At 35.7% G+C, this 144,179-nt stretch overlaps 1 protein-coding gene and 1 pseudogene across 1 annotated transcript; one reads left to right on the forward strand and one right to left on the reverse strand.

Moving 5' to 3' along the window:
* Window positions 1–20,698: 20,698 nt before the first annotated feature.
* On the forward strand, window positions 20,699–21,826 carry LOC131048490 (F-box/kelch-repeat protein At5g60570-like). The gene has a single exon (XM_057982451.2). The coding sequence runs from the start codon at window positions 20,699–20,701 to the stop codon at window positions 21,824–21,826; it is 1,128 nt and encodes a 375-aa protein (XP_057838434.2).
* Window positions 21,827–23,745: 1,919 nt separating this feature from the next.
* Window positions 23,746–69,297, reverse strand: LOC131858968 (probable fructokinase-5; annotated as a pseudogene).
* Between the last annotated feature and the right edge of the window lie 74,882 nt (window positions 69,298–144,179).

Consider the following 144,179-nt stretch of genomic DNA (forward strand, 5'->3'; position numbering starts at 1 on the left):
TACAATCACGTGAGTCGTCCAACAACCAATAGTAAACATGAATTGAAAAGAATTACAGAGGTAACTGATCATCAAATTATATTGTGCTTATAATCAACTTAAGAACGATTGCAAATCTAAGAACGCATGGATTCAAAGATAACACAACATTTCATTAATAACCAGTCATTGTATCATCCAGACAATTCATATCAAAATTTTATCTACTGCTTCCCAAAATCACAATTTTCGGAACCTATTCAAAGGCAAGCTTTTCAGCTTAAATAGCCACTATGCCATAGTTTTTTCATGCTTAACAAATAACATCTACTTTCACTTTAGTGAAAGAAACCATTAAAATAACATAAAAGAGAGCTAAACTAATAGCCACTGAAAGGCCGAAAATTCATTGTAGAACAACTAAGCATCCACTGCAGCTAAGGAAGTTACAGGCTTGTCCTGCTTTGTCATGGATCCACGTCATTCAAGGTGCACTGTCAAAAAGTTTAGGATAACTTGAAAATAGGGTAGACCAATGTGTATGATCCTCTGCTTCCATACTTATTTGTCCATATTCACCTACATGACCTTCGCTTTATGAACCTCTAAGTGATTCGAACAAATAATGAGCATTGATTGAATCCTTGCTACTTTTGAAAAGTCATCGGTAGTTAAGGATTTTGTACTCTGAATGGAATGGACTCTGTCTTGAAAGACTTTAATCATGTCTGCAACTTCCTTGATCACCTTAGCTCCCTCCTTCATGAGTTGGATATCAATACATTTAAGGTCCTTCTGTATAGTGTTAATCAAGTTAGTCAATCCCCTGAGTAGCTTGGTGGATTCTTCATGGCCATGCCCAATGATTGAATTGCGTCATTCCACGTTCTTCTTTGACACGTATAGCACATTATCATCTAGGTTCTCAACCGATTCCTCAGCTAGGAACTTCATCACTCCATACTTTTGGACATCATTCATTTGTGCGAGAACCGCTACCCACTTAATCCTTTCATTTTCCTAGGTGACCATCTCCAGCTCGAGCTCTTTACTCATGGTTTCTGCATCCTTATAAACCTTAACTAGATTAATAATATATTCTGATCCTTGTTGGATTATCAGGTCTAGCCACTTGTTAAACATTTCCGTCAATACCCTGTTTCTTTGAACTTGATCAAGCATCTTTTGGTTTGCAGGAGACTTGGGGTCAAACGAAACTGGTATCTGCGACAATGGTTGAGGATCTAGATTGTGAATAGCATTGATGTATTCTGCCATCTGTGTGACCATTTGCTTCATTTCTCTCTTGTCTTTTTCATCTTTCTAAGTCCTTGAGGTTATCCTCTTTGTAGAGGATTCCAGATGTTTTACATCCACGACCCTTGATGCAACCCACAAATCTATCTTCTCCATAGTAAAATCTTCCTCTGGGGCCTTATCTACATCTCTCCCAGGAATGGGCTTGGCCACTTCAGCTGTCCAATGTCTTGTGGTGTCATCCACATCAAGCATTGCTCGCTTTTTGATCTTTTTGGGCTTTAATGCTTTTCCTAAGAATTTACTAACCATGTCTTCCTGTGGATTGTGACCGACACTATGCTCCTATTCTTTCCAATGATGGCTTCCAGCCATTTTGGTGCCTAGGTAGGTTCTTTAGGTGGCGGGTTGATCTGTGCATCTGAGGACGTAACGTTTGCCAGGGTATTCATGGGATTCTGTTGAATTCCCTCTTCTTCATTTGTATTGATTTCTTGCATCTTGGGCTTGCTTTGATCCTGTGAGTTAATTGTTTGTTTAGGCTCTTCGCTGGGGTTTAAGTCCACCACGATCTATTGTAGAACATGTTCCCTACCCTTCTTTTTGCTCCTTTACTGAGTTACTCAGGCAACTATAAGACCAGATGATGACCTTCCTGACCTTCTTGGTGATATTTTCTCTATAGCGGGCTTTGAGACACCTGCAACATCAACAATTTGATTAGTGGTAGAAACAGGGGATTGAACCACAATGTGTGAATCACTTCTTGATTCATGTGAGGACATGTGAGGATCCCTTCTTGAATTTTAGTTTCCTTAACCATCTCTCTGTTCTCCTGACAACATTGAAGGTCCTTGCTTAGATGCTATCATCTTCTCTTTTGTTCCAGTCAATTTTTGGAATCGGTTTCCCTTCAATCTCGGTACCAAACTCAAGATCCATGACGTCTTCCTCTGTATCTTCCAATACACCTGATGTATTAATCGAGAGCCTCAAGATATCTATTTGTCGTAAAGTGAATCTTGACCACAATCTCTTTCTCACTTCCTGATCATCCTTGCAGTTTTCCCAATAATCCTCTATCTCAGGTTCATGGCAGAAATGACTGTCTACATTAAGGTTCTCCCTTGCATAACCTTTTTTTATCGAATCTTCACCTAGCCACATATGGCTGCAGGTTCATCCTTTTGAACTCCAATTCCAAATTCAAGGCATCTGATACTAATTTGCAACTATAAAACCCAAGGTCAATGGGAAATACCACCCCACATTCTCCCTTTGCCCCTAATCTTTTATCTATATGAGCCAACTGCCTGCTCAATTCTGTAAGCATGTAGCTATCAAAGGCATACATGGGCAATTTGAATGGTTGGCCTTCAAAACCACATACCCGTATGTAAGTAAACCGTGGAAATTGGATAAAGAAACTCCCATATATACTCACAAATTCCATAGCCTCAACGAACATTCTCTTGTTTACATCACCCTGAAGCTCAAAGGCCAGCCTTCCCACAAAGACACCATTCAATCTGTCAATTTGTTCAATATATCTCTGTTGTTGCAACAAAGGGTAGTAATTGTAAACCCTCATTCCATCAATCCAGGGTTCATTGGGTAATCCAAGCCAATCTCTTGTGCAGGATAAAATATAAGATAGGTAAGAAGACACATAAAACCCAGTCATCCCCACAAAATTTCTTAGTCCTTTGTGAAGCGTCTCCGCAATTACCTGAGACCAATCTAGAAATATGTCACCAGATAGAACCACTTGGACGAAGAAGTAAAACCAGTCTTCCCAGTAGAAGGAATGTGAGTTCCTCTTTACTTTGTTCAAAAGAATAATGATGTCTCGCAACTCTGTGATGAGGTGTTCTCAGTTTATGGGATTGGGTAGTCATGATCCTCCTTTCTGAACCCTCAAGAGCCAATTTCTTGCAATCACACTTCTGTATTTGCTCTTCTTCTCAGAGAAGTAGGTGTATGAATTTCCAATGGTCCAATCCTCATACTCCTCTTTATGTAGAATACCCATTGTCCCCATCACCGTTTTCTTATTAATGTTGACTAATACCTCACCATCACTATTTCTGATGTACCTATTCTTAGAGTCATATCTGTTCGTGCATGCCAACACCAAATCTGGACATGGCACGATGAGTGGGAATGCAACAACTTCCACAAGACCATTCTTAACTATTTTCTCCATTAATGAACCAGCCTGAGGATTATTAGCCCTTTCAAGGAAATCCCCTAGGTCTACATGAACTAAGGAGATGTCTTCCATTTCTGGTAAGATACTCATCAAACATGAGGTTCAGTCAAGCTTTGGCAGCACTGGCCTCATTTTAACTATCTATTCCCTTAACCAAGAAATTTTAATAGCAATACAGTAAGCTACCCCAACAATTTTCAGATTTCCCCCTTTTCTATACTGATAAAGCTCCAGTACACAAAGAAACATAATATAGGAGAAAATGACTGAACTTACCCGATAACATCATGAAAACTGGAAATTATTCTAGAGAACAAAGCTGGATTTACCTTCGGTGCCTCCATTTTATTGAAGTATGGCAAATGCAACCTTTCTAAATATGGAAAGAAACTCATACATTTTTATCTTTGATCAGACATGTAAATATCCATAGGACCACACATGTTTCATCATGATTTACCCAAGCGTGTGAAGTAACGGTGAAATGACAAACCTGACACCTTCTTAATTATCCACCACTTCCGCACAGGCAATTTGATGTTTACATGATTACTTTCCACATTTAGAATTTCAAAAAGCTGAATAAGGGAATATTCCTTCTTGTCGCGCTGCTTTTATTTCCACTAAAAATCTTCGAGGTTAGTTGAAATGAACTTATGAACCTTGAACCTCTTTAAACAAAAGGTTCAATAGTTCAAGTTAACTTAAGAAATATAACAGTAATGGTCGGCACATAAATAACACCGAGAACGAGCGGCAAAAAGAAAAGGACCATTTAAAGTGAACCTTGAACCTTTTGTACCGCTTAAAATTTGGTTCAAGGTTCAAGACCACATATCAACTCAACGCAAAAAGACTCACACTCGTCATATAACAATACATTGCTGCGACTCACAAAAGGGCATTTCGAACCTTGAACCTTTTGAAAATTTGGTTCAAGGGGTTCAAAACTTCAATGACCAAAAGCAAAACAAAAAAATGCGCTTGTTCACATGGTGACAAAGACCAAAACAACTTTCTTTTAAATCACGCTTTGAACCTTGAACCGTATGAACCTTTGATAAAAGAGTTCAATGGTTCAAGTACGAGGAGAACAAATGACCCGACAGAACAAAGGCACAAAAGGCAACCCACAAATTGAAATATTTGAAAGGGAATAATTGTGGGTGGACTAACATCGGCTCTGACTGAGGACTGGAACTGTGAAGGAACTAGAAATAAACTCCAGAATATCTGGTTTCGCATGCCCAACTTTATTCAAAGACACAAACACATTAAAATGAAAAGACACACACAAAAAAAAATAGCTAGACACTATGTACAAAAACTATGAGGGACTCTCATTTACAGTTGTTACAATTTCAAATCTTGACCATTATAGGTCAAAGGAAGAACAATACCATCTAAATATGCAAGTTTAAAATAATTCAATCCTTTTACCTCATGAATCAGGAATGGTCTTTTGTAGAGTGACTCAAACTTAGCATGTGCTCCCTTAGGTTCTCTTCTTCTGTCTCAGAGCAGTACCTGATCACCTAGCATGAAATTTTGAGGCGTTGCTCATTTATCAAATATTCTTCTTACCCTCATTTGATGTTTTGTTATCCGATCCACTAGTTTATCCCTTCATCAATCCTTGTCAGGTGCATGATTCACTTTTCTAAAGAACTCTGGAAGTAAGGTAGCTGCCATCTCTAAAGGAAGTGCTACCCGAGTGCCAACACCATAGACCAGTTCAAACAAAGACATCCCAATTTCCCTCTTTGGCGATGTATGATCTGCCCAAAGAGATTCATATAGTTTCTTATGCCAATCTTTAAAATTCTCGCTCACTAATTTTTTCATGATATTAATGAGATTTTTGTTACTGGATTCAACTTGGCTATTTCCTTGAGGATAATAATCAGATGAGTGAGCAAGAGAGATTCCATGATCATAGCAAAATAAAGAAATTTCAGTAGAGGAGAAATTTGTAGCGTTGTCTGCTACAATTTTTAATGGGACCCCAAATCGAACTAAGATGTTCTCCTTTAGAAAATTACAAATAATCTCTGAGGTTGTCTTTTGTACCGGAATGGCCTCAACCCATTTAGTAAAATAGTATGTGGCTGTTAAAATATGAGTGTGACTGACACTAGAGGTTGGTGTCAAGGGACCAATAAAATCCAGACCCCACTGCTTGAAAGGTTCATCGACAACTACGGGTCGGAGTTGTAATGTTGCAAGCTGAGGTTTACTGATGAACAACTTACATTTTTCACACCTAGCCACCCATGCATACACATCCCTGAACATTCCTGGCCAATAATAGTATTTCCTCAGGATCTTGTAAGCAGTTACTATTGAAGAGAAATGACCCCCACAGGATTCGTCGTGGAATGTTATCAAAAGAGACTCTTGGAGCGATTTATCGAAACATCTTAAGAAGGTTTCATCCAGTCCCCTTTTATATACTACATCATTAAACACGGCGTACTTAGCATCATTCAATCTCAGGTTCCTCTTTTCCTTCGTAGAAAGGTGTTTGGGGCAATCTCCATATGTCAAGTAATAAGCTACATCTACAAACCAGGAATCTTGTAGAGCAACAAATAGAACTAAAGGCAATTCCTCTGTCACTTCCTCCTTACTTTCAGCAATCAACTTGCACAAACCTTGCCTTCTTACCAATTTTGTGGGTCTAATGTCCGAATCGAACTCCTAAATTTTTGACACCCAAGAAGGTCTATGCCTTGTTGCGTTAGAATGCTCTTGACTGCTGAATGAGGCACATAAACCACATCGTGGGAATGGAGAATATCATACTTGAACTGTTTCATCACCTTCACGACTGCAAATTCTTGCTAAATTCCATTATTGAATATTTAAGTTCATGCTTTTTCAGAGGTACACTCATGAATGATATAGGGAACTCATCATTATCATCATTTTTCTATAGCAAAATCCTAGATATAGTGTGCTCTGAGGCATAACAGTAGATGATAAAATCTTTACTGAAATCAGGATTAACCAAGACAGGTTCCTGACCAATAGCATCTTTTATTGAGGCAAATGCTTTCTTCCCTTCCTCGCTCCATTTGAAAAATTATTTCTCACTCACCAAATTCACAATATATCTGGTAGTCTCAGCAAAGTCAGGGATGAACCTGCGAAGAAAATTCACTTTTTCGAAGAAGGATCTAACGCCATTCCTACTTGACAGCAAAGTCAGCTATTGAATTGCTCTTACCCTTTTAGGATCTATTTTCATCCATTCTTTAGAAACAATGTGACCGAGCAACTTATCCTCTGTGACTCCAAACATTGATTTCTTGGGGTTCAATGATACCCCATACTCGCGACACCTTTGCAACACCTGCCTCAGGTCTCGAAGATGGTGTTTTCTTTTTTTTTGAGAACACTGTCAAATCATCCAGATATACAACAATGATCTTATCCTTTAAGTGGCCAAAAGACAAGTCCATAGCCTGCTGAAATGTTGCTCCTGCATTAATCAAACCGAAAGGCATCCGGTTATATGCAAATGTACCCCAGGGAGTAATAAAAGTAGTTTTGTGTTGATCAACTTCCTGAATGCTAATCTGATTATATCCCGAAAATCCATCAAGCATGGACATCATTTCAAACCTTGAGACAGTTTGCAGAATATGGTCCATGGCCGGCAAGGGATAATTTTCTTTTAAGCTAGCTTGGTTAAGATTTATGAAGTCTACACAAATCCTTATTTCCTCGTTTTTCTTTCCGACTGGTACTATATTTGCTATCCATGTAGAATGATGGATAGGATATATAATCCTGGCCTTTAACATCTTATCCACTTCCTGGAATATAGCATGTGCTACTTTTGGATTGAAGTTTCTAATCTTTTGCCAGAAAGGGCTTGCTCCAGGCTTCAAAGGAATCTGGTGCTGAAACTTTCCTTCTCTAAAATTCTTAAGATCATCATAACACTAGGAAAACATGACCTTGAACTCCACTAGGAGGCTAATGAACCTCTCCCTTTCTGCCGGTGTGCAACACTTTCCTAGATTGATATATTTAGGTTCATTCTCGGTACCAATGTTGACCTTTTCATAACCTCCACTATCTTGGGCCTCTCGGGGCTTGTCATCTTTGTTATTTTTGTAGGCATCATTATGGTCAAACAAATGTTCTAAAGAAACTAGTCCTTTAGGAATTTTGTTTCCTTTCAACTGCATGATTCCATCAGGCAATTCCTTGGCTCGTTTTGGTGAAAATTCTTGCATCAGAACCTTCAAAATACATGATAGAAAACATATCTAAACCTTGCATAAAATTATTTATTTTCTTATCATTCTCAAATACCTGCCATGAGTCAGAATTGTCTGGGACATTGGGCCAATACACCAACTCCACTCTGTAAATTTCTTCAACAAACTCAGGATGCAGGACAAGCAATGAACCTAAGACTGCTAATGAATTTGCTTTTGAGTTCAATTCCCTGGGTATTGCTTCAATGGAGAATGCATCAAAACCTTCAATTTCATCCTAGACTCTATTTTGATAGTGCTTCAACCTTTCATTTTTAACACTAAACAACCCCCTGACCTGCTTCACAATAAGCTCAGCATCTCCTTTAACCCGCAGGAGCTTCACTCCCAATCTCTTAGCTTTGACTAAGCCTAAAAACAAGGCTTCATACTCAGCTGCATTGTTGGTATTTTTGAACTCTATCTTAAAGGAAAAAGGAATAGGGTTGCTAGAAGGTGGTATTAATACTACCCCTGCACCAGAACCTGACGCTGCACAATTGCCATCAAAATCCATTAGCCACAGGATTTCTTTTCCCTCATTTTGAGATGAATCACCCTCCACCTCACTATCAGACAAAATCATGTAGTTCCCAAATTGACAATCATGATACAAAATCTGGGCCCTAGGGTCATCAGATGGGAAAATAGTGAATTTGGACTTTGGTTCAGGCTGCAGGATGACTCGCTGCTTCCCAATAGGAATTGTGGCTTGGGACCAATCCATTTTGATTTCACCACCTAAGTCCCTACAGAAAGTATGACTTAACAACATGCCATAACTAGCTGGGATATAAACTATCACAATTGTCAACTTGATCATTTTATTTGGGTGGGAGGCAAGAAGTACTTGAGAATCCTTAATTTGACCTAGTAGAGGAATTTGTTTTGAATCCATAGAATAGCATCTGCCAAAGGTTTTGGTCAAGGATAATCCTAATGCTTTGGCTACAATAGAGGGCATTATATTATCAGATGCACCTGAATCTATAATACAATTATTCAACCTATGACCATTTATGAATAATGACATATAAAAGGGCTATGGTTTCGACTCAAGAAGGGGCACATAATCATCTATTTGAAGGGTAGTTATTTTAGGCATCTTTTCATAAACTGAGGGATGAACCAACTGTAGGTCCCGGGGACAACTGAGAGGGGGGGGGGGGTGAATTAGTTGTCTAATAAATTCAAACCAAAATCTTATTAACCAACTTAATGCTTAGTACCGGTAAGATAGTTAAGTATGTTAACAGAAAATTGCTATACTGGTAAGAATTAATGCATGAAACATAAACATAAAGTCATCCACAACACATGACACAAATATTTGGACGTGGAAACCCTGTAAGGGGAAAAACCACGGTGGGAAACCTTACCCCCAATCAGATGATACTACTGCAGATAGTAAGTGTACAAGAGGGGTCTGCACATGCAGAAAGGCCAACAGCCTAGAGCTCACTGCTTAAACACAAATGGGAGTCACACTGACTATAGTTGGATGGTTAAACCCAATGAGAATGTACTGCACAAAATATCATCTTCATATGCTGGATTCAGTACCGGTGTAATGCTGATATGCTTTTACAAAAACCTAACTTCACCTTCAAATGATGTCTTTGTGTATATCTCTACTTGATCTCGCATATATCCTTCCTTTTAATTTTTTTTTCGCATTCCACACTTGATCTTACAAATAAGATCTTACATTTATACCATACCCTAAGACCAATTTTAGTAGGTCGACTTCTACAAGATATTACAATAAAACATTTTACAAATAATACAATATCCGATGCAATAACCGATTGAACATGTCAGCTTAATGCATTTACAACAATAATAAACCATTTCCATAGCGTGCCATGCTGATCTGGAAAAGATAAACCTGCCAGTGTAACCCTAGATAACCTGGACCTATTTGCCGGTAAAAGAAAATATGCAAATAAGAATATACCAATGATTATTACTTCAAAGAAAAGTGTCCACATGATGTCTTCGACATTACCAAGTGTCTTCCATGTCAATGCAGGTATCGGTGAACATTATATCCTGTCGGTTAACCATATACTGGTGACTGTTTGAACAGTTTACTGATTGCTGGTGAATGTTGCTGGATCTCCAAAGTAGATGTATTTAGCAGGTGTTGACATCAATGACAAAACCATACCAAAATACCAACACCAACTCATTGCTATGTGAGGGAAATATGACATTTACTGATCGCTGCATTCCATTAGTCTGTTGTGCATTATTTCCTTTCACAAATTGTACAAGTCTGTCTAGTTCTTTAGGATTTAGCTTTAGGTATTTAGCAGGTGTGATTTGAATTTGAGAAGATTTGCAAAATTCTATAATATCAAATGAACTTTCTTTTTCAATAGGCTTTAAAAATAAGGATTCTTTCAATTTATGATCATTGTTATGCAATTTTGAATCAATCCCTTTACCTTTGAAGGCCATTGCAAATGATGAAGAAGACATCTGGGGTTTCACATTTTGTTGATTTCTTGTGAGCACAACACATAAAGGATCCTCTAAAGTAACCAAAATATCATTGCCTCTTTCTGAATCTGACTCGTACTCAAGAAAATGGATTTCAGAGTCGCCAGGTTGCTTTGAAGATTCTTCCTCACCCCTCATTTGAGGTATCTTTGAAATCATCAATTGTGCATACCGTACCATCTCAGGATAGGAACTGCCATCATGTTCATTAGTAAATTGATTTACACACATATTCCCTTTAGCAGGAGGTGCTTCAATTGCTAATCTTTGCTGAGCAAGGGGTAGTTGCATGATCTTATTCCCATATCCCAAAGACTGGCTCACATTCCTTCTAGGTATATCTTGGTAGGGAGGTGGGTATGAGGTATTGGCTTTCGGCAACTATCTTTTAAGGGTAATCACATCATTCATTAACCGTTGGATGATAGGATCAGAAGAAGAAGCTGAAGGCTAAGCATTAGGTGTTTGTACTTCCCTTTTCCATTTACCTGCTATGGTTAAATCATCTTCTAATTCGACTGCAAGGGTTTTAGTAGCATTTAAATCTACAACTCTCTACCTGCAGATCAAAAAACCTATTTTTGAAGGCATAGAATTAATAAAGAAACACTTAAGATTATCCTTTGAGGGCTTTTGTTTAGCTGGAATCTTGTGCAAGATCTTGTCAAACTTCGCTACAAAGTCCCTCATAGATTCAGGAATTTCCTTGTTTAAGTGGGCTAATTGAGCTAAGAGGGAATATTCATCCTCGACTACTTTAAATCTTGCCTCAAATCTCATTTTAGATCTTGCCAGGTTGTTATCACACTATTTGGTAAGTGATAAAACCAATTAGCTGCTACCCCAGTTAATGTCTGGATGAACAACCTCATAGCAAAATCCTCATGTGGAACTGCTATTATCCCACAAGCTACATTAAAGGCATTTAGGTGTTCATCAACGATGATTTCTCAATCGCCACTAAATTTTGGCAAAATTATCCCTAGCCCCCTTTGGTAAAGGATTAAGATTCAAACCTAAGTTCAACAGACCTAAAACTTCCCCCCAAGGATTATTTGCTACCATTGGAAGTATGATATTGAGGGGAGTCGGGTTGATTATATTAGGTAGAGCAACACCATGCAAGGCCAGAGCTTGGCAAACCGAGGACACAGGTCGTGACGGTGGATGGGAAGGAAGCCTACTTTTTTCCCTTCTTCGAGGTGACAAAGTGGGTCAAAAATTTAGGTTCTGTAACTCCTGAAAGACAGAATCAAAAACCCCTTCCCTTCTTTGGGACCTAGTATATCGCCTTGACTCCAGTCTTGCAATCTGGGCAACAAGTCTTATAATTCAACTCCCTAGCAGAGTCGCGGAAAATCTGTTGGTAAACAGATTTGTCTCTTTTCTAAAATCTTAATGTAAAACAAAATATGACTCTGATTCACTCTTTGTGAAAAGAAAACAAATTACCAACAGTTGGATTAATTAATTGAAATTCAAACTTTTCATTAGAGGGCAACTCCTCATTTGATTTGCAATGAATTTATTATATATATTGACACTTTTAATAAAAAAGCATTGAAAGGCTCTAGCATTTATCCATCAACACAAATAAACGCCTTTAAAACTGCAACATAGGTAAATTTCTCAAATAATATTCAAAGGAGAGTTCACAGACTCTGATTCATAACATTCTTGCTGCATACATTCAAAATAAAATGGGGACTCAACAAGAGAAACTAATAGCTCAATCGAGACTCTCTCATGCCTCACAGGGCAAGGGGGATCAAGCAAATCAATACAATCATGTGAGTCATCCAACAACCAATAGTATACATGAATTGAAAAGAATTACAAAGGTAACTGATCATCAAATTATATTGTGCTTATAATCAACTTAAGAAAGATTGCAAATCTAAGAACGCACAAATTCAAAGATAACAAAACATTTCATTAATAACCAATCATTGTATCATCCAGACAATTCGTATCAAAATTTTATCTACTGCTTCCCAAAATCACAGTTTTCGGAACCTATTCAAAGGCAAGCTTTTCAGCTTAAATAGCCACCAAGCCATAGTTTTTACATGCTTAACAAATAACATCTACTTTCATTTTGGTGAAAGAAATTGTTAAAATAACATAATAGAGAGCTAAACTAATAGCCACTGAAAGGTCAACAATTCATTGTAGAACAACTAAGCATCCATCGCAGTTGAGGAAGTTACGGGCTTGTCCTGCTTTGTCGCGGATCCATGCCATTCAAGGTGTGCTGTCAAAAAGTTCATGATAACTTGAAAATAGGGCAGGCCAATGTGTATGATCCTTTGCTTCCATACTTCTTTGTCCATATTCACCCGTGTGACCTTCACTTTATGAACCTCTAAGTGATCCGAACAGACAATGAGGATTGATTCAATCCTTGCTACTTTTGAAAAGTCATCGGTAGTCAAGGATTTTGTGGTCTGAATGGAATGGAATCTGTCTTGAAAGACTTTAATCATGTCTGCAACTTCCTCAATCACCTTGGCTCCCTCCTTCATGTGTTGGATATCAATACATTTAAGGTCCTTTTGTATAGTGTCAAGTCAGTCAGTCAGTCACCTGAGTAGCTTGGTGGATTCTACATGGCACTGTCTGATTGAATTATGCCATTCCACATTCTTCTTTGATACATATAGCACGTTATCATCTAGGTTCTCAACCAATTTCTCAGCTGGGAACTTCATCACTCCATACTTTTGGACATCATTTATTTGTGCGAGAACCACTACCCACTTAATTCTTTCCTTTTCCCAGGTGTCCATCTCCAACTTGAGCTCTTTACTCACGGTTTCTGCATCCTTATAAACCTTAACGAGATTAATAATATATTTTGATCCTTGTTAGATTATCAGGTCCAGCCACTTGTTAAACATTTCTATCACTACCCCATTTCTTTGAACTTGATCAAGCATCTTCTAGTTTGCTAGAGACTTGGGGTCAAACAACACTGGTATCTGCAACAATGGTTGAGGGTCTGGATTGTGAATAGCATTGATGTATTCTGCCATCTGTGTGACCATTTACTTCATTTCTCTCTTGTCTTTTTCATCTTTCCAAGTCCTTGAGATTATCCTCTTTGTAGAGGATTCCAGATGTTTTACATCCACGACCCTTGATGCAACCCCCAAATCTATCTTTTCCATAGTAAAATCTTCCTCTGTGGACTTATCTATGTCTCTCCCAGGAATGGGCTTGGCCACTTCAACTGTCCAAGTCCTATGGTGTCATTCACATCAAACATTGCTCGCGTTTTGATCTTTTTGGGCTTTAATGCTTTTCCTAAGCATTTACTAACCATGTCTTCCAGTGGAATGGCGACCGACACTATGCTCCTCTTCTTTCCAATGGCATCTTCCAGCCATCTTGGTGCCTGGGTAGATTCTTTAGGTGGTGGGGTGATCTATGTATCTGAGGAAGTAACGATTGCCAGGGTCTTCATGGGATTCTGTTGAATTCCGTCTTCTTCATTTGTATCCATTTCTTGCATCCTGGGCTCTCTTTGATCCTGTGAGTTCATTGTTTGTTCAGGCTCTTCGTTGGGGTCTAAGTCCACCATGATCTATTGCAGAACAGGCTCCCTACCCTTCTTTTTGCTCCTTGACCTAGTTACTCGGGCAGTTGTAAGATGGGATGATGACCTTCCTGACCTTCTTGGTGATATTTTCTCTAAGTGGGCTTTGAGACACCTGCAACATCAGCAATTTGATTAGTGGCAGAAACAGGGGATTGAACCACAATGTGTGAATCACTTCTTGATTCATGTGAGGACATGTGAGGACCCTCCTTGTGTTTTAGTTTCCTTAACCATCTCTCTGTTCTCTTGACAACATTGAAGGTCCTTGTTTGGATACTATCATCTTCTCTTTTGTTCCAGTCAATTTTTGGAATCGGTTTCCCTTCAATCTCGGTACCAAACTCAGGATCCAAGATGTCTTCCTCTGTATCTTCCAATACACCTGATATATTAATCAGGAGCCTCAAGATAACTATATGCCATAAAGTGAATCTTGACCACAACCTCTTTCTCACTTCCTGATCATCCTTGCAGTTTTCCCAATAATCCTGTATCTTAGGTTCATGGTAGAAATGACTGTCTACATTAAGGTTCTCCCTTGCATAACCTTTGTTGTCGAATCTTTGCTTAGCTACATATGGCTACAGGTTCATCCTTTTGAACTCCAATTCCAAATTCAAGGCATCTGATACTTATTTGTAACTATAAAACCCAAGTTCAATAGGAAATACCACCCCAGATTCGCCCTTCGCCCCTAATCTTTTTTTTATATAAGCCAGTTGCCTGCTCACTTATATAAGCATGTAGCTATCAAAGGCATACTTGGGTAATTTGAATTGTTGGCCTTCAAAACCACCTACCCGTATGTAAGTAAACTGTGGAAACTGGATAAAGAAACTCCCATATATACTCACAAATTCCATAGCCTCAATGAACATTCTCTTGTTTACATCATTCTGAAGCTCAAAGGCCAACCTTCTCGCAAAGACACCATTCAATCTGTCAATTTGTTCAATATATCTCTGTTGTTGCAACAAAGGGTAGTAATTGTAAACCCTCATTCCATTAATCCAGGGTTCATTGGGTAATCCAGGCCAATCTCTTGTGCAGGCTAAAATATAAAATAGGTAAGAAGACACGTAAAACCCAGTCATCCCCACAAAATTGCTTAGTCCATTGTGAAGCCTCTCTGCAATTACCTGAGACCAATCTAGAAATCTGTCACCAGATAGAATCACTTGGATGAAGAAGTACAACCAGTCTTCCTAGTAGAAGGAATGTGAATTCCTCTTTACTTTGTTCAAAAGAACAATGATGTCTCACACCTCTGTGATGAGGTGTTCTCGGGTTAGGGGTTTGGGTTGTCATAATCGTCCTTTCTGAACCCTCAAGAGCCAATTTCTTGTAATTACACTTCTGCATTTGCTCTTGTTCTCAGAGAAGTAGGTGTATGAATTTCCAATGGTCCAATCCTCATACTCCTCTTTATGCAGAATACCCATTGTCGCCATCACCGTTTCCCTATTAATGCTGACTAATACCTCACCATCATTGTTTCTGATGCAACTGTTCTCAGAGTCATATCTGTTCATGCAAGCCAACACCAAATCTAGACATGGCGCAATGAGTGGGAATGCAACAACTTCCACAAGAACCACTCTTAACTATTTTCTCCATTAATGAACTGGCATGAGGATTCTTAGCCGTTTCAAGGAAATCCCCCAGGCCTACATGAACTAAGGAGGTGTCTTCTATTTCCGGTAAGATACTCACCAAACATGAGGTTCAGTCAAGCTTTGGTAGCACTAGCATCATTTTAACTATCTATTCCCTTAACTAAGAAATTTTAATAGCAATACAGTATTCTACCCCAACAATTTTCAGTTTCCCCCCTTTTCTATACTGATAAAACTCTAGTACACAAAGAAACACAATATAGGAGAAAATGACTGAACTTACCCGATAACACCATGAAAACTGGAAATTCTTTTGGAGAACAGAGCTGGATTTACCTTCGATGCCTCCAATTTATCGAAGTATGGCAACTACGACCTTTCTAAATATGGAAAGAAACTCATACATTTTTTTCTTTGATCAGACAGGTAAATATCTATAGGACCACACATGTTTCATCATGATTTACCCAAGCGTGCAAAGTAACGGTAAAATGACAAACTCGACACCTTCTTAATTATCCATCACTTCTGCACAGGCAATTTGATGTTTACATGATTACTTTCCACATTTAGAATTTCAAAAAGCCGAATAAGGGAATATTCCTTCTTGTCGCGCCGCTTTTATTTCCACTAAAAAGCTTTCAGGTTAGTTGAAATAAACTTATGAACCTTGAACCTCTTTAAACAAAAGGTTCAACCGTTCAAGCTCACTTAAGAAATATAACAATAATGGTTGGCATATAAACAACACCGAGAATGAGTGACAAAAAGAAAAGGACCATTTAAAGTGAAGTTTGAACCTTTTGTACCGCTTAAAATTTGGTTCAAGGTTCAAGACCACATATCAACTCAACGCAAAAAGACTCACGCTCGTCATATAACAATACATTGCCGTGACTCACAAAAGGGCATTTCGAACCTTGAACCGTTTGAAAATTTGGTTCAAGGGGTTCAAAAATTCAATGACCAAAAGAAAAACAAAAAAAACGCACTTGTTCACATGGTGACAAAGACCAAAACAACTTTCTTTTAAATCACGCTTTGAACCTTGAACCATATGAACCTTTGACAATAGAGTTCAACGATTGAAGTACAAGGAGAACAAATGACCCGACGGAACAAAGGCACAAAAGGCAACCCACGAATTGGAATATTTGAAAGGGAAGAATTGCGAGTGGACTAACACATCGTTATTTTTCTTTTCTTTTGCTCATTCTAGGCATGCAATCTTGATCATCATGACCATTGTTGTTGTGAAAGTGATAACACCAACACTAGGTTTAACTGAGGCAAGCCTCTATACAACATAACCCCTTTTTCTCTTTCTATTTTTAAATATCTATATTGTTATGATGGAAGGAAGATATAAATCTTGAGCCCTTTTGGAGACTCTTTTTTCTTTCCTGGTCTATCATTAATAGATTAGGTTATTTTATTCATTCAAACATATTTACATATTGGTTTTTGATTCATCTCTACCACAAGTGAAAATATAGTGTTTGATTTATATAGGAAGGTAACCTTATCTTTTTGCACTTTTGGACTATAGTGTGGTGCATTAGAATGTTAGATACTTTACCCTAATCTTCAGTGCAATGTTCTTCTTAGTGCCATATTTTCATATCTACTTTTTTTATTTCTACTTATTTGTTTTGTAGCATTTACATTTTGTTAATTTTTCACAATTTGATCATTATTAGCCTAGTTCATTGGAATCTCAATCAAACTTCACAATTATAATGAGCCAAAACCATCCAACCAACTTTCTCTTGCTTAAGGAAAATAGCCAGGACCAATCCTTTGGTTGGATTTTATGTTCCAATGTTTGTTTCAAAGGTATTGATTTATATTAGTTCATTAAGTCTAGATCATTCATCTCCTTCATCAAACATTTTGGTGAATTCAACATAGCTTATACTTGTAAACCTTATTTTCTTGCATATATATTCTTTGATTTGATTAGTTGATTAATTGATTACATGGTTACATTGAACATCTTATTTACCATTTGCGAGTATTGTGTATTTAGTTTAAAAAATAAAACAATTAATTACTTTTTTCTTTTTAAAAAACTGAAAAATCTTCTCTTCTTCTAATATATCATCAAGATATCCTCTTATCATCACTTTCTTCTATTATATTTCTTCTTAGGAACATTTGTGTGTCTTGAAACTTATACTTTATTTACGAGTTCCATGATCTAGTGTTTTGAATATGATATTCTCGTAAGAAGTAGTTATAGAATTATGGGTTCCTATGTTTTAAATATCTTCAACGTTGAGCCCAAATTTGCTAGCTTATTTACCCTAGAAGGTTTTGGAACACAATCATCTTTGGATCCCATTCTCACCATGTCGATGATCTTTGAGTTACAATACCCTCATGATTCTCTTGAGTTGACAAATCTATAAAGAGGGGTCTAATCAATAATGAGCTAATTAGATCAATATTTCCAAGGTATAGTTTAATCCCACAAAATAGTTATTTGAAAAATACACAAAACAAACGCAAAAAATATAAACACAAAATAATTTATAAACAAGACCCTTCTTAAGGTCACCCTACAAAACCATTGAGTTAGAATTCTTAAGAGTTTTTGTTTTGTCTTGCAAGAATGATGGTATTCAGGTTTTAGTTTTTGGGAAAGGAATACCATCAAAAAAATAAAATAGTATATTTCAAGTTAAAAACAAGCTACTTCATTTGATTATTCATGATTTTTTAAAATAAAATTAAATAAACATTACAATATGTTGTCACATTTAAAAGTTATTCTCATCTAAAGATGCAAGATAAAATACACGTGCTTTGAATAATATTACTTAATTTTTAATGCATTATTTGGTAAAATAGCCTAGTCTACTATATCCAACTCAAAAACAAATTTCCAATTCTTATAAAAATGTTATAATTGTGATTAGTTTTGCAAAAGTTATGATAATTTTAGCATGTAGGCAGGTATCTTAAAAAAATCAAAGGGGTAGGGGAAGGAGTTTAGTTCCTTTGGCTCGGATCCTAGTCATATTGAGGCTAGATAAATAATTTAAAAGAGATAAGGGGCTGAGAATTTCACGCCATGTGATTAAGTGGTAAAGGATTTTATGACCAAGGGTTGTGATTATTTTTTTGCCCCCTTGAATAGGGGTTGGATAGAGGACATGACCATGGGCTAAGGAGCTATATAGGTTATGTGCACGAGGTGGCTATGTATACATGTCTATGTGGGATTGTATATATGCTAAGCTTTTAGAGTATATATACATAGATTTTTTTTGTGTTTATGTAGGGAGGCTATGATTGTCGAGGTATCCACAAGGATCTTTAATGTATATACTTCCTCATAGAATTGCATAGGTTCCAGAAGTATTGGGAAAATTGTTTTGACATGAAGAAATATTTAACTCGAGATGATTCTACAATCGTTTCAAGGTCAATTCCAATTTTAAAATTTAAGAATAAAAAATATACATCATTTAGTGGATATAAACATACCTCTTTATTTTTGTTTCTATCTTGTAGTGGGCAATTAGCAATACTTATATATCTTGTAGTGGGGAATCATTTAGAGTGCTCAAGATCATTTCATCATCCTTCAAATGTTTGCAAAAAACTGAAGCTACCACATTCAATAAATTTAACCATGACATGTTGAATGCCAGAGAAAACAATAAGGACATTTCATCAGGATTAATTGCCTTTTATATAGGAGTAAATAACAATGCAGTAGCAAGCTTTGATATGATTAGGAATTCCATAAATGTAGTTACCATATCTATTTTAGTTGGCACTGCTCTAACTGGAATCTGGATGCAATTTTTCAATTTGATCTACATTTTTTAATCAATGTAGAAATTATTCTGAATCTTTTTGAAGATTTGAATTTCCAAATTTCTTTGACCCCTTTAATAAATAATTTTTTTTGACCCTGCTAATTATTTCCATAATGTCATGGCTATCATTATAGGCTATAATCTTAAACATAGAAAATGGATCCAAGGTTTGAAAAGGCCTTGGAAAATTGAATTGTTCTCCTTTTCATTGCATGGTCGAGTATGCTTCCACACTTTGCATGTAGCTCATGTGGCTTGTCTATGTTTGGACATTTATTTATGTTTTAATTGCATTCAAATACATTCCAATGTCAAAAGGAAAAAAAATGTTGAGAAATATATTGAGTTTTTTTATAAGCTGGGTTGTTTTCTAACCACTTCTAATGTCAACTGCCAATCTTAGTGTTCTAAATTTACTACAAATGAGTGTCAAAGTATGTAAACTGCCAATCTCATTGCTTTTGATTTACTATAAATTAAAAATAAATAATTCCAATAAATAAACTTTCAATAAATTAAATAAATTTTAAAACAAATGAAATAATTAGTTTAAAATAATTGTTAGATATTTCTGATATTTATAATTATATAATTTATTATCGATGTTATCTATTGCACCTCATTGGATACAAGCGCTACCCAAAATAAAAAAAAAACAAGATTACAAATTGGAGAAATCAAATCAAAATGCTAGCATCATACTAAACTAAGCCTAGTGTCAATTAGTGCTGCTTTGCCCTTATTTGGACTATGAGACATTCCTCTTGGTCACCACTCTAGTTGAGTATATGACGTGGAAATCGATCTGGATTTAAGCGTGCAATCAAGGAGAGTTGTCGGCAAATTGGGATTCGATCATACAGAGCAATGCAAATATAGAATTGAGGCCACTATCCTACGTGTTTTGTTCCTTTCTTTCTTTGAGGTAGATAGAACTGTCCCAAATCCATACTAAATTCCAACTATATTCCAATCACACCCAAACTCTACTTCTTATCGTTTCTTCACGCAATGTATTTTCAACACATAACAAATGTACAGTTCAATAGCACAGATTTGGACACGAATATCACATCCCGTTAGTTTTAAAACGTTACTGTCCAAACGTCCTTACTGTTTAATATCGAAGACGCAAAACTGGGTCTATCATTCTGAATTCTAAATTTGGATATGTCAATCATTTTCAAAAGAATCTTGGATGATGGATCCATAACAAAACAATCAAAATTGTTAGCACGACGGTCAGCTTTTCCCTTTGTCCTTATCCTTCACGGTCTCAACTACCATTCCAGAATGTGAGAAAATCATTATTTAGAATTTCTTTATTTCAAAGATTTTATCATGTTACATTGGTTATACTTTAGAATCTATTTTTTAACTCATAAATATGTGGAGGCGGCCTTTCGAAGAACATGATTGTGCTTAGAATGGATGAATCTCTAGTGTCTGCTTTGCTCCCATCTCTGCCTGACGAAATTGCATGGCGGTGCCTTGCCAGATTGCCTCGTCGTAGCAGAGCCATCGCCTCGTGCGTCTCCCGAGCGTGGGCGAATGCATGCAAGAACAAATCTTTCATCAGATATCTTCGCCGCTCTCTCAATCTCCCAACAGAATACTGTACTTTCATTGCAGTTTTTGACAGCAGATTCGATGGAGACTACGTCCATGCAACTCAGCATAATACGAAATGGCTGCTGGTCGACCCTCTCAGCCTTGGGGCCCAGGTTTTACCCAATCCCCTCTCTGCAATTTCTGTTGAGATGGATTTCTGTAGCGCAGCCACCAATGATCAGATCTTTCTACCGCAAGTCAATCAGACGAAAGAAGGGTTTTGTTCATACGAAATCGGAGTGGGCCGCTGGAAGTCTGTAGAATTGCCCCCCGGAAAACGCTGCAGGAGATTTTGCTGTGCCGAAATGAAAGAATTCGTCTACCTTTGTGGCGGGCTAATAAATTTCACCGGAGAAGCTTCTAAGAGCGCTTTTCGATACCACAACCGGAATAATCAATGGGAAAAGCTTCCCGACATGATCGCGCCAAGAATTAATTGTGCAGGTGTGAGCATGAATGATACATTCTACGCTATAGGAGGATATTGCCATTCCCATGAAGGTTTTCCCCAGACTCATGCTTCGGCAGAGAGATTCGATCCCACGACCGGTCAATGGACACTGCTGCCCAATTTCTGCGCAGAGGGGTTAAGGTATGCGGAGGATTCGGCCATCGCAGAATCTGATTTTGCTGTTGTGGAGAATAAGAGGCTTTTTGCAGTGCAAGCTCAGTCGAATGAGGTGATGGAGTTGGATGGTGTGAAGGAGGATTGGAGGCATGTGGGATACATTGGAGGCGTTTGTGAGATGCGTGATTGTGGGACTAATTATAAAATCCTGGGCGTTGGAAGTGAGCTGTGGGCGATCCAGTATAGGGTGGGGAAATCAATAAAGATTTACTCCTGCAAGCCAGGAGAATTAGAGAGTTTAATATGGAGGCAAATTGATGTTAGAGGATTAGAGAGTTTCGATCATGTTTTAACAGGCACGACATTCCAAGTATAGGTGTTTTTCAATGCAATTAGATTGTGTGAGTTTAAGATGTGTTTCTAGCCATTGGGAATGTTTTAGACCCAGGTGGCTTTATTAGCGGATAGGCTTGTATTATGTGGGCTTTGCCCATCAGAAGTATCTCATTCCTTCCATTCATTCCGTCTATTTTGTTAAACTTTCATCAAAATTTAATGGATGTTATTACTGTTTTTTTTTAATTTCACTTTAAAGTCATTGACTCCCGAATTATTTTCAGTCACGGCTGTCATCCATTCCAGCTAGGTTGAAGCTCATCATTCCTGGCAATAAAAATTCATTTGAAAACAGCAACGTGAATCATATTTAATTCCCACAAATCTGTTCTACCAAATGACAGCGAGTTGCTATAAAAATATTGATTTTTTTTTTTTTGGGAAACTGTACGGGGCTGCTAATCAACATAGAAAAATATTAAAAAGGAAAAATTATAAAATAAATTGCCAGTTAAGCTTAAGCAGAAAACAAAGAGATTCACATCCGTAAACACTATAACACCCCCATACTCATGGATTTGGCCCAAACTCTGCCTGCACCACTTAAATTTACTACGAGTGATTCTAATTTCTTAGTTTTTATTTTTTCAAACATCAATTACCCTATTTAATGGAAGTTCCCTGGAGCTGCTATTTAATTTTTACATTTATTTTTTCCCTGCCTAGGTATTGTTTAATTTTTAATGATGATTTCTATTGATTGTGGCTGCCAAACATAAGCAAAAAGTATAGCTTGTTCCCAGCAGTGGTGCAGCCAAAATAACATCATTTGTAGGCACAATGGTAAGGAATTTTTTTTTAGGTAAAAATGTGTAATTTTATGTTGTATAATTATATTTAATATCAAGATATTTAAATAAAAAAATAAATAAATAACAACACAATTTGCATTTTTCCAATTTTATAGCATGGCAGACATTAATGGTAAACATTTTAGTAGCGGAAGGTAACCAAATCATGGCGCTTATTTCCTCTTTTTCCTGTCATTGCTTTTTAAAAATATCGGAGATGTTTTTTTATAGTTATCATACTTTAAAAAAAAAAAAATAGAGGACATTTCCTCCATGCAAGTACATTCCCACCCACACCAAACTCTTATTTGACTAGCAGTTGTAGGGGGAGTACCTGCAACAGGAGGCCGATAGGTGTGATTGTAAAGGCATCATAGAGAAAGAAAGCAAATAAAGGAAAATATGCAAGGAATGCAAGGAATAGAAAAGGATGTATATAATCAATTTCCATGAGTGTTTGACAAATTACAAGTTATGTGAGGCAAATAAAGATGAAAACAAATGTTGAAACTTTTGCTATGAAACAGAGTATGTAAGTATTTGTACCAATCCTTTTTCAATCTATTTCTTATTAAATTGCATAGATAAGGAACAAGCACCTTGATTAAGTCGATGTTATACCAGATGCTTAAGATGCCTTTCTGAGCTTATTGATATTATTTACTCTTCCTCGAAAGTCCTAAGTGAAAAGAAAAGGATGGTCAAAAAAATGTTTTAGCAACTTTTCTATCTAGAATAATCATTAGGACAACATTTTCTTTCTATATTGATATTAATATAGTAATGAGAGATTTTATAAATTGTACACAGTGGCACCTTTCTGATAAAGATTTTAGAAAACAAATATTTTTTGATCCTACACAGTTGTTTCCATAAATATTTACCAAAATATAGAACAAATTGTGGAACAATTGTAGTTTGTCCCTCATTGGTAACCATCATCAAGGACCTGCTAGACTATTCCCTTTTCGGAAGATACCCAAACATGATTATATGCAAAAAATGCTTGTGAATGCAAAGTTTGTGACATTTATGATGAGAAACAAAAGAAACATCCAAGGGAAAACAAACGAATAAAAAATTTCACCTTAAACACTGATTTCCCAAGTTATTCACAAATACCAACCTTGGTATAATATTTGCAACCTTTTTCTCCTACATTTACAAGAAATAACTTGAGTCCTGGATGCATAAGGAACATGATTACTTCATCCTTTTCATAGTCTCCTCCATCTATAAGGAACTCCACTTCATTCTCACTGACTTGCACAAAAAATCAAAACAATTAGTCCTCGTCTCTAACACCTTATTTGTGAGATGGATAGAGATGGAAAAGATAGCATTGAAACAGGTCATGCTAATTGTACCAATCCCCTTTGGATGCATATAATCAGTTTCCATGAGTGTTAGACAATTACAAGTTATGTGAGGCAAATAAAGATGAAAACAAATGTTTAAACTTTTTCTATGAAACAAAGTATGTAAGTATTTGTACCAATCCTTTTTCAATCTATTTCTTATTAAATTCCATAGGTAAGGAACAAGCACCTTGATTAAGTCGGTGTTATACCTAATGCTTAAGATGCCTTTCCGAGCTTCTTCTGGAGAGGGCCACAATGGCATTTTGAGATTAGTGTCATAATATAAGAGAGCATGTGTCTTTTGCCATTCTTAAAGCTGCAAGATGGGCTGATCTACATGGCTCTGCAATTAGATTGATTGATCCATAGTGAAATATGTGTGCCTGGAAATGAAAGATTCATTTCTTAGCAAAACGCATTTAGAAAAAGATTTATATCATCACAAACAATTATAAATTGCCCTCAGTCCTGATATTGTGATGAGTGGCTAGAAGAGGCAATAAACTCACAACATTATTTTGGACCTTAGAATTAAAAGTGAGAAAATAAACCTCTCCGTACAAGAAAACAACTAGGGAATGTAAATCAGAAAATATCAAATCGATATACTGCAATGTGCCATATGAACCGGTCACATGAAGGAAAAAACATGAATTTATGTTTTCACAAGTTGGATAAAGTGCCAAAATATTACATTATGTCTATTTTTCCATTATGCTTGTCAAGAGAATGTCAACAAGATCATCACTTAATTTTTGAACACAAGAATTTTTTGAGTTGTAGAAGCAATTCCATAAGCCAATCCTAATTGAGGGAAGGCATTTTCAAAAAATGACCAAAGAGTTCAAAATCATACATGATTGGATTATTTCTAGGACTTACCCGCTATATTAGGTCCCTGTCAAGTTCAGGTTCAGTCAGGAGCATGGCAGCACTAGGGTTGCGATAAAACATGAACTCTCATTCTTCATCACTGTGTAGTGTCACAAATGCAAGCGTTGTTCTAGCATGACTATCAAACAATAGTCCCCTATCGTCCACACCATTCTCCCTTAAAATTCCAACCAACATGTGCCCAAACTCATCATCACCAACCGGCAAAGAGTGAAAGGGTTTGAATTGTATTGCTGGTCTGCCACAAGGATATCAAATGAATACCCAAATTAAACTGTCACAAATAAAAAGAAAAAATCATAGGCATAATGCAGATCAATTTTAAGAGTTATTACCATTTGACCCAGAATTACAGAATTCCATGACATAATTACAATGCAAAACCCTATTTATGAATATTTTGTTAATTGACATTGACCTAATAAATCATTACTTCAAGGGACCCTGAAATAGATCTAATCTAGGTACACATATGACTTCCTTTTTAATTCGATTATATCATCAGAGAAGAAGAAGGAAATTCTCAAAATAATTGCAAGTGATGCCTAGTTTTAGCCCTATACATTAAATTTTATTTTCATCCTTATTGACATGAAAAGGGTAAACTATAAGAATTCAAGAAAATTAAGAATAGATTGAAGAATGGAGATGTGCATTACCCGAAGCCCTTTACCGCGATGGATGACTATGCTTCCAAACACAATTGCTAGAGGCACATAATTCAAGAAGGATTGAGAGGTAGGCACATTGATACCTGTGCAACACTTAAGATGGTGAAGTTAAAACAATATCAAATTTCAGAATAAAATATTAGAATCAGAATCCACTGAAAGGCAGATTGTTAGTTAGACCTCGCCATGCAAGTTCAGAGGAGGAGAAACCAGTGGCTGTTATCAACAAAGACAACACTTGCCCTAAAACCAGAGCTATAATAGTTCGCCTCGAAGAAAAATCTCTTACACCATTCATTATACTTGCGTTACTCAGCCAATTGATTGTAGAAAGTCTAGGCTTAAATTTGCTAACGATAATTTAAAAAGGCCACTGCTATATACGATAGGGATCAAATTACCATAGTGGAGTAAACTCGTTCATGTCATTCATTGACATAAGATTTGTGGCCTAATAAAAGCTCCTCAAAATACCCTGCATATAATCTACTTTCAATTCTCCATCATAGATAGAAAACACATATTTGAATCATCTTTTTAATAGAAGAACCCGGATAGAACAAAACCTAGAAAATGTATATACATACATACCACCATATTACGTCCATCAGTCATAATGACAGAGATGACCTCTGAAAATTTTAAGAAACATATTCATATTTAATAAAAAATTAAGTGTAAACCCAAAATAGAAACAGTAGATGTCCACTCTGTACTCTTAAAAGAAATGGATAAAAATACATATGGTCCATCATGGAATCCGATCCTTTGATTGACATTGCTATGAAAATATGGTTTTCCGATACCCACAAAGCAGAGAAAATGTTCAAAGAAGACGAGCAAGAAAACCCTAGTTTTAGAGATGGATGACACACTAATAGATGCAATAAATGTTAATAAATGATAAAGCATGCATCCTTCAATGTTCAGGGAAAAGTGAAGTTTCTCGAAAAAAAACATTCATCAGAAAACCTACCGAAAAGCAATTTCAACACTCGCCGGATTGTCTTACACTTCAGTGGGCAAAAGCCCCCACTAAAATCCTATCGACTTAAAAATGCTAGTTGTATAGTATAGTGGCCTTAGGTAAGCTTATGTTTTCTATATGAATTTTTTATGTCAAATACGTGTGGGTATGCACACACTAAGATAACATAAAATAGTTAGATTATTAATATTTCTATATGGCATATTGTTTATATATCATTAATAATTTTATATTTATTATAAATATAATTTATTTATGAAATTTATATTTATTTAAAATTCAAATAATTATGTATTATTTAATTGTTGATGGCATTTGATTCTACATACCCACACATGTAGCACACACACATGTATATGTATGCATGTATATGTGTGTTTTTATATGTGTATGTATTTACATATATCTATACACACATACATATACATATATACATACTAGAGGGCAAAAGTTTAGACCTATGTCACCTTTTGGGCTAACTGGGTGCAGTTCTACTGAACTTGTTCGGCCGGACTGAGTTCGACCAGACTACTTTTCTGTCGCCTGGCGCCCATTGATGCAGTAATGGTGCCAAGAGTTTGGCCAATCTATAACTAAGTCCGGTCGAACTATTTTTAATATAAATCTAGTTCGATCAAACTATCCAATGTGTCATGTGATGTGACAACAAAATCAACATTTTGTCTGCATTTCTACAACTTTTCACTTCTGCTGTATTTTTCTTCAAGAAGAATATTTTTTTACAAAAATAAAAAAATACCCTTTTGTAGAGCTCAAAGTCACGAATCTGGCCATACATTTTTTTTAATATTTTGATTAATTTTAATATTTTTTTTATTTTTAAAACATTGCAAGTAGGTTTTTTAAGTTCAAAAAGACATTGATTTGAAATTAAAAAAAATATTAAATGATATTAAAATTTTTTACAAAATACATTTTTCACTAGATGAGAGAATCTTCTCCAAAAGGGTATATATATATATATATATATATATATATATATATATATATATATATATATGTATGTATGTATGTATATATATACATACATATATATATATACATACATATATATATATATACATACATATATACACACACACACACACACACACACACACACACACACACACACACACACACACACACACACACACACACACACACACACACACACACACACACACACACACACACACACACACACATATATATAATGCTAAATTTAGTAGACAAAAGGAAACTGTAAAATTCAACTACATTAGACTTCAAAATATTATTATGAGAAAAATTTACATCAAAATTTAATTTTATATATGTCCCCTATTTGGAAAATTAAAATCAGGAAAAAATAATTTCGTTTTCATTTTTTTTGGTGAAGCTGACTAAAACCCCTAATTTTTAACATTTTTTAGCAATATAAAATCTGACTTTGAATATATAAAAAAATATCCTTTTTTTTTTAAATTTTAAAAAACAACAGACATAATTTCATTAATTTTTTTACATTTGATCATTTTACATAATTTTGAAATTCAATTTAGAAATGTCACTTTTATGCGGTCAAAGTTAAAAAGTTTTAGTTGTGTTGGCCACTTCCTTTATAAAAGGATGACACAACATTGTGCTTTTACCCTAAATATAGACACACACACACACACACACACACACACACACACACACACACACACAACTTTATTTGACTTTGGTTACAACTCTATTTATCCATTACCAATTATAACATCATTTTGTCTCTACCTTTTCACCATAAAATAATTAAAGAACTTAAAAAGATAGGTATACAACATCAATAAAGAGAGATTTTTCCATGTAGTCCTTTTGGACACTTGGTAGGTGTTGGATTGAAGCAAAAAATAGGGTTCCTATTCCAATGTCACCTTTGAGTGTAATATTTGTTACCTTACTCTTCCAAATGTAAATCTAGACTATTTTAGGACTAATCAAATAATGAATGCAAACTAAACTTCTATTTATAGATACCAATCCTTGACACGTTCAATAAGCTATGAAGCTTTTAATTGGCCAATTGATCATATATTTAATTTTGTCATCCATTGATAGATAATTACAACAATTAAAAAACCATGAGAAAATTAATTATGGGATAGAAAATCTGATAAATGACATTACACCGCAATTTTATAGATATCTTGTAATTATTGTAATCCATGAGACCATCTCTTTAGGTCATGTTCAACCAATATGATCTATATTAAGCATGTCAATGCTAACATGAAATGAAATATATCTAAATACTAAGAAAATAAATTATAATTTGATGGATGAAGTATACTCAAATTAAGAAAAGAGACATAAATGTCACTCTTTACATAACATTACAAGGAACTAGGGGAACTTGATTTTCCTGCACTTGGTTCATTGCTATCTCAAGAGGTATGTATTGGAAGAAGTATTATATATTTAGGAAATATATGATGTGAACAAATTATAAATTATTGATATAAAAGAGAACAATACTCAAATAATGACCATGAAAGTAGACCCAACTTTTAATTTTTAAAGATAAAGTGCATCCTTATCACATTGTTTTAAATTATTTTAAACAATCAACTAGCCAACTGATCAACCACTAAATATGCGCTTGTTTTTAGAGAATTAAGCTCACAGAAAATAGCCAAATTGTTAGATAAAACCATTTGCCTCAAAAGATTGATCCATATTTATTTTTAGGTACTAAATTTTTCAATAAATATTTTTCTTATCACAATCAACACATAAAATATCTAATTTATATTGCATACAACTTTACAATTGGACATAAATAAATATTCAAAATGAGTAAACACATATCCTAAAGATGCATCACAAATAAATATTTAATTTACATAATCAAATAATACTTTCTTATGTGAGGTTTAAAACACCCTTGAAATTATAGACTTGAAGTTAACTAAATTGACTGTGGAGTGAACTTGAGAGAGTGGAGAAGACAATTCAGTTGAAATTAAAAAGTTGTCATTTCAACCTCTTAGATTTAAGACAGTAATGAAATATTTGATTTATTAAATGGATAAATAAGGAGAATTTCCTAAAATATGATAAAGTTAATGATGCAAGATGACACCTAGATGCAATGAGTGCTAAGTGTACCATTCATTCTCATGAGAGATGGATTCTTGTGAACCACTACTCATGAATCATGGCTCAATGAGTTTGACTAAAAAACTACATAGTTGAATCCTGATAGCAATATCATATTCGACTTGCTGTGGAAAAATATCTCCTACTTATCACTCGATGAGCTAAAGGGGCTCTATAATGAATGGTTCATAAGGCACAACACTTTCTGAAGGTTTTGTAAATGGGGTTGCAAGCTGAGTGGGCTTAACCTTGGATAAAAATCCATGGTTAAGTGTGCTCGAGTTGGAGTAGTACTAGGATGGGTGACCTCTCGGGAAGTCCCAATGCTTCACCTTTGTGAGAATCACCTAGATGCAATGAGTGCTAAGTGTACCATTCATTCTCATGAGAGATGGATTCTTGTGAACCACTACTCATGAATCACGGGTCAATGAGTTTGACTAAAAAACTACATAGTTGAATCTTGATAGCAATAACATATTCGAGTTGATGTGGAAAAATATCTCCTCCTTATCACTTGATGAGCTAAAGTGGCTTTGTAATGAATGGTTCATAAGGCACAACACTTATTGAAGGTTTTGTAAATGGGGTTGCAAGTTGAGTGGGCTTAACCTTGGAGGAAACTCCATGGTTAAGCTCACTCGAGTTGGAGTAGTATTGAGATGGGTGACCTCTGGGAAGTCCCAATGCTTCACCTATGTGAGTATCACCTAGATGAGATGAGTGCTAAGTGTACAATTCATTCTCATGAGAAATGGATTCTTGTGAACCACTACTCATGAATCATGGATCAATGAGTTTGACTCAAAACCTACACCATTCAATCCTGATAGAATTCTTATATTCGACTTGCCGTGGAAAAATATCTCCTACTTATCAAGATGACTCCTCTTGCCTCACAAAACTCAACACAACAAATAAATTCATACATACAATACTCTACCCTAAAACTTAAATGTTATCAAAAAAAGGATTGTAACAAACATTCATCACTTTATTCAATTCATCTAAAAAAAATACATCTATAAAACGATTCACAATTCCTTGCCTTCACATGACCTTTTCTTCTCACACGTACATTCACAATTCATCTATGAATTTCTTTATTCACTCTGCAACAAAAACCTTCTCACATCTTTGCGTTTGGTGACATTTCCATGTAGCTTCCTCTTCTTTTATCATGTCCTTCACTACCCATTTCCTCCCAATATTTTTATTATTTTGTACTATGCAATATCAAATTGTAGGTTTTAAAACTAATTTCCCTATTCCTACTCTTTTCCTCTCCAACTGCTACAAGCTACTTCTTTTCTCCAACACCAAACACTCTTCTTATTCCTCACACCTACATAAAAACCTTTATTTTAATACTATCTTCATTGTTAATGTTCTCTTCCCCTATGTTATTCACACCTTCTTCCAAATCACATACACTTATAATCTCCTCTTGTGCACTCTACACTTGATTTCCTCTTCTTTATTTTGTTAACACTCTAAACTCCTTCGTAATAACAACCAAAATTTTCTTTGTGCATTTTGACCACTTCATCTGTATTGTGCATATTTCCTCTTCTTGATTTGTAACATTGTATTGGATAGAAAATTAGGGTTTCACAAGTTAAGTCTTGTAAACTAGGAAATGAGCTAACTTTCTAAAGATTAGATTAAAGGAAGAGAGAACTCAGTTGATCAATGGAAAAGGATTGAATGCAAATTAAGTTATTTTTCCTTTGTTTAGTTGAAATTTATTTGAATGCATTTTAATTCTATATTTAGGGTGTATGATAGAGAATTGCCACAAAACAATGGGGACTACAAGTTGCAGACACAAAATATAGACAAAGAGCTAAGTCTGAGAAGAAGAAACAAAAGAGAACCTATGATAGTAAGTTCATTTTGAAAGTGTAGGACTATGTGGCAATTAGTGACCTGGTCTCTAATGTCCAATGTGGACATACAAGAATCTTTCAAAGTTAGGATGTCGCTTAGAATCTATTCCCAAAAGATCATCAGAAATTTTTGGGACCGTGTGGCAAGTAGTGACCCAATCCTTTGATTTTTTCCTCTACAAAAGTTAGAACTAATCATCGTCATCTGCTCTTCTAGAAACTTTGTCTGTGGTTCCTAGATCTACCACCTACACACAAAAAGAAGGTAATTAGTGTTTTTTATAGGGTTTTTCCTTAGGTCAAACCTTGGGCTTGAAATTAACCCTTGAATTGAACTTGAAATACTAAAGTAAATGCTAAATGATATACCTCAGATCTATTGTAATTGATAATGGATGATGATGCAATTCTCTTTAGATGTGACCACAAGTGTTTATGCAATAACATGAGTCGACATAACATAAACATGAATGAGCTAATCAAACACATATGATTGCATGAAGATTGATGTAGATTTGTTGCTCTATGATGCTTGAAGGATATGGTGGGTTGAAATGTTGCCTTGAATGCTTGAGGCATGATGTCTAAATATAAAAAATTATTTTGATATGAATGGATGCCAAAATAAATAAGAAGAATGCTCTTATATAGGGTTCCCAAGGTAATTTACCAATTAGGCCAACCTCCAACAATCAAATTGAGACACCAAGGATTGAAATCACTAAGGAGGGGAAGTGCTTCAACCCATTTAAATTAAGTCCTATTTAAGGAGGACTAGGATACCCTAGGAACCATGGTCCTGGGACCAGGATGCCTTGGGCACCATGATTCACCAACAATAGGGAAGACTAGTGAGAGATCATGGTGCATAGCTTGAGGTACAGGTTCAGTTCTTTGTGTAGACAAATGACATCAAATTTGAGGTAAAAAGGTCAAAAATGGACCTAGGAGAGAGCTAAGATAAGAAATACTTAATTAGGAGCATAAAATATGGTGTAAATTGTGTAGGGTTACAATTTTTTATGCTACATATAGCCCCCACTTTAGCAGGAGTATGAGCCTACGCGCATACTCATGATAAAGTAGTTGAAAGGGAGATAGAGATGAGCAACTGAAAGAAAGATCACAAAGAGATAAGACATCGGTAACTTCAAGGGAACAAGCCCCCAAGCTTAGGATCTTACATCATACAATAATATGCAAGGACACACAATATAAGAAAATTTAAGAAAATAAAAAATAAAAGATACACAAAAGGACTTGAAGAAACAAAGGGGTTAGTACTAAAAATAAAAGCTCCAAGTCAACTAGTTGAAGATACCTTGATAGTCAAAATGTCTGAATCGCTAATACCATTCTTGGAATTCCATTGCAAGAGAAAAAGTGATCACATGGAAAGAGAAAGGGAATGCGTTGAATGCTGAACCATGATCCAAAAACTAGCAAAGCTATGGGTTCATGGGGAGGAGAAAGGTGGAAGCATGGATTCCAAGAGCTAACAAGCTATGTTATGCTAGGTGATCCATGGAAGGAAAAAGAAAGATGGAAAATGGATTCCATGGGAAAGAAAGTTGTGTTATGCTAGGTGATCCATGGAAACAAAAATTATCATGGAACAACAAGTTGTGTTATGTTGCGTGATCCATGTAGGAAGGAAGAGTCGAGTAGCAAGCTATGTTATGCTAGTTCCACTCATCCTAAAAATGCAACACAAGGAGGGTTGAAAGGTCTAGAAATATATGTTATGCTAGTAAACCTACCTTAAATAAGTGTAAAAAGAATTAAAAGGTCTATCAAGTTGTGTTTTGCTAGTTAAATCATCCTGCTAAAATATCATCTAGTTTTAGGAGTTAAGCATCTCATATAAGACTTTGGTCTAGTTTTCAGCATTCAACAACCTATATAAGACATATAATAAGGATAACCAAACAAAGTACATTGTTCGTAAGGAAATATGCAAAATTGAATTGAAAAAGGATAACCAAGCAAGGCATCATGCAAGAATAACATCTTTGGGAGGAAAAGGAGACTAAGAGTGTACACACCTTCCCCATTGTTAGAAAAAGCAGATTCTTAGTGAGGGATTGCATATATTCACTAATGAGAGACTATTCCTAAGAAGATGTACCATCTCAAGCAAAGAACAAGTCCAACCAAGGGACATATATGTACTTTCATGGAGGACTAGTCTATATGTAAGGAAGGACCTCAAGTTATGAAAAATACAACACAATGAAGGAAAAGGAAATGTTTGAAAGGAAAAAGAGAGAGGATTGAAATGCTATTTTTGTCCCCCAAACATGGAAGGAAGACTATTATGTTGCTGTCCAAATATGATTTTAATTGAAGTTGTGCCACCACAAATGAAAAAGAGCCCCAAATAGGGTATGCTACTTTAAGATCACATAGCGAGGAGCAACATAATAGGGTGAAGAGAGTGCTAGTGCACCACCTTCAAATTTGGATCAAGAAAAACCATGAGATCTAGTGTGATATGGATAAGAGCTCTATCACATAAATCTTAAGCATATTACTTAAAAGAAATGCAATTACCAATAGAGTGAGAATAACTATGATGAAAGAGGCAATGCACACTACTATCTTTGTTCTTATAATTATTGATTGTAGTATCCTAAAATTGTACCCCTTTGCAATTTCGATCGCATTAGGTCCTTACCTTGGCGTTTGCACCCTTGGCCTACTTGGGACCTTATTATGCTCATGCCCCTTCCATATTGCATCATTATTTGACATTTTGCATGCATAAGGAACTTGACCCTTGCCCAAAAATAGGGTAGGACCAGGGTGTGGCACCCTGGTCCTCAATAGGACCATGGTACGACACCAAGGCCCCCCTCATTTTTTGGGCCCCTTGAAACCCATTTTCACATTTCAAATTTGAGTGGGAATTACCTCTCTATGTTGGCTCATGTCAGAAAATTAATCAATTTTCTCAACGAACAAGTATATAAAGAGGATTTACCCTCTCACTTGAATATCAACAAGCAAGATCCACATTCATAAATCAAGCATACATTACACACATGAGATCAAGTAATCAAGCATTCAATAGGAATTGAGCATTTTAATTCTTCCTTCAAGCCTTGGAGAATCAATAGAGTCAAGAATTAAGCATTGAAGTGGAGAAATACATCCTATTTCATTAAACCCTAATTCCATGTGGAGGCAAGCAAAACTTCACAAGGAGGTATAATCATTCAATTTTTAGTCATAATTCAACATCTGCCTCGAAAGGAGAACCTTTCCTTACAATCATTTGAACTACATTTAATTCCAAAACTGAGGTTTGACCTAAGGCAAGCCCCCATTCCCAACCTATTTCCCTTTCTTTCTGTGTGCAGGAAATAGGTACAGGGATGCACTCTTCAGAATAATCTTCATTCATAGAGACAAATCAACTCTTTTCGGCGTGCGGAAAGTTTGGAGGACCATGGTGCTGCATCCTAGTCCCAACTTTTTAGGAACTTTTTTGAGGTTCAAATCCGACTCAACATATACTGCTCAATTCCAGGTGCCCAGCTCGATCCCACATTTGTAGCTCACTGTTTTCCTAGTATTACCTTCATCTTTCAACATTTTACCTTAAATCAACATTTCAACTTACAAAAGAGAGGAAAAAACTACACAAAAATTAATCAATCCATTCAGTATTTAGTCCTTAATATGATTTGTGACTGAATCTAGTGGATTCCCTTCCCTCTTTTGAATGTAAAGGGTTTTTAAGAAAAAATGATTTGGTGATTTCTCCCTTCTATGTTGCAAATTGCCAAATCATTTTTTTCCCTCTACATTTTGGTGAACCCAACATGTTCTATGCTTACTTTTGATTTTTGTTTATAGATTTGAGTGTGTATGCAATTTAAAATTTAAATTTTTATTTACAAGTTCAATTTCCTTTCAAATTTTAAAAATTTAGAGGTTAATTGAATCATTAAAACCCTAATTTTTATTTTCAAAATTGAGCTTGTGAATTACATAATCTGGGTTAATTGTTTCAGATCTGAGTCTTATTCAATTTTAAAATTCAAATTTTTACTCGCAAGTCAAATTTCATATTTAAATTTTAAAATTAAGTGGTTAATTTCAACAACCCTAATTTAAAAAATTTTAAAATTTGAATTTATCATTTTAGAGTGGCTTCAAATTCAAATTTGCAATCTGGGATCAAATTTCAAAATTCAAATTTAAATTTCAAAAATTAAGTGATTAACTGAAAAAGACTTAACTTTTAAATTTAAATTAACCTTGTGCATTTCCCATTTTTGGATTCATCATTTCATTTTCAACCTTGGATCTATTTTTAAATTTAAAATTAAGAGGTTTTTTTACAAGGCCCTAATTTTAAATTTCTTGTGGAAAATTTCAAATTTAAATTTCAAAATTAAGTGGTTAATTAAAAGAGCCCTAATTTTTAGATTTAATTTAATTATTTCAATTTCCAAATTCCAACATCACTTTTTAAATTTAAATTTTCAAAATTAAGAGGTTCTTTTTACAAGGCCCTTATTTTAAATTTAAATTTTCTTTAGATCACTTTCAATATAAATTTTTAAAATTAAGAGGCTATTTTTAGCCCTAATTTTAAATTTGAATTTCTATCTCATAGTGGGTATTTTTAATTTTAAATTAAGAGGTTATTTTAACAAAGCCCTAATTTTAAATTTCAATTTCCTAGGGGATTGCAATTATTCTCTATCTTTTCAATCAATTTGCTTATTTGAGTAATCATTTTTTCTAAAATTTTGCATTATTCAATTACTTTGCAAATTTCAAACTTCAAATTTCAAATTTTAAATTTCCAATTTCTCTCCCTTAGTGCATGAATTTTACTACTATTAGTCCATCCTATAATTTTCCCATGAGAAGAATTTGCAGAATTAAGGCTTCCCAAGGTTTAATTATTGAGGAAATGGAGCTTAATTTGGATAACTTATTCCACGAGGATGTTGGTGGTTCTAGAAATCTTACAAATATCACCGTTTATCCTCATTCTTTAGATAATTATCTTAATGCAGATGAATCACTAACTAGAGTTTCCATTGACCAATTGGAGAAGATTGACAATCAATTTAAAAATCTTCAACAATGGATGAGTCAACAATACTAAAAAAGTGAAGCTCTCCCATTGATTGAAGGATTAAAAAGAATGGTTCAAAGTGATAAAATTGGTGTTGATGTCTTGCGTGATATTGCTCATATTGTTGATTCTAATATTATGCCTATGAAGAGTTGTGCTGACGTCTTTGGTTACACACAACCTCCTAGTAAAGTTAATCACTCCATTCCCTTGACTACCCTTATGGCTAGTGTTCCCAATTTTACCTCCAACATCATAGATACTTCTACTCAAAATTTCATACCTACAAGTGTTAGTCAAGGGGGAAAGTCCTATAATCATAATTCTTTCATCCCTCCTCAAGTTAGTCTTCCATTTTTTACCCAATCTTCTCCCATACCTACCTATCATAGTGTTCCACCTCCTTATTCTCAACCCCCACCTTCCTATAACAATATCCCTCCTTTTACTCAACCCCTTCCTTCATTCAACAATGTTACTCCTCATTCTCAATCCAACATGTCCAACTTCAATCCTTCTACTGAGGCTACCATCAATAGTCTAGTCCAAACAATGTTTTCCTTACAACAACAAATAGCTTCTATGAATCATTCTAAGTATAATGTGCCCACATTTGATGTAGCGAGGCCATTATCTAATGGCATTGTTCATGTTGTCCCTCCTAAACATGTGGAATTCCCTCAATTGGAGATTTATAATGGAAAAGTTGATCCATTGACTCATGTTAAAATATTTCAAACTTTGTGTAGTGACTTTGCTCATGACCAAAGATTGTTGGTTAAATTGTTTATGAGAACACTAAGGGATAAAGCTTTGAAAATGTATTGTTCTTTGCCTCCTTATTATATTACATCTTTTCAAAAATTGGCTAGTTATTTTATTCAACAATTTCACAATAATATTGGTCTGAAGATTACTTTGATTGATTTGATGTATTATAAGCAAGGTGTTAAAGAAAAAGTGATTGATTTTATTAGTATATATAAGCATTTGTATTGTCAAATTTCTTTTCCTGTGCCTAATCAAGATATTCAAAGCATTTTCATTTCTAATTTGCAAAAAGACAGTAGGGATAAAATTCTCTTATATCAGTTTACTTCCTTTACATAGTTGTGCGCAGTACTTCACAATTATCAACTTACCGTGAGTCAATTGGAACAATCCTCTTCAATGGCTCCGAGTGATAAAAGTGAAAGTGCTCAAAAACCTTTTGCAAATTTGAAATCGAATAAGGGATTCATAAAATTCAATAACAACAACAAAACTCAAGCAGTAGCCACTACAAGTGTGCCTCCTTTGTCCAAATACTTTAGAAAAGAATTCACTCCTCTTAATGAATCTTTGCATAGTAATATGTCGCAATAGTTATAAAGGAATGTGTTGAAACTTCCCCCTATCAAAGCAATTGACACAACTAAGCCTTTTCCACCTGCCTTTGATTCCAAAGCCTTTTGCCAATACCATCGTCAACCTAGTCATGACATTGAAAAGTTTTATTCCTTAAGGAGTAAGATTCATGTTTGATTGATAACAATACCATATCTATGGGTGGTGTGAATGATAAAGGAAACAAATTAGTAGATCCTCCTAATCAAAACCTTCAAACTTTCACTAATCCTTTACCTTCCCATTCCACTAATGTGATTGAGATTGATCATCTTGCTGATAACTCAATGATGAATAGTTAGTACCAAACCGGTACTGAGAGGGGGGGGGGGGGGTGAATCAGTACAGACAAAAACACTTTCCTTAAACCGGTTAGACAATAAACATTGCAAATGATTGGCAAATAGTAACACCAGTCTGAAACAGAGTACAACCGATAAAGACAAGAATGACTGTGACAAGCATTAACCGGTTAATCACTTAGCTTTCCACTTAACCTAATACCATACTTCCATTTCACCCTTATGCATGAACAGGTAATCTATCATCAGAAATATAATAATAGCTAGTTCAACATGATTTACCTTCATACACAAATCACTTAAACCATCACATGAAAAACACCACACATGACACACAAATTTTTCACGTGGAAACCCAATTGGGAAAAACCACGGTGGGGATGAATACCCACAAGCTATTTTTGAACTCTTTAGAAGTCTGCTCTGATAGGAGCCTAGTCCGGTTAAAGACTTATTACAATAGGTTCTGTTAGGAACCGATCCTGCTAGGGATCACCCGGTTAAGGGATGGCTAGAATATTCGGTTAAGGGTTAAACCCTGTTAGAGGTTACCTTGTTAGAGGATTTTATGAACTCAATGGCTTTGAGTCACCCTGTTAAAGGATTTACAACAAGTTGGTTAAAGCTACCCGGTTAATGGATTTTCCAACTGTTGAAGTAGTAAAGATCAACAGGTATTACAATGATCTGGTAATAGCACTCAATGCCAATGCAGATCCGCTTTAGTTCCTTCCTTCTGCACACACATTATGCAGGTATCAATCCTCTTATCTGGTCTGGCAAGAATCACGTATCTCTGCACTTAGATACACACACAACATTTGCCAACAGCCTCAGAAAGAAACACAAGATCGACCTTATAGGAAATAGATAGGTCAGTAGCATAAACCCTAAACCCTAAACTTTTTAGGTTAAGCAATTTAAACTGTTCAATCCTGATCATTGAGCATATTGCATTAAATGCAATAGTCTTGAACTGATCTCAAGACATTCTCCATCGTTCATTCTCCACCACATTCATGGCAACTGATAACCCATCATGATTTTTCACCGTTTACAGACTTCGCACATTCCCGAAGTAGATAGGAGCAATCTCCTTCATGCAAGATCCTTCACGCACACAAGGCTGATGTGGCAACATGATCTGTTCTTCGTTACAATGCTAACTCAAATGTCATCAGTTGAGTCACATAGGCTTGGAACACATCAACCAGAAACCCTGAAGTTGAGACTACCAACCAGTAGTCATACAAAGCTTTCATGTACCAGTTCCCATATCAACATACCAGTTCACCATCATACCGCTTCACTTTAGCACATATATCGATTCACAATCATACCGGTTCTCTTTCCAATTGCAAACTTCAATATACCGGTTCACTCTTCAACATATTGACATCAATGACAACATACAATGTCATCATGTCTTCATACTATCGGTTCACATAATGCCAACAATCTCCCCTTTTGGCATTGATGGCAATATACAAAAATAGCTCTCCGCTTCACATCTTCTTCCCCAATTTCTACAGATATCTTCTCTACATCACATCTTCTCCCCCTTTGACAACAATGCCAAAGTGGAGGCACAAGCTTCCTTGAACCATTATGCTGCTCCCCCTGAGGAGTAGCATCCTTCAACACATCAATCCTAAAGAGATTTGGCAATGCAATACCTAACTGATGTGGAGCACATACCTTAGTTCACCTCCTGAAGGGGAAACACCCCTAATTCACCTCTTAAGTAGGTAAATGTAGCCTTTGGGAGAGGCTTGGTGAATATGTCTACTAACCGCTCCTTGCTGGAAACATGTTCCAGTGCAATCTCTTCATTCTGAACCTTTTCCCTCAAGAAATGATACTTAAGCTCAAAGTGCTTGGTTCTAGAATGTAAAACCGGATACTTGGAAATATTGATAGCACTTGTGTTATCACAAAATATGCTTACCGATTCAGATACATGAACTTTGAAGCCATTTAGTACATGCTTCATCCAGATTGTCTGAGTGCAGTTCATGAAAGCTGCAACATACTCCGCTTCTGTTGTAGACTGAGAGATACAACTCCACTTCTTACTCATCCATGAGACTAGTCTGCCACCAAGAAAGAATGCACCACCAATTGTGCTCTTCCGATCGTCCACATTACTAGCCCAATCAACATCTGTGAATACTTTTAAGTTGAAATCATTGCTATAAGGATACCACAATCCATAGTCAATAGTTCCCTTTAGATATCTAAGAATCCTCTTCACTGCAACCAAGTGGGATTCTCTTGGGCTTTTCTGGAACCTTGCAGTAATGCCAACTGCATGTGCAATATTCGGTCTGCTGTGCACTACATAGTGCAACTTACCAGTCATTGATCGATATTCCTTCTCATCAACCAAGGTTGAGTCATCCTCTTTGGATAATTTACGACCAGTCACCATTGGTGTACCAACCGGTTTGCTGTCTTCCATGCCAAAGGTCTTCAACACCTCTTTGACATACTTGGACTGAGTAATAAAGATTCCATCTTTCATTTGCCAAATCTGTAGTCCAATGAAGAACTTAATCTCCCCTATGAGTGACATTTTAAATTCCTTTTTCATCTCATCTGCAAACTCATGACTCATCTTGTCATCTCCTCCAAAGATTATGTCATCAACAAATACTGCACAGATCAGAATCTGATCTCCTTCTACTTTCAAGTAGATATTGCTATCTTCACTTGTTCTCTCAAATCTAATCTTCACAAGATGTGAGTGCAGGCATTCATACCATGCTCTAGGTGCCTGCTTTAGACCATACAAGGCTTTATGTAGCCTACACATCGTGTCACTATCTTCAGATAGGGAAAACCCATCTAGTTGCTCTATATACACCTCCTCTTCAAGTACTCCATTTAGGAATGCAGATTTTACATCCATTTGGTATACTTTGAATCCTTTAAAAGCTGCATATGCAAGAAGCATACGAACTCCTTCCAATCTTGCTACTGGAGCAAAGGTTTCTCCATAGTCTTCTCCTTCTTCTTGGGCATATCCTTTACATACTAGTCTGGCTTTGTTCCTTACCACTGTCCATCCTCATTCAGCTTATTTCTGAAGACCCATTTGGTCCCAATGACATTTTTATGCTCTGGTCTGGGTACCAAGGACCATGTACCATTCTTTTCTATCTGATCAAGTTCCTCTTCCATTGCCCTGATCCAGTCTTCATCTTTATGTGCCTCTCTGAATGATTTAGGCTCAAATTCAGAGACCATACATGAGTTTTCTTTGATCTTTCTTCTTGTAAGAATTCCTACATCCTTGTCTCCTATGATCTGCTTTGGATCATGATTGAGTTTGACATACCTGGGTATGTTCTTAACAGCTTCCTCTTGCTTTTATTCATCATCCTCATCTTCATCATCGTCAACATCTACCGGTCTAGGAGCACTGTTACTGGTGTTGGGCTGATTTGCAACCGGTTCCTAGAAGGTTACTACTGGTTCATCTCTCACTTGCTCACTGTCGGTTTCCTCCGGTTTCTCAGAGTTTTCATCGACCCTAACATTGATGCTTTCAATGATTCTCTGAGTCCTATTATTGAAACATTTGAGAACTTTACTTTTGGTAGAATATCCTAGAAATATTCCTTCATCACATTTTGCATCGAACTTGCTCTGATGTTCACTCCTCTTGATATAGCATTTGCTACCAAATACTTTAAAGTAGCTTACCACTAGTGTCTTATCGGTCCAGTACTCATAAGGAGTCTTATCCTTTCCTTTTTTGATGAGTACCCAGTTCATTATGTAGACTGTAGTGCTCACCACTTCTCTCCAAAAGGTGTGAGCAACCTTTCCTTAAATTAACATAGTTCTAGCCACTTCAACCATAGTCCAGTTGTTCCTCTTTGCTAAGCCATTCCGCTGAGGAGTCCGAGGGGCATACAGTTGCCTCTTGATGCCATTCTCTTCACAATATTTGTTGAATTCACCAGAAGTGAATTCCCCTCCTTGATCAGTTCTAAGGCATTTGATTCTTCTATCGCTTTCCTTTTCTACCAGTGCTTTGAAAGCTTTGAAATTTCCAAAGGCTTCAGACTTGTCCTTCAAGAATGTGACCCACATCATTCTTGAGCAATCATCTGTAAGAATCATAAAATACCTATCTCCCTGCACACTCCTATTTTTCATAGGACCACACAAATCAGTATACACAAGATCATGTAAATTGTTTGCAGTGAAAGATTTACCTTTGAAAGTTAAGGAAGACATTTTCCCCAATTGGCACTCTCTGTACAAAGGATTTTTTGGTTTACTCAGCACCGACAATCCTCTAACTGCCTTGATCTTTCTGGCCTTCACAATGTTATCAAAGTTTACATGGCAGAGTCTCCTATGCCATATCCAGCTATCATCAAACTTAGCCATAAGACAGGTATTGATATTTGCATTCAGCTGAAACAAGTTACCTTTGGTCTGCATACCGATAGCCACCAATTCGCCATTCTTTCCTTTGATTCTGCACACTCCATTCTTGAATTTTAGAGTGAGTCCACTATCATTTAGTTGGGAAACATTCAAAAGGTTGTGTCTGAGACCATCAACCCAATACACATTGTCAGCACTGCTCTTTCCATTTAGAGAGATGGAACCTCTGCCTTTGACCATACATGGTGCATCATTACCAAAGCGAACCACACCTCCATCATACTCTTCCAAAGACATAAATTTGCTCTGGTCACTAATCATATGGTGAGAACAACCACTGTCAATAATCCACTCATTGGGATTATCAAAGAGGGAGACAAGAGCCTTCTTGTCTGACACATCTTCCTTTACTACAACAAACACAATATCTTCATTTTCTTCATCTTCTGATTCCTCATCTGTGACACCTTCATCAATTGCTACAAAATAGTTTCTCCAGTTTCCTCCTTTGAATTTCTTGAACCTTTTCGGTTTGTCCTTGTTGTCACCATTAGGATAGTTTACAGCAATATGTCCTATCCAGTTACAAGAAAATCATTTCAAAGGAAGTTTACCTCTGTATTTACTAGTTCCCTTAGGAAGTCTCTTGGCAAGAAGAGCTTCAAATTCCATCAGAATCTCCTCATCATTCATTTCTCTACTCTGTCTTGGTTCACTGCTGGTGCTTGCTTCTTTGCCTTTTCTAGATGGTGTAGCTGATGCTCTAAAGGCTGATTCAGTCTTCTGCACACTACCATCAAAATTGTTTAACTCATAAGTAGTCAAATTTGCAATGATGGAGTCTAGGGATACCTTAGTCTTGTCTATTGACCTCAACTCCTAAATAGCTACAATCCTTATTGCATAGACTGGTAATAAGGATCTCAAGACTTTGCTTACAATAGTGGAGTCTTCTATTTTTCCTCCTACACTCTTGATGTCTCGAACAACGGTCTTGATTCTTATTCCATATTTTTGAATGGTCTCTCCTTCAACCATCCACATGTCTTCAAACTTACCCCTAAGGCTTTCTTCTTTAGCCTATTTTACATGCTCATCTCTGCCATAGATATTTTCAAGAGTATCCCATACTTCTTTGGGATTTACTTTATTTTGGACATCAATAAACTCAATGCCAAATAAACTACTAATTAGGGCTTCCATGACTTGCCCATTCTCCTGCATCTCTCTCTTTTGGTCATCGGTGAGAGTACCGGTAGGGGCAACATAAGCATTCTCAACATAGCTCCAGTGTTGAGCACCCATGCTTCTGATGTATATCTTCATTCTGTCTTTCCATATATTGAAATTATCTCTGTTGAACTTTGGACCTTCCCTCTTCATCATTTCAATAGGATCTTTCCCTCAAGCAGTTAAGCTTACAACACAAAGGACATGGAGGATGCTTTGATACCAATTGATAACTCAATGATGAATAGTTAGTACCAAACCAATACTGAGAGAGGGGGGGGTGAATCAGTACAAACAAAAACACTTTCCTCAAACCGGTTAGATAGTAAACACTACAAATGACTGGCAAACAGTAACATCGGTGTGAAACAGAGTACAATTGATAAAGCTAAGAATGACTGTGACAAGCATTAATTGGTTGATCACTTAGCTTTCCACTTAACCTAATACCATACTTCCATTTCACCCTTATGCATGAATAGGTAATCTATCATCAGAAATATAATAACAGCTAGTTCAGCATGATTTACCTTCAGACACAAATCACTTAAACCATCACATGAAAAACACCACACATGACACACATATTTTTCACGTGGAAACCCAACTAGGAAAAACCACGGTGGGGATGAATACCCACAAGCTATTTTTGAACTCTTTAGAAGTCCGCTCTGTTAGGAGCCTAGTTTGGTTAAAGACTTATTACAACAGGTTTTGTTAGGAACCGATCCTGTTAGGGATCACCCAGTTAAGGGATGGCTAGAATACCCAGTTAAGGGTTAAACCCTGTTAGAGGTTACCTTGTTAGAGGATTTTATGAACTCAATGGCTTTGAGTCGCCCTGTTAAAGGATTTACAACAAGTTGGTTCAAGCTACCCGGTTAAGGGATTTTCCAACTGTTGAAGTAGTTAAAGATCAACAGGTATTACAATGATCTAGCAATAGCACTCAATGCCAATGCAGATCCGCTTTAGTTCCTTCCTTCTGCACACACATTATGCAGGTATCAATCCTCTTATCTAGTTTGGAAAGAATGACATATCTCTACACTTAGATACACACACAACATTTGCCAACAACCTCAGAAAGAAACACAACATCGACCTTATAGGAAACAGATAGGTCGGTAGCATAAACCCTAAAATTTTTAGGTTAAACAATTTAAACGGTTCAATCCTGATCGTTGAGCATATTGCATTAAATGCAACAATCTTGAACCGATCTCAAGAGATTCTCCATCGTTCATTCTCCACCACATTCATGGTGGTTGATAACCCATCACGCGTTTTCACTGTTTATAGACTTTGCACATTCCTAAAGTAGATAGGAGAAATCTCCTTCATGCAAGATCCTTCACGTGCACAAGGCTGACATGGCAACATGATCTGTTCTTCGTTACAATGCTAACTCATCATACAATGTCATCGGTTGAGTCACATAAGATTGGAACACATCAACCGGAAACCCTGAAGTTGAGACTACCAACCGATAGTCATACAAAGCTTTCATGTACCGGTTCCCATATCAACATACCGATTCACCATCATACCGCTTCACTTTAGCACATATACCGATTCACAATCATACCGGTTCTCTTGCCAATTGCAAAATTCAATATACCGGTTCACTCTTCAGCATATTGACATCAATGACAGCATACAATGTCATCATGTCTTCATACTACTGATTCACATAATGCCAACACTTGCCTTCTCTCCCAATGATGTTGGCCTTGAATCTAATAATGTGATGAACCTTGTAGATCAAATAAAACCTCCTAAGGACATGCATTACATTTGATCCTAGCCAGACTATTGAAGCACCTGATGGCCCATATCTATCTATCTATCTATCTATCTATCTATCTATCTATCTATCTATCTATCTATCTATATATATATATATATATATATATATATATATATGAAAATCAAAGGCATACTCTCCCAAGGGGTGATCATTGATCCATCTTGCATGATCAAAACTGATAAGAGAAGAATTTCTTTATAGTTTGTAATTGCATCAAGTGATATATGATGACACTCATGTGATAGTTAGAGTTTTTGATGGCTTCTCTTGTCCTGCTATTGGTTCTATTGTTGGATGTTTGCCGGATGAGTGCTGCAAATATGTGCTTATGAGATATCTTTGAGTGTTTGGGAGATGTGTTGTCATTGATGTCAACATATTTTCTATGTCTAGTGCAGTGATGCAGTGAAGTTCAGTTAGTTGGTTTATGTTGTATATTGATGATCAATGTTTGTGGATTAAAGGGTTTGTAGAGTGATATCTCTAGTTGATTCAATGCATGTGTCAGAGATCTACAGATTTAGAATTATGTTTGGGACATTGATGTGTGTCATCAATTTAAGTGGTTGATGGTTTGGAGCTCCGCAAGTGATTTTTCCAGGTTGATAGTTAGTTCAGTTAATGTTCTTGAAGTTTGCTACGATGATAACGATGCTTCTAGTAATTTGAGTTGGTGCAGATGTTTCTACAATAATTCATGATGCTTGTGGACGTTTCTAGATTATGTGCTATTCGTGTTGGTGGTCCGCATTGATCAGTGACCACGTTATTGATGATTTTATTTTATCGAGTGATGTTCTTCATATTCTTGGCTAACATGATGCTTGTAGCTTTCTGCAGATGTTTGATGCATAATTCTTGGAGGTGTTTCATATTTGAGGTGGTGATTTAGGTCCATGCTATGTCTTAGCTGACATTGTTTTGGTCTGCATATGATATTGTAGCGTGTATTGCTATATTTCTGTAATTAGGAGATATGTGTTGAGCCGACCTTGATGATATTGATCCAAGGTTGATGTCATGTATAAATTAATGTAACATCTTTGTAATTAAGTATTCCATGGATAAGTGTATGTGCAAAAAATGTATTTGATCTTTTGAAGGCAGAGTAGAAGTGTGAGTAGAAGAAGTTGTATGTGCTTAACCAGTACTGCAACCAACCATTAGGAGATGCTATTCTTATAGTTCATGACCTTCCAAATGTGTTTGTAAGACAATGAGTCTTCCTTGGGTTGTTTCCCTTTGTTGTTTTTGAGCAGTGATCTCTAGATAGTGTGCCTGAATGCATGTGCATTCCTCATTGTAATATTTCATATACTTCTAACAGGGTATCATCATATTGTGGGTAGGTTCTCACTATGGTTTCTCCCTTGACCAAGTTTTCTACGTCAAACATATTTCTATTATGTGTGTTCATGTTGTGTTGTTAATTTATGCTTTCACTATTCATTATCAGATATGAGATTAAAGTAAGTTGTTGCAAGTTTTGGTGACAACTGATTCACCCCCCCTCTTAATTGTCTACCCTATTTTCATCATCTATCACACTTCCTATTGATGTTGGAACTAAATGTTTAGATGTTGTCTTTGTTATCATTCCTACATCCGATCAACTTCATGTGAAGTTGGGACATCCTTGGCTCTCTTCCATGAAAGCGATCACTTCTACTGTTCATAAGTGATTGAAATTTCCTCATGATGGTAAAATCATAACTGTTAATTGTAGACGTATAAAAATGACCACTTTCCTAAATGAATATTTAATATTCATTTTAACCCCATTCCTCTATTTAATTAATTTCTCCCCATTCATCAATTTAATTATATGAATTACTCAATTTTTTTTAATTAAGTTCACCTAAGCCTTTTTCTAACCTTTAATTAAATTAATCACTTTATTTAATTAATTTCCCTTTCTCCCCTTTTAATTAAATTTACATTTAATTAAATTGATCCTTGCAAGTAAATAAATCTAATTTATTTATTTAAATCCCCCACTTGTATTTATGCAAGTTGCATCTATTTTTGTTGAAATAAAGTAATTTATTTTAATTAAAATTCCCCTCCATCCACTTGCAAAATCCTACATCTCCTGCTTGCCTCCTAAACCCCTTCTAGATTCTTCTAATCACTTCTAATTTAGCCTAATCCATCTCCTAAATATTGTCACATCCCTAAGTAAAGGGAAGTCACTTCTCAAAACCCTCACAATCTTTAAAAACCATTAAAGGCTTTATGTCTTCAACATGTTAACCCTGAACGTCTTCCTAACCATTAATGGTTAACTCAACGTTCTTGCATGATTAGAGACTTTCTCTCTAACTCAACTCACATTTAACCCAAGGGTCTCATCAAGCATTCATGGCTTTAACCTTTGTTATCCCTTTAACCCTTGCACAAGAGTTTATCCTTTGGATAAAATATTTATCCAATGGATGACCCTAACCTAACCTTAACCCTTACCTCCTAAGGTAACCTTCATGTCTTCTCAAGCATTTAATTCTTCTTTCATCTCCTCTCAAGAAACCTCTTGTTGACAATTGTCACCATTTCATTAGTGAGAATTGTAAACATGGATTGATAACTTTCGATCTTGGCCCTTGTTAAGATTATCCAATCTTGACCATCCATTGCCCTATTTTTTCTATAAATAGAGCTCTCATTCTCTCATTTTAATATATGCAAGTTTCATGCATCTAATCTATAGTCATTTTACTAAGCACTTAGCCTCTCTTTGATAAAATCATCTTAAATAGCATTTTAGAAATAATTTTAAATATCATAGCATATCCATGTTAGACTAGTATATATTGCTAGGATAGGATTACTAATCTTTATCATAACATCATATTCAAGCTATTATAAATCATCATATATCATACATATCTAGGAATGCCTTCATGCTAAATTAATCAAACATCACTCATTCTTGGAGTTGTCATTCCTAAGTCACTTTGCTCAGTGATCTGAGAGAAAAGGAATTGACTTGAGGAATCTTGTGAGATAGAGAACAATGGAACACCCCTTGGGAAGTTGAGCTATTCAATATAGCTCCATAACTTGCACCAAGAGTTCCATTGGGGTGTGGATCTTTTGAAAACTGAATTTTACGTTTCTTTACCCCACATTTCCTGCACACATTAATCATAGCATATATCAACCTATGGTGAGGCATGGAGATATTTGTCTTGACTATTTTTGGTCTAAACAATCCCAACCTCTTCAACCTAGAAATGATGCTCTCTTTAAATCATATAAAAAATGAAAAAATGAGATGATTTTATCCTTGAGTAAACCTAGAAATCTAACACTTAATATTCTTCCCGATAATCATATACCTCTTCTCGAGGACAAGATTATTCTTCCTCCTAAGGAAAGAAATAATCTTATTCCCAAAGAGGAATCTATTTCTTCTTCTAAAGATAAGACTATCATTCCTCCTAAAGAAAGTGATATTCTTTTTTCCTAAGGAATAATCCATTCCTTCCCCTAAGGATGAGTATATTATTCATCCCAAAGGTACAAAATCTCTTCCTCCTAAGAATCAACCTAAGGATAAATATATCATTCCTCCTAAGGATAGACCTATTCCTCCTCCTCATGATGGACCCAGTCTCCTTCGTACACCTCCTATTCCACCTCTATATGGTGCGGTTTTTCCTCCTACATCTTACAAAGTGAAGTGACCGACCTCTCCTATTATTCAACCTAAAAGACCTTCTCCTATGCACCCTTTCTTCAAAGAAGAAAGTAAGCCTATACCCAATGAACCTAAACCTTCACAACCTTTGGCCAAAACTAAATGAAACCGTTGTGCGAGAGAATGTCGTTGAAGATGTCGTGCGCGTGCTCGTGAACTTGATTCCCAAACCATTTCTTCTCCCAAGAAACCAACTATTAACATAATTCCATTTATTCAACCTACTCCTAATGAAGCTATTCAACCCAATTCTCCAAGACGCAAAATGCTTAAGACAAATGATGGTTCAAGTTCTATTCCTATTAGAGCTCCTATTTTGTTAATCTTGATGAAGAAATAGGTGAGAATGTTGTTAATGATGAAAATGTTGATCCTAATATTTATGATGATGAATATGAATATGTTGATGTTGACTATGATTTATCTAAACAATTTATAATAGCATTTATCCTAGATCCTAGTAACAGACAAAGTGACTCATCATTAGAGCATGGTCCTTGTATGGAACTTGTGATAGCTCCATTTACTATACTCGATGTTGCTCCTCTTGCATGTTGTCCACCTTCCCGAAACAATGATGAGCAAGATTAGGGGGCAAATGACATGCTTGATTAGCTTGATTAGCACTGTAGATTCTCTCTCTTCTCTCTTGCTTGTTTGTGTTCTTCTTCTATTTCTCTCTCAATTCTTCTATTTGTTATCCCTAGTTTTGCCTACTTGAGGATGATGCAAAGTGTTGAGATCTCTTTTGGTCTTTCCCATGTTGACTCAAAAGGCACATGTGTCCCCTTCTTCCATGGTGGTTTCCTTTCTTTGAAGGATGAGGATAGTTCTATGCATATATATATACATGATATACATTGGTTATCATAAAAAGCATACTGACTCCAAAGTTAAGTGAAACCACCCCTTGTTTTGTGTTTTGTGATTATTATCCTGTGATTTGTCCTCTCTTGGGGGCTAAATTATTGTGATAACGTGCTTGTCTTTTTGGGTGTATCCTACCTTAAAACAATTTCTCCCAATAAGGTGCATGCAATTGCTTTAACGTGGGGGCATACACTCCGCTCAATGATTCTCTCTCTTGCATATCTTGATACTTAAATTTACTTAGTGAACTTTGTCTTTTGCTTTGTAATTTTTGGTATTTTCTTTTCATGAATCATAGTAAGATAACCTTATTAGTTTGTAGTCATGGTTCTCTCTTTCTCTCTATCATGATCAAGTCCCTTTTACCTTATCACCAAAGTTGTAAGATCCCAAAGTAGATTTGAGGCTTGGTGTATCTTGCCTCCTCGATGACTTGGTGAAAGTTTTTCAATGTGAACCCTTTGTAGTTTACCGAGAGTATTATTGAATTCATACTCCTGCTAAAGTGGGGGTTAAATGTAGCATCCTAAAATTGCACCCCTTTGCAATTTTGACCACATTGGGTCCTTACCTTCACATTTGCGCACCTTGGCCTGCTTGGGACCTGATTATGCTCATGCCCCTTCCATATTGCATCACTTTGTGACATCTTTCATTTATTTGGAATTTGATCCTTACCCCAAAATAAGGAAAGACCAAGGCATGGCGCCCTGGTCCTCAATAGGCACCATGGTCCCCCTCATTTTTGGGCCCCTTAACCCATTTTCACATTTCAAATTTGAGCGGGAATTCCCTCTCCATGTCGGCTCATGTTGGAAAATTAATCAGTTTTCTCAATGGGAAAGTATATAAAGAGGATTTCCCCTCTCATTTGAACATCAACAAGCAATCCACTTTCATAAATAAAGCATAGATTGCACACATGAGATCAAGAAATCAAGCATTCAAGAGTAATTGACAATTTTTAATCTTCCTTCAAGCCTTGGAGTAGCAATAGAGTCAAGGATCAAACATTGAAGTGGAGATTTACATCCTATTTCATGAAACCCTAATTTCATGTGGAGGCAATCAAAACTTCACAAGGAGGTATAATTATTCAATTTTCAGTCATAATTCAATATCTCTTTCAAAAGGAGAACCTTTCCTTACAATCAAATGTTTCAATTACATTTATTTAAATTTCATGGTTAATTAAAAAACCAGGGTTTGAACTAAGGCAAGCCCCTATTCCCAACCTATTTCCCTTTCTTTCTCTATGTAGGAAATAGGTATAGAGTTGTACTCTTTAGAATAAGCTTCATTCACATAGACGAATAAACCCTTTTCAGCATGCGAAATGTTCAGAGGACTGTGGTGCTGCATCCTGGTCCCAACTTTTTAGGAGCTTTTTTGAGGGTTAGAGCTGACTCGGGTTATATTTCTCAATTCTAGGTATCTAGCTCAATCTCGCATCTATAGCTCATTGTTTTCCTAGCAGTACCTTCATTTTTTAGCATTTTACCTTAAATCAACATTTAAACTTACAAAAGAGAGGAAAAAACCACACACCAATTAATCAATCCATTCAGCATTCAGTCCTTAATCTGATTTGTGACTGAAACTAGTGGATTCCCTTCCCTCTTTTGAATGTAAAGGGTATTTAAGAAAAATTGATTTGGTGATTTCTCCCTTCTACATTGCAAATTTCCAAATCAAATTTTCCCCTCTGCATTGATATATCTCACAAAAGGAAATGTAACAATTTCATCATATTTTAATCTCCAAGAGCTTTTTTTTGACTAGTTTTCTTGATTGTCAATATGGATAGGTATTGTCCCTTGAGATGTAGGGCAAGATATACTAGTGGAAGAACAAAGATTGTTTTCTTGTGGTAAAATAATTGAGACAAAAGAAGGAAGATTGTTTGATGGAGGAGGATATTTGGATGGGTGAATGTTTCTCTTTTTTACAAAATACTTGTTAAGAATTTAAACTTCAAGGAGATCATTCATAGATGTTTTAGATGATTAATGTGGGTATCTTGGACCTTCTATAGTGTATTGTGAAGGAGGATCTATATGGTCCTTGATTTTTTGTACTTGTTTTTCAAGTCCTTGTCCACTATAGCCTTGTTTTGAAATAATATCATAGCCAATCTCCTAAGATGTTTTTGATTGTGAAGGAGAAGGGCTTTTGTTATGAATTTCTTCAAAAAAATTTGTGTAAGGAAAAGTTGAAGAGACAAAAGGATGAATATATGAAGAAGGGATATCCTTTGTAGGGAGATTCTCCTTTGCATCATTACTCATGTTCTCTTTATTAGGTTGGAAAAGAGAATTCTCATCCTCTAAGGCTCCATCTTTGATAAATGTTATATTAGGAGATGGGTCAAGAATAAACTGCATAACATCATATTTCCTACAAGTATGTTGAAGATCAAGATAAAATCTAGGAGAATAAGGAGGATCTAGAGAGATTGATATACCAACATATTTACCGTGCCCCCTTGCTCCTAAGTATCTTCATGAGAAGACGATGGTTCAAAGTCGCTCTTCAATGTTGCCTCTCCATTAGAGAGATCATTAATATGAGTATTGATTCTTTCCTTATTAACATAAAATACCCTAGGAGAGGTGTAAGTGCTAGTGTTTTCAATGTCAGATCTAGGGTTGTCAAGGGTATTATCCACCAAAATTCTTATGAAATCCACATATTCCATTAATTTCCTTAAAAATGTTATGATATAACAATATGAAACATGGATAAAAGCCTTGAAAATGCTTTATAAGTAGGAAGTAATGTTGAAATCCTTATTGTGAAATATGTGAAAGCACTATGAAAGAACGTAAGCAAAAAGAAATAAAAGAAGCTATTATCCAACACATATTTTTGATAAAAATAGATAACAAATAATGTAATCACATGTGAAATAGAAAACCATTCAAATTTTATGAATTCCATTATGAAAAATTAGATCTAAAAATACCAAATAAAAAATCTGCAAAATGTTTGAAGCATCAGGTTCATCAAAATGTATTGGATGGAAAATTAGGGTTTCACAAGTTAAGCCTTGTAAACTAGGAAATGAGATAAATTTCTAAAAAATACATTAAAGGAAGGGAGAACTCAATCAATCCAATGCAAAAGGACTGAATGCAGATCAAGTTCTTTTTACTTTGTTTAGTTGAAATTGATTTGAATGTATTTTAATGCAAGATCTAGGGTGAATGATAGAGAATTTCTAGAAAACAATAGGAACAACAAGCTACAGACATGGAATGCAGACATAGAGCTAAGTTTGAGCACAAGAAACATAAGAGGACCCGTGACAACAAGTTCAACTTGAAAGTGTGGAACCATGTGGAAATTAGCGATCTGGTCTCTAATGTTAGATGCAGATAGACAAGAATCTTTCAAAATCAGGATGTTGCTCAAAATCTATTTCCAAAAGATCATTGAGAATTATTGGGACCATGTGGCAATTAGTGACCCAGTCCTCTGATTTTTGCCTCTACAAAAGTCAGAATTGATCATGATCATCTCCTTTGCTAGAATCTCTATCCATGGCTACTGGATTTGTTGGTCTCACATAGAAATAAGGGAAAAAATATTATTGATAGTGGTTATCCTTAGGTCAAACCCCATGTTTGGAATTAACCCTTGAATTGAAGTTGAAATACTGAAGTAAATGCTAAATGATATACCTCAGATCTACTACAACTGATAATGGATGATGATGCATAACATGAACATGAATGACCTAATAAAAAAAACACGCTTGCATGAATATTGATGTAGATTTTCTACTCTATGATTCTTAAAGGATATGCTGAGATGAAATTCTACCTTAAATGCTTGATGCTTGATGTCAAAAGATAACAAATGGTTACAATATTAATGGACATCAAAATGAATAGGAAGAATGCTCTTATATAGGGTTCCTAAGGTAATTTACCAATTAAGTTGACCTCTAATGGTCAAATTGAAACATCGAGAACTGAATTCACAAGGGAGTCAAAGTGCATCGACCCATTTAAATTTGGGTTCTATTTAAGGAGGACCAAGATGCCCCAGGTGCCATGGTCTTGGGACCAGGATGCCTTGGGTGCCATGGTCCACCAAAAATAGGATAGACAAGTGGGAGATTATGGTGCACAACTCGAGGCACAAATTTAGTTCTTTGTGGAGAGAAATGACATCAGATTCAAGTTGAAAAGACTTAAAATAGACTCGGGAGAGAGCTAAGATAGGACACACTAAAGTAGGGGCACAAAAGGTGGTGTAAATCATGTAGGGTTATAATTTATGATGCTACAAACACATCCATATTATCTTTCTACATGTTTCTCATCCACTCAATACTTTATTGTTGTTTATTTTGTTGCATTACCAATATCCTGTCCTTGATTGATGCATTGGATTCCTTCCATTCTTGTGCACCTCTAGCTTTCTCCATTTTGTTAAGTATTTGCTTCTTTTTAGGAAATCATGCACCAAGATTTCATTAGTTGTATAATTCAAAAAGATCATCCTTGTATCTTCCTTTGCTATGCTTCAACATCTATTCAATTGACATTTATTTATTTTTTTTAATTTGTTATCCATCTTCTCATTCATCCAGTTCCATGCGCCCCTACCTCTTTTAGTTTGTTAATTTTTATTTTTTCTAATTTTCTTGCATGCCTTCCAATATCATATATGTTGTAAAATAAGGTGAAGAAAGATTGCAAGACAAAATTTAAATGAATATTATTGCAAATTTGAAATTATTTTAACCCTTATCAAAGTGATTGTAGAATCAAAACAAGAACAAGAAAACCATTACACATGAAACACCAAATTTATGTGGAGAAACCTTTTTAGGAAAAAAATCCACCACAAAAAGAGAGACAAGTATATTACTAATAAAATGAAGATTACAATAGAAATACACTTCTCTTGTAGACCTCTATAAGATTTTGCAAAACTTCATTATCTTGGAAACTGAAGAAGAATGAATGAATAACTCTAGCTTAAGGCCCCAATTTATAGAGATTTGTGAGGATAGATACCACCATGGTATCACCAAACAACATGCTACAAAACTACCTAGAAAAAATCACGTGTATCTCTTTGAAATGAGTCAAAAACACACAAAATAGCCTCTTACAAATGCTTTTATAGCTGTCATAAGGCATCTATCATGCATGGGCACCCGCATAAGGATTTAGTCATAAATATTCTCATAGAATCAATAATGATAGTCATAATTGTCATAGATTCTCTTACAACCCTTGACAAGTGTCGAACCACCTCAAAATAGAGGATTCCAAGAGGAGACACCTAGCTATTTTGTTCTTTTCCTAGAGGACAAACGATAAAAGTAGCTTTTCCTTTACATGATCTGTTTCACCACCATTGGTTAAATGGTTTAACCTCTTATGGGTAAATTAGAAGGGACATTAGGAAAATAATAAATAAAGGATTTACAAGGTTGATGGCACCTAAATCCTAACACTATATTTTAATGTCCATTCATATCCAAGACTTTTGATTTCTCTTTCTTATGGATGAAGACAAAAAACATGTCTCATGCCTCTATATTGTTTGGTATTATTAGTAATTTATTTCTTTGTGGTTCCTTCTCTATTTTCTTTATTTCCTCTCATTGTCTTTATTCAACTACCCACTTAGAAATGAATTATATAAGCTATAAATTGAAAATGGATGGAAGAGTTTGAAACCTTCTCCTAGATGCTCTTGCATCAAACACACTAGGTAGGAATTTTTTTGTGAGTAGAACTCACAATATAGAGTTGGGTAATAGAACTACCCTCTCAGGTTGTAACCAAAATACAACAAATACCATTCCCATGTTAGGTACAATTTTTTTTCTCTCCTCTTTTAGCATCTTGTCGAAACAATTGTCATCCTCCTCCCACGACTCTTCTCATTAATATTATCTCCTCTCATGGATTTACATCCACCATTTATTGTCTCCCTCTGCCAAAGTATTTTTCCTTTACTCTTCTCCTTCATGGGATCCAACCCACCATTATCCAACCTCCTCCACCAAATAATCTTCCCACTCTTATCTTCTTTTATGGATTTTGATCTACCACAAATCGACCACCTCCACCAAAATACTTTTGTGCTATCATCTACCACTTCCACATGAAAAAATGAAACCTTATAACACCAATCTATAATATTTACAAAATCCACTTGCACTCTCTCTATAGCTTCTACATGCACATATGCATGTGGGAAACAATGTAGCAAATGGAGAGGGGGGGCGAATCATTTTGCTCACAAACCTTATTAAATTTAACACAATTTTAGATTTGATAATTAACAATGAAAGCACAAAGCAACAACACATCAATAACACACATAACACCAAGATTTTTGATGTGGAAAACTTGGTTAAAGGAAAAACCACAATGGGAACCTGTTGGCAATTGACACTCAACTGGTTGGTTTCACTATGTTGTCATTGATGGAAACATGGTATTTTGTTCCAACTTCATGTTTTGGTTCAGTTGTATACTAGTAGGCACTTCATAGATGCTACACCAACACAAACACCAATAGGATAGAAGGATTTCTTTGGTTATCGACAATGCAGGCCGACATGGTTTAGAATATGGTTATCGGTATTGGAGGTCGACATCTCTTGGATCCGACATCGACAATTGTTTTTGATATTCATGCATTTATGTTATCTAGTCGACATGTAATTATCTTTTTAAGCCGACATAAGGTATGATAAGTTGCATAAGATATATAGGTCAGTTGGATTAGATCATTTTGATATAGAAATGGTGATGGATATGTGAATGTGATATAATGCAAAATATATCAAAGAGATTATGTATGTGAGGATATTTATGTAAGGGTTATTTTAGTAAAGGGTTTAGGGTTTCAGACCGGAATAGACAGAGCTTAAATCAGAACTATATTCTGGCATATAAGATGCTATCTTAGCAGTTTAACACTTCTCCAGATTGTAGTCTGGATTTATATGTAGTCAACGAGGCTCCATTTGTGATTGAGCAATGTGCTCTAGGATGTAAGCCTTCCCGCAAGTGCAGACCCCTTATATTTTGTAATATCTCTTCATAAGGCCAATGGATTGATATTGTGGGTCAAAAATCCCACTGTAGTTTTTCCTCTTTGAGGTTTTCCACGTATAATTATGTATGTTATGATTCTCATTTATGTGATTGGCTTATTGATTGATTTAGTTCTTTCAATTTTGTATGTACCGGTATACGGGTTGGTGTATGCATGTTTTCATAAGGCTAAAATTAATTCATCCAGTATAACACTGATTCACCCCCCTCTCAGTGTTATTGGATTCCAACAATTGGTATCAGAGCCTTGTGCCTTGGAGGAAGTTTAACAACTTGAGGAAGATCTTGAATCCGGAATCCATGGACATGGGCTTGTAGAAACAATTTGATATGGCACTTGAAGATTAAGATGCTAAAAGGTTGAAGAGCTTAAAGCTACAAGATGAATTGAATTCTGCTAAGGAATTCATTCTTCTCCTACAAGAGAGGCTATCATATGTTCAAGCTAGGAGGAAGGAACTTTTGCAAAGTCAAGATGATGAAGAGAAAGATGCACTTAAGGAACAATGTCATAAATTGATTCAGGAGAACATTATTATGAGAAATGAAATGCAAGCTATAACTATGAGAATGTATAAAGAGATTGAGGACCAAAAGAGGAAGGAAGAAAATCTTATTGTATCCTTGAAGAACAAATTTGAAGAATGTGGTAGGTTGGATCATTAGAATGATATGTCGAGAACTGATTTAGTACAATCCCAGAGTAATGAACAAGAGCTTGAGAGACAAATAATAATTCTGAGAGAAGATCTAACTACTGCAAGTGAGTATAAAGAAAAATTCAAGATTAGCTCAACACTACTAGATGAGTTGTTGAAAAGACAAAGGCAGATTGGAGATTCCAGTGGACTTGGATTTGAGCAAGGACAAAGTTCTGGTATTGCTAATGAAGATCAAAACCATAAGGCACCGGTAAGGCAATTTAATGCTTAGAAATTTAATGGTAGATATTTTCTTTGCAATAGATTTGGTCACATGGCTAGACAATGTAGAAATAGAGCAAATCAGAATCCTCATTCTGCTCTCGATAAATGTTCTAAATGCAATAAGTATGGTCATAAGACAAAAGATTGCAAAATGAATGTTAAATGGTATGCATGTGGAAAGTTTGGACATATGGTTAATCAGTGCAGGTCAAGCAATTTCATTGGTTTTAGCAAAGCAATTCAAAGGAACAATGTTACATGTTATGCATGTAATGAGGTTGGACATATTGCTAAATTCTGTAAAAACATAAATCCACCGATTGGTAATGGAGGATCAAATGAGAAAGGAAAAGAGAAGGTTAGTGAAATCTGGCAAGATCATACTCAAAGATGGGATAAGAAGACTAAAGAACAATCATCAGATGGAAATGCACTAGTTACTTATCCAATAGAGGAGGTTGCTCCTACACTGATAGGTAGCTCATCCAGTAACTAAGGCAGATGCCCTAGGGGTAGGCAAAATTCATGAAGATGTTGCATATGCCCTGGGAAGAGGTTCTGGAAGATGTTCCAGACATTAGAGATGCTCATCTAGCATGGATATGTTCTATTCGAGATCTGATATCTTTCACCAACAGTCATTAATGTCAATGGAAGATTAGGGTTTTTCTCAGAGGTTAAAATATCAAATTCACTTCATTATTTATCACCTTGCATTTAGAGTGATTTTAGAGTGATTAAGAGAGACTAAGAGTGATCAAAGGCATTTTAGAACAATCGGATTTCTTCTTGAGCGATTTCACCGGTGTCTGGAAGAATTTGTTAAGGGTTTTCGCTGGAAGCGATCAACAGGTATTTATCTTTAAACATGGAAGTAGGATCATCATCTATTCCTATCTTTGTTTCAATCTGACTGTAGTAGAGGTCAAGGACCGCCCCATGCCAATTTTCAAGCAGTATCTGCATGTGGCTACCCTGGAAGATTTGGTTGGAGCATTTTCCCGTGTTCTAGAGGGAGTTGTCTATGTTGAAGATGTTAGGGAATACATACATTTTCACATTGAGGACTTGGGAACATTTGAAATAAAGGGCATATACATGAGCGATTTGATGGGAGAATCTAGAAAGATCAAACCGACATACAAGCACATTGAAGACTTAGGGTTTACTGGCATTCTGGACATCCCTAAATTTGAAGATGAGATAATTAGGTATGTTTTGAGAAGAGTAAATGGGGAGTTTATCAGGTTGGATAGACCTTACAAGATCACCAAGGAAGCCATCAGGGCAATCACTGGTTTGCCACAGGTTGGGCAACGCCCAGAGAAGAAGGTTTCAAATGATTACGTGAATAAAATTACCGATGCGGCATCTGACAAGAGATCTATGAGAATAAGCACTATTACCAACATGAACATCAAATTCGATAGCATGATCATTGGATATAAGGTAACTCAGTCAAATCGACTGAACTTTGTTTCCAGTTCCTGCATTTTTGCAACATAGAAAATGATGAGATAAAATGAGAAATTGGATCTATGCGATTGCATGTTAGATGAGCTATTAATAAACCTAGGAAAGATTAAGGGAGAAAAGAAAGGAACCTTCCGGTATGGCAACTTAGTTGTCTAGTTAATGTTATTTTTCATGAATGACATACCCGATTTTGGGAAGAGTAATGGAAATTTGATATCCTGGTAGGGAGACAATTGAAATAGTCAATTGCTACTTTAGGCAGTTAGAGAGATGATAAAGTACGGGGATATTTTAAGGGGTTCCAAAAATCTATTAAGTCTAGGGAAAGAGTTCCTAAGAATATTGTTAAAAAATATTCAACTGACATATTCTTCATGGTGAAGAAGGATGAAACACTTATGAAAGTGATTAAGCCCCAAAAGATTTGGATTGAGGAAATGGGCTATGAAGTGGATGCACAGATCCTTGAGGTTTATGCAAAAATGTTGATTGATGCACCTATTGATGAGGCAGAGAAGCCCCGTGGTAATGAAAAACAAAAACCACAAGAGGTTGAAATAGAGCTCAACCAAAAGAAGAGAGAGATGCAGGAAGGAAAGGCTAGCAAATTTATTGAGAAGGTCTCACAGGATGTTAAAGCATTAACTGATGCTGTCCCAGAGAAAGGCAGGAAGAGGAAGAATCCAGAAGTACACATTGAGTTTGTTATAGCAGAGTCTGAATGTGAGGATGACACACCCTTGGCATTCAATAGGGTTGCAAGGAAGATAACAACAGAAACAAAGGTAGAGGCTAAAAAGAAACCGATTAGGAAGGTTAAATTCAAAATACCGACATAGAAGCAAGCACCAAAAGTAACCACTTCAGCTCCATCTAGTACTACAAGAAGGAAGAAGAAGAGTGACATCGATCTGGCAATTCAATATCGTAATGTGACTATCATTCCACCAAAAAATTGTGCAGAGTTAGTAGATGAAATCACTAAGGATGGCATGCTAAAGAATGTACAGTTTTATTATGAACACTTAGAGGATGATGAACAAAAAGAGGTAGAGGAAGCAGTATTATTATATTTGGATATTTATAAGAAAGCCTTAATAGAAATTGAAAACCAAATACCGACATAATTATATAATATGTTAGATGCTAGAAGTCTATCAGCAATGCAAGAAGACAAGCATATTAAAATTCAAGAGTTGTTATCTGTTTGTGTTACTATTGCTCCAGAGGAAATGGAAATGATGCTTGACGTGGCAGATAGAAAAGTCTTTAATAGAAAACATAGAATAACCAGTCTGATGCTAGGAAGGGTAAATGAGATAATAAAGGAGACTCAAAAGGCATGGGTTAAGTTCTTTGGAGAGAACAAAGGTTTGTTTACTTCACCGGAATCAAAGAAAGATACTGTAGAAACCCTAGCTGAAGGAAAATGAAAGGGGATTATTGGTACTTCACCCTCAGTTTTGAAAAACATTAAGATAGTGGAAATCAAGCCCAAGATAGATACAAATGTATAGACAGATGTTGAGATACCGACTAATACAGAGAGTGAAAAGGTTGATGATGTATAGGATACTGAGGATAGCAGTCCTCCAGATACAAATGTATAGGTTGAGGTTAAAGTTCCTACAGAGGAACCGATAGTTACAGAGACTGCACCAAGTGGCGAAGCCACTGGTGCAAGTGAGGAAGCTATAAAGGACAAATAATCAGAGGAGAAGAAAGGAGAAATTGATAGAGAACCGGTAGTTGGTCCACCATTGTTGTCAATTGACACCTCACATGTTGAAAAGAAAAACATAACCGAGATGAGTCCTATTGAACTCATGATGATGGTAGCAAAATAAATTAATGAAGGAGGGATCTATAGATAAAGGGATAATTGATCAGTCAATCACTATTTTACACAAACTAGTCCCAGAGTGCAAGATTGACAATGAAGAGAGCCCATCTAGTAAGCTTAAGACAACTACTAAGCATATTTCAAAGGATTTTCAATCCTTACAACAAATTTCAAACCGACAAGCACTGGAGAGGTTCACTCAGGCTAAAAGAGCTGCATTTAATCAGGTGATTGAATCCGAGAAGAAGAAGATTGATGAAAAGCTAAAACTGATAGATAATTCTTTGAAGCAGTGTACACATATTTATAGGGTATGTTGTAACACATATATACTTACAGTTAATGTGGATAAGAAGATAAAAGAATTTTAGGAGAAAACTGCAAATATAGCTAAATCTTTTGATGAATTGACTTCATTGACTACATCCGTTGATGGTCAAATTTTGATTTTGGAGGCCCAAATTTCTGTTCTTGAGAAGGAAAGAGATAAAGTCATAAGAAGACCTAGAAGTCTGAGAGGATTGGTGAGTCCCCAGTTGGATTCACTCAGTGTACATAAGAAAGAATGTATGGATATGGTTGGAAAGCCCACACCGGAAGAGGTAAGTGAGAAAGAATCACTTACACATATATTAAATGGACTTGTATCTATTTCTGGCACTTTCAAAACTGGTCGGGATACTTATGTTGAGCTATTGGAGAAGGCTTATCCAGAAATTTTGAAATTTGTTAAGCTCCGGTAAGACATTTTTGGGATATTCATTGTACAGTTTTTTTTGGGGGATCTTTGACATTGTTTTTAAAATTTTGATGGCATTGATGTCAAAGGGAGAGTGATATAGATGTGAAAAATAATATAAGGAGTTGTATATATTAGGGGGAGATATGGAGATATGGAGTATGGAGTATTTTGCATTAATGAATATTCAGCTCAGGAGGAGCAGGCAGGATGGAACTGACAAATGAAACCTTGACCATTTTTCACATGAGTGTTGTCATCAATGCCAAAGGGGGAGATTGTTGGCAATTGACACTCAATTGGTTGGTTTCACTATCTTGTCATTGATGGAAACATGGTATTTTGTTCCGACTTCATGTTTTGGTTCAGTTGTATACCGACAGACACTTCATAGACACTACATAGGCACCAACACTGGCAAGACATAAGGATTTCTTTGGTTACCGACAATGCAGGTTGACATGGTTTAGAATATGGTTATTGGTATTGGAGGCCGACATCTCTTGGATCTGACATCAACAATTGTTTTTGATATTCATGCATTTATGTTATCTAGCTGACATTTAATTTGATATTGTAATTATCTTTGTAAGCCGACATAAGGCATGATAAGTTGCATAGGATATATAGGTCAGTTGGATTAGATCATTTTGTTATTGTAATGGTGATGGATATGAGAATGTGATATAATGCGAAATATATCAAAGAGATTATGTATGTGAGGATATTTATGTAAGGGTTATTCCGGTAAAGGGTTTAGGGTTTCAGATCGAAACAAACAGAGCTTAAACCGAAACTATAATCTGGCATAGAAGATGCTATCTTAGCAGTTCAACACTTCTCCTGATTGTAGTTTGGATTTATATGTAGTTAGTGAGGCTCAATTTGCGATTGAGCAGTGTGCTCTAGGTTGTAAGCTTTACTGCAAGTGCAGGCCCCTTATATTTTGTAATATCTCTTCATATGGCTAGTGGATTGATATTGTGGGTCACAAATCCCACCGTGGTTTTTCCTCTTTGAGGTTTTCCATGTATAATTCTGTGTGTTATGATTCTCATTTATGTGATTGTCTTATTGGTTTCTTTACTTCTTTCAGTTATGTATCTACCGGTATACTGGTTGGTGTATGCATGTTTTCATAAGGATAAAATTAATTCATCTAGTATAACACTGATTCACCCCCCCCCTCTCAGTGTTATTGGATTCCCACATAACCTACCCATAATGAGATAATACCTTGTTAGGAGTATATGAAATATTACAATGGGGAATGCACATGCATTCAGGCATACTTCCTAGAGCTTACTGCTCAAAACACAATAATAGCAAGGGCTACAACATTGGGGAAGACTCATTGTCTTACAAACACATTCGGATTACATCCGGAAGATCATGAACTGATAAAATAGCATCTCCTCATGCCTGGTAACAATTCTACATAAGAACACAATTTGATCTGCCACACTTCTTCACACTTCTTCTCTGCTACCAAAAGATCAAAGCATTATTCACACATCACACACATTCACAGTTTCCATGCAAATACATTTGCAACATGATTATTACATATATTTATACAAGTCATCAACCTATATTTCAAGGTCGGCTCAACCCATAGCCCAAATTACAAAATATGATCACACACGCTACAATATTACATGTGGACCAAAAAAAGGTCGGCGAAGACATAGTTTGGACCCAAATCAACTCCTCGAACACACAACACCTCCAAGAATTATGGCTCAAATATCCGCAACATGCTATAATCATCCGATTGACCAAGAACACCGCATAACATGAACATACCAAGAAAATCATCAATAACATGCACAACGATCAATGCAGACCACCAACACGAATAGAAAATGATCTAGAAACATCCATAAGCATCATGAATTACCACAACAACAATCACAACATCACCACTTACTAGAATCTTTATCAACATTATACTGAACCTCAAGAACACTCACTGAATTGACTGTCAAATTGAAAGATTCACTTGAGGACATCCAAATCATGAACCATCTGAATTAAGCACACATATGAATGTCCCAAACACTCTACCAAATCTGTAAAACAATATATTGCAATCTCGGAGCAATGCAGAGAAAAATCTAGAATACTGATAATCACAAGCAACTAAAAAACCAACCACAATATCGAATCTGATAACTCGATCAAATCACCATGCATACCACTGAAACATCAGTTGAATCAACTAGATATACTTATCTCAAAACCCTTTAATCCACATCAACTCAAATGCAACATATTGGCCAAACCAACTCACATAATTTGACTGCAACACTGGAACACACAGAGGAATATGGTGAAATTAATAAGAACACATCATTCCTACAAACTTCTTAACTATATCCAACAATCTCCCCCTTTGGAATTGATGGAAACATATGAATGTGAAAAATAATCAATGCAAAGAAAGAATTCAACTACCAACAAACTGCCCAAAATTCTCAATAATTTTCTCCTAAGATCAAGCATATGATATAACAGTTTTGCACATGATTCTCTCCCCCTTTGACATCAATGCAAAAGGAACATATGCAAAACATGATTTTATTAGAACTAACTCATAAATCTGAACAACTGAACCACAATATTGACTACTCCCCCTGAGTAGAAGCCTCACTCATCAATCCTGATCACAAGATATCACTATGAAGTCCATCAGACTGATGCAATTCCATGCATCTTACTTCTTATCAGGAGAGGAAATTACCCCTAGCTTCTCTCTGAGATACTCAAAAGTATCCTTAGGCAAAGGCTTCCTGAAGATATTTGCAATCTGATCCTTTGTATATATATACTCAAATCTGACTTCTTTCTCATTCACCTTCTCTCTCAAAAAATGAAACTTGATTGATATAGCTTGGTCTTAGAATGTAGCACCAGATTCTTAGAAATGTTGATAACACTTGAATTATCATAGTATATAGCAGTATGTTCATGAAAAACAACTTTAATATCTTTCAACATCTGCTTCATCCATGTCACCTGAGTACAATTTCTAGCAACATCAATGTATTCAGTTTTTGCAGTAGATAAAGATATAACATTCTTCTTCTTACTCATCCATGAAACCAATCTATTACCCAAGAAAAATGCACCACCACTAGTACTCTTTTTGTCATCAACATCACCTGCCTAGTCAACATATATAAAAGCACTCAAAGTAAAAGCACCATCTTTAGGATACCACAAACCAAAATCAAGTGCTCCTTTCAAATATCTAAAAATTCTCTTCACAACAACAACATGAGATTCCTTAGGATCACCTTGAAATCTAGAAACAAGACAAACAACATTCATAATATCTGGTCTAGTCTGAGTTAAATATAACAATCCACAAATCATAGACTTTTATCTAGTGTGATTTGATTTTGGAGAATCATCATCCTTAGTCAACTTACATCCGGTCACCATAGGAGTACCAACTGACTTTGCATCATCTAAACCAAACTTTTTCAACAATTCCTTCACATACTTAGATTGAGATATGAAAATACCTTTATCCAACTGAGTAATTTGCAATCCCAAAAATAATTTCATGTCTCCAATCATAGACATCTCAAACTCATTTTGCATATCATCGACAAACTTTATTGAATTCAATCTTCATAAATACTTATCCAATCTAGCATACCAAGCTCTAGGGGCTTTCTTCAATCCATACAATGCTTTCTTCAATCTGCAAACCATATCTTTTTGATCTGTCAACTAAAATCCATCTAGTTGCTCAATATAAACTTCTTCTTCTAGCTCACCATTAAGAAAGACTGACTTGACCTCCATCTGATAATATTTGAAATCTTTGTAAGTAGCATAAGCAAGAAATAATCTAACGGCTTCAATTCTGGCCACTAGAGAAAAAGTCTTCTCAAAGTCAATTCCTTCCATCTGAGAATATCCTTTACAAACAGGTCTCGCTTTATTTCTAACAACTTCACCTTGTTCATTCAACTTATTTCAAAAGACCCATTTAGTTCCAATTGCATTCTTATCTATAGGTCTGGGAACAAGAATCCATGTATCATTCTTTTCAATTTGGCTCAATTCTTCTTCCATTGCTTTAACCCAATTTTCATCTTTGCATGCTTCATCAACATCTTTAGGTTCAATCTTAGAAATCAAGCAGTACTCTTCGACAATTCTTTTCCTAGTCATCACACCTTTATTCTTATCACCTATGATCTTCTTTTATGAATGATTCAATCTCACATACCTGGGAGTCTTAGGATTTTTCTGATTTCTGGACTCTTGAGCTCTTTCTTCTGCACTAGCATTTGTACCTTCTCCTTCACTCACAGGGTTTTTTGGGTCAATCTGATTTTGATTCTGGGTCTGCACTTGCTTTCCTCTATCTGAACTGACATCCTGATCATTTGAATCATATTTGCAATATCTGATCTATCTCACATTGCTTTCATCAACCTTCACATTAACACTCTCAACAATCTTCCTCAATATTTTATTATAACACCTGTAGGCCTTACTCTTAGTAGAATAACCAAGAAAGATTCCTTCATCACATCTAGCATCAAATTTTCCTAGATCTTCATCTCTTTTAATATAGAATTTACTTCCAAATTTTTTGAAATATCTAACTGTAAGAACATGACCAAACCATAACTCAAAAGGAGTCTTACTGGTAATACCTTTAATATGCACTTGGATAAGAGCATATACAGTAGTACTCACAACTTCTCTCCAATAGATATGCGAAACATTTCCTTCAGTCATCATGGTTCTAGCAGCTTCCTAAATTGTTTTGTTCTTCCTCTCCACAACACCATTCCGTTGAGGGGTTCTAGGTGTAGATAACTATCTCTTTACTCCATGCTCTTCACAAAATGCATTAAAATCACTCGAAGTGAATTCACCACCTCTGTCAGATGTCAAACACTTCACCTTCAATCTTATCCCAGTCTCTACCATAGCTTTGAAAATCTTGAACTTCTCCAATGCTTCGGATTTCTCCCTTAATAAAGTAACCCACATCAACCTTGAATAGTCATCAATTAGCAACATGAAATACCTGTCTCCCTACAAGCTTCTCACTCTAGAAGGACCACTCAAATCAGTATGCACAAGATCTAATAATCCATTATAATTATACTATTTGATTTTGAAGGTAACTCTTGTCTACTTCCCTAATTGACATTCCTTACATACCGGATTAGTAGGCTTTACCAACTTAGGAAGATCTCTCACTTCTTGAGTATAACTTATCTTAACCATGCAATCAAAATTCACATGAAACATTATTCTATTTCATAACCAACTGTTATCAACTTTAATACCATCAACATTCAAGTGAAAAATATTACCTTAGTATTTGTACCTGATACAATCTCAATTTTGGAACCACTTAGGATCTTACATTTTCCATTATTGAATTGTAAATCATATCCCTTGTCAACTATCTGTCCAACACTCAAAAGATTATGCTTTAGACCTTCAACATATAAGACATCATCAGTGTTATACTTACCATCAAGAGAAATAGAACCTCTACTGTGGATTATACAAGCTTTGTCATCACCAAATATTACTACACCACCATCATACTTTTCCATACTCACAAACTTACTCTGTGTTATACTTACCATCAAAAGAAATAGAACCTCTACCACGAATTATACAAGATTTTTCATTACCAAATCTTACTACACCACCATCATACTTTTCCATACTCACAAACTTACTCTTATCACCTGTCATAGGATGAGAGCAACCACTGTCAACAACCCATTTATCTTTCTCTTCAACTCTAGCAGCCAAAGCTTTCTCCTCATTAATGCAGCTAGTAGAATTAGTAGTCATCGGATCATCTTCCTTGATAGCAATAAACACCCATTCATCTCCCAAATTTCCCTTATCAGATCCATCATCTGTCACACCTTCATCAATAATATAATAACACTTCTTCTGATTCTTTAGGCTTATATGGCTTAAAAGGCTTCTTAGAAACTCTTTCTGGATACCTTGAGGCAAAATGTCCTATCTTATTACATGAAAAAAATTTAAGAGGCAATTTACTTTCATACTTATCTACACCTTTAGGCAATCTTCTGGCAATAAGTGCTTCAAGCTCCTCAAGCTCTCTTTCTTCTTCTTCAAGTTCTCATTTCCTTATGATATCTAGACACCCTTGTAGAACTTTCTCCTGGATCATATTTCTGCTTCCTGGAAACAATAGCTTTGAATATAGATTCTAACTTAGGAGAGATTCACCAAATTCACTCAACTCAAAGGCAACAAGTTTTCCAATCAACGTGTCTCTAGTCACATCAGTCACCATCCAGATCTCCTCAATAGCAACAACTTTGTGTTTGTAAGCAAGAGGCAAGGATCTCAACTCTTTAGCTACAATCTTTGTTTCTTACAACTTTCCACTGACACATATGATATTAAGGACAAACTCATTCACTTTCTGCATAAAGGATTTAATATTCTCATCTTCTCCCATCTTCAACATCTCATACTTTCCTTTCAAGTTGTGCAACTTAGCAACTTTCACATGACTGTCACCTTCATACAAAGTCTCTAGCTTCTTCCAAATATCATGAGCGGTCTGGAAATCCATCACATTAGTCATCTCAAAATCAGTCAAGGCACTCAAAATAGCTTCCTTCTCCCTAATATTGTATTCGTCTTCCTTAATCTCATATGGAGATGAAGGACCATTTGGAGGAACAATATACATGTTCTTAGTAATCTTTCGATAATCTTCGTCGATGCATCTCAAGTGACACTCCATCCGTTTCTTCCACAAAGAGTAGTTCATTCCATCAAATCTCAGACTATCCTTCTTGTAAGTATAGGTTTCCATCTCGGATCACCTCAAGCGGTCAAGCTTCTTTCAGAGGATCTAGCTCTGATACCAATTGATAGCAACAATGCATCAAACTGAGAGTAGGGGGTGAATCAGTTTTCTCACAAACCTTATTAAACTTAAACACAATTTCAGATTTGATAATTAACAATGAAAGCACAAATCAACACCACATCAATAACACACATAACACCAATATTTTTGACATGGAAAACCCGGTTAAGGGAAAAACCATGGTGGGAACCTACCCACAATGAGATGAAACCCTGTTAGGAGTATATAAAATATTATAATGGGGAATGCACATGCATTCAGGCAAACTACCTAGAGCTCACTACTCAAAACATAATAACGACAAGGGCTACAATCCCGGGGAAGAGTCACTATCTTACAAAAACATTTAGATTACATTCGAAAGATCATGAACTTATAAAATAGCATCTCCTTATGCCTTGTTATAGTTTAAGATAAGCACACAATCTGATCTGCCATACTTCTTCACACTTCTTCTCTGCTGCCGAAATATCAAAGCATTATTCGCGCATCACACACATTTGCAGATACCACGCAGATACATCTGCAACATGATTATTACATATTTTTATACAAGTCATCAACCTATATTTCAAGGTCGGCTCAACCCATAACACAAATTACAAAATATGAGCACACACGCTATAATATTATATGAGGATCAAAAAAATGTTGGCTAAGACATAGTTTGGACTCAAATCAACTCCTCGAACACACAACACCTCCAAGAATTATGCCTCGAACATCTGCAACACGCTATAAACATCTGGTCGACCAAGAACACCGCATAACACAAACATACCAAGGAAATCATCAATAATGCACACAATGATCAATGCAGACCACCAACATAAATAGAAACGATGTAGAAACATCCACAAGCATCATGAATTACCACATAAACAACTGCAACATCACCAATTACAAGAATCTTCATCAACATTATACTGAACCTCAAGAACACTCACTGAACTGACTGTCAAACTGAAAGATTCACTTGTGGACCTCCTAATCATGAACCATCTGAATTGAGGACACATATGAATGTCCCAAACACTATGCCAAATCCGCAAACCAAGATATTGCAATTCCAGCATGCGGAGCAAAATCTAGAACACTAATCATCACAAGCAACCGACAAGGGTGACCATCCTAGTTAGGAGAGAAAAAAGATGGATCAAGGCCCAAAATATCACAAAAAAGAGGAACATGCAAGAAGCAACCACGACAATGCCATCTAATCCATACCCAACAGTTTCAACCCAAAATATGGTAGAGACACCAAACCCACCAAAGGCCAGACATAATCCAACAAGAGAAGATCCATCTACCAAAGCCTCACAATAAAACAAGGCCAAGAGAGGCAACCTAGGGCCATCACCATCTCCCTTATTTGCCTCCTCTACAACTTCTCCTCCTCCCAAATCCCTATTTACGCTCTTCCCACTCCTACTCATTGCTCCTTATTATAGGATTACAATTTCCCCTGATCTATTTTGTCAGCACACTCTAAACTCCTTCATAACATCAACCAAAATTTTCTTTGCACACTTTGATAACTTTATCTACTATGTATATTTTCTTGTAAGAAGAAGTTATTGAGTTATGACTTCCTATGTTTTAAATAGCTTTAATGTTGAGCCCAAATTTGTTAGCTTGTTCACCCTAGGAGGTTTTGGAATACAATAATCTTTGGATCCCATTCTCACCGTGTTGATGACCTTTGAGTGACAATACCCTCATGATTCTCTTGAGTTGGATAACTCTATAAAGAGGGGTATAATCAATAATGAACTAATTATATCAATCTTTCTAAGGTATATTTTAATCCCACAAAATAGTTATTTGAAAAATACACAAAACAAACACAACAAATATAAACACAAAATGATTTATAAACACGACCCTTCTTAAGGTCACCCTGCAAAACCATTGAGTTAGAATTCTTAGAATTTTGTTTTGTCTTGCAAGAATGATGGTATTCAGGGTTTAGTTTCTAGGAAAGGAAGAATGCTACATTTAAAATATTAATCGAAAAAATAAAATATTATATTTCAAGCAAATAAACAAGGTACACCATTTGTTTATTTGTGATTTTTTCAAATAAAATTAAATAAACATTAAAATATGTTTTCACATATAAAAGATATGCTCATCTAAAGATGTACAAAATAAGACAATACTTTGAATAATATTACTTAATTTGTAATGTACTATTTAAAAAAAAAGTTTAGTCTAGTGTATCTAACTCAATCAAAAAAAACAGATTTCTAATTTTTCTAAGAATGTTAAACTTTTGATTAGTTTTGCAAAAGCTTTGATCATTTTAGCATGTAGGTAGGAATTTTAAAAAATTCAAAGGATAGGGAAAGGACTTTAGTCCCTTTGGCTTGGATCCTAGTCATATCGAGGCTAGATAAATAATTTTAAAGAAGATAAGGGGCTGAGAACTTTGCCCCATGTGGTCAAGTGCTAAAGGATTTTGTGTGCGAGGGTTATGATTATTTTTTGCCCCCTTTAAATAGGGGTTGGATAGAGAGCATGACCATGGGCTAAGGAGCTACGTAGGTTATGTGTATGAGATGACGATGTATACATGTCTATGTGGGATTGTATATATGGTAAGCTTTTAGAGTATATATACAGAGATATTTTTTGTGTTTATATAGGGAGGTTATGACTCTGGAGGTATACAAAAGGATTTTTAATGTATATACTTCCGCATAGAATTGCATAGGTTCGGAAAGTGTCAAATTAGTGCTCTGCTGCGAATGACTCTACGAGCTACTGCTCTTCACCGTAGGCATAAACTTTTATGCTATGGGGAAATCGATCTGAATTTATGTGTGCAATCTAGAAAAGTTGTCAGCAAATTGGGATTCGATCATGCAAATATAAAATTGCTGTGGAGAATAGAGAAGACAAGAACCAAGCATGTGACCGGAGTTAGGTTTAGAAAAGACAAGGTCTTTCAATTTTGTTTGAAGTAGATGTTGGCCTCATTGTATTTAACATTTCAGGCTCTTGCGATGTTATTTATATCTACAACAAACAAATTGCATAAAAATCTATATTTTCTTTCAGAATGGCTATGTTGAATTGTATGTGGTTTGGCATGGTTCTCATTCCATGATATTTGTTTGTCCACAAAGTTAAATAGTTGTAGATGCCAAAGAGTCGGCGATGGTTAAGGAGTAAGTGGATTTGATACCCGATTTTCTTTAGTTAAGAAAATTTCATTAAAGTTAAAGAAGCAATTAATAGTAAGTCTTTGACTATGTTAGGAAAGTAAATGAAATGTTCGAAAATTTATTTGTAGGATCATTATTAGTCCCTGCCTATATAGTCAGGAAACTAATGTTTTCAGCTAACTAATTTTTTACAATTACTTCATTCTTGGAAGCTGTGTCAAAAAAATTTAATCTCATTTACTATAGTTTGGAAGAATTTATTATTTTTGAGTATTTTTTTGAGGTTTTAAACTTTTTTCTGATTGGTGCATTATATTTTTGCTGGGGTTTTAATTTATTTTATTTAAAGATTTGAAGAAAAAAAGTATGATGACCAATCAAAAGTGAGGAATAAAATATTTTTATCATAGCTTTCTAATGTTTTGGTACTTATTATTATTGAAAAAAAATTCTAGAGCTTTCTGAAAGTGTTTTCTAAGATTGTATTTTTTTTCAAGGGCTTTCTAGAAGAGCATGGTTCATTCATATTATCTGAAAGACCCTGGCTTCATTTTTGTTATTGCAGCCACACCCATATCAATAGTATATAGATTATCATAGTATTTCTTGTCATCTATAGTATAGTTATGTTTTTAGCAAGAGTTTTGTCTGCTCCACATCTGTTGAGCTAGAGGTTCAGAGCAAAGCCTTGGACTCTGTTATGGCCTTACATGTATTTATATTGTCCTTGACGAGCTTCCACAAAGCTTTACCGACTTCAGCCTTGAGAGAATCATTAATGGCAGGATCTTAAGCTGATATGCCCTTTAAATTAAGCCCAGATAAAGAAGGCAGCCCTAGGGCTGCCGCAGTGTCCTCCTACAGATGAGCTAGGCTATGAGCATTTGTAACCTTTGAAGCCAGGCTGGTCGTAACCAAAGAATGGATAGTCACAACGGGCTTAACAGTGACAAGGCATTTACTACCCTCTTGAAGGCTCTCAAACGCCAAATGCCCAACCAGGGATCGAATCACACCACTGTGTGCAAACTGATCTTGCCAGTTTGCCCTTGGCTCATCAGAAAGCATCTCAGAAAGAGCCCAGCAACCGTGCTCTGCAACCTCATATGGCCTTCCTTCAGAACCATTGCAAAGGTAGAACAAACCCCCTCTTCCATCATTTTCCTCACCCGGTTCGGATCCCTCCCCAGATACCCCAAAGCCCTAGCGGCCACTTCCTGCCCTTTCCGAATCACCACCTCTGTCACAGACCCCGCACTGCTACTAGCGGCGACGGAGGCGACTGTGGATGTATCCTTGTAATTGATGAGAATCAGCAGTGGCGCAATTACGCCCTCCTCCACACTCAGCTTCGCATTTCGGTCTGGATTGTCCTTCGTGAGAGAAAGAATCGAAGCCACGGTGTCGGCCTTATCGGACGGGCTTCTCGTGTGGAGCCGCGCAATCTACTCCCAAATTAACCCTAACATCGGATCTCGTTTGTACCAATAGGCGGTAACCCTATTTGTGATCTCTCATCATCTCCATCATATGGAGAGACATTTAGAAATTGATGTAAGTATTTTGGGAAGTTCTTTGTTTTGTGATGGAGTGAATTTTTCATCTAATTTTTTTGTGTAATGGTAAGTATGTTAGCGGTAATTTTTCTTCATGCATTTCATGCATCATAGAACTGATAGTGTGCTTCTTCTTGGCACCTTGCATAACTGAAGCTTCTTCTCCGTAATTTACGGGCAGTCAGCTCATGCAAATTACTACAATAAGCTAACTAATACAATAGTGTGTTAGCCTACTTTTCATCGGCTTCTTTCACCGTAATTTCTTCCTTGAAAGCGGTGGACATTATTTGTTTATATAATACTTTGGCATATTGTACTGACAAGATGAATTAAGATGAATTAATAGAGTTTCTTTTTCTTTGTTCTTTATTCCGATTTCTTCTGTAAGTTTTGTTTTCTCTTTCCTAGCTAGATCTGTATTTTTGCTTTGCAGAAAATTTAACAAAGTAAGCTATGTTTGTTGGTTTATGTAGGGAAGTAAAGATGTTGCAATGATCCTTGGTGCATGTTTCAACGAAGAGGACTCAAATGGACATGGAGAGGGGCGATGTCAAATTCATCAAAAGAAAGGCTGACGCGTAAAAGATATACATATTTAGAGTTTTGCTGCCCAAAGGCTCCAATTTAGCTCTTTGGAGAACCCTCCCAAAGAGACGAGTGTCCACGACTTTATCCGCTCGGTGCGGAGAAAGTGCAACAGGGAGGACAAGGGAAAGTTAAAATGCAAGGAGGAGGAGATGGAGAATTCGGCCAAGCCCATCTAGTGGGGTACCCATGTGATTGTGCAAGATATCGTGGGGAATTAAATAAATTGGGAAGATAACCCCCCTTGCTGAAGCTAACAAAATAACTACCTTAATTCTTCAGGTCTTCCTTGTTCCAAGCCAATGTTTTTTTTCGAGGTTACACTTTGGGTGTTATGTTTACCATTTGCATTTATGAATTTGCCATTTTCTTTTCCTTCACTGTCGATGTTAGGCTTTGCATGTGGTTTTCTAATTCTACTTATTTTCAATTTTAGGAACAACTCTCTATTTGATAATGGTAAATGCTCTTGTTCTATTACTTTTAATGTACATGAAAGAACAGTTATGGAGTTAGTATATAACTTTATCTTTTCTGTCAAATTTTCTGGTTGTCACTGTTTGGTCTTTAGTGCACTAGGACCTAAGCTATTAAGCTTAGAGTAGTGACTATTGTAGAAGCCTAGAGAAGTGCCTTCTATTGGATGTGTTACTTTGGACTAAAGTTGTGGCTCGCCTCTGACATACGAACAGAGAAGCACATCTTTGAAAATATTTTTTCCTGTGTAAAATATTCAGTGCTCATTAATTTGATAAATTCTAGTTGATTATCGAATAGAAGTTTTTTAACAGGGCCAAAGATAGCTTAGCAAGCTCTATAATTTTTCTTTCGCATAATGTTTTCATTTTTTCCTTTTGCTGATAAATGCAACACAAACACAGTGTTTATGATAGATAGCCTCGAGAAGATGAAAAAACCTCAATTTAGGGGCAGTTGCTTTCTTACTAGACTATATTGCTCAAATAAACAATTACAGGTTCAAAATTTCAGCCTTGTCAATTCTCTTTCTCAAGTTTACCATTCCAAAACACAATCTCATTGAAAAATGGAGAACTGGAAACTTTATTTCAACTCAAAAAATCTGATGAACAATGGATTGATGAGATATACCAGTGGATCCACTCTCGCAAATTGAGCTTATCATAATCTGTACATGTTTAGAATTGCTTCCATGAGTTGTTGTGCTTTGCTCTAAATAAAATAGACTACATTAATCGATGATTTGTATGGATTTTTCTATTGCAAGAGCTTAACTATCCTACTCTTCACAACCCTTGCATCCAGATTTAGAATATGAAAAAATATTTTGTTTCTTTGTTACATTTGTGTACCAATGATGTAGCATGTTTGAAAGTAAATTCAGTTGGCAGCTCCACATTGATAATTTTGTACAGATTCAACTTAAGAATTATCGCTTGATTATTTCTAAAATTTGTTTTGATTTTTTCAAAAGAGTCTAGTTCACTTTACCTGTAAAATTTATTATTATTGACATGACATTAAATTTCATAACATATGAGTTATATTGTTTCTATGTTGAAGATACACTATTTCAATATATATAAGTTTTATACTTTTGTTTAGTTATAATTTCAGCAATCAAAACAAGGTTATTTATTATGATGCAAATTTGATTCCACTCATAGCAGCCTCCTCATTTCTTTTTTTGCATCCAATGCACTTCATACCACTGTTTTCAGTTCCCTGTTATTTTTTGGCAATAGGCAGGGACTCCAACTCTACAGAGCTCTTGTTACAATTTACTTAATTAGCTTGGTCTGCTTAGAGAATAATCTATGTAGGGAAAGGTGATTTATTTCATTAATGAAATCTTATTCATTGAGAACCATACTATATATATAGGCCAATTTTTTATCCTAATTTTTATTATTTCAATTTTTTAGTTTTAAATCAAATAAATATTTTATTAAGATTATATTTTTTATAAGTAACATTTTTGGAGTTTTTTTCAAATGATTATGGTGCACATGTTTGAGTTGCTATGAATAAACCCATCAAAATTATAGGGCTCATTGCTAATGCATTTTCAACAACACCAACATGGCAAACAATTATATTTGTGATAGCTTTATTGTTTGATTTGTGCTCTACATTTGTGATACAAATTTATTTTCTCTTTTGTAATCACAACTTTTCCCCTTTTATAATTGCTTACTTTTGCTATGAAATGTGCTCAAAATATTTTTTCTTCAAAGAATACAATTTAAATTATTTGATGTATAGTTCTATAATTTTAGAGTAAACATTGGTAACTCAAAAGAGAAAAAATTGGTTTTGCAATGTTTTTGCTTTATTTTTTTAAAATTTAGTAGATAGGTTTTACATCTATGTTTATGAAATTGATAATAATATATTTTTTTTAAATATTGTTTTTAAGGTTTCTTGATTTTGAATTTTATAAAGATATGATAAATGGATTTAATGCAATTAGGTTTTGTTTTGAGCTAGTGACAATGAATTAAAATCTATTTTTTAGGTTATTGGAATCAAGATTATTTGTTGATTTGTTAGTTGTTATCTAGCTATGGGGAGTTAGTTGGTTGAAAGGCTTTATAAAGTCATTGCAATGTAATGGTTGAATTGTTAAATTTGAGATTTTTTCTCAAATTCCAACATGGTATATATTTAAAAAAATTACAACTTTGATCTTACGGTCATAAAACCAAAATGAGGGGCCATATTATTTTTTATTCAATTCATGACATCCAAAATTAGCCATAATTTATGTTAAAATTTATTTGTTGAACCCTTGGGATGTAATATTGGGGTCCATTTTATTCTAGGGGATCATCTGTGAGACTTTACCAATAACACTTTAATGGTGAAAGCACAAAACAAACATTTTCGCAACTCATTTTAGAACTCCAGATATTCAAAAATATCCATATATCTACAAACCCCAAGTCTACGTTTTTTAACTTATACTACATATCTCATACCTTGAAATGTTAGAAATCTCTCTAACATTGTTTTTGATTAAGTGAAAAGCAAGTTTTGAAGGGGCCCTTAAACCCTTTACAACAATTTATAAAATAGATAAAGCATTGAAAGCCCAACTAGATAGAACATTATACAAAAAAAGAGACAACAGACAGAGACGAAAAGCCAACAAGAGCACCAAAAGAAATAGAAGGACATCATAGAAACACCAAAGGGACATCCCAGGACAAAGAAAAAGAGACCTAGGAGAAATTTTTGAGAATCTCCACAACTTCTTGTTCTAGTTGGACCATTGAGGCAACAACACTCTTCAGATCCTCCAGCTCCTTGGCTTGTTGAGCCATCTTCCGCGTACTTGCTCGATTTCTTTTCCCATGTCCAGTAGACCCCCCTTCAAGGGTTGAAACCTTATCCTCATTAATATCTATTACGTTCTTTTCGGGTAAGTGCACAAAGTTGTGTCCACTTAGTGTGGAAGTCTTACACTTAGAAAAAAATGGCAAATCTCATAGAGCGCATGATAAACGAAATGGGATCCCGAGCCAAAATTTGAAACGAGATTCTGTTTAGCTTTGGGATCCTGAGCCTAGATCTAAGAAATGGGACCGTGTTCCAAAAACAAAACGGGGTCCATTCGTTTTTTATTTTTTATTTTTTTATAATTTTTTTTTTAATAAAAAACACAAGCTATATATACATGAAATATAAAATTTATATATAAGTCACATTTCTCTTTGTCTTTTTTTTCCTTTCTATCTCACTTTGTCCCCTCCCTCCCAAAATCTAAAACAATGTCTCTACCTCTCTCTCACGTCCTTAACTCTTTACTCTTTATCTTCGCTATTTCTATACACCTCCCCTTACCCCCTACCTACCTATATTTCTCTATATATACATCTATACCTCTCTCTTAACGTACCATCTCTCTCTCCCAGCCAACTTATCTTTCTCTACATATGTCATAATAGGTCCTACTAGGGGGTCTTATGTCATAGTAGGTCCTAGTAAGAGGTATAATGTCTTAATAGGTCCTCTTAAGGGGTCTTATGACATAATAAGACCTATTATGACATAATAGGTCGTATTATGTCATAATAGGACCTATTATGTCACAATGGGACCTATTATGACATAATATGTCGCATTATGACACTATAGGTCCTATTATGTCACAATAGGTCCTATTATGACATAATACCCCTTAACAAGTCCTAGTAAGGGGTATAAATTCATAATAGGTCCTCTTAAGGGGTTCTATGACATAATATGACCTATGATGTCATAATAGAACCTATGATGACATAATAGGACCCATCACATCATCATATAGATCTTATTATATCATTATTAGTCCTATTATGACATAATACCCTTTAACAGGTCCTACTAAGGGTTATAATGTCATAATGGGTCCTCTTAAGGGGTCTTATGACATTATAGGACCTATTATGTGATAATTGATCTTATTATGTCATAATAGATCCTACTAAGGGGTCTTATGTCATAATATGTCCTCTTAAGGGGTCTTATGACATAATAGGACCTATTATGTCACAATAGGTCCTATTGTGACATAATGTGACCTATTATGACATAATAGGTCATATTATGACATTATAGGTCCTATTATGTCACAATGTGACTTATTATGACATAATAGGTCATATTATGACATAATAGGTCGTATTATGACATTATAGGTTCTATTATGTCACAGTAGGTCCTGTTATGACATAATACCCCTTAACTCTCTCTATAAGTACCATCTCTCTCTCCCAAGCAACTTATCTTTCTCTACATATGTCATAATAGGTCCTACTAAGGGGTCTTATGTCATAATAGGTCCTAGTAAGAGGTATAATGTTATAATAGGTCCTCTTAAGGGGTATTATGACATAATAGGTCGTATTGTGACATAATAGGTCGTATTATGTCATAATAGGACCTATTATGTCACAATGGGACCTATTAGGACATAATAGGTCATATTATGACATTATAGGTCCTATTATGTCACAATAGGTCCTATTATGACATAATACCCCTTAACAAGTCCTAGTAAGGGGTATAAAGTCATAATAGGTCCTCTTAAGGGGTTTTATGACATAATATGACCTATGATGTCATAATAGGACCTATGATGACATAATATGACCCATTACATCATAATAGATCTTATTATGTCATTATTAGTCCTATTATGACATAATACCCTTTAATAGGTCCTACTAAGGGGTATAATGTCATAATAGGTCCTCTTAAGGGGTCTTATGACATAATAGGACCTATTATGACATGACAGGTCCTCTTAAGGGGTCTTATGACATTATAGGACCTATTATGACATAATATGTCCTATTATGTGATAATCAATCCTATTATGTCATAATAGGTCCTACTAAGGCTCGTAATATGTCATAATAGGTCCTAGTAAGAGGTATAATGTCATAATAGGTCCTCTTAAGGGGTCTTATGACATAATAGGATCTATTATGACATAATAGGATCTATTATGACATAATAGGATCTATTATGACATAATAGGATCTATTATGACATAATAGGTCCTATTATGTGATAATCGATCCTATAATGTCATAATAGGTCCTACTAAAGGGTCTTATGTCATAATAGGTCCTAGTAAGAGGTATAATGCCATAATAGGTCCTCTTAAGGGGTCTTATGACATAATAGGACCTAATATGACATAATAGGTCGTATTATGTCACAATAGGACCTATTATGACATAATAGGTCTTATTATGTCACAATAGGACCTATTATGATATAACAGGACCTATTATGTTACAATAGGACCTATTATGTCACAATAGGACCTATTATGATATAATAGGTCATATTATGACATTATAAGTCCTGTTATGTCATAATAGGTCCTGTTATGACATAATACCCCTCAACTCTCTCTAAACGTACCATCTCTCTCTTCCAACCAACTTATCTTTCTCTACATATGTCATAATAGGTCCTACTAAGGGGTCTTATGTCACAATAGGTCCTCTTAAGGGTCTTATAACATAATAGGTCGTATTATGACATAATATGTCATATTATGTCATGATAGGATCTATTATGTCACAATGGGACCTATTATGACATAATAGGTTGTATTATGACATTATAGGTCCTATTATGTCGCAATAGGTCCTATTATGACATAATACCCCTTAACATGTCCTAGTAAGGGGTATAAAGTCATAATAGGTCATCTTAAGGGGTTTTATGACATAATATGACCTATGATGTCATAATAGGACCTACGATGACATAATAGGACCTATTACATCATCATAGATCCTATTATGTTATAATTGGTCCTTTTATGACATAATAGCCTTTAACAGGTCCTACTAAGGGGCATAATGTTATAATAGGTCCTCTTAAGGGGTCTTATAACATAATAGGACCAATTATGACATGACAGGTTCTCTTAAGGGGTCTTATGACATTATAGGACCTATATGACATAATAGGTCCTATTATGTGATAATCGATCTTATTATGTCATAATAGGTCCTACTAAGGGGTCTTATGTCATAATAGGTCCTAGTAAGAGGTATAATGTCATAATAGGTCCTTTTAAGGGGTATTGTGACATAATAGGACCTATTATGACACAAAAGGACCTATTATGTCACAATGAGACCTATTATGACATAATAGGTTGTATTATGACATTATAGGTCCTATTATGTCACAATTGGTCATGTTATGACATAATACACCTTAACAAGTCCTACTAAGGGGTATAAAGTCATAATAGGTCATCTTAAGGGCTTTTATGACATAATATGACCTATGATGTCATAATAGGACCTATGATGACATAATATGACCTATGATGTCATAATAGGACCTATGATGACATAATATGACCTATTATGTCATCATAGGTCCTATTATGTCATCATAGGTCCTATTATGTCATCATAGGTCCTATTATGTCATAAGCAGTCCTATTATGACATAATACCCTTCAATAGGTCCTATTAAGGGGTATACTGTCATAATACGCCCTCTTAAGGGGTCTTATGACATAATAAGACCTATTATGACATGACATGTCCTCTTAAGGGGTCTTATGACATTATAGGACCTATTATGACATAATAGGTCCTATCATGTGATAATCGATCCTATTGTGTCATAATAGGTCATACTAAGGGGTCTTAAGTCATAATCGGTCCTATTAAGAGGTATAATATCATAATAGGTGCTTTTGAGGGGTCTTATTATATTATGACTTAATAGGTCATATTATGTCATAATAGGACCTATTATGACTTAATAGGTCATATTATGTCATAATAGGACCTATTATGACTTAATAGGTCATATTATGTCATAATAGGACCTATTATGACTTAATAGGTCATATTATGTCATAATAGGACCTATTATGACACAATAGGACCTATCATGTCACAATAGGACCTATTATGTCACAATGAGACTTATTATGACACATTAGGACCTATTATGTCACAATGAGACTTATTAAGACATAATAGGTCCTATTACGTCACAATTTATAAGATCTTCTAAAATCTAGAATATGTATTATAACTCCTAGAGATCTTAAACCACTCTCAAACAACCTGCCAATATATACATGAAATATAACTTAAAATATAAGAAAGGAAAAAGACAAAGGGAAATGTGACTTAAAATTAAATGTTATATTTCATGTATATATAGTTTGCTTTAAAAAAATTAAATTAAATTTAAAAAAAACAAAAAAACAAAAAAATGAAACGGGATCCCGTTTCGTAAATGGGATCCCATTTCTAAAAAATTCAAACTTTGGTTCGGTTGTAGCTTCAGTTTTGGCTTGGGAAATGGCTTGGAGAGCTGTCCCTTTGACTTGGACCTAGTTTGACCTACAACTTGAAGGCCAAATCAATTTTCGTATAAAATAATGACTTCAAAAATATATCTGGACACCAAATTTTCATAATTTTTTTAAACATTGAAAACCCATTATAGTAGAGATTGTCTAGATTCGAAATATGTAATTTTTTTAAAAAATGGATCAATATTTTTATTTTTTAAAATAATTACTAATGAAAGAGGTCTATAAACTCGAAATAACATGGTTTTTTAGTTTTTTAATAACTTTTTTGTCTCTAAGTTTTAAAAAAATAAAATTATATGGCATCAAACTAGAGACAATTCTATACAGTTTTTTAAAAAAAAAATGTCAAGTTTAGGTCAAATTATGCTTGCCGTACACAAGAATTTTTCAACACAATGATTATGCCCAATAAAAAATTAACAAAAAAAACAATATGTAGAAAAAAATTACAAAAAAATATTCTCATCAAAGGTGAGTGAGGTATAGATCTTTTCCCAAAAGGATTTATAAAAATAATTTCATTTAGGTCAAATTATTCTTGCCATACACGGGCATGGTATGGTCCTGAAAAGTGACTTTTAAACTACAGGTTTTAGTAATGCCTATTCAAACTTCATTTTTAAGATCTGGGTATTAAAATAAATTACATATTTGGAAAGTAGACTTCGAGCTCTACATTTTCTATTACCAATTTTTTTCAATATTCATTCTTTAAGTGCCTCAAATCTTTAGGTCAAACAAGTAAAATTGAAAAAAATGGGAAAAAACTTCCACTTTTTGGCCAAAAAGTGGACACAACTTCTTGCAGGTACCCTTTTCAGTTGGATTTGTTCTAGTTTGCTAATCATCACACTGAAGCTATCAATAGAGGTTTTCAAAATTTTATGGCTTTGTTCACCAATTTTCTTTAGGGAATTCTCATGGCTGAGAATCCTCTTCTCCAATTCATTGAACCTAGCCTTCATAGCCTTAAATTGATAGCCATACACTCCAGTGATAGCCTCCGCATCGCTAATGGATTTTGTTAATTCATTTAGGTAATTAGGCAAGCAACTGAGATTGCTTGTCCCAATAGCTTCTAAAGTATCCACTTGTTTGGATGATTCTACCTGTTTGGTCTTCATGCTATCCATCTTCGAATAGAACCATTCAATAACCTTGTAAAAATCCATCATCCCATTCTTCGCAATATGAAGCATGGTCATAGGAGGATAGTTGTTGCCTTTGTTGAACTCTGGAAAGACAACAATATTTTCCAGGGTCTCCACATTAGCAACAATAGCTTTGTCATTGGGACGCAGAGTCTCACCTTCCATCACCATCTTCCCTTCTTTCTCAACATCACAAGTCAGTTTATTAGGGTCTAGAGGAGTAGAGTGGATCTTAGAGGTACCGTCCTCCTTCTCCAAAATGATATCAGTAATGACATGACTCCTCTTAGTTTTCTTCTTGGGTGGTGGGGTAGCATATTCACTTTCATTCTCCATCCCCTCATCATCCTCATCATCTTCTTCAAACTAGCTGTCTTCCTCCTGCACCTTACTCCTATTTATTTTAACCCCTTTTCCAGTTCTCTTTTTGCCCGACCCAGATGCCATATCTTTATCCTTCCCCTTTCCACTTCCTTTAGTAGAGGTAACCCTATCAAAATCATCTTCCAACTTAGTATCAGACCCCTCATCTTCACTGTCATCTGAGTTTTCAGACTCGTCTTCCGAGTCTGAAATCTCTATGATAGAATGTTGCACAAAGGTGGCCTTGACATGGTTGTATAGGAGCAACAATAAACCTTCATGCATGGGAGGGTTTATATCTAGGTTATTCCTAATCCTTTATTGGTGTAGGAGCACCCTTCCAAAATCTTCCTCTTTCTTTCTTTTGTTGGTGTTATGCTTCTTTTGAAGCCTTTGTATATGAATAAGAGCCATGAGCTCATTTGTTCTTGACTAGGTCCTAGTTTTAGGTCCTTAGTGTTTTGTTGTGATTTCTTGTGCAGGAGAGGTTGAGTGTGCCTTTGGATGTGTGTTAGGCCTTATTGGCATGTTATTGTCCTTATGATAGCCCAAAATAGTCTTAGGAGTCATGAAAAGAAACAATGGAAAAGTTGCTTAAAAGATGCAAAAGTTGCATGACAACTTTTAAAAGTTGTCAAGCAACTTTTCCACCGAAATGGTCAAAGACCTTTATTGAGAGTGGAGAGCCCTAATTTTGGCACATTGATTGAGGTATAGGTAGTATAAGATGTTTCAAACCCTAAAATATAAAAAGGTTAACCATTGTTGTACGACCCAAGGAAGGAAAGCTTGACTGTGACTGTATTATTGGTTACCAGTCAGTTTGAATGAAGCAACCAAGCAAATTAATGGATTGATTTTCATACAAAGATGTGTGGAGTGTCTTGTATGGTTTATCTAATTTCATTATGAGTAATTAGATTAGGTTTTTATTTGTAGGTTGTGTGTGTTTGTAAATACTTTGTAAACTGTTTTTTCTCTGTCTAGTTTTGGATTGGTTTGTGCAAATGGGATCATAACTCCATTCCCCATTGTGGAATCACCATGAAACCATGGGGAATGAGAGTGAAGACCTTGTACCATAGTTCAATGCAAGCAGGGCCCTTGAAAATGCAGGGAGGCCATATAAAAACCCACTCCTACGCGAGACTGAATAGTGCCCGACTAGGAAAGGTCAAGTTGCGGAGGTCTTGGAGAGCAAGGTTGGTCAGAGGAGAGTGTACCCTTTGGAGGGGGTGTAGAGGAGTCAGTGAAGCATCATTGGTGTGAAGGAGGAGCCTCCACCAATCTATAAAAGGTGGCTAAAACTCAAAACATTTACTGTGACCCAGGCAGACCCTAAAAACCCTCACAAAACCCTTAAAAACCCTAAAATTCACCCAAGGCACTGTACGGCCACTTGGAGGCCCAAAACTAGAGAAATCCTTGAGCCCTTGCCAAATGAATGGTAGTCAATTTTGGGAGTTTGGGTTGTTTGTGCATCATTTGTGAGAGGGAGCCCTAAAGGACCGGGTAGGAGGCCTAATTGGTCATAATCCTTGTAGCCCTATTTGAAGGCAAAAACACAAAATAGTGAAATCGGTAAGGGGTTGGAATCTTGAAACCTCTTGGGGGCACATGAATGGGTGGAAAAACCATGAAATTCACCTAACCTAACCTTGCTAAGACCTTGGAAGGTGTGGAACAATCCTAGCCCTTATTAGCCATAGTGAGGGGTTTTGAGACTCATGAGTAGGTGAGACCTTAGAAGCAGCAGTGCAACTCATTGGTGGGTGGATTGGGCAAGGTCAGAGGATTCCTCAAGAAAGGGAAGTCCTAGAGACCCTAGGGTGTGGAGATAACACCAGGTGATCCAAGGGAAGGATCCAAGAGCATAGACTAGTCTAGTCTATCCCAAACCCCAACCCATCAGATTGGTATCAGAGCCCAGTTAAAGATTTGTTGGACTGTGTATGTCTCTATCTACTGGTGAATCAGTAGGGGAGAGTAGGATGGTCACTAATGTAGAGCTGGCTAGGGTGGTAGAAGAGAAAAAGGAGAAGAATAGACTCTTTGAAGAAGCTATGAGTGAGATAAGGGATAAATTGCAGGAAGTGGTGGATCAGAGGACACAAGGACCTTGGGGTGAAGACACCAAAGACAAAGGAAAGAAAGCCATTGACATAGATGACATTATACTTGAACCAGATCCCTTGTTTAATGAAGAACCTTTTGTGAAGGCTATTAAGGCTTTGAACACCAAATCTTTTGAAGGATTACCACATTTCAGTGGGAGGATGGACATTGACATTGTTATGGAATGGATTGAGGGCATGGAAAACCACTTTGAGTGTGAAGGATTGACAGAGGCTCAAAAGGTTAAGGTTGCCAAATCAAGATTAAGGGGAGCAACTTTGACATGGTGGAAGTACCTGCAAGAAGAAAGAGTTAGCATGGGGAAGCTACCTATTGCCAATTGGAAGGCCATGGTGAGTAAGATCAAAGAGAACTACTTACCAGAGGATTATGAGGTTCAACTTCATAAGAAGAGACAAGGTTTGAAGCAAAAAGACCGTGATGTGACCTCCTACACCGAAGAATTTCAAAAACTTTGCCTTAGATCCAAAGTCCAAGAAGATGAATGTATTAAGGTGGCTACGTATCTAAGTGGCCTAAAGTGGAACATTCAAGAGGAGATAAGCCTATGGACTCCTACTACTGTTAAAAAATGTCATTAGCTTGCTATCAAGGTGGAAGAGAGGAACACAAGGAAAGGAGACTCCAATAATAGGGGTAGAGGCAGAGGTAGAGAACAAGTGAATCACCGAGGTGGTTACCAAAGTAAGGCAAATGAGCATAGGAACCAAGGAGAAGCCAAGTTGACTGAACATGGCAGTGAAACCAATATTAGAGGGGGCCATTCTAGAGGAAGAGGTGCACAAGGTGGTCCAAGTAGGGGTAGAGGTACCGGCAGAGGTAACTCCTACTTTGCAACGATGAAGTGTTACAATTGTGGTCAATTGGGACACCTGGCATATAGATGCCCTCACAAGCCTACATCATCTAATAGTGGAAAGAGGGTTGCTTATGCATATGAAGACTCTTCAAGTAGAAAGACACCTGAAGTGGACCATATTGAATCAAAGACTGGAGAAAATCTAATGTTCAATAGGGTCTTGATAAGACAACCAGTCAAGAATGAACCTAAGCATAGGAGAGCATTGTTTAGGGTGAGATGCAGGATCCTTGGTAAAGTTTGCAAGGTGATAGTTGATTCAGGCTCAATTGATAACATAATATTAGAAGAGGCAGTTAGGAAGTTGAAACTTACAAGGATACCCCACACTAACCCATACAAGGTGACATGGTTGAACCATGAGCAGAGTGTGCTAGTCAATGAATAGACTTGGGTAGAATTTTCTATTGGAGGATACAAGGATAAGATCCTTTGTGATGTGTTACCTATGGATGCCTATCACCTATTACTAGGTAGACCCTAACAATTTGATAGGAAGGTGATCTATGATGGAGAGGAGAACTCCATTTCATTCAAGAAGGACAGCAAGACCTTTAAGATTCAGTCTTTGACAGAGAATGAAGAGGGAACTTCAAGAACACCTAGTGTCTTATTGGCTACTGGTAAGGAATTATTAAACTTGCTACATGAGGAGGAGATAGTGAAGTGTTCCATCTTTGTGAAACCAAAGGAGGAAGAAGACAAGTTGCAGGCAGAAGTACCTAAGGAGGTGAAGCAAATGTTGCAAGAGTATAAGGAATAGTGAGTGATGGAACACCTGCAACACTCCCACCAAGAAGGTCTATAAGTCATCAAATAGACTTTGTTCTCAGAGCATCCCTACCTAACAAGGCAGCATATAAGCTCACACTTGATTAGAATAAGGAAGTAGAAAGGTAAGTGCAAGAGTTATTGGAACAAGGACTGATTAAGAAGAGCATCAACCCATGTGCAGTCCCGGTAGTGCTACCATCAAAGAAGGGAGGCAAGTGGAGACTTTGCACTGACTCAAGGGCAATCAATAGGATCACCATAACGTATAGGTTTCCTATTCCTAGAATAGAGGATTTGATGGACTGTATAGGAGGTGCTATGTATTTTACCAAGTTGGACCTTAAAAGTGGTTATCACTAGATTAGAATCAAGGAGGGTGATGAGTGGAAGACTGCTTTCAAGACCACATAGGGATTGTATGAATGGCTTGTGATGCCATTTGGACTCACCAATGCCCCAAGCACCTTCATGAGGTTGATGAATGAAGTGTTAAAGGATTTCATAGGTAGACTTGTGGTGGTGTACTTAGATGACATTCTCATCTATAGTAGAACTAAAGAGGAGCACCTTGAGTATTTGAGGTTAGTCTTAGAGAGGTTGCATAAGGAGAAGTTATCCATCAACCTAGAGAAGTGTGACTTCTTGAAGCAAGAGCTGGTCTACTTAGGATTTGTGGTGTCTAAGGGAACCTTGAAAATGGATCCAAGCAAAGTGGAGGCAATCTTGAATTGGCCTGCACCTAGAACAGGGACTGAAGTTAGAAGTTTCCATGGTTTAGCCCAATTCTATAGAAAGTTTGTGAGGAACTTCAGTGGCATACATGCACCAGTCCTTGACACCATAAAAGGAGGCCTTAAAACTAAGTTTAAATGGACTAAGCAGGCTGACAAAGCATTTCAATTGTTGAAGCAAGAAGTAGCCACAAAACCTATCCTTCTCCTACCTTCGTTTGATAAGATATTTACTTTGGAGTGTGATGCAAGTGGAATTGCAGTAGGGGGTGTATTGAGTCAAGAGGGAAGACCTGTGGCATTTTTCAGTGAGAAGCTTAGTGAAGCAAAGAAGAAGTACTCAGTCTATGACCTAGAGTTGTATGCATTAGTGCAGTCTCTAAAGAAATGGAGGCATTACCTACTTCCAAAGGAATTTGTGGTGTTCACAGACAACCAGGGATTGAGTTACATTAACACTCAAGAGAAGCTTAGCAATAGACATTTGAAATGGATGGAATATCTCTAATCCTTCACCTTCACCATTAAGCATAAGAAGGGGCAACTTAACAAGGTGGCAGATGCATTAAGCAGGAAGTTGTTGATAGTTCAAGAACTATAGTTGCAGAGCATGGGAATAGAAGGTTTCAAGGACCTCTATGAAGGAGATGAAGACTTCTCATCAACTTACAAGGTTTGCAAGGAGTTTGAGAACCATTTCCATGGTAAGTATGTAGATTACACTCTCCAAAATGGTCTCTTGTTTAAGGGTAATCGGTTGTGTGTACCAAGAGGATCCATGAGGGAAAACCTCATCCAAGAGAAACACAATGGTAGTTTGAGTGGACAATTTGGAGTCAACAAAACCTTGGATTTAGTATAGAGGTACTACTATTGGCCAAAGTTGCCAAGAGATGTGAAGAGGTATGTGGAGCAATGTGGTGCGTGTCAAAGAGAAAAAGGAGGATCAAGCAATGTTGGTCTCTATCAACCATTGCCGGTCCCAAATAGGCCTTGGGAATGTATAAGCATGGACTTTGTAGTAGGACTTCCCAAGACAAGGACGAGCATGGACATCATCTATGTGGTAGTAGATAGATTTTCCAAAATGAGCCATTTCATTCCATGTAGGACTACACATGATGCAAGCTATGTTGCACATCTCGTCTTTAAAGAGATTGTTAGGATTCATGGACTCCCTTTAAGCATTGTTTCAGATAGGGACAACAAGTTCATGGGCCATTTTTGGCAAACATTATGGAGGAGACTAGGAACTAACTTGTCATTTAGCTCAGCTTACCATCCACAAATAAATGGTCAAATTAAAGTTATCAATAGGGTGCTAGGCAACTTGTTGAGGTGTTTAACTAAGGAATATGGACAGACATGGGACCTAATCATTCCTCAAGCAGAGTATGCATATAATGACAGTGTGAATAGGACCATTGGTAGAAGTCCTTTTGAGATTGTGTATGGCAGACATCCAAGGGTAGTATGTGAGTTGAGAGACCTTGGTACTTTGGAGATGAAGAGTGGGCAAGCAGAGGAATTTACTCAAACCATCAAGGAAGTCCAAGAGCAAGTCAAGAAAGCCATCCTTGAATCCACTCAAAAACTGAAAGAAAAAATAGATGAGAAAAGGAGAGAGGTTCAGTTCAAGGTGGGTGACTATGTGATGGTCTATTTGAGCAAAGCTAGGATGCAAAGTGGTAAGCCTACAAAACTACAAATGAAGAGGGTAGGACCTTGTAGAATCCTATCAAAATATGGTGAGAATGCTAACAAGGTTGACCTGCCTTCAGATTTGGCTATATCACTAGTCTTTAATGTAGCTGACCCGATCATGTACAAGGGTGAGATAGAAGGGCAGACTGGGAGCCAAGCCAAGGTACTGTAGGACCTAGATGTTAATGTCTTACCATAGGTGAAGAAGCCTATAGCAGAGGAGATCTTAGAATCTAGGGTGAAGAAGTCCACTAGACACCAGGTATACATGGAGCACTTGGTAAAATGGGCAGGCCAACCTGTATCTGAAGCAACTTGGGTGGAGGAGAGCAAGTTCAAGACACTTGGCATAGACCCGACTCTCATCTCTTCTTCCATTTCTTAGTTGTGTGTAGAGGGGGAGTATGGTGCAGGAAAACCCTTCCAAACTCTTCCTCTTTCTTTCTTTTGTTGGTGTTATGCTTCTTTTGAAGCCTTTGTATATGAATAATAGCCATGAGCTCATTTGTTCTTGACTAGGTCCTAGTTTTAGGTCCTTAGTGTTTTGTTGTGATTTCTTGTGCAGGAGAGGTTGAGTGTCCCTTTGGATGTGTGTTAGGCCTTATTGGCATGTTACTATGCTTAGGATAGCCCAAAATAGGCTTAGGAGTCATGAAAAGAAACAATGGAAAAGTTGCTTAAAAGATGCAAAAGTTGCATGACAACTTTTAAAAGTTGTCAAGCAACTTTTAAAAGTTGTCAAGCAACTTTTCCACCGAAATGGTCAAATACCTTTATTGAGAGTGGAGAGCCCTAATTTTGGCACATCGATCAAGGTATGGGTAGTATAAGATGTTTCAAACCCTAAAATATAAAAAAGTTAACCATTGTTGTACGGCCCAAGGAAGGAAAGCTTGACTGTGACTATATTATTGGTTACCAGCCAGTTTGAATGAAGCAACCAAGCAAATTAATGGATTGATTTTCATACAAAGATGTGTGGAGTGTCTTTTATGGTGTATCTAATTTCATTGTGAGTAATTAGATTAGGTTTTTATTTGTAGGTTGTGTGTGTTTGTAAATACTTTGTAAACTATCTTTTCTCTGTCCAGTTTTGGACTGGTTTGTGCAAATGGGATCATAACTCCATTCCCCATTGTGGAATCACCATGAAACCATGGGGAATGAGAGTGAAGACCTTGTACCATAGTTCAATGCAAGCAGGGCCCTTGAAAATGCAGGGAGGCCATACAAAGACCCACTCCTAGGCGAGACTGAACAGTGCTCGACTAGGAAAGGTCAAGTTGCAGAGGTCTTGGAGAGCAAGGTTGGTCAGAGGAGAGTGCACCCTTTGGAGGGGGTGTAGAGGAGTGAGTGAATAATCATTGGTGTGAAGGAGGAGCCTCCACCAATCCAGAAAAGGTGGCTAAAACTCAAAACATTCACTGTGACCCAGGCAGACCCTAAAAACCCTCACAAAACCCTTAAAAACCCCAAAATTCACCCAAGGCACTATACAGCCACTTGGAGGCCCAAAACTAGAGAAATCATTGAGCCCTTGCCAAATGAATGGTAGTCAATTTTGGGAGTTTGGGTTGTTTGTGCATCGTTTGTGAGAGGGAGCCCTAAAGGACCGGGTAGGAGGCCTAATTGATCCTAATCCTTGTAGCCCTATTTGAAGGCAAAAACACAAAATAGTGAAATAGGTAAGGGGTTGGAATCTTGAAACCTCTTGGGGGTACATGACTGGGTGGAAAAACCATGAAATTGACCTGAACTAACCTTGCTAAGACCTTGGAAGGTGTGGAACAAGCCTAGCCCTTATTAGCATAGTGAGGGGTTTTGAGACTCATGAGTAGGTGAGACCTTAGGAGCAGCAGTGCAACTCATTGGTGGGTGGATTGGCAAGGTCAGGGGATTCCTCAAGCAAGGGAAGTCCTAGAGACCCTAGGGTGTGGAGAGAACACCAGGTGATCCAAGGGAAGGATCCAAGAGCATAGACTAGGCTAGTCTATCCCAAACCCCAACCCATCATTTATGCTAGTATTTAAGGAGCTAAACAAGGTAGAAGGGAATAAACACCAAATATTTATGGTGGAAGTGATTCAAGAGAACAAAATAATATCCATAAACATGAGAATATCTATCATCAAGAGTAACATATTGCATCACAACAAAGAAAACCCATCTGCATACATTTTTAATCACCTTTGGCGAATAGTAGGTCTTGGTGGATTTCACCAATTTGGCTTTCTCAGATTCTTCCTTCAGGAATCACTTAATAGTTGCCTCAATGATCTTTCTGTCCTTGTAGAATTTTCTGCCCTCCATTGGCATCCTAGTGACTTCAGCAATCATCCCTTCATCAATTTCCACCTTTCTTCCGCCTATGGTTATTTTGCCCTCCTTCCAATTCTTCTTGAATAATCTGGTAATGGTAGGATTTTTACCTAGGATTCACTCCATATACCCTATCATCTTAGCAGTCTCCAAAATAGCCCACGCTTTTGGCTTCTTCTTCCATTCATCATAGGAAAGCAGCTCTATCCTTTTCATGTTGCCTCCTATAGCGTCAATGACAAAATTTCTCCCTCCCTTCACAGTGCAGAACATGGCAAAAACAGAGACCAAAATGCATAGCAGGGAAACCCTCGAAGTAGAAATGGGCACCTAGAAAGTATGCAGAGTCCCATCTACATTAAACGCCAACTCAATCTTCGAGCACCGCTCTTTCTAACTCATTATGGTAACTATCATTGATAAGTATGTGTTGTAATCATCACTTATCACTCCCTCTTTTCCATGCAATTGATCATAAATGAGGATGGCATGGGCCTCATGAGGAAGATCCATCTCACCTCTCCAGCTAATCATTTGTTAAGCACAGACAACCATGTTGGCAGCCCAATCAACCATAGTATTGGTCTCTCTATAACTGTGAGAGATCACACGTTGCTCGAAGGACTTAAATATATCCTTGGCCTGAGACATAATGTTTTTCATAGTCCATGACGAGCAAGATAGATCCTTTAGGCATTTAACAGTTTTATTAGATTCTCTCTCAAGCCAAACTTTAATATATCCCAATGATTTAGCAAGGGCAAGGGCTTGATAAGCTACCATGGCTTCGGCTAAGTGGTTTATTTGGTATCCCATTAGGATAGCCACCACCGCAATACAATAGCCAACTTCATTTTTTATCACTCCCCCACACCTAACCAGCCCCGGGTTTCCCTTGGCCGGCCGATCAAAATTAGCTTTAATCCAACCAGTCGGAGGAAAATACCATTTACTACTTCATCTCTTTTCCTTCTTATCACCCTTGTCTATAGATGCAGAAACATTCCAATTATTGAACAGATCCAATTCATCCCTGCTCCGAAAAAGAAGAGGCTTACCATCATTTTTCAGATTTTCCACAATGGCCCACTTAATTTTAGAGAAAACCACTTCAGGAGAGGAGAAGGAGTCTCTGAATATCCTGTTGTTCCTTTCTTTCCGAATTCCCCAAATGACATGAGGCAGAATGAGGTCCCATAGTTGTTTGATAGATTTGTTCTCAGAGATGCATCTCCAACCAATGAAACATTCTTGAATAGAAGCAGGAAAAGCCCAGTTCAGATTCCATAGCTACAAAATCTGTAACCAAAATCTGTGACCAAATAGAATGAGAGGAGTAGTGAAGAGCGATATGGTTAACATTTTCTTCCTCATTAAGGCAAAGGTAACACCTATTGGGTAGGAGGAAGCCTCTTTTGTAGAAATGATCAATGGTAAGGATTTTATTCTGTAGAAGGATCCAAAAAAAGATATTGATCTTGGGAATAAGACCACAAATCCAAGCTTTAGACCAACAAGGGGATGGCTCAAGAGATTGTGACAACAAAAGAACAACCAAAGCCACCGAATAACTACCAGAAGAAGTACCAACCCAAATGATCCTAGATCCTCAAGCAAAGGGTCCACCAAAATAGAATTAAGAAAAACCATGACAGGGTTAAGGGATGGGTATATGGAATTTAGATTCACCCATTGGTTGTGCTTCCAATAATTAGCCACTTTGGTTCCAAATTTGTCCTTGCACATAAAGATAAAGGGAGAAAAATAATTCTTGTTGGAGAGGGGGGTCTCCAACAACTAAATATCCTCCTAGAAATTGAATTTTCTACCATTACCAATAGTCCATCTTTTACCTATTCCAGGAACAATTTTAGATTGAAAAACATTATTCCAAATCATAGAACCAGAAGGGGCTTCAAAGGAATTAAGAAACTCTGCAAGAGACGTATGAGGATGCATGTATTTAGCTTTCTAGATTGAATTCCATTCACTAGTTTTCCCAAATGATCTCCATATTTGTTTGACAAGAAGGGCTTTATTAATGGTTTTAATGTTTCTCAGACCAAGGTCACCCATTCTTTTAGGTCTACAAAATTTTTCCCAGGCGATCAGAGAAATCCTTTTCCTCTCCTCAACCCCTGACCAAAGGAAAGACTTTTGAATCTTTTAAATAGCATCAACAAAGTTGGTCGGGATTCTAAACAGACTTAAAGCATACACATGCAAAATCTCTCTAACATTGTTATTTCTTCAAATTTTCATCAAATGAGCCCATGTAAGTGTTAAACCAAAATATGAATCTCACACATCTCTCAACCACAACCATGGTTCACATACCACTTATTAAAAAAATATTACATGTTGATTAGGCCATTTCTTGAATAACCTCATGAGAGAAAAATATATATATGCTATTTAGAAGAGATCTCAATACAATGACAACCAAACCAAACAACCAATTAGTCAAATAGTCAACCTCAACCACTAAACATTTGCTTATTTATATAGAATCAAGCTCACAAAAAATAACCAAGTGATAAAGTAAAATCATGTGCCTCAAAACCAGAGTACACAAAATCATTGACTACACAAAATCATTCTTAAAGATGACACAAAACTCTTAGGTAAATTTTATGTCAAGTAAAATAAATGATTAAATTAATGCATCCCAAATCATAACCCAAATTAGCATATGAAATTGCTAATCCAAAATATTCCTCTACTCCTAAGTTTTCTTATCTTCTATCTAAAAATACCTCATCTTCAAAATCCATTTTGCAACATTGAAGTACTTGCACCAATGTATAGACTAATTATGTATCAATTTATTACTGTAGATCAATGTTAAATAGAAAGGTTTTGTTTATATTTTTCTTATCTCATTTCTCACAATTTGTAAGATAATAGGTGATGAGGGTAAAAAGATAACCTCCTTGAAATGTCATTTCTAGTTTTAAATCTATTTCTCATATGAATTTGCAAGTGAAGAAAAAAGATATGTGAGTGCTAAAGGTAATTAGTTCTATTGTTTTACAAAACCCTATTGTCATTTATAAGTGAGGAACCTATTTGATGAGTTCTTGTACACGAAATAAGAATGGATAATGACACTGGAAATATTGTGATATTTCATAGAGGGTTAAGGATGTCAATAATTATGCCCCTAAGATTCATCTATTTGTACACACTTTTATAGAAAGAGAGTAAGACTAGTATTCTTACATGAATAAAGGTGGACATCAAATAAACTTAGAAAATATTAAGAAAAAATTCTTGTTAGAACTTGCTTGTATCTATAAATATTTCATCAAAATATTTTTATTCTTAGAGTTATTAGAGTTCTAATTTTCTGCATACTTCTTTGAACCATTTATCATAAATTTTTAATTGATTCAATTTCTCCTTGCACTAGGTTCCTCATTCTACTTATGCTCTTAGTTGGTATTTCCAAAGCAAAATTAGCCAAAAAGTCCTTCTTTACTTATTATGTAGTGGTTGCATGATGTGGGTAATTTTTCATGTACCACTCAAGTTCCTCTTTTCTTAATGATCCGAAAAAATCTAACTATTTATCCTTGTCTTCATCTCTGAAGTCCAAACCTTTCCTAGACCAATTCCAATACAAATACATGTTCCACATTTTCTATAGTTTCTGTTCCAAAAACTAGAATATTAATTGTAGATTCCATTGTGTTTGAGTTTTGTTTCGATTTAGGGTTTTGTGTCATTGTGAGTTTATTCTTTGGTTGTTTTTTAATTTTTGGTGTTGTTTGTTTTGTCTCCTTATATATGTGAAAATAAGTACCTTCATCTCTTTCAAGTTTGATATCAAAATAATATTTTCCTAATATTTCACTCCAATGGATATCCTGCTCTTTCTTTCTTCTCTTTTCTCCTAATTATCTTTCTTCTTCTTTTCTCTCTGTGGTGCTAACTATTGTGCCAAAATTCTATTTTAGACCTTAAGGGGGATGGTCTTGGTCCAAGTGTTGTGAATTTTCCCAACAGTGTTTCAACCTTTACTTTGTAAACAATATTTGGTTAGTTAATGGCTTAGCTTCTTTGCCCAAATTTGAATTAGCTTCTTCCTCTTTATTTTCTTCTTCCTTTATTAATTTGCTTATATTTGTATTAACCACTCTTTTTAAATAATCAGTAAGGGATAATGAACTTATCTAGAATTTTTTGGAACTCTTTAAACCTGTCATCTAACTTAATTGTCACACTAGAGGCACCCAAGGATACACCACAAGCAAGTGAACAAATCCCATTGGTCAAACCAAAGTAGTTACCTTGAAACACAAGCATAAGAACTAATGCAACAACAAATAGATATTATAGCCCACATGGTATCAGAGGACATGTTACGCCAACATCACCGACCACATTTAAAAGTTTACCATACACATTGCAGTTTATAGGGGGTGCTATACTTGATTATTGCAGTCTAAATAAAATACAAAAAAAGTTAATACAAGTTTACCACACTATAAAGGGATCCTAAGCATCTCAAAAGATGAAAAGGCTTATACAAGGGCTAAAATGAGCCTAAAAAAATTCTAAGGGGATGAACATTAAAGTGGATATAAAACATAAGTGAAATTGCAAGGGTATACAATTTCTAGATAGCACTACACATTCCTTCATTCATTGCCCAAAACTTATAGAATGACAATAATTAGGATCCTTGAATGAAATGTTTCCTTTGGATTTTCCATGTTATTACTTTACCCCATTTCAACATATAGTTCTCATATTCTTGCATGTTTCTACACTACACAACTTTCTTACTTTCATACTCTCTTTCTCTCTAGACGTTTCTACAATAATTCACAATATTCTTGCTATCTCGGGCATGCCATATCCTCTAGCTCTCTTACTTTGAGTTATTCTCCAAGATTTGGGGTTTTTTTTGTTCTTTCTTATCATTAGACATTTGTTGGTTATGGTTATTAATATTTGCAAGATTTTTTCCATTGTTGTTTGTGACAATCATAGTATTGGTCTTCCTTGCATTTTGAAGAGATGATATTATAGTACCTATTCATTTTAATTATATTGGATTATATTGTTCTAAGAACACTCCTAAATTATGCACATCCTAAGCTTCCTTTCATACACATTTATAATGGATTTTTTTTTTCATGAATAAACTATATTAAATTGCTAATATAATTTGATTTTATTTAACTTAGACATTGACTCATATAGGTTAAGAACACACATGGCCTTGTATTGACTACTCATAGGTGCTGGAGGGCTCAAATAAGGGCTTGACCACCTTTACAAGCTCTTATGTAGTCTTAACCCCTTTTCTTATCCTAGGTTTATCTCGAGGTTTTATCCCTCTAAATTGTGGATTCTACTTGATGACCTTATATCCTTGGCCCTCCTTCTTTACTTTGATATTTTTATTTGATTTTCTAATTATGAAATACTATGTTGTGTTTTATTCTTTTCTTATGTCTAATATGTTATAGATTGTCAATCTTCATATGATGCAGACTATATATCTGTAAATGACTAAACAATTGCCTATGACATAATTATAACATTATCCTTGATTTATGATAATCTCTATTTCACATTGTGTAACCTACACTTTATTTCACAACTACTCTTCATGTCTTCATTATTTAATGTGAGAATGATAGTTGTTCCATTATGCACTAAGTTTTTAAAAATCTACTACATTAGGGCTCTCAAAAGCCTAAGTCAAACTTTTAGAATAATGCTCTTCAATTTTTTTAAAATTCTCTTTCAAACGCTTTACAAAATACTCAAACGCTCTTCACATGCTCTATTAACTATTAGTTTTTAAATAATTTCTTAACAGCTCCGCTCTTCACATGCTTCATACACTTGTTCAATATATTATTAAAAACTGTATTTAATACCAAGACATATTTAAATAATAATAAAAAACTAAATAACAATACAATTTCCATTTTTCCAATTTGATAGCATGGAAGACATTATTGGAAGGGACCCACATCATGGCAAACATTTTCTCTTTTCCTGTCATTGCTTTTTAAAAATAGAGGACATTTTTATATACTTATCATTGCTCTTTCTTTTTCTTTTTCTTTTTCTTTTTTAAATAGATGGTATTTCTTCCGTGCAAGCACATTCCCACCCACACCAAACTCTTATTTGAAAATGCCACTTGTATACTAGTCTGGCCTTAGGTAAGCTTCTGTTTTTTATCTGAAATTTTACGTCAAATATGTGTGAGTATGCACACACAAAAATAAAATAAAATTAAAAAAATAGATTATTAATATTTCTATATTGTATATTATTTATAAAATATTAATGATTTTATATTTATTATAATTATAATTTATTTATGAAAATTTATGTTAATTTAAAATTCAAGTAATTATATATTATTTGATTGTTGATTGTATCTGATTTCACATATACCTACCCACGCAACACACACATACATGTGTATGTATGTATGCATGCAACACGCATATACATATGTATATATGTATATGTTTATGTATGTATATGCATATATATGTACATATACATATACATATACATATACATATACATATACATATACACATATTTATATGTATATTTATTATAAATATAATTTATTTATGAAATTTCTATTTATTGAAAATTCAAGTAAAAATATTTTTTTTGATTGTTGATGGTATTTGATTCTACACACCCACACACACATACATGTATATGTGTGCGTGTGTGTATATGTATATATATGTGTGTGTCATATAAATATACACATACATACATACTTATACACATATACATATATACACATGCACATATACATACAAATATACATATACATATACATATACATATACATATACATATACATATACATATACATATACTGATGAATAATGATGAACTACTAAGGTTCTAACCGGTACTGAGAGGAGGGGGGGGGTGAATCAGTACACACAAAAACTTGCTCCCATACTTTGACAAATCAAAACACAGATAACTGGTTGTCTTCACCACTGTACTTAACCATAGCAATACTGGTTAAACAAAAATACTTTAGACAACATTCAACAGATCTCAAATCTTGATAGCTACTTTACCAGTTTAATCATGCATGAGTTGTACCAATAAAAACCACAACCATTAAACAATGCATGCATATCTAACTTAATAAAAAACTACTCAATCATCACATGAAAAACTCACAACCCATAACACAGATTTTTCACGTGGAAACCCAAATGGGAAAACCCACAGTGGGGATGAATACCCACAAGCTTGTTTGTGAACTCTTTGAAGTCTGCTTTGTTAGGAGCCTAGTTTGGTTAAAGACTTTACAATAAGGTCTTGTTAGGAACTGATCCGGTTAAGGATCACCTAGTTAAGGGATGGCTATATACCTTGTTAAAGGTTGAAACCCTGTTAAAGGTTACCTTGCTAGAGGATTTAAAGAACTCAATAAACTTGAGTCACCTGGTTAGAGGATTTACAACAAAGCCTGTTAAAGCTACCCAGTCAGGGATTTTCCTTCTGTTGAAATGGTTAGAAGACAACAACTAAAACTCTGATCTGATAACAATTGTCCTTGCTAAGGCAGACCCTTTACAGTTTCTCTCTTCTACAATCACACTCTGTAGATTCCTCACTCTGGTTTGGCAAGTATCAAATCTCCAACATGCGGACACAAACACAACTTTTGCAACCACTACAATAACAAAACTCATCGACCTTATAGACAACAATTAGGTCGGTAGCATAAACCCTAAACCCTAAACATTTTAGGTTTACAATTACAAGCGGTCCAATCCTGACCATCAAATAAATTACATAGAATGTAACGATCTAAACTAGATCTCAAGTCATTCTACATCGTCCAATCTTCATCGCATCTGGAAAACAGTAACCCATCACGCGCTTTTCACATACCTCTAAGAAAAATGCACATTCCTGAGGTAGACATTCAATGCATTTGATCTTCATGCGCAAGATCCTCAAAGAAATCCTTCACGTGCACACAACTGACGTGGCATCTTGATCCTTATCCTTGTTCTTAACTAACTCATCACAAAACATCATTGGCTGCACCGCACAAGCCAAATCGGAAACCCTAGAGCTGAACTGAGACTACCAACTGGTAGTCACACTTAGTGAACCCTGACACCGGTCCACCCATTCGGTTGACCATAACCGCTTCCGATCTTCATACCAGTGCATACTGGTTCACCTGCTTGAGCACTTATTGACATCAATGACAACATACATTATCACCGCTTCATCATATGCCAACATATACATATAGATATAGATATACATATACATATACATATACACACATACACATACACATACACATACACATACACATACACGTATTAAACACAAACACACACACATACAACTTTATTTGACCTTGGCTACAACTCTATATATCCATTAAACCAATTATAACATCGTTTTGTGTCTACCTTTTCACCATAAAAGAATTAAAGAACTTAAAAAGATAGGTATACAACAATAATAAAGAGAGATTTTTCCATGTAGTCTTTTTGGACACTTGGTAGCTCTTTGATTGAAGCAAAAAATAAGATTTCTATTCCTGCATCAACTTTTAGTGTAATATAGATTATCTTATGCTTCCAAATGTCAATCTAGATTATTTTAGGACTAATCAAACAATGAATGCAAAGTAAACTTCTATTTATAGATATCAATTCTTGACAAGTTCAATAAGCTATGAAACTTTTAATTGGTTAATGGATCATATATTTAACATTGTCATCCTTTGATAGATAATCTACAACAATTAAAAAACCATGGGAAAATTAATTATGGGATATTTTTTTGGTAAATGACATTAAACCGCTATTTTATGCATATCTTGTAATTATTGTAATCCATGAGACCATCTCTTTAGGTTGCGTTCAACCAATATGATTTATTTTGACCTTGTCAATACTAATGGGTGATGAAATTTTAATGTCATAATTATACCCTGTGCAATTCCATGCTACACAAATGCCTTTGCTTTACACTAAATGGAGACCTTCATCTTTTTGTCCTTTTGTCCACATGGATCTCTCTATCACCTATTATTTTATCTTTTTTCCCAACTTCGTTGACTGTATGGCTCATGGACACCCATGCACGACACTAGCATCTTGTGAATTTTCAGTCTGTAGGTGACCATTTGAGTGTTACGCCTACAAATTGCAGAGTTAGTAATGCCTTTTCCCATGACCAATGATGGTTTCATTCCCAGAATGCATATTTGGTTGGAAGCTTCATTTTGAGGGGTTGGCAGCTCATTCTAGTATGCTATTCACTCTATGATCTCTAACTAAGCTCACTAATCATTCCATTGAAGCTCTCTAGTGATATATCCAACACTCTCACCATTCTTTTCTCTCTCATATTTTGAATACTATTGTCACTCTTTGAGGAAGACTTCACACTCCATCTTCTTCATTTGAAAATCTACTCTCTTTGGGTGTGGAAGGGGAGTTCCCTTATTTTCCATCGTTATCTCCATTAGCATACGTGTTATCATATTTAATTTCTATTCCATTATTGGTTTATCCAAATCTATCTATTTGGTTGTCCATGGAAGTGGAAATACCAAAATGGGGGTTTGACTATGGCAAACCACTAAACACAGTCCCAACGTTTTTCCTTTCTGGTTTGTGTGCAGGTTTCGTTGGAGAAGAGTTTCTTTGCTACATGCTTCAATCGCGGACCCTTTGTGAGGTCATTTCTTTCCCTAAGTTTCACTCTTTTATTTAGAATTTGTAGTCATTTTGTGATGCAGGAGCATCCCTGGTTCATGGCAATCTTGCATCAACCAAAAACATTTTCTTTTCAGTTTGTTTCCTATTTTAGAGTTTGATTAAAACTTATGGATCTATTTATATTTTGGATGCTTATAGTTGGTACTAAACATTTCATATTGACAATTGATACATTATGGTTTATTGTGGATGATGATTTATTCAGGAATATTATGATGATGGACATTTGCTTGGTTATTTATATGCATGTTGAGGTTTATATTTACTCATGATGATATGGTGCTATGTGGTAACCATACTCCATGCTTATATTGGATATGATGAGGATATAGACGATTTTATGGTTGTTATGATTGTTCTTCTACTGCGGTCGTGAAAGAGACTATATTATACCACTCATTTATGAGCTAGGTGTGATGTCACAACTCTCTTTCACCTCTTTGATTATTTCATATTATATGCGATGTATATGTGGTTGTATAGACATTGGTGTTGTGCAGGAATGCAAGTACTAGGCATCGACTCCACTTGGTTTCATAGGTCTGAGTGTGTCTCTAATCCCAATGGCAAGTTGATTGGAGGTGACATGAGACCCTATCACATACTCTAGGCTTAGTTGGTACCTTGTTAGTTTTGGTGTCGTGGCTAGAGTTGCCTTATAGGTGCTAAGTGGTATTGTATTTTATCCTATTTGGGTTGCCTTGTGAAGTTGTGGTTATTAATTAATTGAATTGAGAATTGAAATTGATAAATATAGTTTATTGGTGATTAAATTAATTAATGGTTGGCTTGGTATTTAAATATAAAATTTAATTATTGGGAGTTTATTAAATATTAATTTTTATTTTATTGGATTATATTTTATTGAGTATTTGTATTATTTGTGCCTTTGATTTATTTAATTATTATTGGCCATTGGTTTTTTTAATTATTTATCCTTTTACTCATTCGTTTTATTATTTATTTACCTACCCTCTTTTACTATTGACTTTTGAGAGTTGTATTGGGGATTAATATTATTTAAATAATATTTTGCCTCGATTTTTGGAATGGTTAGTAAAGTTTATTATATATATTTTTTATTATTTTTGATTTGGTTGTGGTGAGGTATGGTTTTGATTAATTTTTTTTTTGGCGAAAGTGGGGGTACCACTGATTATATTAATATAATAAAAGTATACAAAAACTGGTTCAAAGAGCATATTGGGAGGAAAGAACTAGCTAAGAAAATCTCCAGTTATAGCTCAAGTTGATTTACAAAGAGAAACTAAACTGACGTCTATCAACCTATCTACATAACATATACCAAAACTGGTCAATCAATCCCTAACTGGATTGAAGTAAATACAAGAGAAAATGACCATAAATACCATGAGACTATGCCAAAATAAAAAAGGCTAGCCAGTAATAAAAACCATCTTTGAAGAAAGCAGACATAATCTAATCATTTCAAAAATGAGAAAATCACCCCAAAATATTACTCCTTCATGTCTTGTGGCTCAATTTCATTCTCGTCTAGCTGCTCAAGAAGGGCTCTATTTGCATCCACTAGCATAACATGAGTAGAACTAACAATATCAACCATTTCTTGTACAGGTACCAAATTTGGCATAATTTTCTAAGACTTTGGCTTAGATGGATTTTTCAGCAATGGCGTGAGAATTGAGATTAGATATGGAGGCTTGGATTGAAGCTATGTCTCTTCTACAATTTTCTCTGTCCATTTTTTATTAGAAATCAGTCAAGGTGTTCAATTAAATGAAATATTTTAATCTTTAGTCAATTTTTGTCCTTATTCAAATGTAACGACTTTTCAATATTGGATTGTATCTCCGAATTCTGATGAGGACATAAATGTAGTGACCTTTTAGCTTCTTTGAAATCTTATAAATAAGCTCAATTTGAATGCAATAGATAGAGCTACAAGCATACAACTCTTAGGATAGGTTTGTCAAGCTGTTACATACATCTCGCCTGTCGAGTTAGCCAATTTGTATCAGCTATCATGGAGTCCATAGGCATACATCTCCTTCACAAGTTTGCCTAACTTGTATGGACTCAGGCATACATCTCTACCACGAGTTTGTCGAAATTGGATAGATTTAAGGGCATACATCTCTTTCACGAGTTTGCCCAAAATTGTATGGTTTTTACATATATTGAATGAAATGAATATTTCACATGGTTTATTATGGGTTTACAATACTACCAGTTCTTCTTTGGTTATTGTCCATTGAATTGGAAAAATAATTCAGATCAATTTCTTCGTTTCTAGGTTGGAGGATATGAATCCCTTCTATGCATTTTATTTTCAAAAAGATTGGCTGGGAAAGATTGTTTGTTGTGTTCGTGGAAAGAGGAAAATTGTGAATGTTGCGTGTGAAAGAATGTCCTTGTATTTTATACAACTATTAGGGTTCTATTTCTTCTATTTGATTTGCTAGTAAATTGGAGCTTGAGCCTTCTACTGTTGTATGTTGCCTTGAGTTTTCATTTGGGTTTTCATTTCTTGTATTTGTTGTATGGGAGGATTGTGTTATTGGTACCCTTGGAGACTAGTTCTTTGTATTCTTTTCTATGTTGTGATTTAAATTATGTGGTCAGAAATGCGACTCTGTGCAGTGTCGGACAAAATGTATATGCCTTGGTCTGATCCATTGATCTTTTATTTTATATTGTATCTAGTTTCGGGTGGTGTAACACACTTGTGATCCTTTGTTAAATGTTGTAATTTTCATTCGAGTTGATATTGTACTTGGTTGTGTTTGGGACGTATCTGACTCCTAGTCATGTATGTGCTACAAGAGGTCATGTATGCACTATAGGAGGTCATGTATGCGCTACAAGAAGTTATATATGTGCTACAGGAAGTTAGGTATGCCATAAATAATCTTGTGAATGTGATAGTATAATGTGTATATGCGCCAGATAAGTCTATAAAGGCATCGTTCTGTCATTCTGTGTTTTTATTTGTCATTTTTGCAGTCTGAGACTTATTTTGCCAGACTAGAGGCTTGTTTGGTTTATTTGTGTTTTCCTATGTCGTTCCAGTAATGGTTTTATTTGATCAGAGATGGTTATTGATTGCATTTGGCTATTATGTCTTGCAATGATTAAACATAATTTATATTTGGAATTATACCTTGTTGACGTTAATGGCTCTTGGTTGAATGTTATTATATGAGATTCTACATTATGACATTATGATAGTGTATGTGCTTATGATTTTGATTGGATATGGATCTTTTGGATGGATATTATGTGATTTCTTTGGAAGAGCCTTTTGCATGAGCATGCTATGTTGTACCCTAAGGTTTAGGAGCATGATAGGGAGAGTGACTTTCAAGTGAGTGTCAAGGTCATGAGAGAGACTGCCAAGGAATCCTTGAGATGGGTGCTGGGGTCTAAACTACTAGGAGATCTCATTGAAAGTTTTTATGATGTAAGCATGTAATAACCTTGAATAATTAATTAATCTAGATGTGATGGGTAGTAGGTTTCATATTAATAAGATAAGAAATTATTTGTGGTGCCCCACTCATGTCCTAGAGTGCTAGTATAGGCTTAGGATGATATTTGGGAAGGCCTTGGAGAGGCACCCAAATTCCCTTGATTCTCTCAATGGTTGAGATGATTCCGCATAGGTATCATGGGTGTCGGGGCAAGAGACCCCAAGATAATTCCATTTTTTGTTGTGATAGCATATGATGACACTCTTCCTTATATGTGTCCTAGTTCCTTAAGCTTTGTTTGATTGGTAGCCTCTGGTGTCTTGTTGTCTTGTGCTTTATGGTTGAGCCTTGTGTTGCAGTTTTGGTTATTCTTATGTGGACTTTCATTAGTTATGTTTATGAAATTTGATTGTTAGGTGTCAGCCTAGGTTTAGAGTGTGTGTGGGAACTCATGTCATCTTTCGGAGCACGAGGGGTGGACCTTATTGGTTTCACATGGTCGGGTGGTTCGATGCCTTCTTCCATTGAGATTTCGTTTCGTTGGATGTCTGTGTGCATGATGAGGATTCTTTATCTCTTTAGCTTGAGCTTGGATTCTTGGAGCATATTATTGTGTATCTTTGTGATTCGAAACATCATTTCTATCAATGTACATTAGATGTTAATATTGTAGCTTGAGACTATAATTCATCATTGTAGTAGATGTTGAATATAGGTGAAGATACTCTTGTAAGACATGATATGAATCTTGGATGACTATTATTCTTGTAGATATAGATTATGGATCCTTATTGGAGTAGATAATGTTTACTTCCAAATCAATAATATTTGTATCATATGTTATTGAGATGTGAAACATGTATTAGATAATTTGTATGAATTCTTCTATTAGCAAATGGATAATATTGATGGAATATATCTTATGTATGTATGATGGTGTTGTTTAATGGTTACTTTCCTATGATTCTAGTTGTAATGAATATTGGGATTATTGTAGGAAAAGATGTGGTAGAATTCTATGATGTTGTTTATATTCTTAATGTTATGTTAAGTGATGGCATTGAGATACCCTAGGGAAATGTTAATCTGTGTGATGTGGGTTTATTTCCACTTGCGTAATTATATTCTTGTGATCATGTTTAATTAATGTATATGTTTATTTGAATTACATGCATTGTATTAGCTTTTTTTTTTTTTGAAATATGTCTATTTCCTTGTTAGTTGGTTAGTTTCTCTAGGGTATTTTGGCAGGCATTACACTGTCTATAGTCTCATCTCTTCTTTTCATCCCTCAGATAGTTTTGTGAAGCCTTGTTTCTTGTACTTGAAAGGATTTTCCACTTCCTAGCTTTCATTAGTGTTTTCATCTTTGCGACATAATTTCACTTGCCCATTGTGGCAAAGATGTTTGACAATTTTTTACTCATGTTTTTAGCATATAGATATAATAGAATTAAGCGATCGTAAATATGAGCTAAAGAAAAAGTAGAATTTAGAAGGTAAGCACATATGCTATTACTTTGCACTTTAACTTTAAAGTAAATATGAGCTAAAAACTGGTAAATAAATTTACATGATTTAGGCTTCAAAAAATCTTAACCTGTAAAATAGGAGATTCAAAATAGTAAAAATTAATTTTTGCTTATGCAACCAAAGTAGACCTAAAGTGACTTAAGAACAAATATCTTCTCACAAAAACTTTGTCCTATGAAAGGGATTGCACGTCCCATTTAATTTGGTCTATTTAAAATTAGGGATTAAAGATTTAAGATGATTTCACATTTGTTGTTTATGTAGAAATTAATCTTTTAAGAAATAAAAAATTGAAGGCACAAAATTTAAACAAAGTGGTAGATCTTGAATGAAAAAAATTGAGTTACGTGCATATTTTTGTTGATGCTTCTTATTTAGCTTCTAATTACAAAAAGAGAAGGTATGATCATTCACCCTATTCCACATGCATTTTAATCAAGATCCCTAGGTCTACTAAATTTGCTATAAGAAATTCCCAAAACTAAGGCTGTTAAAACCAAAAATATTTTCTATCCGACCTCCTTAAAGTTTTAGATAAGAAAAATATCTGAATTAGTGAACTAATAAATTTTTTAAATGATATCTTGTAAAGCAAAGAAGAGTACCTTTCAAAATTTTTAGAAAATAAACATAATTCAAACAACTAAACTAATTGGAAGCCACACAATACCTAAATTTTAAAATTGAAAGGTTATTTTGATCCACAAACCTTTTCTAGCCAAGCAATATTTGTTTCACATTGAAATATTTTATTTTATTAGTATTATAAAATTCACAGGTCCACAAATTAGAATAAAATTATGATTTTTTAACTTTTAAGGATAGTGCTAATATTGGCAACACTTGTTCTCTTATTTTGTTAGTATTGGTTAAAGTCTACGATAGTAATGTAATTTTTTTAATTTTTTTTTAAAGTTAAAAATGAAGCATATATTGTTAGATGGTTATTAATTTTAAATTGATTATTATTTTACAATTCAAAAATAGATTTTGGTTTTTATGTGCAATATTTTAAAGTTACGGATTTAATTCTCACATGGTTGGAATCAACTAGACTATTATTATTATACATTTCTTTAGTAAATTTTTTATATGTATAGGAAGGCATAAAACATCATGTTTTTGATGTTATTATGCAATATTCTAATATTCCTCTTTCTAATAATTGTCAGCAGTTTCTTGTGTAAGTTAGTCTTTATTAATATTATAAAGATGTGATCTATGTTAACATTATGTATTTAAAAATATATTTTTTATTTTGTATTTTTTTTTGATTATTTTTAAATTTAAATTGTGATTTTTTTAATTTTTTAATAAAAAATATATTGTATTTATTGATTTCAAATATATAATCATATGAATAGTGTTTAATGTTTAAAAGAGTCAATGATTTCAATAGTTATTTTTTTTATTTAGAGAGATTTAAAAAATAATAATGTAGCATAAATTTTTTATTGATTTTTACCATTTGAATGTCACAAAGATAATTAGATAAATGATATAAAGCTAATTTGTTTTAAACTAATTTACAATAATAGGAAAATCTAAGTAGTATTAGAAATTTATTTTTAGTACTTGTCATTAAGAAATACAATCACAAATAAGATTGAAGAAATATTTATCTTCTCTAAGATAAAAAAAAATTAATTTATATTTTAATTAATAATAATTAAAAAAAATATTTACAATAACCAACCCAAATGAAATTGTAAGTATAAAAATCAAAAAGTCATGTTTAGAAATTTATTTTTAGTACTTGTCATTAAGAAATACAATCTTAAATAAAATTGAATAAATAGTTATCTTCTCTTTAGATTTGATGTTTTAACTCTTATGAAGTTAATCATTGCTTTCACGAGGCCAACTACATTGAAGATTTCCTTGCTAACAAGGCTATAAATGAAAATTTTTGTATCTTGGAGGTCTCTGTTGCTAACCTCCCATCACTCATAAGATAATTTGCAAATGGGTTGTTGTCTTCTTTCATATTGAGGAAACCAGTTTCAAGGTTGGTTTTCCTTGAGGTGATGAGGGCAACATCATCATTTGTCCTTTCTCTAGTGTAATGATGGTTTGTCACGCTTCTCTGACAACGGATGCTATGATTATTTGGCTTGATAATCTTTGGCATTGTACTTGACTCTGTTCGTATCTGTCATGTCTGCTTTGTGGGTTTTGCTTATATCATTTGGCAAGTATGAAGGTGATCTTTCAGTACTTTGTTATCTTGGCATATTTATTTTTCTGTGATCATTGGGTTGTCATACCCATTATGCAAGCATGTTTGAATTGTCTTTTTGTGCCACGAGGTTGGTCTCACTTGATATTTTGTGGTATTATTATTTATTGCGACCTCTTTCACTTGTGTGAGTCGACACATACTTCATTATGTCTGACTATGGTTTCTCTTGCAAGATTGGCATGATCTTGGATATATATTTATGGTCAGGATTTATTAATGTATATATTTCATTTACTTTGTATTGTGGTTTCTTGTTTATTTTGTATTCTTAGGTGATATGGAATACAAAGTAGCCATTCCACATCGACACTGAGAGGTAAGGGTTGAGGTTAAGTATTATTTAGAAATGCTTTCGTTGGCTTTTTCCATGAGCTGCACCCATATTGAAGAAGCAATTCGTGTGTGTGTGAAAAGTGGACCTGTATCTGTATCTGGAATACACAACACTTCAATTAAGTCATTAGATGCATGATTAGTAAATCAATAATCAATGAATAATAAACCATTACAAAGCGACCCATTGCCTTCTAGTAGATGCGAGTTTAGATTGCTCTTAGATTGCTAAGCTATCTAGTGACTAGACAACACCTAAACGAAGGATTTTTAATCTATATGAGCATGAATATGAGCTAAATGGATGCAAGATTTAAGCTAGATATGCAAGATTAATCTAACACGATTTAAGCAATATATGAATATTTAAGCTAAATGATTTAAGCAATATGAAATAACTAATATGCAATATCTCAATGCAAATTCTCAATGAACCTAGAGCAAAAACAACATAATAATAATAATATATTCTCTAGGATTTTGAATGAGAGATGAGAGCCTGAATTTATAGAAAATTCATAAAGAAACCAACGGTTGAGATCAAATGATGATGAGCGGTCAAGATTTTCCAAGAGGAAGCACAATCCAGGTGAATTGATGTGATTGGATGCTTTTCTTAGTTTTAAAGGAAATTGAACTAAAATTAAGATAAAAAAAAAAAAAAATTGATTTATTCTCTATTTCATTCAATTTTAATATTTAATTATTTTAATTGTTTTCTTTAAGATTATCTATCAATTTTTAATTTGTTTTTCAAGATTATCTCCAATTGATTTCTTTTCTCAATTTTTAATTCTTTTTTTTGTCAATTAATTCCTTTTTTGAAGATTTGATGGCAAATTGATTTATTTCATTAAATATGCAAGGATATTTAATAAAGATAAATAGGATAATTGTTTTAAAAATGATTTACTTGGAATGATCAATTAATAAAATAAACATTTAATTAATATTGGTTGATTAATTTTCCATGTGACATTTGATGATTAAAGAATTAATTGTGTGCTCAAGATTTATTTAATTGCCTTTGGTTAGGACCTTGGTGATGTTGTCGAGATTAGGGGCTCATGGTTTAGATGACAATTTTTAGGGTATTACATTTGCCCCTCTTTGAATTAATGTGCGAGCAACGCGTTGGTTCAAAGAAAATTTGATGTCTAGGAGATACTAGTTCTGAACTTGATTGATCACAAACAGGATGAAGAGCGAGGTGTTTAGCTTGATTTGAAGCGATGGAGCTGAACAGAGTTGATTAAAGCGATATTGATCTTGAACTTGATTGAACTAGGAACGATAGAGAGTGAAGATACCGAACCTGAACTTGATTGATCAAGAAGCGGATCTTACTGATCTAGAACTTGATTGAACTAGATACAGTGAGCGAGGATAAAATCAATCTTGAACTTGATGGATCAAGATACGATGAGCGAAGATAAACTTTCCAGCTTGATTCAATGCGATGAAACTGAACACCTGCTTAGATTGAGTGTGATCAAAGATAATCTTTTAAACCCTTGATTGAGTTTAAATGAATAATCATCTTGATGAAGAGTGATAAAACTAATTAACGTTAAGAGACTGATTCAGACAAAGACAATATCAACTTGATATGAAGCGATAAAACTGATATGCCCCTAGCAATTGATTCGATTCAGATGGTCGAGAAATCTCAACTTGATATAAAGCGATGAAGTTGAGATGCCCCTAGCGATGAGGGCTTGTTTGATGTTTAGAAAAGATTAGCTGCTCGACTTGCAACAAAGATTTTTGAAAGAAATTCTCGACTTTGAGGTCATAAGTATGCCCCCTCGGGAGCAAAATCGAAAGATAGCGAGGGTTGCACAGTGATTGTAGGCAAAATTTATTTGTAGCAATGATAAGTTATTTGAGCACAAAGATTAATGTTGAAGATTAAAATCAGTTGTTTTGAGAATTAAATTGAGATTTAGCGTTGATTAATGAGAAATTGAGCACAAATTGAAGAAGAGAATGAGCAGTTGATGCAAGCACTAAGTGGTCAACGTCGTGAAATTTTGATGAGAGATTTGACGTCAGATTTTGATTTCGATCCCAAAAATGGACTCAGGACAACCGATTTATGAGCTCTTGATTTGATTTCATTGTACTTGTGTTGATTGATTATGAGATGTTGTTCTATATGATTTATTCTATATGTATGCATATCTTTTCAATATAGATGAATGAATGCAAATGGAATATGGATATTTATTTTTATTTCTTTTTATGCAAATAAATGAGGATAATGGGTAACTAGTAATGCAAATGTTTATTTTTCTTCATGCAATAATATGAATGCAAATAACTATAAAATGAAATGTATGGATCTATATAAGATGCTCATGTACGCAACTAACATCTCAATACACAAGTACTTGATCAGAGAAACGATGATGAAAAAGAGACCACTTAGCTGAGAAATGATGATGCTTCCAACTTCTCATTCAAAAGATAAAGAAATCAATGTTACCATACCAAAATCACTCTAAATTCACGAGATGCAGAATGAAATTCAAGATGAGATGCAAAATGAGATGCAACCGAAACCTAGTCACTGGATTTGAAAATCTTAATTTTCATCATTGAGCATTTTACAACCACAACAGGAAGATTAGAGTTCCTTTATTTTCATGTGCAATATTAATTATCTTGTCTGCAATGACCCTTTTTTCGTTCATATCCTTGGACAGATTTTGCAGGGACCTGGATTGCATGATAAAGAAATTCCCTCAAAATAGACAAAGAAGTGATGGGAACCTCCCTATAGCATACAAATAAGAGGAGTTGAGGTATGTGTGGTGATTTCACCTTAATGTGAAGGCACTTATCACAGACACCCAACTAATTAGATGTTTTCAGATCATCAGAATCATTCCTACAAGCAGAAAACAAAGAAAATATTATGCCCCCAATCCTTGCTCCTCTTAGTCAAGATAGACTTCCTCGACTTACTCAGAGGGATAATAATCAAAATTCAATAAAAGACAACACACAAAGAAAATTTTCATGTATAGCTCAAACTGTTTAGTGATTGTTTTCTATTATGTTGTTTTGCTTGTTTACTCAGTGATAAAACTCTTTAGTAGTCAGCAGACAAGTGACTGACTCCGAGTGGACGATTAGGTTTCATTGACGAAAAGATGATTTGGTTGATACTGCTTAGGACATGTAAATTGCTCAGCTGATTACTCTAAGACTAGGACAGTGATCAGTTTCAAGCCACGAGGGTCCCAAAAGAACCAGGATGTCACGAAAGTGACTAAAAGATATGTACAAGCAAAATCAAAGATGCATGAAAGCGGGAATGCCAACGTTGTGTTGATAGATGGAGAGATTGAGTACAAGAGGCGCCTGTTTGCCAGGTTTTCACCTGTGTGGCAAAGATTCATTTTTTTTATTTTTTATTTTTATTTTTGGATTTCTTCAGGACTTTTTTTGATTTTTAGGATTTCTTCAGGACTTTTTCTGATTTTTATGATTTCTTTAGGACTTTTTTTGATTTTTAGGATTTCTTCAAGACTTTTTCTGATTTTTAGGATTTCTTCAGGACTTTTTGGCTATATAGGCTGCTGGAGTAGAGAATATTTAGGTGAAGAATTTCTTTAGATGGATGGTGTTGATCGGTTCGTGGAGCTGTTCTCCTTCCGATGTTGAAAGTTGATAGGCACCATAGCCAAAAGCTACAGTAACGATATAGGGACCCAACCAGTTGGGTTCAAACTTCCCTTTGTTGTCTCGAAACTATTGATTTTTAGGATTTTCTCTTAGAACTAGGTCACCAACCTGAAATTCTCTTTGTCGAACCTTCTTGTTATATCCTTAGGACATTCTCTTTTGATACACTCGGAGATGATAAAACACCACTTGCCGACGCTCATCCAGCAATTCAAGCTCTTGCAATCTAGATATTCTATAGTCTTCATCAATAACAAGACCTTGCAAAGAAACTCTTAGAGATGGTATTTCCACCTCAATAGGTAATACTACTTTGGACCCATACACCAAAGAAAAAGGTGTAGCCCCAGTAGGTGTTCTAATACTTGTTCTATAAGCCCACAAGGCAAGATTGAGCTACAGATGCCAATCCTTTCCAGATTTATTGACTCTCCTGTGTAAGATAGTCAATAGATTCTTGTTAGATGCTTTGACTTGTCCATTACCTTGAGGGTAGTATACAAATGACCAGTGTTGTTTTATTTTGAATTTTTCACAGAGTTCATTTAGATCTTTGTTCTTGAACTGTCCTCCATTGTCAGTTATAATGGATGAAGGTATACCATACCTGCAGATGATATAATTAAGAATAAACATAGCTACTTGTTTGCTGGTTGCTTTGATGAGCATAACCACTTCTACCCACTTAGTGAAGTACTCAGTGGCAGTGATAATAAATTTGTGTCTGTTAGATGATGCAGGATATATTTGGCTAATAAGATCAAATGCTCACTGTTGAAAGGGCCAGTGTGTCACAAAGGGTATGGGATCACATGTTGGAGCATGGATAAGGTGCCCATGCAGTTGGCACTTTTCACAGGTTTTAACAAATTTTTATAGCTTCTTTCTCCATGTTTGGCCAGTAGTAGCCAACCCTTAGTAGTTTTTGTGCTAAAGTTAGACCGTTCGAATGGGATCCACAAACACCTTCATGAACCTTGGATAATGCACGTTGGGACTCCTCAGTTTCTAGACATATAAGCAAAGTCTTATCTAAACCTCACCTAAATAGGTCGTTAGCAATGTTGACGTACCATGACGCATTTCAGATTAGGTTCCTTTTTTCATTTCGGGAAAGATTAGTAGGGACAACTTGGTCACGTAGGTAAGAGTAAATGTGGCTATAATGAGATGAGTCATGTCCAATAATAGAACAGACCATCTGGGACTCGAGAGAATCATAGGCAGGATAATGTAACTCTTCCACCAGGAATTCAAAGCAAAAATTAGATTCCTGTAGCTATGGTATAGATGCCAAGGTAGCCATTGCATCCGCTGCTCTATTTCTAGATCTGGGGATCTGCTAAAATGATACGAAGGTAAAGTATTTCTTGAAATCATCCACCATTCTCTTATAAGGCATCAATTTCTCATCTCTTGTCTGATATAGATCATTGATTTGGTTGATAATGAGTTGAGAATCTCCATAGATGTGTAATTCAACAATCTTCCACTCAATGGCCAGCTTGATCTCGTTTACCAAAGCTTCATATTCTGCAATGTTATTTGTGCAAGGGAAGAGAATCTTGTAAGCTTTTGGGATTGAATATTTTTGGGGAGTAATAAAAAGTATGCCGACACCAGAACCATGTTGAGTGAAAGACCCATCAAAGAACATCTTCCATGATTGTTGAGTAAGGTGCATGATTGATTCATCCAGGAATTCTATATGCAAAGGTTGACTGTCTTCAAGTGGAGCATCAACAAGTTGGTCTGCAATAACCTGTCCTTTGATGGCTTTATGTTCCACATATTCAATATCAAATTCCGTAAGATCCATGACCCATTTGGCCAGTCTTCCTGTAAGCATTGCTTTACTGAGAAGATATTTGAGCAGATCAATCTTGGCTACCAGCTTAATAGAGTGTGCTAACATATAGTGCCTTAATTTTTGTGATGCAAAGACCAAGGCTAAACATGCTTTCTCTATTATAGTGTATTTCATTTCATAAGACACCAATGTTCTGCTGATATAAGATATAGCTCTCTCTTTTTTATTTTCATCCTGTTGTGCCATAAGTGCCCCCAATGATGAATCAGTTGCTGATATGTATAAGATCAATGGTTTACCCCGAATTGGTGGCATCAATATTGGTGGATTGGATAGGTATTATTTGATTTGTTTTAAATGTTGTTCACAATCTTTATCCCAGTTGTATTGAACTTCTTTCCTTAATACCTTTGTGAAGGGTTGAGCTTTGTTTGCTAGCTGAGATATAAAGCACCTTATTGACTGAAGATGACCCTGTAAACTTCTCATTTGATTGATATTCTTGGGCAGAGGTATTTCCATTATAGCTTGGACCTTTTCAGGGTCAACCTCAATTACTTTTTTTGAAATTATTTAACCAAGAAATTTTCCTGATGTTACTCCAAATGCACACTTTTTAGGATTTAACTAGAGCTTGAATCTTTCCATTCTATCTAGTATGAGGCCTAGTTCTTGAATATGCGTAGATCTCTTCATGGTTTTTACTAGGGTGTCATCAACATAATCTTCCATGTTTTTATGCATCATATCATGGAAGATAGTGGTTACTGCTCTTTGGTAAGTTGCTCCTGTGTTCTCTAGCCCAAACGACATAACATTCCAGCAAAAGGTTCCCCATGTACATGTGAAAGCTGTCTTTTCTTGATCTTCAGGTGCTATCTTGATCTGATTGTAACCAGAGAATCCATCCAATAATGAATACATCTCATATCCAGTAGTCGTATCTACTATCATGTCAATGTTGGGCAATGGAAAATTGTCTTTCGGACATGCTTTGTTGAGATTCTTGAAGTCTGTGCAAACTCTAATAGATTTGTTTGCCTTTGATACAGGTACTATGTTTGATATCCATTCTGCATAGTCTATAGCTCTGATAAATCCAACTTTTAGCAATTTTTCTAGTTCAACCTTGACTAGGAGTGCCACACGAGGATGCATCTTACGGAGTTTTTTCTTGACTGGTTTAACTCCTAGTGTAATAGAGAGATAGTGCACGATGAGATCAGGATCTAGTCCTGGCATATCTAAGTATGTCCATGCAAAGTTGATCTTCTTTTCTAAAAAAAAGTTGCTGAAATCTTTTAACTCTTCTACTGATAGTGATTGAGCTAAATGAATGATATGTGGCATTTCTTGACTCCCAATGTTCATTGGCTGAATTGGATCGATCAATATAGAAGACCTCTCCTAAAAATGACTTGGTAGTATATCAAGTATCTCACCTTCAGGCACCTCAGAGAGGTTTTCACACTTAGGTATGTCCTTTATTTTTACTATTTTTGATTCTGACACCGCCACAACATGGTTTTCGCCATAAAATCTCTTATTTTTCTTTTTTTGATTTTTATGACTGAGATACTTGATGTCTGTTTCAGTCATTTTCTCTCTTTGCTCATTGGTGGAAGAGTTCATTGGTTCCACTGCATTAAGATAGCAAGCTAGTGTGTAGTCATTGGCAAAAGTAGGTATATTCAAGGGTTGGGTATAAAGAGTACAATCAATCAGTTCAGGATGTATTAAGGATAAGGTTTGAACAGGCTCAAGGGAGTTCATGGTACTATCATCATGGCTTTGGACCGACCAGTCGAGTTCCAGAAGACTACCTTGTGTATGTGTCTCAAGACTAGGAAGAGTTACAACACGATTATCGAAATTCATGTTAGCATTTATTGGACCTAACCCAACTGACCTATTTCTAGCATCGTCACCTACTTTAGATTGGATTACATATCGTGGTGTGACAGTAACAGGGTCAGTAGACAACATCTCAACATTCATGATAGAGTAGTCATAATGCATTGTTGAATGGTTGTTATAAATAGAGCTCATGTCTGAGTTATCAGAGTCATAAGACAAAGTTTCTAACTCATCTTCAAGTGGCTTAGTAAAAGTATATATAGTATCAATACCTACATCTTTGATGCTGCAAGTTCCTTCGCGATTTGGTTCATTGATCACTTGTATTTGACACACTTGTGGACATAGCCTTGATGGTTCTATTAATCCCTATCGTCTGTTCCATTCAGCTTCCTCTGGACTGATGACTGGTTCTATTTCTGTAGCTTCTAATTCTTCTTTTGTAGTTTCATACCTGATTTGTCCTATCTCATTAGAGGGAGAGTTAGTAGGTGAAGAAATTGCTTGTTTCCTTTCTTCCTCCAGCTGTTGTTCATAGTCTTCTTGTCTTTTTAGTTTGATTTCTTCTATTTCCTTTTGAATTTTTAGGCCTATCAACTCTTGTGCATCATCTGTGATATCACTGGATTCTTTAGGGGTTTCTGTAGTAGATGTATCTGAGAGGTGGTTTGGAGCCCATTCATACTCATTTGAATCAATTTCTGAATCATTTACTTGTTGTCTGCTAGTATATGTTACCGGAATGTCCAGTGGTGTGAACAATTCTTTGATTCTGTATACTTCATCTCTCATATCCTTTGGGACTTCTACTTCCCATGGTATTATACCTGATAAAATTGGAACTTGATTACCATCTGTTTCCTCTCTCTAGGTTGGTAATTCTTTTTGTTCATCGTCGCACTCTTCCTGAGTTTGTTGAGTATTAATTTCTTGTGTTGTTAAAGGTAGTACCTTTTTCTTCCACTTAAGTTGATGGTGGGACGTGTGCTTCTGATCTGATGACTTTCTTGGATCATATCCCAGTCTAGGTTTATCATTGGCAGACTTAGTTTGTAACTAAATAGGTTCAACAATACCTTCTTGACGCTTGCCTAGAGGACCAATACCTGAATATACCATGCGTTGAAGCGTCTTATAGCCTAGACCATATTGTGTCAGGGAAATCTCACAATGTCGTATTTCTTTGTTTGCACTATCTTCTTTGAAAAGCGATTTGAGAACATTATCCTCTTCTATTTCATCTGCAAGGGAAGTAGAGGACTGTATAAAGAGACCATCATAAATGACTTTTGGAGTTGAATTTTGTGGCTTCATAACCTCTGATGGTTTTCCCAACTATCTTGGTGATGGAGGAAGAGACATTAGTGAGAGGATAGACTCTATCTTGTAGCCATCTATGCTAGTGTTTGTGATTTTCAATTTCTTTTCTAAATCTTTCAGCAAAGATTTTGAACTTTCAGCTATAGAGGCTGCTCTATTATGAGGAACAAAAGCATCAGCACTCTGTGTTAATGCATTGCAGGTATAGCTTGTATCAATAGGAATACTAACTTTAACTCCATTATAAGGAAATTTCAAGCACTGATGATACGTAGATGGTACTGCTTTCATTTCATGAATCCATGGCCTGCCTAGTAAGATGTTGTATGAAAGATGAAGATCAAGGACCTGAAAAAATGACATCTCTTTCTACAGGTCCTACCTTGATTGGTAATAGTACCAAACCCTTAGAGGTTCTTTCTTCTTCATCATAATCCTTGATTGTTATTTTCTTTGTTGGATCAATATCGTTTTCAAAAAATCCCAACTGTGTCAGTAGATTGTAGGTACAAATATTCAACCCAGCACCTCCATCTATCAAATCACATTTAACTTGGTGTTTATGGATCATAACTTCGATGTGTAATAGTTGGTTATGCGGGTGACTCAGTGAGTTGTCATCTTCTTTAGAGAAAGTGAGGTAATGAGGTGAAGTCAGGTGACCCACCATAGATTGAAACCGATCTACATCTAAATCTTTAGGGACACTAGTGGTGAGAAAAGCCTTGTCCAGGACCTCTCTATGAGTAGAAGAGATCTTAAGAAGTTCTAGAAATAGAGATTTGAGCATTGGTTCTTTTCAATTGTTCAACAATACTATAACCAGGAGAAGATGATAAAGCCAGCTGTTTTGATTTGGCCTTGATTGTGTCTATTTGTCTATTTGGTAGATTTGATATTGTTTTATTGAAATTTGAGGAACTAGCTCCTTGGAGAGTAACCTTCTTTTGAGCGCGAGTCACAACATTAGTAGTTTGTGCTTGATTTTGTTTATCCTGGATTATGATCATATTGCAATATTCAGGTTGGGAAGATTCAATCATGTTGATCATGTTATCATTGTTAGTGTAGGTATAATTAACTCTAGCTCCTCCCTTGGCTTTTGAGGAATCTCCTTGTTCATAAGTCGGTAAGGGATCTTTAAAGGCTTTATGATCAGCATTAGTCATGTGGTTTCCAACAACGATCTTGCCAACGTAAATGAGATCTTGGATTTCATGTCAGAGTTTCATGCAGTTGTTTATGTCATGTCCCTTGTTCCAATGGTAGTCACAGTATTCATTTTCTCTCCACCATTTGGGTTTAATTTCTGGGTCATATGGTCTAGAATTGTTTGACAATGTTATCAGATTATTTTCCAATAAAGTTTTAAAAGCTGATTCATATGATTCATCTAGAGGAGTAAAATCATGCTTAGGTTTTGAAAGCCAAGGCCTTTCTTTAAACCATTCTCTTGCTTTCTTCGGAGGATTTTCTACTGTAGTTTCAGCTGCCTTGAGTGCTTGCGTGCCACTAGCCAAGTTAAATATTATGGATTTTGTTTTTTCTTTGATAGTATCTACCACTCCATCATTAACAACATTTTTGTTGTTATCTTTGCCATATTTACAATATTTCCTCTTTTCTTTAGAACTAGAACCTTGCGATGTTTCTTTCCAAAGCGATATATCTCCCTTTTTTATAAGCACATCTTCCATTCTGAGGGCATTATCTACCATTTTGTTGAATGAAGGATGTACTTGCATCTGGACATTGTATTTTAATTCAGGGATTAAGTTGTTGAAAAAGATATCCATCTTGTCAAGATCTAGAATAGTCCATGAATATCTAGATTACATCTTTCTCCATCATTGGAGAAAAGTGAGAAAGGGTTCTCTTGTCTTTTATTTGGTATTGCAAAGCTCTATCATAGTGACTGGGTGATGAATGTTATAGGAGTATTGCTGTAGAAATAGTTGGATTAATTCTTCAAAAGTTTTTATTCCCATAGGTAGATTTGAGAACCATTCTATAGCTTGCCCCCCTAAACTTCTCGAGAAAGGGCCCATGAGATACGTTTGGTCGTGCATGAACTCCATACATAAAGCACAAAATTCTCTGATATGATCTTGAGGGTCTGTATTCCTATCATATTTGTCAAATTTAGGCATTTCTACTTTTGAGGGAAATGGAGGCATGTAAAGGTTTTTGTCAAATGGGAATGGGCATATTGTGTCCAGAGAATATTGTTTTGGTGATTTATCTTTGTTTTTCAGTTCTATGACCTCAGTTTGTAACACTTGTATTTGTTTGTTTAGCATTCCCAATGGTATCTCTTCCTCTTTAGTGATGAGGGCCTCCACATTATAACCAGTAGGAAGTTTGGCACCTTGCTTTGCTAATTCTAGGAAGTAGTCTTCTTTTTCTCTAGCCATGATGACCTTCATCATTTTTCAGAACTCTTTATCATTTTGACATCTATGTATTTTGACCTTGGGAGGTTCAAGGATTTCAGATTCATTTGATGAGGATTCAATGTCAGTGGCATGATTGCTGAAGTTGTCATGAGTGTCTCGTTTACTAGCTTATCTTTCTTGCCTTTCTCTAGACATGGTGGGAGATAGGGGCCGACCAAAGATTGGTAGATCATAAATTGGTATTTGTGACAAGGATAGTTTATTTGGAAAGAGGTTTTCTACAAATAATGGATTGTATTTTGATGAAAAGGGTGTTTCTTTTTCTTTGTCTATTTTGCTGCGAGAACTTCTAGTTTGAACAGACATTTGCAACCGATGGGACTGAGAGCTAGATGTGTTGCAGAAGTTAAGATCAAATTGTAGCTAGTTATTCATTTAACGTAGTGATTGAGAGAAGTTACTAAGATTTGGTCTAGTTTCATGTGTAAGACGTTATCTAAGTTAACTTAGGTTTTGATAAGATGTTGTTTGAACTAGTTGAGAGATGATCAACAAAATCGTGCAACACAACGATAGGGGTACACTATCAAGGTTGTTTATGCTTAGGGGATGATGACCAGTTTTATGCTCGTTGTAGACTGATCTGGGAAGGTTTGACTATTCTGTACTGACAAAATCAGAGATTCATATGATAGGATTTATTGAGCCAGGCGATAATTTAATAGTTCCAGGATGACAATAGTTTTGTTTCGTATGAGTTGCTGCCTAGTACCGTAGGACATATAGGTATGTATAGGATGACAAAAGATTAAGTGCAATTACGTATTGTACAACACATGATTTAGCTTCAGACGATAAACTTCTGGGTTTCATACGATAGAGGATTGAGCTCAGATGACAATAATCAGACTCGTACGACACAGGATATGGTGCAGGATGATGAATGATCAGATTTGTACTACTGTTAACAGGACAAAGACAAAAATTTTGAGCTTTTTAATAGCTGAGTATGACAACTGAGTATGACCAATTATGAGATGGATTGATTTTTGACCAGGATAGACTAGTTTTGGATAGAATTTTGACTTAGGGTAGACTAGTTTTGACACAGACAGAGTTTATCACTGAGTTGTTGATTTGTTTTCTCTAGTTTTAATATTCCAATTTTAGTTTGAGGGATGAAAACACAGAAAACACGTAGTATGAATAGTAACTCCAATCACAGCATGCAAACCCTATGGAATTTGGCTTAGAGAAGAAAACCTTTGCTTGCTGACTTAGGTACACACCCAATAGCTAATCAAAATATGACTACTAAGTCTCACACAATGGATTCTCAACGCCGTATTAGCCGACTCCAAATGCTAATGGGGGCACGATATGGCAAGTGTCTTGGGAGAGTTACTATCTCTCTTGCACAAAGATTATCAACCTTTTGGAGGTGAATTGGGTAGCTTCTAATTTTAATTGGATCTAGTAAGGGGTTCGTTCAGTGCATCGAGGTATAAACTCAATTAAGAGGTCTCCCAACCTTGAAAACCAAGCTTCAATATACCCGAAGGTACTCAAGAGAGCTATTCTCGAGCACTATTGTTGACTTGATTTTCATCAAATCATGTTTATTTTATAGTGGGTTGGAGTACTTGGTGTTTAGCGGTTCCCACTTAGGTCGTTCCCCTCACGTTGGCCGTAACAACTTTAAGAGTTTTTAAGCTCCTCGGGAGGGCAGGCCTGCTAAAGATGTACAAATCTCAAACAAAGAAAATGCTTCAAGGGTCTAGATTTTTGATTGTCTAAAAAGATAAGAGCATACTTTCCTACCTCTTGGAATTTACTTAAAACACGAAATACAAATTTGTTCTTTAACCAGATAGCAAGTTAGGTGCCTAAAAAATGAATTTAAAGAACACACGATGTTTAGTTGATTCTCTTTAGGCAACCTGCAAAAACAACGTATCAGTAGTCATGTTGTTTTCATTCTTTGACAGGTGTATGTTTGATTGATGAATTTTTTGACAACCGTCATGCAAGAAACTAGTTAAGCTGTGAAAATATCAGGTAGACAGAAGACGATTCAGGGTTAGCGTTAGCATAATCAAAATTTGATATAAAACCTGAAAAGTGAAACTTGTTTTAACCCAATAGAATACAACATCATACGACAATTATCATAGAATGAAACAACAAAAGACTTTTATCGTACGAGTTAGAACTAAGCATAGGACGACAGGAGATAAAATTAGATAATTAGAACATGTCGTACGACACCATTTTTTGATTCGTAGGACAAAATAAAAGGCTTCGATAGAATGTCGTATGATGCAGTAATACCACTCATACAATATTTCACAGAGATTGTACAGAAAAAACCTGCAGGATAAAAAAATGATTTTGAGGCCGAAAAAGTAGTCTTCTGCCCCACGATGGGCGCCAAAGATGTGTGTGTGAAAAGTGGACCTGTATCTGTATCTGGAATACACAACACTTCAATTAAGTCATTAGATGCATGGTTAGTAAATCAATAATCAATGAATAATAAACCATTACAAAGTGGCCCATTGCCTTCTAGTAGATGCGATTTTAGATTGCTCTTAGATTGCTAAGCTATCCAGTGACTAGACAACACCTAAACGAAGGATTTTTAATCTATATGAGCATGAATATGAGCTAAATGGATGCAAGATTTAAGCTAGATATGCAAGATTAATCTAACATGATTTAAGCAATATATGAATATTTAAGCTAAATGATTTAAGCAATATGAAATAACTAATATGCAATATCTCAATGCAAATTCTCAATGAACCTAGAGCAAAAACAACATAATAATAATAATATATTCTCCAAGATTTTGAATGAGAGATGAGAGCCTGAATTTATAGAAAATTCATAAAGAAACCAACGGCTGAGATCAAATGATGATGAGCGGTCAAGATTTTCCAAGAGGAAGCACAATCCAGGTGAATTGATGTGATTGGATGCTTTTCTTACATCAATTTATACAATAAGATCATTACATACATCCATATTACAATGATATGCCATGTCGACTTTAGACCAAAACAACATCAACCAATCCATAAATCATCCCGGTAATGTGTAGAGAACATATTAACATGATACCGATCCATAACCTAGATAGGTACCAGACCTAATTTGGGTCCACCACACCAAAGCGATGTCTCCAATCAGTCGAGGCATGATCAAGGATCACCTTCTACATCCTAAATTCCATCTAGAAGCTGCACCAACACCACTTATGCATCCTGTCAAAGATTCTCAGTAAAATCTCTGCTAGTAAAACCTTAAACCTTTATCGGTATAGGCTTACTAGATTGTATGATAGCATTTGATCATCAAGTCAATACCAAATGATCAAAACATACTCCAAAAACATCAAACCAAACATATTCCATTGATCCAAATATCCAACTAATAGTCCCTTCTGTCGGTAACACTAGTTCTTGTACCGGTAACCAACCATAACAACTAGTGTTGACATCAATGACAAAACATCAATGTAGCACATAATCAATTCCTTCATATTGCCTACAATCTCCCCCTTTGGCATTGATGACAACACCAGATATGAAAAATAAGACATCTAAGTGCCAAGTAATGCCAAACATTTCTCATAGAAGATATAACAATGAAAAATTGAAAAATCCCAACAACTCGCCCTGAGGAGTGCAGTCCAAACTGAAACTGATCTGAATCTCTCTCCTATATGACATAATATGACATTATTTTTCACATATAACTCTCCCCCTTTGACATCAATGCCAAAGATATGACATAGATATCAAAATCCTGTGAATCTCAAAGCTAACTACTTTGAGTAGTAGCATCACTACATCAACCTAGAGCAAAGGATAAAGCTGATGATGCATACCAGACTGATGCACTGCCCCATCAGTTAAGTTTCTACTGGAGGGGTAGATACCCCTAACCTATCTCTCAAATATTCAAATGATTCCTTAGACAACAGTTTAGTGAATATATCTGCAATCTTCTCTTTAGTGCTCACATAAACCAATTTGACTTCCTTTTCTTCCACCTTTTCCTTCAGAAAGTTATATTTTATTGAAATGTGCTTAGTCTTAGAGTGAAATGTTGGATTCTTAGATATGTCAATAGCTGTAGAGTTATCACAATAGATGACTACCAGTTCATTGTAATTTACCTTGATATCCTTCAACATTTGCTTCATCCACAAGACTTGAGTGCAATTAGTTGTTGCTACAACATATTCAGCTTCTGCAATAGATAAAGAAATGCATGACTATTTTTTGTTGATCCATGAAACCAATTTATTTCTAAGGAAGAAAGATCCACCAAAAGTGCTCTTCCTGTCATCTGTATCTCCTACCCAATCTGAATTTGTATATGCACATAAAGTGAAGTTATCATCTCTAGAATACCATAAGCCATATTTTGTTGTTCCTTGCAAGTACCGAAATATCCTCTTTAATGCACATTCATGATTTTCTTTAGGATTACTTTGATATCTTGAAACAATAATTATTGCATTCATAATATCTAGTCTAGTTTGAGTTATATATAACAAGCCATTGATCATAGACTTATACCTTATCAAATTTATCGGTGCAGATGTGTCTTTGATAGATAATTTCTCACTTGTCACCATAGGAGTACTTACCGGTTTGGAATAATCCATACCAAAATTCTTCAACAATTCCCTTAGATACTTAGTTTGACAGATAAAATGCCTTTGTCAATTTGAGTAATCTGCAAACCTAAGAAGAATCTCATCTCACCAATCATAGACATTTCAAATTCATTCTTCATAGTATTAGAGAATTCCATGCACAATTTATCTTCACCTCCAAAAATGATATCATCAACAAATACTTCAATAATCAGAATATAATCATCAATGATTTTGTAATATAAATTACTATTAGCACTGCCTTAAGTAAAACCAATCTTCAAAAGATATTTATCCAGCCTTGTATACCAAGCTCTAGGAGCTTGTTTCAAACCATATAATGCTTTCCTTAATCTGCAAACCATATCTTTGTCATCTGTCAGTGAAAATCCATTAGGTTGCTTAATGTATACTTCTTCCTCAAGTTCACCATTCAAAAATGCGCATTTAACATCCATTTGATAGACCTTATAGTTCTTGTATGCTGCATAGGCAAGAAATAGTCTAACAACTTCAATTCTAGCTACTGGTGCAAATGTCTCACCATAATCAATTCCTTTCATTTGACAATATCCTTTACAAACCAATCTAGCCTTGTTTCTTACAACTTGACCATCCTCATCTAGTTTATTTCTAAAAACCCATTTAGTTCCAATAACATTCTAATTTTTAGGCCAGGGAACTAAAGTCCAAGTCTTATTCTTCCCTATTTGATCTAATTCATCTTCCATAGCGTTTAACCAATGTTTATCTTTACAAGCTTCAAATAAAGATGTTGGTTCAATTTGAGAAGTAAGACATACCTCTTCATTTTCCAGTCTTCTTCTTGTCATAACTTCCTTGTTCCTATCTACAATGATTTGATCTTCAGAATGATTTAACCTTACATACCTTGGTGTCTTCTTAACTTCAGGGTCATTGTTCTAATTATCAGTCACAGTTGAATTTTTTGATTGTATAGGTGTAACTATCTCAGTGTCTTGTACCAGTTGAGGCATTGCCTGGTTAGTTATGATCATTTCCACTGTTGGTTCTTTGTCATATGATATATATTGATCTTTGTATTGCTCATCCACTTTCACATTTGCGCTCTCCACAATTTTCTGCAATATTTTGTTATAACTTCTATATGCTTTTCTCTGAATTGAATATCCAAGAAATATCCCTTCATCACATCTAGGATCAAATTTACCAATTGAATAATCCCTTTTGATATAAAATTTACTTCCAAAAATTCTAAAATATTTAACAATAGGTGTATGTCCAAACCATAATTCATAAGGGGTCTTACCGGTTTCACCTTTGATATGAACTTTGTTGAATGTGTAGACTGTTGTACTCACTGCTTCTCTCCAGTATATGTGAGGCAATTTGGCTTCCATCATCATGGTTCTTGTTGCATCCAAAATGGTTCTATTCTTCCTTTCCACAACTCCATTCTGCTGAGGAGTTTGGGGTGCAGATACCTATCTCCTAATTCCATTTGTCTCACAAAAGCTGTTAAATTCATGAGAAGTGAACTCACCTCCTTGATCTGATCTTAGACATTTGATTTTCAATCCATTTTCTATTTCCACCTTTGCTTTAAAGATCTTGAATTTCTCAAAAGCTTCAGACTTCTCCCTTAGAAAAGTCACTCACATCATTCTAGAATAATCATCAATTATTAGCATGAAGTACCTATCACCTTGAAAGCTTTTGGTCCTTACCAGACCACATAAGTCAATATGAATCAAATCAAGCACATCATTAGATTTATCATGTATGCTCTTAAAATAAGTTCTAACTTGCTTTCCCAATTGACATTCCTTACATACCGGATTATGAGGCTTTATAATCTTAGGTATATCTCTAACTACCTTTGTTGAACTGATCTTAACAATACAATCAAAATTAACTTGACACAACCTCTTATGCCATAGCCAACTCTCATCAATATGAGCAATCAAACATGTCTTATTACTAGTGTTCAAGTGAAATATATTACCTCTATTCTAAGTACCGGTTGCAATCTCCAAACCAGTTCTGTTAATGATTTTACATTTTCTATCTTTAAACTGAAGTTGGAATCCATTATCCACCAATTGCCCAACACTTAAAAGATTATGCTTTAAACCTTCTACATAATAGACATTATCAGTATTATGCTTGCCATCCAGAGAATTAATACCTTTACCTTTGATCATACACACTTTTTCATCCCCAAATCTGACTTGACCACCATTGTATTTTTGCAGGGACAATTTTTTTCTTAAATTATCTCCAGTCATATGATTTGGGAATCCACTATCAATTACCCATTCATCCGTGTCTTTAATTTTTTCTGTCAGAGCCTTTTCTTCATTCGTGATAAATGGTTTTGGTTCATCTTCCTTTAAAGCATAGAACACCCATTCCTTTCCATTGCCTGATCCAGTAGTAGAGTCTCCTACCGGTTCATCCTCTGAGCCATCACTTATTCCTTCCTCATCCGCTATGTAGCATAGTTTGGTTTTCTTGAATCTATATCTATTTTGATTAGGCTTAAATGATTTCTTAACTCTTTCTTTAAATCTTGCATTCCTTTCAAGACATCTAGATGCAAAATGACCAATCTTATTACATGCAAAACATTTAAAAGGTGCTTTTCCCTCATACTTACTTCCTGCCGGTCCTTTAGGTACTCTTCTAGCAAATGAGGATTCAAGTTGCTCAAATTCTTAATCCTTTTTCCTCATATCTTCTAATTATTTTTCATATAAGGCTTTCCAATCACTTTTGTTGGTAGATGATGATGCATGAAAAATAGGTTCAGATTTTGCAGCTCCAGAGGGTCCAAATTCTTCAAGCTCAAAAGTAGATAATTTCCCAATCAGAATGTCTCTGTTAACTGAAGTGTTTGCCATTGTTCTCAATTCATTAATTATAGTAGCATTTATTTTGTAAGTTAGTGGAAGGGCTCTCAGAACTTTATAAACTATTTCATCTTCACTCAGAGATCCTCCACAACATTGAATTCCCATGACAATCTCATTTACTCTTTCCATAAATGTAGCAATTCTTTCATTATCTTCCATCTTCAAGTTCTCATATCTTACCCGGTAACCATCAAGTTTAGCAATTTTGACAGTACAGTCACCTTCATTTAGAGTTTGAAATTTATCCCACATAACCTTTGCAGATGATTTATCAGTCAATCCCATGATTTGTTGATCAGTGAGTGCACACAGGAGGGATTCTCTAGCTCTGCAATCATTTTTAATAATTTTGTCCAAGTTTGCAGGAGCATAATTGCCAGATGCCAAATCATAAGGTGTATATCCTTTCTCAGTGATCTCCCAAATATCTTTGCCAAGACATCTAAGATGAGTCTCCATTCATATTTTCCATATCCCATAGTTTGTTCCATCAAGCTTAGGGATTTCTCTTCTGAAAATAGTTGCCGATGGATTTGAAGTATTAGTTGCCATAGGATCTACCTCAAGTGGTTAAGCTTCTGCAAAAGAGGACCAAATATCTGATACCAATTGTTAGAATAACTGGTGGACAACTGAGAAGGGGGGAGGTGAATCAGTTGTCAACAGATTATATTAATCAAGCTACTTTATAACCTTTAACCGACACACAAAAATATTGAATATCAGAATAACAGAAACATATACTGGTAAGCAATACAACTTAAGAATGAACAGAGAATTAACACAATGCAACCATACCTCATAACACCATGATTTGTACGTGGAAAAATTGGTAAAGGGAAAAACCATGGTGGGAAGCCTACCCACAGTCAGATGATACTTCTGTAGAAAGTATGTAATACAATAAGGGGCCTGCACATGTAGGAAGGCACATTGCCTAGAGCATACTACTCATTACAAAGGAGTCTCACTGACTACAGAGAGGTTATAACCACCTCAAGATAATTGGACAACAATCCATAATAATGAATTGCCAGTGATAGCATCTACCATGCCTGATTACAGTCTTGGTTAAGCTCAATACCATAGGCCTTTGACCTCTTACATAAACCCAATTCAATCACCTATGATCGACCAAATCTCCTTCGCATATGATATTTCATTCCATGATCATTACCATGATCTACAATGAGATCTGTATATGGTGAAAATGGATAACAATAATAACAATATTGAAAGGCTAAATGAATTCAACCACCAAACCCTAGCCTAACAATCAACAAAGATCCACCATAACATATGAAGATTACCTAAGACAATGCTAATCAAATGAAATCACAAAGATTATACCATTACATGTCCAATAGGGTTTTGATCTCCATTCTTCCTATCTCCATTGATCTTGCTTGATATATTTGCTCTCAGATTTTATGTGCACAAGAGCTCAACAAAGAACGGAATGTGGTTGCAAGTAGGATCGTAGTATAGTCAAGTCCTTAAGATCAGTGATTAGAATGCATAGAATGATTAGAATGATTGATTAGGAATGAATGATTAGGGTTTGATAATGAAGGAAGCATCTCCTTATATAGAAGACACTATATGAAATGGAGGGATAAGATTGAGAGGTGTAAAAGGAGGTCGGCTATGGTTAGAGGGTAGGTAAAAGAAATAATAAAATAATGAAAGGGGTAGGTAGTGTATGAATTAAGAGATGAATGACATGTGTCATGGGTAGAAAAGGTTAATGAATTAATTAAATAAATAAAGATTTATTTAATTAATAGAAGAAGTAAGATAATTAAATAAATAAGATATTTATTTAATTTAGGAAAATGATAATTTAAATAAATAAATGTATTTATTTAAATGAGAAATAAGGCTAGAAGAGGATAAATGAATTAATTAAATAAATAAAGATTTATTTAATTAATAGAAGAATTAGGCTTAGATAATTAAATAAATAAAATATTTATTTAATTAGACATGACAATTTTAGGTGTCTACATTTTGCCCCTCTTTGAGACAATGCGGCTTGTCGCGTTGTTTCAAAGAAGATAAGATGAACTGATACAGAGTTGCCCCAGAATGGGAATGATATGCCCCATCGAGAGATTGGATGAAAATGTCTGAAAAGATTGTAGACAATCTCTCGATAAGAAAGACAAGATAGAATGGATTGACTGGATAAAGTGACAAAGTCACGGGATAATGAAGACTGACTTGGGAAATGAATGCGAGGGCTAGGGTAGGCTATAAGATAGACCATGGGGGAAAATACATCCTCATTGTCATCTACACATCCATGAGAGAACATTGCAGAGCGAAAAATAGAGCAGGAGCAGTCAGCAGCGATGGCTTTCGTGCATAGATTCGACCATGTTCGTCGATTTCAGAGGCCAGCAGAGGCAGGAGAGCCGGTGAGTACCACCAAACCTCCTCATACTTTGATGCATTTATTGTTGTCATTAATGCCTGCTAGGTAATGTAATAAATGCACGTTTATGTCATGTAAGCGCATTTGCATTTGAAAAGTATGAATTTGCATCTTCTAGGTCAAATCGACAATTCTGTGATGAACATACGTTGTCGATTGGATAAGCTACTGAGAGGATACACTCAAGCAGGTCCTCTAGGAAGACTAGGATAGACCAAGGCACTTTGTGATGAACAGTGAGTACCAAGATAGAGTACTTTGTGATGAACAGGGAGTACTGAAATATGAGCAGCACTTTGTGATGAACAGGGAGTGCAAATGTGAGTAACACTTTGTGATGAACAGGGAGTGTCACACACGTAGTACTTTGTGATGAACAGTGAGTACCACTAGGATAAATAGCAACACTTTGTGATGAATAGTGAGTGTCACTATAACTGACATGATTGAGTTGTTTGACTGTAGGAGTATTTGTCGATGCTAGAGTCACGGGAGAGATTCCCGTCGACACAGAGGTTGCGACCTGAGTTGACACTTGGGGACCGAGCTGCCATCGAGGAGATGGGCTTGAGACATGTACTATATGTGCCTGAGTTTCGGGCAAACATGGGTTTGTTGATTGCGCTTGCTGAGAGATGGCACTCTGAGACGTGCACGTTCCATTTACCGATGGGTGAGATGACAGTCACCCTGGAGGATGTTTACAGGATTCTGCGGGTGCCGATCGATGGGGAGCTGATTCCGTACGATCGAGACGGAGACAGGGATGCCCTTAGATGAGTGTTCTAGGATCCAAGATTGGAGATGAGGGCAGGACACGTGGCATGGGATACCATGACATGGATAGGATTAGCACTACCAATAGTGTTGGCAGGAGTGATCAGTGAGTTTCTCTGTATCAGTTTTGTACCATTTTGTATAATGATGTAGACACCTGCGGGTGATTGTAGCCATATGATTTTGACATCATTGTATCATGACACTTTATATATATATATGAGATGATGCATCTTTGCGGCAGCTATATGCATGTGTAGCTATGTGATGAGATGTTCTTATGTGATGCTTATGATATGGATGCAAATATGTATATGATGCAATGCAATATTTTTTATTTTTTTTTGTTCATTTATGTTTTATATGTGTATGCATGATGCAAATGTGAATGTAAGTAATGCAGATGAATATGATAATGCAAATGTAAATTGTGCTAACAGGTGTTGTGTGCAGGATGTGAGGCAGTTGTGATATCTATATGTATGTATGAAATACTTATATGTGGTAATGTAGGTGCAGCTACATGAAATGCAAATGTTTTTGGTGTGTCATTATACTCAGTCATGTGATAGCAGGCTACGTGGACTCGAGAAGGATGATGGAAGTCAATCAAGAAAGGGGGGATGAAAGATAGAAGATATGAAAGTGAAAGAGCTTCTTGTGCGTTATCATCATTGAGCTTTATTATGGCAAAATAGGTTATGACAATCGAGGCATATGTTAGACCCAGCAAGTCATTGTACCTGTTTGCATGGAGATAAGACAGTCACAAACAAGGAATGCCCCAGTTCACACTAGACTCACAGTGTCCTCATATCCTTGGACAAGTCATAGCATTACTAAGAGACAATCCACAGACAGCAAATACAAATAGGTGACGATACCCCATCCTTGCCTTTCTAGTCAAAGACATCCTCGAGATAGAATCTCTAGTCAAAGACATCCCGGAAAAGCTAAAAGACATGTCACCAAAAAAAAAGATGAAATCAAAAGAAAACCAAGACTTGACACCAACATCCACTGTAGTCCTCAAGTTTAGTGTCTCTTGTCACTTGTATAAGTCTTATTTGATTGTGGTCACAATGTTTACTTTCACAGAAAGGATAGATAGCACTGAACCATAATGTTGTCTGAGTCTGTTGAAAGATTTGATTTGTTGAAGCCCATTGTTGCTATTGTGTCGCATCTGAAACTGACTGAATCCATGAAATTGATACTTTATTGTGGAGAAGATGAAACTTTATTGCAGATCTATGATGCAGATGTTGCTTTATTGCGGATTGTGCGCGAATAGACTGAAGAAAGCTGGAAGAAACTTTACTCCTTGAAACATGTGATGTTTTCAGTTCCACACCCATCACTAGACGTAGGATTTGCCTTAGCCACAGATAGGGTCTGATTTGTTATGGATGGAAAGGGATGTGAAAAGGGAGGTTTATTATGAATGGCTAACCAATCTTAGGTAGATCAATAACAAGCCATGATGGGACTGGGTAAGTTTATTATGGATGAATAGGTTGTGAGTGTGTGCAAAGTGAAAGGATGAAAGTGAATCCTGAAGGAGGGAGGAGCAATGTCTCTACGCATGGCGCTGGTGACCCATTTTTCACCATGGTACTTGCCCAGGGTGCCACCGAAGTGGTTTTCACCGTTGGACGAAATTATTTCTCTTTACTTTTTTCGATTTTTCAATGTTTTTTGTGTCACAAGGTGCCTGTTTGCCAGGTTTTCACCAAGTAACGATTTTTTTGTTTTATAATTTTTTTTGTATTTTTTGAATTAGGATATTCCAAAGAGCTATGTGTAGAACCTACGAAGGTGCATGCTATTGATAGGATCCTCCAAAGGTTCACCTTCTATAGTTGAGAGCTGATATGCACCAGATCCATATGCTGCTCTAATAATGTAGGGACCAAGCCAGTTTGGTTTGAACTTGCCCTTCTTCTCTTTGTCTTGTTGATTTTTAGGATTTTCTCTGAGAACCAAATCACCTACCTCAAATGTGTGAGGCTTGACTTTGTGATTGTAGCTGCAACGTTCCTTGACTGAATGATGTGTAGCTTGAGTGTCTGTCTTCCTTGATGAAGGAACTGCAATAGAATTATTAGTGTGTGGACTACATAGTCCCATATGCGTGTCCCCTAAAGAAGTTTGGGCGTCCCTAATAACAAAGTTCTTCGAGGAAGCTCCATTAAAGGTCCATGATGTATCACCAGAAGGGAAAGGATGTGTGGAACAAGTGGATGAGTTATGAAGGCTTATGACTGTGAAAAGAAGTGAAAGTAGGATAGCATGATGGAGACTTAGGTTCAACAAGTGTTCTTTTTTACTTGAAATTGTAGAACTTTTGCCCCCAGTTATTTTGATATTAGGGGAGATCAACTCTTGCTCTTTTTGGTTTATAGGATTTTTATCCTTTACTTTGATTTTTGTTGAGTCCAGTAGCTTTTGATTTTGATTTGGACTAAAGGACTTTTCTTTATTATTGACTATTAGATTTTTCTTTTCAAAGCTTGATTTTTGATCCCCAATGAGTAAGGGCTTTTGTAATTCTTGTTGATCCAAGTCCGGAAGTGGAGTGGAAATGGAATGAGTGGATGATAAGGTAAAGCTATGTGAGTTATCAAGAGGGCTGGCGATATGCTCAATAGATTCTTTGTTGGAACCACTCTTAGGACTATTGATATCAAGAGTTGCTTGCACCACTAGAGGAGATTTGCATTCAGACTTAGTAGCCACAACACTAGGTGGTTCACATCCAATTCCTTGGCATTGCAAATTGTTTGTAGTTTGTTCTTGTTGACTGAATACCTTAGGAGATAATGGGAGTTGGTCAACATGAAATATATACTCACCACATCCCATGTCTTTAATCTTTAACTTTTCTTTTAGCTCTGTTTGCTTTGATGTAGAAGCTTTTAAGGATTCTAGATCCACATATGCTAAAGATGGAATAGCTTCTCGATTAGCTGGAATTGTTATTTCTGATCTAGGTCGCAGATTGTTGCAATATATGAATGGATTTGGATCCGCTTTGACGATCACTTCAACTCCATTGTGTGGAAACTTGATACATCGATGATATGTAGATGGGACTACCCTCATTTCATGAATCCAAGGACGTCCTAACAATATGTTGTATGTGAGATCCAGATCAAGTACTTGACAAACCACATCCTTTGTAACTGGCCCAACTCTGAGAGGTAAGGTGACTGTGCCCTTGGATGAACGCTCTTCATCGTCATATGCCTTGATGGTGATTTTGTTTGTAGAATTCACAACTTTATCAGAATATCCCAATTGTTTAATTGTGCTCAATGTACAAATGTTTAGACCTGCTCCTCCATCTATCAGGACTCGTTTGATTCTATGTTTGTGTATGAAGGCTTCAATGTGTAATGGTGCATTATGTGGCTGACTTACGGAGGCGTCATTGACTTCTGTGAAAGTAAGGGAGTGTGGAATGGAAAGGTATCCCACCATGGCTTGAAACTGGTCCACGTTCAGATCAGTAGGAACAGGAGTGTCTCTCAAGATTTTGTCAAGAATGGCTTTATGTGCAGGGGATATGCGTAAAAGTTCAAGGATTGAAATGAGTGTGGGTGTCTTCCCTAGTTGTTCTACAAGGTCATACTCAGGTTTGGTTGATGAAGAGGCGGTGTTTTTAGCTGGAGCACCTTGCAAAGTAATTTTACCTCGACGGGTTGTAATGTGACATTTAGAGGTAGGTTCAGAAGAAGATCCAACACCTTTTAGGACAATCTTGGGTCTCTGAGTAGAATTCTCAGATGCTTTGTCCTTGATGATTATAGTAGAGACGTAATTGTCCATCGAGATATTATTAATAGTTGAATCATAGTTGTAAGGTGCTCTAGTATAGTTGGCTTGGTCATTTGTGGCTTTAGCTTTTCCCTTGTCATGTTTTGGGAATGGTTCCTTAAACATTTCATGTTCTTGATTAGACGAATGTCCCTCAATCTCAATGTCACCTCTATCAATGAGATCCTATATGATGTTCTTCAGTTGATGACAATTTCCTATCTTATGACCCTTGCTCTTATGAAATTCACAATACTCATCATCATTCCACCAATTCGGCTTAACCTTTGGTTCATATGGAGGAAAATCTGGAACTGTGATTACCTTGTTTGCCACAAGCTTCTTGAAAAATGACTCAAGTGGTTCTCCCAATCGAGTGTACTTCCTTCGTGATCTAGAAGTTGTTTGAGTATTTACTTGATTGTTTGTAGAACTTGATCCTGAAAAGATGAATTTGGGTCGCACTGTGTTGGCATCAACAACACCATCATTGACTGTGTTCTTGTTTTTATTCCAAAATCTTGGCTTGTCTTTTCCTTTAAAGTCATCTTTGTTTTCCTTAAATATCTTAATGACTCCTTGTTCAATTAGGACCTTTTCTATTGCTAAGCCTTTTTCAATAACGTCCTTGAAGGTAGACAAACAAGCTTTCCTTAAGTCATAACCAATCTCTTTGTTAACATTTTGGGTGAACATCTCTACCATTTGTTTTTGTGGAATCTCACAAGAGCATCTGCTGGCTAGATTTCTCCATCTTTGTAAAAATGATGCAAAAGATTCTCCCTCTTTTTGCTTGGTGTTGCACAAAGTAGTGACTGATATGTCTGTCTCTATATTGTAGGAGAAATGTTGAATAAATGCTTCTGCTAGGACACCCCATGACATAATACCAGGTGGAAGTTGGGAGAACCATTCCATAGCTTGATCACCTAAGCTTTGTGGGAATAATCTCATCAAATATGTCTCTTCTGCTGCTACCTCAATGCAAGCTGTGAAAAATTGTCCTATGTGTGCCTTAGGATCCCCTTTTCCTCTATACTTATCAAATTTAGGCGTCACAAAGTGTGTAGGAAAAGGAGGCATTGGAATGCTCTTGTCAAATGGATAAGGACATATGTCTCTCATTGTGTATGTTGGCTTCAGTGTATTTATGTCCTCCATTTTCTTTTGTAAGTCCCTGATTTGTTGCTCCAAATTGCTCTTAGGTGGAGATCGACTTCTTGGACCATATCCTATGTTTGAGGTACCCATTGGAGGAGGTGCATGTTGCATATATGGATGATATTGATCATACACATGTTCATATGGAGGAGGTCTGTAATGATGCTGTGTATGTGGACCACTTGGTATAGATTCATGTTGAGGAACACCATATCTATTTTGTGCATGTATACCATATTCTACAGGCATGTCATGTTCTATTGTGTTGCCCCCAAATTTGACATGAGGTTTCCTTGTGTCCAAATTTTGAGCATGCCTTTGAATATCCAATTGCTTTGGTGGTTGTTCCTTAGCATTGGTATGTGATTGAGCATATTTTTCTCCATAAGACTTCCATAATGGTTTACGAAGGTGAGTATCATATGTTTGACCATGTGTATGTGGGACCTCTGGTTTTTGAAGCAAAGCTGATGGTGATTCAGGTACCATGTGTGGTCCTCTATTTCCTCCACTATTAGGTCTCCTTTGATCCATATTGGAGTGAGGTTGTTGCAAAGGTCTATGTTCCATTATTTGAGACATGTCAAAATCATGAGGTATCTTGGCTCCACTTTGTGCCATCATGTGTAAGAAGTATTGTCTATCTCTCCTCATTATTTCCTCAACCAATCGATTGAAATGGGGATTCATAATGGATTCTTCCACATCTGCTGAATGTACTGAAAAGTTGTCCACATTGTCATTTTGTGTAGCATTGTTGTTTATAGTGTCCATGTTCTCAACATTTGGATTGTTTCTATAGGCATCCATGTCAAGTAATGTAGTATGATCAGAATTGAAAAAGATCTCATTGTCATACTCATAAGAACTCATGTTTGCGGACTCTTGAGCCTCTTTAGTTTCTCTCCTAGATTTTTGAAGACGGGTTTCAACCATGAACTAGGTATTGACCAAGATGTGTGAGACTAGATGAAAAATGGAAAGAGTATGGAAGACCAAGAGTTGGATGAAATGTAAATGAGTCTGAAGTGTACTTGTAATGTCCAAAGTGTAAGACCAAGTATGTATGTAGTAGAGTAGGTGTGACTTCCAAAGAGAGGATAGTTTCTCTTGATGAGGTAAGTTGACCTTGACTCTAGGTAAAACCAAATGAGACCCAAAGGTAAGAAACCTTGATGAGGGACCACTTAGCAAAGTGTTGTTGTATGTAGTGTGTTGACAAAGTATGATGAGGACAAGCAAGTGACCTTTTGACTCAAGTTTAGACAAATGTGAATGTAATGTAAGGTGTAAAGCAATGATGGATTTTGTGAGACCCAAAGACAAGTTGAATGCTAGATGAAAACCTAGAGAAATAACCTAGGAAGCTCAAGAATTCCGAAACTGATTGTTCTTGTTTGCTTGACTGTAAAATTTTTCCAATTTGTGAAGTTGTGACCAAATTTGAATGTTTGACTATTTTTCGTGACAAGAGGACACAATGTTGATGAGGACTCAATGTTTGCAAGTGTTTAGACTCTCCAAGAAAAGTGTGTTGTTTGATGTAAAAATGTTTTGCATACACTTGAAAACACAAAAGACACAATGTTTTGCTGTTTGGTTTTGAATGTTTTGAATGTTTAAAATAAGTCAAGCACAATTCTTATGGCTAGCCAAGACAATAGTTGTTGATCCCACATGAGGTTTTACCCCTGAGGCTACGCTATTCAGAGCGGATACTTAGATGCTTGACCTCACTAGCTCCACCCTCGACACTCACTTCTCGGGTCAGCCAAGCATCAGTCCCCATGAAAACTCCCCGTGGTGAACTTTGTATCTCTACTAAGAACCGTATGTGTGTGGGCCGCTACCAGAGGTCCGACCTCCTGCCCCAACAACTAAAAGGATTTGGTCTTCTAAAACAAAAAGGTGCTAGTAAGGGCATCCGCTCGTGTGGCCATACATGCGGCACTTTCAGCTCTATAAATACAGAAGGCTCCCAGCCGGTAGGGGTTACGCCCTACAAATGATCAAATAAATTTGATCAAACGGGTTTATGGGGAGACATAGTGTCGGTATGAACTAATCCGCACACGTTATTCATAGTTTTCACCATGAATACATTTGATTATAGTGGTTTGGATGAGGTGGGTTTTCCTCACTACCACTTGGGTTGTTCTCGTCTCACTAGGAGTCCTAATGACCACACGGGAAGACAGGCCCTCTAAAGATTAAACAAAAAGAGCCTATTGCTCAAGACACAAAAGACAATGATTCAATTTTAGTGCACCAATTGAAGTGTTTTCTAGTCTATGAATTCAAAAATATGATTCATCATAAAAAAAGGTCACCTGTAACATTTCAAGAGATTTCCAGAAATGTAAGAAAATCCAAAAAATTTGCTAATGTGCTCCAAAATTTTATTTTTTTTTGAAAAATCATAAAAAATTCATATAAAATGAAAAATAAATCCAAAAAATCTGAAATTTTTACTGGAGAGTCTTGATGGTCTTCCAAACTTGCATAAAAATTTTTCTACAACAAATCCGAGCAGTTTGTGAGATATGAGTAAAATAATGCAAAACCCTAATTTTCAAAGATATGAATTTTGAGGAATGATTTTGCATCAAATTTAAAATAAAAAAGAATAGATCCTGTGTATAATTCTGAGAGATTTCCAAAAATGTAAGAAAATCTAAAAAATTCGCTAATTTTCTCTCAAAATTAATTTTTTATGAAAAATCATAAAAAATTCATACAAAATGAAAACTAGATCCAAAAAATCTGAAATTTTTACTAAATCTTTCTAATACTTTTATTGACCTACACAAAAAATGTTATGTCAAAATTCGAATCGGTTTGTGAGATCTGATCAAAATAAGGAAAAACCCTTAGGGAAATATTTTGCATCAAAATTAAAATCACAAAGAACAGATCCTATGTATAATTATGAGGGATTTCCAAAAATATAAGAAAATCCAAAAAATTCTCTCATTTGCTCTCAAAATTAATTTTTTATGAAAAATCCTAAACAATTCATAGAAAATGAAAATGTGCTCCAAAAATTCTGAATTTTGGCTTGAGAGCTCCTGATACTTTCTTCAACCTGCAAAAAACATTTGGTGCAAAATTTCCTAACCGTTTGTGAGATATGATCAAATCTCTCCAAGATCTTGATTTTGTGTCCAAAACCCTAGCTGCACAAGGTTATTCTCCAAATTGTTTTACAAAATAGCAATATAGGGTTATAAAAATCTGCAAAAAACATAGATCTAAGAAAAATCCATGTCCCACGGGGCGTGCCAAAATGTATATGGTGAAAATGGATAACAATAATAACAATATTGAAAGGCTAAATGAATTCAACCACCAAACCCTAGCCTAACAATCAACAAAGATCCACCATAACATATGAAGATTACCTCAGACAATGCAAATCAAATGAAATCACAAAGATTATACCATTACATGTCCAATAGGGTTTTGATCTCCATTCTTCCTATCTCCATTGATCTTGCTTGATATATTTGCTCTCAGATTTTATGTGCACAAGAGCTCAACAAAGAACGGAATGTGGTTGCAAGTAGGATCGTAGTATAGTCAAGTCCTTAAGATTAGTGATTAGAATGCATAGAATGGAGATCATGATAGGTACGTTAACATGATACCAATCCATAACCTAGATAGGTACTAGACCTAATTTGGGTCCACCACACCAAAGTGATGTCTCCAATCAGTCGAGGCATGATCAAGGACCACCTTCTGCATCCTGAATTCCATCTAGAAGCCACACCAACACCACTTATGCATCCTGTCAAAGATTCTCAGTAAAAGCTCTGCTGGTAAAACCTTAAACCCTTACCAGTATAGGCTTACTAGAGTGTATGATAGCATTCGATCATCAAGTCAATACCAACTGATCAGAACATACTCTAGAAACATCAAACCAAACATATTCCATTGATCCAAATATCCAACTAATAGTCCCTTCTGCCGGTAACACTAGTTCTTCTATCGGTAACCAAATCTGTCTGTCGGTAACCACCCATAACAACTAGTGTTGACATCTATGACAAAACATCAATGCAATACATAATCAATTCCTTCATATTCCCAATAGATTCAACATAATTTTTTGTCGTCTGCATGGTTATTTGGTCGAGTTATGTGGTCTGGTATTGAGGTTGGTTTTCAATTATTCAGTGTTGATGAGTGTTCTGGATTTTGCTCCACATTGCTCTAGAATTGTAATATTTTTGTTTGCAGATTTTGCATATTGTTTGGGACGTTCTGGTGTGTCCTCAATTTAGATGGTTTGTGACTTGGAGGTTCGCAAGTGAATCTTTCAGTTTGACAGTCAGTTCAGTTAGTGTTCTTATGGTATTGATGGAGATTCTAGTAAGTGGTGATGTTGTAGTTGTTTTTGTGGTAATTCACATTTCTTGTGGATGTTTCTAGATCATATCTTATTTATGTTGATGGTTTGCATTGGTTCTTGTGCGCATTATTGATTATTTTCCTTATTTTGGTGGTGTTCTTCATGTTCTTGGTCAACATGTTGATTATAGCATGTTCCGGATGTTCGAGGCATAATTCTTGGAGGACTTGCATGTTCGAGGAATTGATTTGGGTCGAGACTATATCTTAGCCGACATTGTTTTGGTCCACATATGATATTGTAGTATGAATGGTTAAATTTTATAATTTGTGTTGTGGGTTGAGCCGACCTTGAAAAATAGGTATGATATATATAAATTGATGTAATCTTGTTGCGGATGCATCTGCGATATTAGTGAGTGTGTGTAATGAGCGAATAATGATTTAATCTTTTGGTAGCAGAGAAGAAGTGTGAAGAAGTGCAACAGAGCAGTATATGAGCTTAACTAGAACTATGGCCAGGAATGAGGAGATGTTATTCTATCAGTTCATGATCTTTTGGATGTAATCCGAATCTTTTTGTAAGATAGTAAGTCTTCCCAAGGCTTGTCGCCCTTTTTGTTATTGTGTTTGAGCAGTGAGCTCTAGGCACTATGCCTGAATGCATGTGAATTTCCCATTGTAATATTTCATATACTTTTAACAAGGTATCATCTCATTGTGGGTAGGTTCACATGGTTTTTCCCTTAACCGGGTTTTCCACGTCAATTTTTTTGGTGTTATGTGTGTTAGCACACATTTTTAACAAAACATTTTGTGCTTTTTCTTATCATATGATCATCTACTACTGGTTTGCATGTGCAGGAATCTTATTAGCATGAGCAAAGTTCTCTAAGGATCAACTATTTCAGGAATGTCATGGTATCATTTGGGCACACTAAGGGCATGCACTAAGTATAGACTGCACAAGGAACCAAGTATGGAAGCATTTAATCAGTAGGGAAGTCATTATGGTATAATCTAAGATTGTTTTCCAGTATTTATCAGACCCTGTGGGATAATTGGGATCACTAATCTTCAAGGTGGATGGCTCATTTGTTCAAAATTATAAAATTTCAATTATCAGCATAAGTAGTTTCGATGAAACAACATTGGCAAGCAAAACAAGGATTATTGACATAACATATGCCGATAAATTAGAGGGTGGATTCATGGAGGCACTTAAGTAATTTTCAGCATGGTGTGCACTCTTGGAAAAGTAACACCATTGGGATAGCTTGTTCCGATGAGGTAGAAGGAGGGTGCTTGTTATCGGCATGTATCGGCTTATCAGAAAAGCGTAAACATTGCTATACCGATAACCTATGAGGCTATCAGTGTAACTTGCAACAATAAGGCAATGTAGATCATGGACTTATAGCATTAGGAGATCGGAAATAGCAATAAAACTCTATCTTGATACCCAATGACTAAAGGGAACTGAAGGTGGGCCCATCGGAGAAAAAGACCATATCGAGATAGTGCAAAAATAGTTAGACTAATCCTCGATGACATGGAAAATCAGAGGGCGGAATCATCAGTATTACTTATACTGATAAAGTAGACTCAGAAGCATAAAGCATAAAAGTACATCAGAGACTCATCAGGACTTCGAGAGGAATAGAAAAGGGCTATTCTAACCCCTGATGAAGATAAAAGCGCTTGTGGGGATATCGGTATAAATTATACCAATAAAGTAAACAGTAAGTGAGAACTCATCGAGACATCGAAAGAAGGAATTTTATGCTATGCCGAATCCCAATAGAACTATTAAGATAGATGGTGAGTTGAAAAGAGTTCTTCAAGGTGAGTTATGCCGATAACGCGAGGGATTTAGTCATAATATAGATTGGTATATTGAGATCATCGGGGAATTGGAGGGACATAAAATGAACTATACGAACACCTGATGGGTTAAGTAAAAGAAAATCGAAGGTGAATGCATCGGGGAGAGTTATGCCGATGAAGCGTTAAAACAAAAAGCAAAGTCAAGACTGAAGGAATGCCCATCGAGATAAAGTGAACCATTGGGATAGGAAAAAAATTGTTATCCTGAGACCCGATAAGTCGGTCGGGAAATATTTTGAGCTATAGAGCATAGAGTAAAGAAATTTGCAGAGATGGAAGGGTCAAGCTCAAAAGGGAAGAAAAAGTTTGTTGAAGTATCCACTACCACGATGAAAAAATCAAAGGGTGAAGTCAGTGAGGCTCAAAGAAAATTAAATCAAGATATGATAGATCAGATGGACTCTCCAGGAGCTAAGTCACTAGAGATAAGGTCAATTTGCCTATTTAGGACCAATTGGAGGACATATACAAAGAAATTGGAGATGTAATCACAACAGTGCATGGGCATGAGCTATTTCTTTTTTGTTACCTCATGGGGATGAGCCTATGCCGATTTCAAACCCATGGAGTACCAATTTAGGTAAACTCATGGTACCTAATATCTTTGTAAATATTGATTTATTGAAGCTCCTGGTAAGACATTATGATGCAAACAAATGATGCATTTTTTTGCCTAACAGGACTGCTTTAGTTGAGTTTGCAATATATCTGGAGGCAAATGTGCCCTTATCTTTTGTGGCTTTGGAAGAGGAGTATAGAAAAATGGATACTACATACCAAGGTTGGAACCTCACTATCCACAAAGCAGAGAAGGGGAGGCTAATAGAGGAAGATGGTCCTCCTTATGATATGACTATTTTCAAGAAATATTTACAGTATACATATATGGCTTGTGGTTAGGTTGGAAGAGTTGAAGCTCCTTATGTGGCAAACATAGGATCGCTGGTTTTAGCATCAGATATTCAGAGACATGAGCCTAGAGCTTTTGATTTTGCTTCATACTTGGTGGATAGACTTCATGAAGGCTTCATGAACTTGAAAGTTAATCTAGACAAGCATTTGAAGCATTATTTGGTGTTAATGCATATTATTTTATTTTATGGGAGATTTAGGGGATTATGGTCAAAAGGTTTGAATGTAAATTTAGTAGGGAAGAATGGACAAGATCAACCAGTGCAGTTGTGGGTTTCTCTCTGGGATTATAGATATGTAAATTCTCATTACC

The sequence above is a fragment of the Cryptomeria japonica genome, chromosome 2 (genome assembly GCF_030272615.1).
Source record: "Cryptomeria japonica chromosome 2, Sugi_1.0, whole genome shotgun sequence".
NCBI classification, from domain to species: domain Eukaryota; kingdom Viridiplantae; phylum Streptophyta; class Pinopsida; order Cupressales; family Cupressaceae; genus Cryptomeria; species Cryptomeria japonica.

Bases quoted from the DNA above. Each gene is read 5' to 3' on its own strand.
- LOC131048490 (XM_057982451.2), top strand. From the start codon at position 20,699: ATGGATGAATCTCTAGTGTCTGCTTTGCTCCCATCTCTGCCTGACGAA.